The sequence below is a fragment of the Sciurus vulgaris genome, assembly GCF_902686455.1.
Source record: "Sciurus vulgaris genome assembly, chromosome: 1".
NCBI classification, from domain to species: Eukaryota; Metazoa; Chordata; class Mammalia; order Rodentia; family Sciuridae; genus Sciurus; species Sciurus vulgaris.
The window spans coordinates 72414173-72558351 of record NC_136461.1 but is presented as its reverse complement, the minus strand read 5'-3'; the positions used below and the strand labels follow the sequence as shown (position 1 = coordinate 72558351).

Below are 144179 nucleotides of genomic sequence, written 5' to 3'. Positions count from 1 at the left end.
GGCCCATAGTCATACCCTTCAAGAAAGAACTTCTATTAATATTTCTTTTAGTCACCCCACATATACCTTATATGAAATCCTAAGTTCTGCTTTTAATACCTACTATTATATCACAAGTATTTTACTGACATTAAATAATCCTTCAAGTAACATCATTTTAAATTAATTTAATTCTGTAGTATAATTTTAAACCCTTCTTTTGTTGGTAAACATTCTAAAATTTTCTCATTTGTTTCCAAATATTATAAATAATCCTATAAATAAACATCTAGTTTATGAATTTTATTGTGTTTCAAATATTTTCTTGGGATAGGTTTTGAAAGTGAAAGTATTGGTCGAAAGATCTTTTCAGGCTCTTCCAAGCCTCTATTTCCTTCCTAAAACACCCCCAGGCACCTGCAGATCTCTCACCCAGAAAACAGGGTCTCTATAGCACAGAATCTTGCTCACCCACTGATCAGCACAGGTGCCCCTGTCCCATCCTTTCCCCAAAGCAGAGGACCTGCCTGCCCCCTCCACCCTCCTCAGTCATGGCCCCATCAACTGTTCCTCTCCCTTCAACTTCTCCATGTCTATGCTGTTCTCCCCCAGCACACTTATTTGCTCAATGACAGTCTTCTTTAAAAACAAAAACAAACCAACAACAAAAACAAAAAACAAAAAACAAAAAAATCTCTTCCTTTGCCCCAATATAGTACTCTGTCTGCTCTTTAGGGCTCCTCCTTTGCACAGTCAGGCCTTTTCATGTTTTCCAATTGCTGAATTCTCAGGTTGTATTGGATAGGGAATCTCTGCCTCCCCTCTGGTTCACCAGTCCCAGGATTGCCCTCAGAAGAGGAGGAAGTAGGACGAAGAAGCTTCCTGGTGCCTCTCTCCCACCCCAAGATCTGTCCTCAGCAGTAGTGTGCCCTGGGACAGAGGATGTAAGAGGACAAGGGAGAATTTTGCCTGCTGCCATCCGTTCACTTAAACTTTCTTCTCATTTTCTTATCCTTCATCTCACTGTCAGCTTCTGCCAAGCCAGTCTCAGCTCTGCATCTGTCCCCAGAACTTTCTCTTCCATATCTGTACTCCTGAGGTCCCAGGGCCCACTTCCATCTTCTCCAACTCCCACACACCTGGATATCTCGCCATCCTCCTTCCAGCTGCTCAACAAAGGCACCTGTAGGGGAGGAGTGTGTGTCCTCACCTTGGAATTCTGAGCTTGTTTTCCTATAGAAACATTTCCCTGAACCCCAGTGGTTCTAGGATACGATTTTTCAGGTAAATATGGGGTTTTGAATAAGTGTACACATAACCCTAATTCTAAATGGAAATATATTCTAAATTGCAATCAGTTGGTATAACAAACATTTGAAATCCAGTAAGTAATGAATTAGGGACAAACTGCCCATTTTCATCACCCTTGAAATACTAACCATAACACTTAACACATGCAAGGTGCTCAGTAAGTGATTGTGGGTTTGATTTACATACAAGTAATCCTTTGAAAACATTGTGGACAGTGATTTGTATAGTGTTGAAGGCATATAAAAGTTCTGAAGTTTTGTCTTAGAAAACCATATTGAGAATATCTTTGCCAATCATATTTCAGATAGAGCACTAATCTCCAGAATCTATAAAGAACTCAAAAAACTCTACTCCAAGAATTCAAATAATCCAGTCGACAAATGGGCTAAGGAAATGAATAGACACTTCACAGAAGAAGATCTACAAGCAATCAACAAACATATGGAAAAATGTTCAACATCTCTAGTAATAAGAGAAATGCAAATCAAAACCACCCTAAGATTCCATCTCACCCCAATTAGAATGGCGATTATCAAGAATATGAGCAACAATAGGTGTTGGCGAGGATGTGGGGAGAAAGGTACACTCATACATTGCTGGTGGAGCTGCAAATTAGTGCAGCCACTCTGGAAAGCAGTGTGGAGATTCCTTAGAAAACTTGGAATGGACCCTCCATTTGACCCAGCTATCCCACTCCTTGGCCTATACCCAAAGGACTTAAAATCAGCATACTACAGAGATACAGCCACATCAATGTTCATAGCTGCTCAATTCACAATAGCCAGACTGTGGAACCAACCTAGATGCCCTTCAATTGATGAGTGGATAAAGAAACTGTGGTATATATATACAATGGAATATTACTCAGCCATAAAGAATGATAAAATTATGGCATTTGCAGGCAAATGGATGAAATTGGAGAATATCATGCTAAGTGAGGTAAGCCAATCTCAAAAAGCCAAAGGACGAATGATATCGCTAATAAGTGGAGGATGACACATAATGGGGGGGAGGGAAGGGTTAGTGTTAGGGTTAGAGTTAGGGTTAGGGAGGGGGGCAAGTATGGAGGAAGGAAGTACTGTATAGAGGGTAAAGAGGGGTGGGAGGGGTGGGGGGAAGGGAAAAAATAACAGAATGAATCAAACAACATTACTCTATGTAAATTTATGATTACACAAATGGTATGCCTTTACGCCATGTACAAACAGAGAAACAACATGTATCCCATTTGTTTACAATAAAAAAAAAATGGAAGAGAAATCTATCGATGAAAAGAGACTTAAATTACATCTACTTTGTTAATGGGCAGAACTCAGCTATGGTTTCTAGGAATGCAAGTTTAGATGACAAAATTATAAAAAAAAAAAAACTCGAGGATGCTATTACTATCAAAGTCAGGCTAATATTTATGGCAGGAGAGGAGTTTGTGATGGGACAGGATACGTGGCAGGGGCTTCTGGTGTAGCTGACAATATTCTATTTCTTCACCTGAGTGGTATATGTCTTATAATTTTTTGAGCCATGCATTTATTTCTGCATTTTATGTGTCTCTGTTTTGTTTTATAATTAAAAGATTTTAAAGCTAAAAAAAAAAAAAAAAGAAAACCATATTGAGAGAGTTTATTTAAGCAACCCCCATACATTTTATACACTTCATCTGCACTTTCTTTTTGTAATTTTTTTTTTTTTACATATTGGTTGTTATTTAGTTTTTAAAAATAGACCTAGGTAGAACCTTGAAACTCCCACTACATTAGGATCAGACACAGGTGGTCAGACCAGAAAACTGCCTGCCATCCAAGAAACTGGAAAGACAAAGATTGTGTACTATGTTACCTTCCCCCACTGAACACAAACTTCAAGTTCTACCAGCTTGATATTTTTCACCAAGCTATCCTTTTGCAAGAATTAGGCATTTTCAAGGTGACTTTAATAACATTCCTTTATCTAGAAGTTAGTAAACCTTAGAGACTGTTTCTAGCTGGGGTTGGCAATTAATCAGACAAAAGGCAGTCACTCGACTACAAAAAATCCTCTCGAGGCTGGTACTCTCATGCCCATCAGAATAACATCCAAACTGAAGAGAGTGTAAGGCTGCTGGGGCTAAATTTAAGACAAGGACAGTTCTTGTTTGTGCTTTGAGGCATACACGGAGGACAGTGTCTCAGGTTATAGCAATGGGGCTGTGGTGATCAGCACTGAGATGGGCTCACTTGAACCTTGGGCGGATGGGGTATTAGTTGCTGGAAGGAGAGTGAGAAGGTATTGGGGCAGAGGAGGAGCCCTTGGGGACTCCTGAAGCTGATGGAGGTCAAGAGCACCTGCCCCAAGGGCTGGACTTGCTGGGAGGGGGCAGGCTAATGCAGGACTCAGGTTCAACAGTGGAACAGCCATGGTAACTATAGTGCCTTCTACGGAGCACCTACCTGTGCCAGGTGCAGTTTTAAGCACTTTGTATGCATTACAAACTCATTTATTCATCACAACATTCTGAGATGGTTACAATAGTTGTCTCCATTTTTTTTTTTTTAATGAAACTGAGGCCCACAGAGTCTGAGAAACCTTTCCAAGGTCAGCCACTGAGAATTGGAAACTGGGGAACTGGCATCCAAACTAGGGTCCCTATAATCACCTCCTATACTTTCTCTCTAGTGAGTAAATACAGCAGAGCCAGGAGAGGGCCCTGCTCCTACACACAGTCAGGAAGGGAACAGAGAGGAGGCTCCATAGGACATACTGAAGGGTAGGTATTCACCTAGCAACCTGATAGAGCAGGATCTAAGACAGACTTGAGCTCTACATAATTCATGCCTCAGACTCCTTCTGTGTACCCAAGACAGGGCTATGCAAGTCAAATCATAGGTTATACATATATTGTCCTGCATATTGAAAGAGTTCATTTAAATGACCTTATACATTTTATATACTTCACCTGTGCCTTCTTCCCCCCCACCATTTTATTTGGTATCTGGCTTTTTAAAAATAGTTTTAACTGATACCTAATGGACAAACAATAAATTGCATATATCTAAAATGTACAATTTGATAAATACATGTACGTAGCCATGAAACCTTCACCACGGTGAAGAAGAGGAAGAACACATCGATAAGCCCCAAATGTTTCCTCCCACCCCTTTTCCCTGCCCTCCTCCATCATCCCCAAGCAACCGACCACTGATCTGCATATTTTTGCTTGGAATATTTATAAATGGAATTATACAGTATAGACTCTTTTTGTTTGTCTTCTTTTAGAAGCATAATTATTTTGAGATTCATCCATGCTGTTTGTTCATGTAATAATTCATTCTTTTTTGTTGCTAACTTGTATTCCATAAAAGAAAATAATCAAGATTTAAAAAGATTTTCTTAACTTCCCAGGATTTTAAAAATAACTAATAATTTTAAGTATTATATATAAGAAATCCTTGCCTAATCCCAGGGCACACAATTTTCTGCTGTTTTCTTCTAGAAATTTTGTAATACTTGGTTGTACATTTAGGTCTGTGGTATATTTGAGTTAATTGCATATGATGGGAGGTATGGATTGAAATTTATTTATTTATTTTTGAATAAAGACATCCAATTTTTCCAGTATAATTTGTTGAAAAGACTATCTTTACTTGGCACTTTTTCTGGAAATCAGTTGACCACATTTATGTGGGTGGGTATATTTTTGGACCCTATTCTCATCCATTGATCTGTTTTTCTAACTTCATTGTTTTTTTTTAATGGTGATAAGAGTTCTGTGAACTTACTTTGTTATAGCCCCATGTGAGGAAAAGCAAGTGTATCTCCTATTTTAATTTCTACAAAAATCTCATGTGGTAGATATCCTACCTCATTTTTCAGATGAGGAAGCAGAGACTCAGGGAGGTGAAGTTATTTGGGGCTACACAGTTATTAAGTAGGGGAATCATGACTTGAATCAGATCTGTCTAGTCCCAAAGGCTGTAGTAAAAAGAATAAATGTCCCTCCAAAGTTGTCTGTGTCCTTTTGGGGGGTTTATTTGTGTTGCGTTGTCATGCATTTTATTGGTGATGTTGCTGCTTAAAGTGGCTCCCACGCATGATGCTGAAGTGTGGTCTGGTGTTCCTAAGTGCAGGAAATGTGTGATGACTTACGGAGAAAATGTGTTAGATAAGCTTCATTCAGGCATGAGTTATAGTGACATGTTCAATGTTACTTCATTAACATCATATTTTAGATAAGGAGTCTTTAAACAGAAACACACTTAAAACAAGGTTATGTATTGACCAGTTGATAAAAACCTGAACAGAGGCTTGAAGGAATCTAATCCTGTATTTCACCTTGAAACAATAGTTTGGTATTGGGTAAGTCAGTATTGAAGCAACTTTATAGAATTTCATGAGTAAAGAGAATTGATTTCAGACTTGGAATGTTCTCCAAGGTCCTGTTTATTAAGACTCAGTCCCCAGCTTGGTTCTATTGGGAGGTGGTGGGGACCAGTTGGAGGTTTTTAGGCCATTGGGGGCATGCCCTTGAAGGAGATGGTGGGACCTGGGTCTCTTTCTCTTTCTTTTACTTCCTGGCCATGAGGTGAGCTGTTTGTTTTGCCATACGCTCTTGTCATGATGAACCAGTGCAGGCCCAAAGCAACAGGGCCAACCAGTCAATACTGTGAGACAAAATAAACATTTCTCTTTATAAGTTGATTATTTCCATTATTTGTAATAGTGACAGAGAGCTGACAAACATGTCTGTACTTTAACCTGATAGTTTTACATGCTATGAAGAAGAAGGTCTCTTGAGATGGAATTAGAGTCTAGAGCTCAATGATACAGAGACAGGCACATAAAAATCTGAGAGCTCTTTCCCTACCCTCCATGACTAAAAGCAAAAATCTTCATCTAAATCAACTCTGAAAGTGAGGTTTCTCCTCCACTTCCCTGAAAAAGTCCTGTTGTTGTGAGATTAGTTAGCCTTTGAAAGAGAGAATGACATTAGTTTTGTTGCTTAAGTTCTAGTTTATTTCCTTGAAAGCCAACACCTTTCCTTGAAATAGTGGAGTCTATGAAGTACAGATAAATATTGCATATGAACCAGAGTTTGAAAAATGCTATTTTGATAAAAGTTATAATTTGCAGGTTTAAAATGCTTTATAATCACAAAAGGTCTTTTAATACTCACAAAATATATTTTTAAGGATCTCTTCTTCCAAGACTATGTCTTAGTTTGCAATTCTGTTTTCATCTCTTATTTTTTATTCTTTGCTTTTTTCATTTTATATTCTAAAGCACATGGTATAATGCTAGCCCTTGTACATTTTGATTAATCACTTCAATATGTAGTACTCTTGCTTGCTTTATTGCATATTAAAATATTATGAAACTGGGGACATAAATTCTAAATTATATTTCCACTTACCCATGCTCTCCATATTTAATGGTTCCTCTTCTTCAGTATCTAGAATATAATAAAATGATATCATATGTACATTTTCAATCAAGTAAATATCTTAGTTTATTGTAATATTTTTACCAAACCTTAAAGCACAAATGCAAATATACAAAAAGACTTAAACTATCTTATGAATAATTAGGGAAAAATCTGAATAATCACTTTTCTCAAAGTTATTTCTTAGTGGTATACTTTCTATGGCATTCATTATACAGTATTTAATTGATATTGTAACAAAATGAATCAAAACTAAAAATTAATCCCCAAATATTTAATTCTGCATGTGTTCGACTTTATGAGAGCAAAAATATTTAATTTTGTTTGATACATGAAAACAATCATTTTGGCTGCTAATATATGTACAAGAAATAAATACAAAAAAAACCTTTAAATGAAAAATAATCTTACCAGGTAATGGTTTGGGTTTTTTTTTTCCACCTTTTTCCTTTTTTTGACCACTTGGTTTCTTTCCCTTTTGAGCTTTTGGAGCCATGTTTCTGACGTAGTCTGCTGAAACAGATATCATCATTAGTAAATTCTGGCTTATGATTTCAAATATTAAGCATTATCACTTTGTGAACATAGCAATATGTTTTCTAAACTTTGCCCTGGACTAAATCAACATGTATTTTCAGTGGAGTAGATGTTCTGTGACCAATGGTTTATTGTGAAAATAATCTTACTGATAATATCTTGTTCCAATAGAGCCATTCAACCAAAGCACAAGATGGTGACCTGCCAAAACTTCAAAGTTTCCGCAGAGGCCCTGCCATCAAAGTGTGACAGGGGGCACTGGATCCCCTGCTTCTCACTGCAGTTTACACCCCAGGTGGTTGCTGTCTGCTGCCTTGTGTGGGGGCCCCAGCACAGGTGTCCCAGTTACAAAGATGAACTTAAAGTCCATTGGGAGGGACAGACCCGCAGTGTGCATATACATACATTGTTGAATAAACATAGTTTAAATTGTACATTTGCCTTAGCATGTGAGCATGTAAACACTAAAGCCTTATCTATGCTGTCAGAGGTGCCTCTGGATGTTTTGTATGGAGTTGCTTATCGGTTTTGACAGGCTATAACACTGTCATAGGTCATCACCATTACGTCATATCCCCATGTTCTCCAAGATGCTTGTCTTTGTTCCATCCTATTCAGTGGTTAGGAGTGTGAATCCAGGAGTCCAGCCAGCAGTCTTTAAAAAGGCTCTACTTTTTACCAGCTGAGTGACCCTGGGAAAATTACTTACCTTCTCAGTCATCTCTTTAATGGTGAAAATAATAAAACCTTCCTCACATGGAGTCTGTGAAGACTTAATAAAAGCAATCAAAATTTCATCATCATCAACTCAGTTATCTCAGATTGGTTTGCTTCATTTTAATAAATTAACATTGATTATTATCTCATAACTTATAATAAAAAAATCACAAGACTTTTTTTTAACTTAGTGCCTTGATTACAAAATCTTGACTCAAAATATGGGAGCCTATAAATATTTTTCCCTTGAGATTTTTGCCCATGTACTTTTTTTCAAATGGTAATAATGATAGATCTTGGTTGTAGAGGGTTTACTATGTGGAAGACAGTTTTAAGCAATTTATGTGTACTTTTAATTTTATCTTAACCTCATTTTATTGTTACTGCTATCTTTATCCCCACTTTATGATGAGAAAAGGGGCCCTGAGAGGTCAGTGACTTTGCTGAGGAGACACAGAGAGCAGTTTCAGGGACAAATAGTTTCATTTCATTTGAAATGGAAGTTTCATTTGTCATAAGAAGATTCATTTGGATTCCATCCATAATCCCCATGTATCAGGAGGCTAAGGCAGGAGGATGGCAAGTTTTAGGGCAGCCTCAGCAACTTAGAAAGACTGTCTCAAAATAAAAAAAAAAAGTAAAAAGGACTGGAGATGTAGCTTGGTGGTAGAGCTTGGTTCAGTCCCCAGTACCACAAAAACAACAAAATAAAACAAAAACAAATGAAATTATTTAAAATCATTATCTTTGTATAGAAAGGTACAATTTATGATTTAGCCACAACTTTGTTATTCTTACTTACAAATCTGTAATTTTTAAATATTCTGCAAAAAAGAAATGGTCCAGTGTCAGCTTTTCAGACTAAATGTCCTCCACCCCATTTGCCAAGTCTTAGCATAATTTCAGGTCTTGGACCTTGTTCTTTTTTTGAAAGATTTCTTAATCAATGTACTTATCAATTCTTCATCTCCATTTTCTATTTCAGCTGCAATTGGCTTAAAATGCACAAAAATACTGAACCTAGTCTCATCCTGCACACCGCACACATGCGCATGTGCGCGCATGTGTACACACACACGTGCACACACACAGGCACACACTAACACACCACCAAACTATTCATATACATGTTATCTATTGACTAGGATGGACCAGGGGTTATCCGAGGTGTTAGGGAAACAGCGGGGGACAAGTAGACAAAATAGGGACAAAAAATGTTTGCCCTGATAAAGCTTACATTTCAGGATGAGACAGAAAATGAAAACAAAAAAAAATAAATAAAGGAGCACAGGAGTGAGTATTTAGGTGGTGGTAGTTGCTAAGAGGAAGAATAAAGTAGGAAGGGGAGAGGAAGTGCAGGAGTGGTGCAGCGGTGACTACAATCCATGACAGGGGAGGCCTCACTAAGTGTCACTGGAGTAAAGCTCAGAGAATGGAGGAAGACCAAAATGCAGACATCTGGGGGAGACAGAGTGTTTCTAGGCAGAGGGAAAAGCAAGTGTGAAGCTTCTGTGGAGTGGTGCTTGGCACATTTAATAAAACAGCCAGAAGGAAAGTATTCTTGTCATTGGCACCCTGTCCTTCTGCTCAGATTCCACGGGCCCATGCAAAGTATGTGACCAGCTCTGATGATGGGAGAGAGGGATACTCTGCCTGCATGGCAGTAGGTAGGAATGTATGGCCCTTTGACAGAGAAGAGACGTAAGAGTTGGGGACAATATATTCGGGAACAATTGTATAATACACTACACGGGGGGCGAGGTCACGTATGACTTCGGCTTTTCTGTGAAGAGGTGTGGAGCCATTGGATGGTTTGGAGCTGAGGAGCTGCTTTACTCCACCTGACTTGCATTTTAACCACCAGTAGGTGCGCTACGTTAAGACTGCAGCAAGGAAAGGGCTGAAGCAGGAATCCAAAAGAGAGATTGTTCAACAACCTATGGAAGCGATGTTGCAGCACAGATCAGGGAGAAAGTGGGATGGACAAGGATTGGGCCAGCCTGGTGGCGTGTGTCTCTAGTCCCAGCTACTTTGAGGGCTCAGGCAGGAGAATCTCGTAAGGTTAAGAGTTCAAGGCCAGCTTGAGACTAGGAATTTGGGGCCAGATTAGGCAATATAGAAAGACTCCATCTCCTAAAATAAAATTGTGATTTAGATTCTAGTTGTATTTTTTAGACGGCTAATGGCTGATGACTTGATGTAGGGTCTGAGAGAGAAAGGGATAAAGGATGACGTCAGTGAATTTTGCCTAAGGAATTGAAGGCATGGGGTTGTTATTTATTGATATAGGGAACATTAAGAGTTTGATTGAGGGCATGTGAAGTTAGTCTCTGTAAACTGTGAAGATGGGGGTTCTGTTTTTATCTCCACTGGCATAACCCTATAACTAGCATAGTGAACATACTAAAAAATTGTTTTAAAAAGTTGAGTTAATGATTGCCTGGTTTCCCCTTCCCTTCTGCCATTTTTTTGTGAGTCTCCAGTCTGGACAAAATGTTTTTTTGTCTAATGGTCTGCGGAATTACCAGTATGCATTCTGTGTTAGTTTTCTACTGCTGCCATAACAAATTATCATAAATTTGGTGACTTTAAACAACACAAATTTATTTTCTTACATCACTGTAGATCAGAAGTCTGACCAAAGTCTCAAGTATTAAGTTTGTATATAGATAACAGTTTAACAACACTGGCATCCCCTAAAATACTCAAGGTAAACAGGTGTCCATTTATTTTCAAATGCTGCTATTAAATAATCTGTGTGCTTGACTGGATTTCAGTTTTCATGGAGAAAGAAAGTCAGTTTTCCAGCAGTAGGTTAAATGGCAAAATTGGAAGACACATTATAAATGCATGCTGCCTTACTGGAATAGCTCATTCACTACTTTCACAAATATTAATTAACTTCTGTGTCTAAATTATTGACTAGTGACTAAGGGTAAAGGAAGATCAGATTGTTCTTAGTTTTTCAGAGTCCCTAAGCCTTTTAAATTAAAAAGCAACATGTCTTAGTTTCTAGGCATCATAAATAGAAAGTTCATTAGCTGAAATTAGATTGGTGAATATAGTCAAAACTGGAAAGAAAATGACTACTTAGGAAGTAGCTATTTTATAATGCACTTGTGTTTCAGGAAAAATCTCATAGTTTATTTTAGTAATTTCTAATAATAAAAACCCTACCAATATTACATCTAGAAATCACTTTCAATTGGAGGTATCTGTATTAAATTAATAATACTGTCTGCAAACTTTTAATAAGTAAATTTATTTCAGGTTTATTTTTATAAATATTTTTCTTTTTTAAAAAATCTCGAGTTATTACTTTAAAATTATAGTTTATCCTGAAGTTTTTCAAAAAGTGCATATTTTATACACTGAGCATCCAATGTTATAATTTCCAAATTTTATTTTTCCATTAAATTGATTATTAAAAGATCATGAAAAAATTTCCAATACCATATATTACTTTACTAAGATTACTCTGAAATGTTCACATTTTTCCTGTTTCCAGCTGAAATTGATTTGTACTTACTAAGAATAACAGAAGAGATGTCTCCTTTCTTCTACTACCTAGAGTAAACGTTATGTCCAGGGACTTGTGTTATGATTGGTTTTCAAAGTATTAGAGCTCATTAGAGTTCAACCAGAAATTGTAGAAGGTAATACTTAGAAATGTGTGAGCATTTTATTAAAAAATATGTTTGACATTTGAGCCACTCATAATCACTATAAATTAATTCACCCATTCCAGAGTACTTTCTTGCTACCAAGGTACAAAGGTCACATTTTCTATCATCTAGGTTAATAGCAAGACTTCAGAGGCTGACAAAAGTGGGTATTAGATAAGTCCTCCATAAAGTAGGTCAGAACCTGAGATGGTGCTTCACTGATTTTGAAGAACATCGCATTGACAGTTGCCCGTGACCTGCTTCCAAGCTAATTCTTCAGACTTGTCAGTAACTATATTCTCTTACCATGATTTTATTACTTAGGAGGATAACTACTGCAGATGAAGGAATATGTGGTACAAATTACAACTGCCATAACATAGTGATTTAAATAGCCCTAATTTCCTCTTTACCTTCATTGTGTAATCCACACAGCTGTTTGCTTGAGTACATTTTTTGCTATATTTATCTGTGGCCTGTTGCCAGCAGATCTCTATTTGAAAAGACTTGGTTTCTGAGACTTTACCTTTCTGAGTTTTCTTCACTTAGCTGGCCTCATCTAAGTGGTCATTAACCTCTTTTCTCATCCCAAAGCATTTATAAACTTATCATGCTTGCCTCCCATCTTTTATTTTTTTAAACAGATATTTAGAATAAAATTTGAGACGAACATGTTGGGCATCTGGTAAATGTGTCTCCAAGAACTGTTTGTTGGGAAATCTCTCCAAGACCCTGATTAGTCTTCAGGGTTCTCCTGGGCCTTTCAGCTGTCTTCTGGTAAGTACAAAACATCCATCCTTCGGAGACAAGCAATGTTTCCCACTGTCTACTGCTCTTGTTTCTTCCCTTCTGTATCTATTTCCCTTTCTTTTCAAGATGGAGTATTCACTTACTTAAGTAGATGCTGTCTTAACACTTCTCCCTTTGAAATGTCTCCTGAATTTCAAGTCCTCCTTTTCCACAACTTCCTTTGGTTCCTGCCTTTGTCATGTCTTCCTAGTCTAGAGTTCCTTATCTATTTTGTGCCATGAATCCTTGGGCAGCATGGAAAAGCCCATGTATCAGATAAAAATAAGAGGTAACAAGAGAGATAGACTATATTGAAATTCAGTCATTAATATATTTTGAAAACTATGCTATGTTAATTCATTCTTCTTCATTAACACCTTAAATAAGATCCATCAGTGATTCTAACAACCAGCTTAATTTTGAGGTTGTAATGAGCATAAATAATATATCTGCAATATCTGTAATATAATTTGAAAAGAGCTATGATTTCTTTTGTGAAAATAGCAGTTCCTACTATTATTACTGTGGTTTGTTACCAAATGAATACATTTCATTTAACAGTTTGTGAAAACAAACATAGAATTTTTTTTTTTAATCCACAGATTCCCCTCCCCCCAACCCTCTAATCTAGATCATGTCACTTAGCTGACCTTCCTGACTGTGTGCTAACTGGAACAATCACCCAGGGCCTGCCTTCAGAACTGCATTCCCCGAATGCCAACTTTATTTATCAAGTCACTTTCCTGAACGGGCGCTAATTTTAAATGCAAATTTCCTGAACGACCTCTGATTCTGTAGGTCTACAGTGATTATGGGACTCTGCAGTTTTCAAAGCAGCTAGGCAGTCCTGCACGGGTGGTCTGCAGATCAGACTTTACACAATGGGATAGAGTCCAAACTTGTAAGCGTGTCCTTCAACACCCTTTATAGTCTACTCATCACACTTACCTTTCCAGTTCTTGTCCAGTCTCACCAGGTTACCTTCCATTCTCAAAACAGTTCCAGTACTTGCCCATCTCTCTCTCTCTCTCTCTCTCTGGAGAATACCCTCCCCTCCAGCTCTTTCTGCTCCACAGCATGCATATATCCTTTACGGCTCTGCTACACACAGTATGACCCGTTTTCTAAAGCCTCCCCAACTTTCTCACTCAGGCTAAAACAACCTCTGACACATGCTAATTCCACTGTGTATTGTTAATTAGGCCAGACCTTGGCAAAGGCAGAAGGCCTCACACTAGAGCTGCCTGAAAGATAACGGTGAATTCATTTAACATTTAGCATTCACCATACACTAGGGAGGAGAGAGAATGGATTGAGCAGCAGTTCACTCCCAGGTAAACTAATCCCTAGGGAAATAACGACGGGGGGGGGGGGGGGGGGGGAGGGGTTCTTACTTTCAAAGAGTTCATATCTGCGTTCATCTTTGTTTATTTTACAGTCCTGAAGTCATCTAACTACTTCAGCCAGCATTAGTCTTTTCTTGGATCCTCTCCCACCATGAATAACCAAGATCGTGTCACTCACTAATTCAATGATTTATTGAATGTCTACTATGTGTCAGGCAATGTAATAGTAACTGAAGATACATAAACTGTGAACAAGTCAATACTTGTCCTCAAAGCTTTCGTTAACTGTTGGCTCTTTGCTATTTTTGCCTTCTGGTCTAGGTTGGAAGCTCTCTCTGAAAGCAGTGAAAGTCTTATTATTATTGTTTTCTTGTTATTATTATTATTACTAGTAGTAGAATTCTTCACCGCACTAGCACATCCAGAACTATTTCCTAACGCCCTTGAAACAGTGAATCAAATAACTTTGTCCCCCTCTACTTTCTCATTCAGAGCTGTCCTTACCTGAAATGGAATAATTGAGGAGAAAGGAGTCTCTTTGCAGTACCCCGGAGAAAAACTCCTTCGAGAGCTGGAGATAGGAGTTTGAGTCTCCTCTCTCAGATAAACAAATCGTAGCTCTTCCGCAGGGTGTTGCCAGGACGCATCCGTTGCTAAGAGAAAAGAGGTCGTTCCTCTGCTGAGACTGACAAAGCATCTTCACCAATACAATGTCAGCTCTCTAACAGTTTCTTTTAGAAAGGACTTGTGATTGGTTTCTGTGATGTGACGTCACCTAACGAAACCAAGGTTTGCACGCGATTTACCCCTAGACAGGGGGGTTGAGCAATTTAGGTATATACCTACGTCAGTGGCCAGGTCTGATAGGCTCGGTCCATGCCTTGCACCCATCACAAGAATCCTCGCGGGGTGAGGTCTCTCGGGTCAGGGCGTGAAGGGTTTATGGAAATGGCCTTCTCGTAAACCCCTAGAGCAGCCGCCTGGGCTACCTTCTGCGACGAGCTAGAGTCTTCCTAGGATCCTGCCTTAGAATTCAGGTGTGAAGAGGAAATTGGGTTCAACTGGGTGTGATGGGCGTCCCAGAACTGTTAATATATTTTCCTCTTGCAAAAATAACTCTTGCATAGAGTCTGTTTCGCACTGGATTCATGAATCTCACGGGAGGAACGTTTGAATCCATGACTAACTCTAAGGATCATTTTCTTGTAATTATGGGTCCTATGGGATTCAGAGTGAAGCTCAGCTCTCTGAACAGTTTCCCTCCCTTCCTTAAGAAAATAATGGTAACTGCCCTAATTTGTAAATTGGCAGAATTTAATAAAATAATGCAATTGACTACTGTGATTGGTCTAAATTAATTTTCTTACATTCAATATAAACGAAATACTTGAGAAGAGGCTATAGGTTTGTAACATAAATGACATTTAATCCTAAGTGAAGATTTTACATCATGCGTAGAAAGATCACATTGATTTTTTAAAATTTCAGAAGAATTCATGTTTGTAAAATCCAGATACATTTTACTATAGAAATCTCTCTCTCTCTCTCTCTCTCTCTCTCTCTCTCTCTCTCACACACACACACACACACACACACACACACCACAAAACCATCCTGGAAGAAGTCTTATTTAAACATTGTTAACAACCATTTCCTGGCTCTTCTACTCCTGACGCTGGAAGATTAACTTTTCCCTATGTCAGTCCTGATCATGTTTTCTCATTCTGTGTGCTATCCTGGTGGCTTCTTATTTTTTCCCTTAGCTTTGAGCAGCACTTCTAAATGCATCAGTGACTACCATTTCTATATTCACAGCCTAAATTTCAGACCTGAATTTCCATTAACTATTGGACATTTCTATCTACCTGTCTAGTTCATATCCCGATGTTGAATAATTGCTACCTGGAGATAATGAATGAATGAATGAATGACTATACTGTAGGTACCACAATGTAGCAGAGTTAAAGCCAACCCATTATTCTTCAGATATCTTTCAGAAACTTTTTTCTTTTTTTATTTCCTATCTGAGGTAAGAGCACCACTATCAGTTGGCAAAACTAGAAATTTGAGCATCACCCCTAACTTCCCTTCTGCTGCCTACAATCAACATATTACTAAATCCTATGATTTTTCTTTCTTAAATATCTCTCTTATAATCCATCTCCTCTTAGTCATCTTGTGTCTTCCTAATTTCAGGAATGACTTCTATCTCACCTAGTGTCTTCAATTGTCCTATCTTCTAATTTATTTGCCAAGTTGCCATGAAGTGTTCTAAATCAGGGATTCAACATTGACCCTGCTTAAATATCCTCAACCTGGCATAAGAAATGCTACGAAAAGAGTTCTGAATGACACCATTAAAAGACAGGAAGGTAGTTAGACTTTTCTAATCCCACTTCCTTCTCTCTCTTCCCAGTGCAACCCACATTGAGTTCAGTGCTTCTCAACTGAAGACCCCTAAGAGCTGAAGGGCATGAAAATAGGATTGTGGGTTAGTAATAGGGCTGATGAGGGGTTATGGATCAAAATAGATTTCTGCAACTGATATATTAGTTTCATACAAAGAATTCATGAGGTTTTTACATTCTGATTCACAAAGTATTCATGTTTAATTTTTAAAAATGTGTAAAACTGCTTAGCTAGAATTGACATTAAATTGCATAAACATAAAGGAACACGAAGCAACTGTGACACGCTCATCCCACAGCTCCTCATTGCTACTGTACAAACCCTGAAGTTGTGTGTTCCAGGTTGGGAGCCAGAGCTTTAGTTATACAGGGTTCCTGCTAGCTCCCCAAATATGCCATTCCCTTTCACAGCTGTGCATCTGCTCATCCCTCTACATCTATGTCCACTTCTACCTCAGCTGGTAGTGCTTTCCTCATCTTCACTACTTGATATATTCCTTTTTATTTTTCAAAACTCAAATGTCACATTCTCTATAAAGTTGTACAAGCACTTGATAGGATTAATCACTTTTCCCTCTATTTTTCAATGAGAGTAAGTATCATCTTGTGTTGCCATGGTTTGTTTACATGGGTGTCTCTCCTTTAAGAAATTAGGGGTGGAAGAGTGTCTCACTTTTTCATTTCTGTGCTGCCTAACATAGCATCTGATATATTTAATATGTTTAGTTATTTAATTTACTATTCTTGAAAACGGACCTAGAAGGAACTAAGAAGAGCCTCTTTGTATTCTTCCAAAGAATATCTTTTTCTTTAAAAATAGTCATAATTCATTGTAGTCAGATTTAAGGAAGCGAGGATTATAACCTTGTGATTTAGATGAGACACGAAGCACTTCTGTCATCTTTCTTTAAAGATACCCCAAGGGGAGTTATGTTTGGAGAAATGAGTCATAAGTCACAATGCCGAGAAAGTTGGAAATTAAATGGAAAATGTTTAGTTAATTTCTTCATGTTACAAATGCATGATTGACTGACCATTTGTTCTTTCATGGAATGTTCAGAAATGAAACAGCACTATGGTCACTAGTGAATGCTTCCATGCTCTTTCAGGGGATGCTGATTTAAATTTGCCTGAAATATGAAGGTATTTTAAAAATTAGTTCTAATTTTATTAATTGAGTGAGGGTTGAATGAGTCAAGAAGTCATGACTGAAAATTCTTTTCTGATTATGTAAGGACATTTAGATAAATATCATATTGGGTTTATGGAAGAGGATCTGACAAATTAGATTTGAGGTGAATTTCTACTAATTATATGTATTTTTAAAGAATTAGGCCAGAAATTAAGATGGAAAACCCTGTGTTGGAGTCTGAATAAGTTTTTTTCTGTCTGCACTAATAATGCCTGGAGGGAGAAAAGACGAGAAAGAAGAACGTGTACTTGTTTGAGCCATAAACTGCTGGAATTACCACATGTTTTCAAAATTCTTGGAGAAATTATCACAGTCTAGTGCATGAGGAACCAAGGAGCATCCAGGAAGAATGCTCAGCTACAGAAAGGAGAAAACCATACCGAATGGTCTGACCTGGGAGCAAAGCTTTGGCTGTTGGAGAAAAGGACCAATTGTGACGATGAGAGAGAGAGAAAGAGAGAGAGAGAGAGAAAGATAGAGAACTTCAGTGAGAAATTGGAAAATGTTCAACACTAAAGTGAGGAGAAAGGCAATCTTGCTACTTCCGTCCTGGAACTAAGGAGGACAGGCCTGGATGACTCCAGAATTTTTGGCCCTTCCCGCAAGGGAAGGCAGGCCCTTCTGATCTGCAGGCCATAGGAAGCAGACATCTCCAGAAGGGCCAGTTCAAAAGCTGAGGAGGAAAAATATGGGGCTGTGTGGTAGTAGAGTGGACTTCTCTGTGAGTGTAGGTCAGTCTACATTCCCTACACCCAGAAAGAGTTGGAGATAGCGAAACTGTTGTGTCACATCAGCCCTACAATATCAGCCAGCATGGAGAGTCAGTGAAGGCCAATTTCACATGCTTAATGATTCTTACCACTAGGGTACTTTAAATAGATACTTTTTTTTAAAAAAAAAATAATGCTGGATTTAAAATGGGAAAAGAATGTTGAAGCCTAAATCTGTCACTTTGTAAATAAGCAGCATCATACAAACTATTAAATTCTCTAAATCTCAGTTTTATATCTGCAAAATTTGGGATTGCGATACTTTCCTTAGAGCCAGACAGAGAAAGTGTGGAAGTAAGCTTGTGACTGCCATAGAGGAATTCTTCAAAAGGTCACTATTGAAGTAAATTGCAAATAGGTTGTCGGTTCAAGTTTTTGTAGGGAACTTTCACATACTGGGAAAGAGAAGAATTGGTTCTTCCCTTGACCAAGTTGACAGCTTCAGATTTGAAATAAAATCTGTGTTGAATATTTTTGTCATGTGAAGATACAAGTCATGAGGTGCAATCAAAAGACAGTACTCCCCTCCTGGAGTCCAGCCAGCTTTCATGGTCATGTGTGGAGCAGTTCAGTGTGCTCCCTCAAAGTCGGGTAGTTTGGAATATTGTGTTTAATAAATTATTTGAAATGTAAAAATCAAGTATATGTTTGTTAACAGTTTCCCCCTGTTGACACTAGAAAATGGTAGATGAATGTTTTGAGTATTAATAAGAAGAGATTACACATTATTGGCCTGTCCAGATTGCCCAGAGATCTTAATCTGACCCTTTTTCCATAACATTGTCACAAAAAGGCCAGTATAGTGCCTCGAATGTAGTATATATTCAGTGAATGTTTGTTAAATCAGAATCTTAATTTGGTGCAAAGTGAATTTAAAGACATTGCTATTGGCCTTTGGTGATGATTAAATATAAATTTGAATATCCAACTGTCTACTAGACATTTCCACTTGGATGACTAATGCATAGTTAACCAGAGTCTGTTGGTCAGGTCAGTGCCTGCCAGGAAATACTTGTTACTAGTCCACTAGCCCATGAAATATTTGTTACCCATTCCACAAAAAAGTGCAGAAATTGAAAGTGCTTAAACACTTTGTAGCAATACGACAGAGTACCTTTGTGTTATGTATGAACAAGATTAAAGTTTATATTCGAAATGCCTTTATTCCAATTTTCTAGCAATTTATTTGTATTTGTATTTTTATTTGTATTTTATAGAAGTATCAGTCTGTGAAAGAGATGAAAATGGAAGAAAGCCAACCAGCCCTTCAATAGTCTAAAAAGCACTCTATTGACATCTCAAATACACGTTCAAAACTGAATTCTCCCCCCTACCTGTTCACCCCACAGTCTTCTTCACGTCAGTGGATAGAAACTTTGTCTTCTTGGTCATGGCAAAAATATATCAGATGCTATGTTAGGCAGTGCAAATAAAAAAGAATGCCACCCCTAATATCTTTAAGGGGAGACACCCATGTAAATAAGTTATTTGCACAAGGAAAAAGAGTCATCCTTGATGCTTTTTCTTTTATCCTTCACACTTTGGGGATGCATTTTCAATTCTGTAGCCAGAGGGATGCACTTTTAAAACCTAAGTCAATATCACGTCAATCCTTTGCTTGAAACCCTCCACTGGCTCTCCTTTCACTCCATGGAAAGCCCAAGTCTCATGGCCCCCAAGGTCCAGCACAACCTGGTTCCTGTTACTAGCTTCATTTTCTACCATAGCTCCCTGCAGCTCAATCTGGGCAGATACACTCACCTTCCTGTGGTTACTCAAACACACCAAGCAGGCAGCCCTTGCTTTGCATTAGATGTTTCCTCTGCCTGAAACACTTAAACCACATATCCTTCAAATTTTTGCTAAAATACTAACTTCTCAGTGAGGCCTACCCTTCATCCTGTTTAAAATGATAATTTCTCAGCACTCCTCATTCTCTTATAGTATTTATCACCCTCCAGCACATTGCAAAATGTTCTTAGGTTCATTGACCCTCTGTCCATTCAGAAACTCTACAGAGGCAGAGATTTTTGCCTTGTTTACGATACACTATAAATGTTTGTTCAATGATTTGGAACAATCATTTTGGAGGTTTATATTAAAATTGAAAATATATACTCTATAATCTAGCAATTCTACTCCTGGATATTTACCCTAGGGAAACTTTTACACATGTACAAAAGGAAATGATTCGTGGATGCTCACTGCCAATTTTATTTTTTGTAATGAAAAAAAAGTGCATTAGTAATGAAATGGATTGAATGTTATTTTATTCATTCCATCAATAAATTATTATAAAACTATTAAAATAAATACACTTACATGGATATAACTAGAACAAAATTATCAAGAAAGCATTGTTGATTAGGTATAGAACAAATGCCATCCTAGTGAACAAAAACATGCATGAACTATTTCTATGTAAGTTTATGTATATGAGAGAAATATTACACATGAACTGAAATGATTTACACAGATTCATGATTGAAGCTGCATTGAGGAGGAGTGGTTAACTTTGTAATGCTTTATTTTAATGAAATAAAAAGATTGGACCTGCAAAAATGAAATGTAAAATTTGTTCAATTGGAGGATTGTGTCAATTGGGATTGACATGTTATGTTATTCTTTGTATTTTTCTCCATTTGAATTTCCCCATAATTAAAAAAGAAGCCATTGGTTTCTAGATTAGGATTGTTAAGAGCAGGAATTACATTTTATTTTATTTTATTTTTTGCAATGCTGGGCATTGAGCCTAGGGCCTTGTACATGCTAAGCAAATGCTCTGCCACTGAGCTCCATTCCCAACCCAGGAATTAGGTTTTATTTTTATTTTTATAATCTCGCTGTAATATAGGAGATCCTCAATATTGTGAGTGAGTGTGTGTGTGTGTGTGTGTGTGTGTGTGTGTGTGTATGCTGAATAAATACACACTTTACTGGAAAATAAAGGAATTAAAGGGAAAGAAGATGAATGTTTCAGACAGAAAGGTGGATAACATTGTGGGTTTACATATGTGTGACTTAACACCCATTCTAAGACTTCAATTGAGCTGTTACTCTAAAGCAACTAAGATTTTTGACATGGTAAGAAGATCTGGAACAAGAGAAAAAGTCCCCTTCTATTCACTAGATACCAAGAATGTCATGAGAATCTATTGGTTATCATAGAAGTGCTTCCAAATTCCAAACAGATATTAATCACTGGGATTCAGAAACAAAAAATATTGAAATTTACAATATTATAAATTATTTCATACTTTCATAACACTTTATTTAAATGTTTTTTTAAAAATATTTTTAGATGTTGATAGATTTATTTTATTCATTTATTTATATGTGGTGCTAAGAATCAAACCCAGTGCCTCACACATGCGAGGCAAGCACTCTACTACTGAGCCACAACCCCAGCCCCTACATGTTCTTAAAATATAGTGAGTAACCATAAGAATAAACAGTGAATAGTTTTTCTCTGTGTGTTAGACTTATGCTAAAAGTTCCAAAGGTTTCTTAGTTTTTTGTTTTTTTTTACTTTTATTTTTTTTTTATAATGTATTTTTTTTATTGTAAACAAATAGGATACATGTTGTTTCTCGGTTTGTACATGGCGTAAAGGCATACCATTTGTGTAATCATAAATTTACATAGAGTAATGTTGTTTGATTCATTCTGTTATTTTTTCCCTTCCCTCCACCCCTCCCACCCCTCTTTTCCCTCCATACAGTCCTTCCTTCCTCCATACTTGCCCCCCTCCCTAACCCTAACTCTAACCCTAACACTAACCCTTCCCTCCCCCCATTATGTGTCATCATCCACTTATTAGCGATATCATTCGTCCTTTCGCTTTTTTGAGATTGGCTTATCTCACTTAGCATGATATTCTCCTATTTCATCCATTTGCCTGCAAATGCCATAATTTTATCATTCTTTATGGCTGAGTAATATTCCATTGTATATATATATACCACAGTTTCTTTATCCATTCATCAATTGAAGGACATCTAGGTTGATTCCACAGTCTGGCTATTGTGAATTGAGCAACTATGAAAATTGATGTGGCTGTATCTCTGTAGTATGCTGATTTTAAGTTCTTTGGGTATAGGCCAAGGAGTGGGATAGCTGGGTCAAATGGTGGTTCCATTCCAAGTTTTCTAAGGAATCTCCACACTGCTTTCCAGAGTAGCTGCACTAATTTGCAGCCCCACCAACAATGTATGACTGTACCTTTTTCCCCACATCCTCGCCAACACCTGTTGTTGCTTGTATTCTTCATGATCGCCATTCTAATTGGGGTGAGATGGAATCTTAGGGTGGTTTTGATTTGCATTTCTCTTATTACTAGAGATGTTGAACATTTTTCCATATGTTTGTTGATTGCTTGTAGATCTTCTTCTGTGAAGTGTCTATTCATTTCCTTAGCCCATTTGTCGACTGGATTATTTGAATTCTTGGAGTAGAGTTTTTTGAGTTCTTTATAGATTCTGGAAATTAGTGCTCTATCTGAAGGATGATTAGCAAAATATTCTCCCACTCTGTAGGCTCTTTCTTCGCATTGCTGATAGTTTCCTTTGCTGAGAGAAAGCTTTTTAGTTTGAATCTATCCCAGTTATTGATTCTTGCTTTTATTTCTTGTGCTATGGGAGTCCTGTTAAGGAAGTTTGGTCCTAAGCCGACATGTTGAAGATCTGGACCTACTTTTTCTTCTATAATCTGCAGGGTCTCTGGTCTGATTCCAAGGTCCTTAATCCATTTTGAGTTTAGTTTCGTGCATGGTGAGAGATATGGGTTTAGTTTCATTCTGTTGCATATGGATTTCCAATTCTCCCAGCACCATTTGTTGAAGAGGCTATCTTTTCTCCATTGCATATATTTGGCACCTTTGTCTAGTATGAGAAAATTGTATTTATTTGGGTTTGTGTCCGTGTCCTCTATTCTGTACCATTGATCTACCTGTCTATTTTGGTACCAATACCATGCCGTTTTTGTTACTATTGCTTTGTAGTAGAGTTGAAGATCTGGTATTGCAATACCCCCTGTTTCACTCTTCCTGCTAAAGATTGTTTTAGCTATTCTGGGTTTCTTATTCTTTCAGATGAATTTCATAATTGCTTGCTCTATTTCTGTAAGGTACATCATTGGGATTTTAATTGAAATTGCATTGAATTTGTATAGCACTTTAGGTAGTACGGCCATGTTGACAATATTAATTCTTCCTATCCAAGAACATGGGAGATCTTTCCATCTTCTAAGGTTTTCTTTAATTTCTTTCTTTAGTGTTCTGTAGTTCTCATTGTAGAGGTCTTTCACCTCTTTTGTGAGACTGATGCCCAAGTATTTTATTTTTTTCAAGGCTATTGTGAATGGGGTAGTTTTCCTAATTTCTCTTTCTGAAGATTCATCACTTATGTATAAAAATGCGTTGGATTTATGAGCATTGATCTTGTAACCTGCTACTTTACTGAATTCACTTATGAGTTCTAAGAGTTTTCTGGTGGAATTTCCAGGTTCCTCTAAATATATAATCATGTCATCAGCGAACAGGGATAGTTTGAGTTCCTCTTTTCCATTCATATCCCTTTAATTTCTTTGGTTTGTCTAATTGCTCTGGCTAGAGTCTCAAGAACGATGTTGAATAGAAGTGGTGAAAGAGGGCATCCCTGCCTTGTTCCAGTTTTTAGCGGGAATGCTTTCAGTTTTTCACCATTTAGAATGATATTAGCCATGGGCTTAGCATAAATGGCCTTTACAATGTTAAGGAATGTTCCCACTATCCCTATTTTTTCTAGTGTTTTGAGCATGAAGGGGTGCTGTATTTTATCAAATGCTTTTTCTGCATCTATTGAAATAATCATGTGATTCTTGACTTTAAGTCTATTGATAGGGTGAATTACATTTATTGATTTACTGATGTTGAACCAACCTTGCATCCCTGGGATGAAACCCACTTGATCTTGGTGCACTATCTTTTCAATATGTTTTTGTATGCGATTTGCTAAAATTTTGTTGAGAATTTTTGCGTCGATGTTCATTAAGGATATTGGTCTGAAATTTTCTTTCCTTGATGAGTCTCTGTCTGGTTTAGGTATCAGTGTGATATTGGCTTCATAGAATGAGTTTGGGAGGGTTCCCTCCTCTTCTATTTTATGGAATACTTTGAGAAGTATTGGAATGAGCTCTTCTTTAAAGGTTTTGTAGAACTTGGCTGAGAACCCATCTGGTCCTGGACTTTTCTTTGTTGGTAGGCTTTTGAAGACTTCTTCTATTTCAGTACTTGAAATTGGTCTATTTAAATTGTGTATGTCCTCCTGGTTCAGTTTACGTAATTCAGATGTCTCTAGAAACCTGTTGATGTCTTCAAAATTTTCTATTTTGTTGGAGTATAGATTTTTAAAATAGCTTCTAATTATGTTTTGTATTTCAATCCTGTCTATTGTGATATTTCCTTGTTCATTTCGAATTTTAGTGTTTTGGGTTTTCTCTCGTCTTCTCTTTGTTAGTGTGGCTAAAGGTTTATCAATTTTGTTTATTTTTTCGAAGAACCAACTATTTATTTTGTCAATTTTTTGTATTGTTTCTTTTGTTTCAATTTCATTGATTTCAGCTCTGAGTTTAACTATTTTCTGTCTTCTACTACTTTTGGTGCTGGTCTGTTCTTCTTTTTCTAGGGCTTTGAGCTGTAGTGTTAGGTCGTTTATTTGTTGAGTTTTACTTCTTTTATTAAATGCGCTCCATGAAATAAATTTCCCTCTAAGTACAGCTTTCATAGTGTCCCAGAGTTTTTGATATGATGTTTCTTTGTTCTCATTTACCTCTAAGAATTTTTTGATTTCCTTCCTCATATCTTCTGTTATCCATTCATCATATAATAGCATATTGTTTAATCTCCAGATGTTGGAATTGTTTCTGTGTTTTACTCTTTCATTTATTTCTAACTTCAATCCATTATGATCTGATAGAATACAAGGTAGTGTCTCTCTCTTCTTGTATTTGCTAACATTAGCTTTGTGGCATAATATGTGGTCTATTTTAGAGAAGGATCCATGTGCTGCTGAGAAGAAAGTGTATTTGCTCTTGGTTGGATGGTATATTCTATAAATGTCCGTTAAGTCTAAATTATTGATTGTGTTATTGAGATCTATGGTTTCTTTGTTCAATTTTTGTCTGGAAGATCTGTCCAGTTGTGAGAGAGATGTGTTAAAATCACCTAGTATTATTGTGTTATGGTCTATTTGGTTTCTGAAATTGAGAGGGATTTGTTTGACATACATGGATGAGCCACTGTTTGGGGCATAGATGTTTATGATTGTTATATCTTGCTGATTTATGCTTCCCTTAAGCAGTATGAAATGACCTTCTTTATCCCTTCTGACTAACTTTGGCTTGAAGTCCACATTATCTGAAATGAGGATGGATACTCCAGCTTTGTTGCTGAGTCCATGTGCATGGTATGTTTTTCCCCATCCTTTCACCTTTAGTCTATGGGTATCTTTTTCTATGAGGTGAGTCTCTTGTAGGCAACATATTGTTGGATCCTTCTTTTTAATCCAATCTGCCAGTCTATGTCTTTTGATTGATGAATTCAGGCCATTAACATTCAGGGTTATTATTGAGATATGATTTGGTTTCCTAGTCATATGGTTCATTTTTTAAATTTTATTTATTTATTTATTTGACACGACTTGGTTCCTCCTTTATTTGACAATTCCTTTAGGGTAATTCCTCCCTTTGCTGATTTGCTTCTTTGTTTTTCATCTCTTCCTCATGAAATATTTTGCTGAGAATGTTCTGTAATGCTGGCTTTCTTTTTGTAAATTCTTTTAGCTTTCGTTTATCATGGAAGGATTTTATTTCATCGTCAGATTTGAAGGTAAGTTTTGCTGGGTATAAGATTCTTGGTTGGCATCCATTTTCTTTCAGGGCTTGAAAAACGTTGTTCCAGGCCCTTCTAGCTTTTAGGGTCTGGATTGAAAAATCTGCTGATATCCATATTGGTTTCCCCCTGAATGTAATTTGGTTCTTTTCTCTCACAGCCTTTAAAATTCTGTCTTTATTTTGTATGTTAGGTATTTTCATTATAATGTGCCTTGGTGTGGGTCTGTTGTAATTTTGTGTATTTGGAGTCCTATAAGCCTCTTGAACTTGATTTTCCATTTCATTCTTCAGATTTGGGAAATTTTCTGATATTATTTCATTCAATAGATTGTTCATTCCTTTGGTTTGTTTCTCTTGGCCTTGCTCAATCCCAATAATTTTTAAATTTGGCCTTTTCATGATATCCCATAGTTCTTGTAGATTCTGTTCATGATTTCTTACCATCTTCTCTGTTTAACTTTATTTTCAAGGTTAAATATTTTGTCTTCAATGTCTGAGGTTCTATCTTCCACATGTTCTATCCTACTGGATATACTTTCTATGGAGTTCTTAATTTGGCTTATTGTTTCCTTCATGTCAAGGATTTCTGTTTGTTTTTTTTTCAATATCTCTAACTCTTTATTGAAATGATCTTTTGCTTCCTGTATTTGCCCTTTTAACTGTCGATTGGTGCGATCATTCAATGCTTGCATTTGCTCTTTCATCTCATCGTTTGCTTCCCTGATCATTTTAATTATGTACATTCTGAACTCCTTTTCTGTCATTTCTTCTGCCATGCTATCATTGGGTTTTATTGATGTAACATCTAGATTTGTTTGGGGCATTTTCTTCCCTTGTTTTCTCATATTGTTCAGGTATCAGTGGACCGCTGAGATATTGCAGATTTCCTCTATTGACTTACAATGTCCTTGAAGATTTCTATATATATCCCCTCTTAGTCTTCAGTAGGCTGAAATCTTGGAGGAAGTTGATAATGCGGTGCTCCACAAGGAATCTGCCTCTCTAGGAGTGGTGGCCTTCAGGTGGGGTATATTCCCTGCTAGTGGGCAGAGGTGCCTCCACTTGTTGACCAATGGTCATCCAAAGGGAAACTAGGCTGTGGCCTGAGGCAAGGCCTGTTTGGGCCTGTGTCTCTGGTTTTACCGTCCTTGTGGGGAAACCTCACCCGGCAGGGAAGACTCACCCGGTGGGGAGGTCTCGCTGGTCAGTTCCCCTCCTAGAGGTTGCCCTCAATCTACAGCTACCGCCTGGGCTGGGCTGCCTTCCTCTGCAACGTTCCCAGGGGCCCGGCCCTACCTCCTGGGCCTGGGAGCCTCACCCTTCGCAGATGAATCTCCTTAGGCTGCCCCTCCTCAGAGAATCTGCCCGCAGTCCTGGAACCTTCGCTCTGCCCCTAAGCATGTCTCTGTGTGGCTCTTCCACCCAGAAGCCTCCTAGATCCTGGGACCCTGCTCTGCACCTAATCACCTGGCTATGCGGCCCCTCCTCTGAGCAGCCACCTGGGGCCCTGTACAATCGCTCTGAGTCCCAGAGACCCGCTGCATGCCTCTTCCTCCAGACAGCCACCCCGTATTCTGGTGCGGTCACTAGGAGTCCAAGCAACTCACTGCATGCCTCCTCCTCCCACCAACCACCCGTTGCCCTGGGCAATCACTCTGAGTTGAAGTGACCTGCCCCGTTCCTCCTCCTCCTCCAGGTAACCCCCTGGGTGTTCAGGAGCGGTCGCTCTGAGTGGCTCTGAATCCACGTGACCTGCTGCACACCTCCTCTGGGCAGCCGCCCGGAGCTCTGGTGCGGCCACTCGAGACCAAGCGACCCACCGTGCTCCTCCTCCAGGCAGCCCCCATGTGTTCAGGAGCGGTCACTTTAAGTCCAAACCACTCACCACTCTCCTCCTCCTCTGAGCAGCCATCTGGATCTCTAATGCAGTCACTGCGAGTCCAAACGACCTGCCGCACTCCTCCTCCTTCTCCTCCTACTCCTCAGGGCAGGCCCTGGTGTTCAGAAGTGGTCTGAGTCCAAACAGCTCGCCACGCAGCCCCTCCTCTGGCAACCGCCTGTAGCTCTGGTGCAGTCACTCCAAATCCAAGCGGCCACGCTCCTCCTCCTCCTCCTCGTCCTCAGGGCAGGCCCCAGTGTTCAGAAGTGGTCTGAGTCCAAACAGCTTGCCACGCAGCTCCTCCTCTGGCAACCGCCTGTAGCTCTGGTATAGTCACTCCGAACCCAAGCGGCCTCGCTCCTCCTCCTCCTCCGCAGGGCAGGCCCCGGTGTTCTGAGTCCACACAGCTCTCCTCGCCACTCCTCCCCTAGGCAGCCTCCGGAGCCCCAGTGGTGGCTCCGAGTCCCAGCGCTTAGCTGAGCGGCCTCCTCTACGACGCTCCCAGTTGTCCGAGTTCAGTGCTCCAGCGGGGGGAGGAGTGTCTCCCTGGGCAGCTCTACTTCACAAAGTTCCCTGCGTTCAGGGACTACCACCCCATCTGGGACGCCTCCCCAATGGGAGAGAGTCACCCGGCTGCTTTGAGTTGGTCCCAAGTCTCTCAATATCTCCTCTTTTGAATCCTGAGTCGTGGAGCAACATGAAATGCAGCCACCCTCTAGTCCACCTTCTTGAAACGCTCCCAAAGGTTTCTTTGGTTTAAAAAAGATAATAAAAGCATAGTTTATTATTACTATGAGCCAGTATGTTGAATGAGATTATATATTTCAATTATATGTAACAACGATTGCTGTTACAGACTTCATGTGTGTGTGCTCATGCATGATTGCACATGTGAGCCTGTGATATTGAGAATTGAATCCAGGGCCATGTGCTTGCTATGGAAATGCTCCACTACTGAGCTACATCCCCAGTCCCATCCCCACCCCTCTTTGTTTTTGGTGCTGGGGATTGAACCCTGGGGGACTTTATCATTGAACTACATCACCAGCCCTTTCAACTTTTTATTTCAAGATGGGTCTTGCTAAGTTGCTGAAAGTGGCCTTAAACTTGTGATCCTCCTGTTTCAGCTTCCCAAGTAGCTGGAATTACAGGCTTCTGCCACCATACCTGGCAGCAGATATTTTATGATGAAAATAGATATTATATAATAAAATCATTAGATAGATATTTTATAATAAAAATCACTAAAAGAAGGAAGCGTTGTTGCAAAGTGAATTCTAAAAAATTATTTAAAAATGAAAAATAAAAATAATATTTTAAAAGTTATTCTGCAAGTAGCAATTGAAGACACATAAAATGATTACTTTATCTGATAATTTTATCTTTACTTGTGATAAATATCTAGAGGAGATAAAATTTCTCTTATTTTGTATTTGATGTTGGTTCAGTTGTTAAGAGTGTTTCCAACAACATTATCACATTGAACATAGGGCATATGTTGCTTTGTATAGGCTAATTTACTTTTTTAATAATGAAAATATTTCATCTATTTTATATATGTTAGTGAATACAGTCATGCATCTATATTAACAAGGGCATATTCTGAGAGATGTACCTTTAGGTAATTTCACTGCGTGACCATCATAGAGTGTACTTACATAAACCTAGATGTGTAGTCTATACACAGCTAAGTTATATGGGATAGCATATTACTTCTAGGCTATAAATCTGTACAGCATATTACTATATTGAATAGTGTAGGCAATTATAAAACATTGGTAAGTCTCTAAACACATCTAAACATAGAAAATGTATGGAAAAATGTGATATAAAAGTTTTAAAACATAGTATGTCTTATCAGGCACTTACTGTGAATGGAGCTTGCAAGACTGGAATTTTCTCTGTGAGTAGTGGAAGAACATAAAGGCTGAGGACACTACTGTAGAAACTTTTTGACTTGTAGTTAACAGCTTAAAACATAAACATTGTACAGCTGAATGAAAATATTTTCTTTATGTCCTTATTCTATAAGATTTTTCTATTTATTTATTTATTTTTTAAATTTATTTTTATTGTAAACAAATGGGATACATGTTGTTTCTGTTTGTACATGGAGGAACAGCATACCATTTGCATATTCATATATTTACACAGAGTAATGATGTTTGATTCATTCCGTTATTTTTTCCTTCACCCCCCACCCCTCCCACCTCTCTTTTCCCTCTATACAATCCCTCCTTCCTCCATTCTTGCCCTCCTCCCACCCCCCATTATGTGTCATCATCCGCTTATCAGTGAGATCATTCGCCTTTTGGATTTTTGAGATTGGCTTATCTCACTTAACATGATATTCTCCAATTTCATCCATTTGCCTGCAAATGCCATAATTATATTATTCTTTATAGCTGAGTAATATTCCATAGTACATATATATACCACAGTTTCTTTATCCATTCATCAATTGAAGGGCATCTAGGTTGGTTCCACAGTCTGGCTATTGTGAATTGGGCAGCTATGAACATTGATGTGGCTGTACCTCTGTAGTATGCTGATATTAAGTCCTTTGGGTATAGGCTGAGGAGTGGGATAGCTGGGTCAAATGGAGGGTCCATTCCAAGTTTTCTAAGGAATCTCCACACTGCTTTCCAGAGTAGCTGCACTAATTTGCAGCCCCACCAGCAATGTATGAGTGTACCTTTCTCCCCACATCCTCTCCAACACCTATTGTTGCTTTTATTCTTGATAATCACCATTCTAATTGGGGTGAGATGGACTCTTAGTGTAGTTTTGATTTGCATTTCTCTTATTACTAAAGATGGTGAACATTTTTTCATGTTTGTTGATTGCTTGTAGATCTTCTGTGAAGTGTCTGTTCATTTCCTTAGCCCATTTGTTGATTGGATTATTTGTATTCTTGGTGTAGAGTTTTTTGAGTTCTTTATATATTCTGGAAATTAGTGCTCTATCTGAAGTATGAATGGCAAAGATATTCTCCTACTCTGTAGGCTCGCTCTTCGCATTGCTGATAGTTTCCTTTGCTGAGAGAAAGCTATTTAGTTTGAATCTATCCCAGTTATTGATTCTTGCTTTTATTTCTTGTGCTATGTGAGTCCTGTTAGGGAAGTCTGATCCTAAGCCAACAAGGTGAAGATTTGGACCTACTTTTTCTTCTATAAGATTCAGGGTCTCTGGTTCTATAAGATTTTTCTATTACTATTGTTTTAAAATTTTTAAAAATTTTAAAATTTTTGTTAAAAACTAAGAAACATGCACATCATCCCAGGCCCACACAGGATTGGGATCCTCAATATCAGTGTCTTCCACTTTCACATCTTGTCCCACTAGAAGGTCCTCAGGGGCAATAGCTTGCATGAACAGTCATCTCTTCTGATAACAATGCCTTCTTTTGTAATATCACCTGAAAGATCTGTCTGAGGCTATTTTACAGTTAACTTTGGGTTTTTTTTTTTTTTTTTTTTTTTTTTTTGCGGTGCTGGGGATTGAACCCAGGGCCTTATGCTTGAGAGGCAAGCACTCTACCAACTGAGCTATCTCCCCAGCCCTAACTTTGGTTTATATAAGTAGAAGGAGTTCATTCTAAAATAACAATAAAAAGTATAGTAAATACATAAGCCAGTCACATAATCATTTGTAATTATTATTGAGTATTATATACTGCACATAATTGTGTTGTCCTTCTGTATGACTGGCAGTGCAGTAGGTGGGTTTATATCAGCATTGCCATAAACGTGAGTAATATGTTGTGCCAAGACTTCATGATGCCTACAACATCACTAGATGATAAGAATTTTTCAGTTTCATTATAATCTTATGAGACCCCCATCATGTATGCAGTGTGTTGCTGACCAAAATGTGAAACGCTGGAAAATGCAGCAAATGAGTTGATTGGGTAATATTCAAGTAACATAACATTTTATCTTCTAGTGACATAAATAGCATTACACAGAATCATATCTTGAAACTGTCAATTTAGAGACTTATTTTGCTTCCAAAACTTATTTCTGGAGGTACCTTTAATAGGATTAGCACAATGTATTTCATGTGTGTAAATGTATTAAAGTTTATTTTATTTGCAAGAACGACTCACCAGCAGCCCCAGGAACAAACACATATAACAAGGCAATAGTTAAAAGCAAGGTTGACTGATTAGATCTTAACTGCTTCTTTTTCACGAGCTCTTGCCCTGCTTTCCAGAAATGTTTGCCTACACTTTGGGCTCTGAAATATTGGCATTTCTTCTTTCTTTTACTTGATGTTGGTGTATTCCTTTGAGCCAGTAACATCACTTTGTTGATTGCTAATGTTAATTTTCTCCTTTATATTATCTTGACACCTTTGAAACAAATCATCTGAAAAGGTACATGCATGTGAGTCTATTTTGAACTCTGTTCTATAGTTTATATATATCCTATTTGTCTCTTTTCTCCAACACCAAACTGTTTTGCTTATATAGTTATATTACACGACTTGAAATCAGGTAGGGAAAATCCTCCAGACCAATGAACCTTGGTCATTTTAGGTTCTTTTCATTTCCATATGGATTTTAGAATCAGCTTGTCAATTTCTAGAAAATAGCTTGCTGGAATTTTCCTTGAGAATGGGTAGAGTCTATAAATGAACTTGGAGAAAACTGACATCCTAATATTGCAGTTGATGAACATAGTATATCGTTTCATTAATTTAGATCTTAAAAAAATACAGAATCAGCATTCCCAAGCACATAAAATATGCCAGGCACAGTTATGGATGCTCTATATGCATCATATTAGTTAAAATTACCATTCCATTTGTTAGACAATTCAACATAAAAGTAAATGGAGAGGTGGAGAGAGTAAATAATTGACCAGAGGCTGGTCAGTCAGTGGCATAGAAGAGAATTTGGGCCCCCATTAGTGTGACTCCAAAGCCTGGCTTTTTCCATTTGTGACTCTGAATAACTCCGCTTTAACCAGAATTAAGTGAGGGACTGAAGGCTATCATTTATGCTTATAAACCTTCCCAAGACTCGAATTGTCCTGAATAATCAAGCTCTGTAAACACTCACTACTTCAATGCTCTCCTTACTGTAACTTTGAAGTTACAGTAAGCAGCATGTGGACATTAGAGATCATATTTTCCAAACTGCACTTGAGAATTGAGTGCACCAATTATATCTTTTAGGCACCTACCTTGCCTGCAACATTTGGGATTCAGGTTAATAAACAACATAAAATTCTTGTACGTCATTGCAAGAAAAGAAAAATCCATTGATAAATTATTATTGCAAACTGATCTACGTCTGACAACTATTGATACAATTTCCAGAATATCCTGTCAAGGAAATTCACTGACATTTACAAACTTACCTGTGGTCAAAAAAAAAACAAAAAAACAAAAAAACAAAAAAAACAAAACCAAAATGATTGTAATTAAAATCAAAGTTACTGATCCATTCCTGATAAGGAGTAGGCTAAGGTTTAGTTCATGAAGAAAAAGGTTACAGTTCAAAGTCTACTTTAGGTGTTTCTAAGAGGTTCCCAGGGCTCTTCTGTCCCACTGCCCAGTCTCGAGAAGAGTCCAGTCTATAGTCTGGTTTTCATGGTACTTGTCTGAAATAAGAAGAACCAAGGGGGGTCCGAGGCTCAGGATTGATGTCTTCACTTCACAATTTGGTCTTGTATGCCAAAATCAGAATGACAGGCCTTGGAGCGGACTGGGCTCTTAACGGTGCTAGGTGCTGTACATCCAATATAGAGTGTAAGGCCAACAATCACCTGAGAGGAATGGATCAGGAGAAGTGGCCCTGGCCCCTGTAAGGCCCAGAACCCCCGCGCCCGCACCTCACAAGGCCGTAGCTCCTGAGCAAAGGGAGAAACCTGGAGTAGGGTTCTTTACTATGAAACTGAGGGTGGTAAGGCGCGAGGGTGACAGAGCACCCGGACAGAGCCGGAGTCCTTCAGAGGGCTGCATTGCCCACCTGTCCTACTGAAAGCCTGCCCAGAAAGGGCGTGGAAGAGAAGCGGAGCGGTGGGGAAGAGGTCACGAGTTAAAGCGGCCAGAGGAGGGAGGATGCCAGGCTCACGTTGGACTCTGGGCGGAGCGGAGCCTCAGAGGCTGCTGGGGTAAGTTGCTGACATGCAACACGCCCCAGCAGCGAAGGAGACTTGACGCCTCCCCGCCCAGTCGCTCGGTTGTCCCCGTGGGTGCCCCCTCCTCGCGCCCGGAGTCACAGGTGAGCCCCACCAGGAGCCGCCCGGAGGCATCAGGTGTCGTGGGAAGCGCGCGCGCGCAGGGAGGAACCGCGAGGTAGCGAGCGGTAGGGGAAGCAAAGAGGGAGGACAGAGCTTTTGGACACTGACGCCATTGATGGAGGGCACACGGGTGGGAGCGGGGTGCGAAATGCAGCTGTTTGGCACAACGCCAGTTCCATCGCTGCCCAAAGGTCAGTAGTAGCGCGCGAAGACTGGGGTTGGGGGGACCCCGGTCCCCTGGGTCCGGTGTGTTCGGCGCTCCGGGTTCGGGTTAGCCCCAGGCTGTAGCTGCGGCGGGTGAGCTCTGTCCATCCACTCCCGCCAGGCCGCCGCCCACTCTGAAGCCAGGGGCAAGGACTCTGAGAGCAGGAAGCCACCTCCAGTCCAGAGTCTCTGCCCTTGGAGGCTGCACTGTGTATGCCTGCTGAGGAGATGGGACATGGTCTTGAAGTTGCTCTCTCGACTGCTCTCAACTCGGATTGTCCCTTTAGTTCGGGCGTGTGGTGAGGGGGTGGAATTGGGTGTATCTACAGTTCGGTCCCGGCGCTGGCGGAAAACAGCTGCCAGCGGGGCTCTGGCCATCGAAAGAGCTTAGGAGCTCACAGACCGACTGCTCTGGATCAGCGTGCATCCCTGCACGGTCTGTCTCGCACCTAGTACCAACTCCCAGAGGCAGTAGCAACGCTTGTTGCTGAAGTTTTGTGTCCGGTGACATTGGAAAACGCTGCTGAGAAGAGGTTGAAGTTACTTTGTCATCAACTGTGGAGCTTTTAGCATTTAAGCAGATTCTCTATCTCTAATTTCCTGTAGCTCAATCCTGTTAAGCCTCTGACAGCTGTAAATAAGTAACTTACAGGTATCAAATCATGCTTCATACCTGGGATAGGCTTCTGATGGGGTCCTTTGCACACCTTGCTCTCCTAGTGTCTCCCGGGTCTATGTCAAGGGTAGCCTTCTGCTGCTGGGGATTCCAGCAGTTTGTAGCTGGCAAACTGCATCCGCAGAAGGGTTTTGAGACAGGGTAAAGTTAACATTTGCAGCAAGTTGAATGAACCTCCTGTCTTGGTGAGTGAAATGTCTGCTTCCAGAGCAACTTGGTGCAATGTGCTAAATAAATTAGTGGTGGTTGGCTCTTTTTCTCTCTGCTCCTGCAGGTTACTGTTACACGGTGTGTGGTTGCCTTGTTTAAAGTTTCATCTTCTCTGTATGGAAATGGAAAGAGCTTAATGTGTCCTTAAATCTCTAATTCATAAAATACTTTATTATTAGCAACTTTGTTATTATGTTGGTATTCATGTGCAAGTTTTGTCAACATAAAGTCATCTTTGTTATAAGTCCCATATTAAGTCTTCTTAAATCCTGACTCAAACGTTCTACTTTCAAAAGAAGAAAACGAAATGTTTTTGATTGAAAATACTATGAGATTATTAACTTTTCTCTCTTTTGTCTTAACCTGAGAATTATTCCTTATACTTATACTTTGTCAGGCATTTTATCCATAAGCATAAGAGTCACACTTTAATAAGTACTATCACAGTTGCTTCATCTTGAAGGTACTGAATGTCCTACATAGTAAACGTGCTTTATGCTTTTTTCATTCAGCAGTATCCTTATTATTAGTTTTCTATTAATTGAGAGTTTAAAAACATTCTCCATGTCTAGTTTTTATAGCCAACAACTATTGTTTGGACATGTTTGGTTTTCTAAGAATGTAGGAATCCAAATCAAATGTGGGTTTCTAGACTTGGAAAGCAGTGTGGTACCTAAACAATGACTTGCCAGATAGTGTATAAATGTAGGTTAATTTCTTCCCCCACTTCCTTGCTGAGTACAATCTATAAAAACAACAAACAACCAGTCTTTCTATTCTGTATGAAAGGACTTTACCTTTTTGGTGGTTTGAGATATATATATTTTTTTGAACAAGTTTCCATAGTATCAAAATTAGTTTGAGGGAAAATCCAAGATAGATCCCAGTCTTTGGAGTAACTTTCTCTGTCACTTTGGAAAAGCTGCCCCACTCTTTTCAGAGAGACAAAAGAAACAATAAGTATCAAGTACTTTGAGAAGTAAAGTGTGTTGTATAAATATAAGGCCTTCAGTGAAAAGCAAATTCAAGTGATGGGGCTCATTGGGAACTGGACTGCATTGAGTAGCTGCTGTGCCGTGTATAGAACATCTCAGTTCCCCGAGGTTCACAATGCTCTGAAGACCGCTGTTGGCTGTTTAGAAAACTTTCCTATCTGCTGAGGGTACAGGGTAAGTAGAGTTAGACTCTATGCCAGAGCTTTACTTGCACTTTTATTTAATGCTTGTTATAATTATATGAGGGTAGATATTATTATATCTATTTTACAGGACAGGAAACTGGGGTTCAGTATGTCTGGGTGACTTGCCTCAGGTCACAGAAACGTCAAAGTTCAGAACCAGGAGTAGAAACCAAACCAGATCTTGCTTCTCTACTGTACACCCTATTACCTGTCACATGGTGCTTTTAAACTTAAATTTTTTTTTTGATGAAAGTTTTAGTTTCTCTCCAGGGGGAAAATGACCATATCCACATATACATAAAATGTTGTGTGTAATTTCAGGTTCCACCTACTCTCTGAAGTTCTTACCCAGTCTCAGGTCTCCAGGCTTTGCTCTAACTATATCTGTTGCTTAATGAGGCAGAAAGCATATATTTATATTTATCTATCTGTATGTATACACACACACTACATAATACACGCAAACAATCTTTTACTGATCGGAGCAGCTCTTGAATTTGGTAACTTTCAACAAGGTGGAAATTCCCTTAGTAATGGAAACAAATAGAGAAATGATGTCTTACATTTTAACTGATTCTGTAAGTATGTAAAGTGCAGTTTAAAATAACTGCTTATTTGATATGAGACCTTTGGACTTCTTCCTGCACTAACCTGCACCTCAAACAACATGGGTTTGTGCCTTCATTCACTTACTGGAGCTCTTGTTTTATTTTTTTCCCCTAGAGATGGCGAATCCTGAGTTATGTGTAAGTAGCTGCACCTCTCATGAAGAGGAAAATCACCGCACTTTTAACCAGCACACATCTCCATCTGAGAAGCTTCTATTAGAAGACCAGATGAGGCGAAAACTCAAATTTTTTTTCATGAATCCTTGTGAGAAGTTCTGGGCTCGAGGTAGAAAGCCATGGAAACTTGTCATCCAAATTCTAAAAATTGCAATGGTGACTATCCAGGTAAGTCGCTCAGATCACAATGAGTTTGGTGAAAGCATCTTGAAATAGCAAGAGAACAATGGACGATAATTTGTAAATGTAGGCATAGTGGAGAACAATAAATAAGGAAACAGGAGATCTCAACCCTTCTCTCCTTAACATTAGTGCTTCTTTTAGTCACTTGATCTAATTGGATTTCAGGGATAGAGAATTTTAATATTTGGATTCCAATCAATAGGATTAATGGTGTGCATGGGGAATGATTTCTAAATCAGCCATGGAAACTAGACATTGACCAACAGGAGGACTTCCTTTTCCTTCCTAGTTGGTTTTCTGGACATTTATCTCTCTTAAAAAAATTTCATGGGTTTCTGCTACAAGCAAGTTCTTGGATTCTCACAGCCCTGTGACCATGAGGACTGTGCAGTGGGAGATGTGAAGTTAACAAATGAAATTTGGCATTAGCTAGTGAAAGATGGAACAGTTTTAATTAATAGGGAAGTTTTGAATCTAACTGCCTTGACTTCTTCAAAATTTTTTTTGAAAACCATATTTTGTGATACTTATATATAGTAGTTGTGATTTAGTCTTTCAAAACTATGTTTTTCCACTGGTGAGAGTAATTATCTCTTGTTAAAAGCAGAGGGTGAAGGGTGAAGGGAGAAAGAAAGAAAGAAAAAAAAATAAAAAGAAACCAAGCAGATGTTAATGGTAAAAATAGATGATGGGTTTTTTTTCCCTTTTGTTAATTTTTGCTTTCTCTTTCTGATGGAAAACTAACATTGAAAGAGAGATTTGTGGGAAAAAACCCCTGACATTACTAATTTTAATTGCTTTATAACTGGGAGACACCAAAGGTAATTCCTATTCTTATGACGTCCGTAGAATGCTTGCTTATGTTTCTAATACTGGATGTCTACTCTGTTCTATATTATTTTACTTAATTCTAACGAAACTACTTTATTTAAACCTAACAAAATACGAGCATCCCTCATCTTGCAAAAGAGGAGACTGATGTTTACAGTTTTAAAAAAGCCAACAAGGCTAGTCAGTGGCAGAATCAAGATTTCAGAGGCAGGAGTATCCTCTCTCTAACATGTCACCATGAAAACAGCTGCTGGACTCTCGGTATTTGGCAACTTGGAATTGAACTTTCTAATTTCCAGGTGCTAATGCAATGTGCCACATAAAGTTTATCTGTGTTGTCTTGTGGATGGGGGCTATGTATCAATTAAGTGGAAGTATTATTGCTTGGAATAATAATAGGTACCACACTGAGTATTTGCTGTAGACCAGACTAAATATTTTTTATAGACATCATGATGTTCAATCTTTAAAACAAATTGGAGGTGGGTAGTGGTATCTCTGTTACAGACAGAGCTTTGAGGCTCAGTGTGACAAAATAACCTGTCACAGTCAGGAAACTAGAAGAGTAGAACTGAGATTCAAAGTCAGGTTTATATCCTCTAACACTTAAGTTCTTAATTGCTCTTTAATCTTTTAGGGAGTTCATCTAACTTGCCTATAATTAGTAGAGTGGTCAAGAAGAAAATTGGTTAATGGTTTAAGACTATTGGTAATAAGTATGTAAAAGGTATGTAGGTGAGCTTTTAACAAGAATCTTAGGGTTTCTTAATTGTACTGTTTCTTTACAAGTATTTGAGCAATCAGACGAATATCCCATAAACGCAACTCTGTCACTGAGCAAATGAGGGTGACATGGTGACCTTTTATCTGTTTTAGAAAAAAGGAGTCTTTCTGTTAGGTTGGTGATTTCTGTGTTTGCAGCAATAGAAGAAAAATGTCTACAGTGATAAACACCCTACTAAGAATTATCCTTTCCCACGACCTGGCTCAGTCTCTGAATTACCATAGTTCTCTCAGTCACTCTTACTCTTGCCTGTCACCAGGTCCTCCAGGGCAACAACGTCATTATGTCCTCAGCACCCAGCTCAGTGCTGGCATGTGGAAGGTATTTTTGTATTTGAATGAATTGATAAGAATATCCTTGGGAAATCTTTGGAAAATTCTTTGTAGTCATCAGTTACAATAGATGTAAAATCTTTGGAATATCATACTATCATCTTATTGGAATTTGAATGAGGACACTTGGCTTAAAGAGGGTCCTCAAGAATGGGAGCTAAGTTAGGTGGAGGGGATGACTGTGGTGCTGGTCAGATATACTAACGGGAGGAAGAAGGAAAAAGATTTCTCAATTTATTTGCTGATGGAACAGTGGATTGCTTTGCATAGTGTAATAGGGTAGAGAGAGCTTAGATTTAGTCTCCTGGATATAGATTCCAATTTTGATGGAATGGTTGCTAATGATGTGACTTGAAAAAGTTGTTGAACTTCTCTGATCCTTTATATACCCATCTGTAAAATTGTTATATTAGAGGCTATGCTGTGAGGGGTTGGTTAATAAATATGAGGAATGTTCGTTCCTGGAATAGTTTATGGCACATAGATGCCCAGTGTTGTTCCCCCTTTCATATAAAATATGTCATGACTCACCTTGGGATCTAAGTCAGAGTATACTGGGAATTGAACCCAGGGGTGCTTTACTATTGAGACACATCCCCAACCCTTTTCATTTTTTGAGACAGGGTCTTGCTAAGTTGCTGAGGCTGGCCTTGAACTTGGAATCCTCCTTCCTCAGCCTCCTGAGTTGCTGGGATTATAGAACATGCCACTACGCTGACTCAGAGTATACTCTCTAAATGGGGAGGTAGGGGGAGAGGAATAAAGGAGGGGAGAAATAACGTAGTTTGGGAGAGAAGAAAAGATGAAAGAGTAAAGCAAGCTTTGGGTTATGATTGAAAGGGTTTCTGTTACTATGGCAGCAGTGCAGTGAAACAAATTTTTGTGTGTGAACAATTAAATTTCATGTAAAACTCTGGAGTCAATCTTGCCTAAATATTAAGAACACATTATATTACTATACTTTAACTTAGAGATGAGTTGAAAGGATTTTTAAAATTTTGGTCTTATTGTTGCCATTTTGGAAATGAGGCCTAGGAATATAGTTCGACCATAGGACTTGTACATTTTTTTTTTTTTTTTTTTTTGCAGGGGAGTACTGGGGATTGAACTCAGGGGCACTTGGCCACTGAGCCACATCCCCAGCCCTATTTTGTATTTTATTTAGAGACAGGGTCTCACTGAGTTGCTTAGCACCTTGCTTTTGCTGAGGCTGGCTTTGAACTCTTGATTCTCCTGCCTCAGCCTCCCATGCTGCAGGGGTTACAGGAGTGTGCCACCTGTGCCTGGCAGGACTTGACTTTCTTACCATGTAGTATCCAGCAATTGCAAGCCTCCCTGTTGTCCTGTGGAATTCATGCAAACTCTTGTTTGCTATTCAAGCCCCGGTACCATCTGCCTACACTTTTTCTATTCAGATTTTTCACTTGCTTACTGTTTTTTTTTTTTTTTTTTCTTTTAAGCTTGTCCTTTTCGGACTAAGTAACCAGATGGTGGTAGCTTTTAAAGAAGAGAACACTATAGCATTCAAACACCTCTTCCTCAAAGGCTATATGGACCGAATGGACGACACGTATGCAGTGTACACACAAAGTGACGTGTATGATCAGATCATCTTTGCAATGAACCGGGTAAATCAATGGGGGCAAGGAACAGACTGGGAAAATGGTAGCAGTATACATCACAGAAACTGACCCTCAAGTTTTGATGGGAACAATCTCATTTGGAAATGTCTTAGGTATAAGATCATTTAAAAATTGTTTTTACAAAAAATTGCCAATAAACATTTATAAAACTGATAAAAGCTTTTGTTTGGTATTAACAGAGATAGATACTTAATGACTTAATTAAAAGCTTCAGAGTTAGGACTTGGCATGGCAACTTCAAAGACTTAAAATGACTAACCATGACCCTGGATAAAGTAGTCATTAAATCTTCAGAGATCCTATTTGCAGAAGCCCTCAACAAATAATGAGATTATTAACTTTGCAGAGTTTGTATAGCAACCAAGACCTGAAAGTTCATTTAAAACTAAGTTAGGTTTTAATGTCATACATTACAATGATTTTATTGTGCTACTGACTACTTGCCAAACAAAAAGGAAAATTGTTTTTGATACTGATTATTATTGTTTTTATTCTGAGTCTCTAATCAATTATTTTTTCTATAAACAGTACTTTTTCAAGATCCCAAATTTCTTATTTTGTAACTTAAAGTGCTCTTGAAGTTGGTATTTCCAACCTGGAAACATTTCATAATTATTTCAACTCTTATTCAAAACATTATTTTAGTGAAATTGTGACTTCATTTTCTAGAGACAATCTATGCACTCTGTGATGGAAAATTGTTAGAATATGGCACTAAGACCTTTGGTTAGCATTGGAAGTAGAAAAATTAGTAATAGAAATAAGTTGCATAAATTTTTAAACAGAATTTTGTCCTACAATTTGTAGGGAGGAAATGGCATAATGCTTGAGAGACTCAGTTTTGAGATTTTTATTTTAAGTGTATTGAATTTTTCTAAAGTTACTCTGCATCAAATTGGTAGTTTGGGGGTTTTTTTTGGGGTGTGAATAGAGTCAAGAGATAGATAGCCCATTAAAATTCTTTATAAAACATCTTTACCTTTATTAATAGGCCTAAAATCAATCTTCAAAATATAATATTTGGTATTCAGATCATGCTGCTTATCAGATCTCTATGTAAAAATTCATATAGATTTTTTATTCTAGTTGCTTGGTCTATTCCTATTGCTATAATAAAATGCCTGAGACTGGATAATTTGTAGACAACAGAAATTCATTTCTTACAGTTCTTAGGGTGGGAAATCTGAGACCAAGGCATCTGCAGGCTGTGTCCTCACACGGTGGAAGGGTTAAAGGGCCTACCTGTTCCTTCTAGCCCTTTTATAATGTTGTCAATCCCATTCATGAGGGCTCCTCCTTCGTAATCTTTTCCTAAAAGTCTCATGTCTTCATGTTAACCGTACTGTGGATTAAGTTTAATGTAAGAATTTGGGAGGATCATAATACATTCAAACCACTGCAATAGTATGTAAATAAATAATACAAATCATGGTGATTTTCCTTGAGCAGACGAGTCCCAACTATCTTCCAAGCAACATTAGGTACTTTTAGCTGAGGATTAAAAAATATCTTGATCAAATTTTTATGAACAAATAGGATTTTTGTGGTTAAGAGGTCAGTTGTTCCACATGTGTCTATGGAGTTGGAAATAGGATAGATATTGAGACAGAGAGGGTCTTGTTTTCTGTAAGGACATGTCTTGACAATAGAGGTGATAATCAAAGGGAACTGACAGGTGAGAGTGACACCTCAATTACTGGAGGCATTTCCACGACTATTTGTTCATGCTGAAGGGCTTAGTCCCCAGATGGCATTGAACTGGATACCACCAGCACTCATTCTGATCAAATATTGTAATTTTAATATTCACATTTTACTTATTACCTATGCTTCTATATTTGAGTGTCAAAGACTTAATTATTTTGTTTTGATGCTATGTCCTACTTTTCATTTTATTTCCTCAATCATTTTTGGGTCATCTTCACTGATTCCTTTTTTTTTCATCTGATCCTGAAATTTGGACAATTCTTAAAGATTTATCTTTTTCCTGAAGAAATCACCCAGCTTTGGCCAGTGCCAGGACAAGATGACTCCCAATCAGTTGCTCATGCTACTTCTTCTCTTCTTTTATTTTATTTTATTTTTTTAGTGGTGCTGGGGATTGAACCCGGGGCCTTGTGAGCTCAAGGCAAGCACTCTACCAACTGAGCTATATCCCCAGCCTGTCATGCGACTTCTTTCTGCTCCTCAGGGTTACTGGTCCACAGCAGCTTTGCATTCTCTTCTACCTGCTTCTCAGACTGTTGCTTCTTTCTGGTCAGTTGCTTAGATGGAAAGGCCTCAAGTTCTTCTTGGAATCATTCATTCTTTTAACTCATACTGTACAAATTCCTGTGTCTGATTAGCCTCCCTTTTCCCCCACCCACCTGCCCTAACTTCTCTTGGTTATTTTCTAAAGAATTCACCTGGAATCATGGAACTTATTGCATAATATTCCTCAGGATATAGATTTAAAGACAAATACGTAGACTATCTCTATCTTTATCTATAAATATATCTGTATCTTCATAAACAGTGTGCAACAACACAGAATTTGATATTTTTATTCCCAAAAGAAGAGGTATAAAACATGAGCTCAGATGTTCATGAATGAGCTCACAAGACTCATAGGTGGTTGGATCTGGAGATCACAGAAGGGCCACAAACAAGCATTCTATAATCAGGAGCAATAGGTTTTAATTTCCTTTACTTTTGGTGCTACATCACTACTCAGCCTTTAATTTTGTTTGTATATTATCATCCAAAGGATGATCTGGGACCTTGCATCTGAGTAAAAGTCTCCTTCTCTCAAGGCAGAGCCGCAGAAGCCAGAAGGGACGGGTGTCCAGTCTGATGAAAGCCCCACAGGAGCCATAGCCATTGAAGTACCCTTTGCAATGTCTCCAGAAGTTCCCCAGGATACTGCCTTCCAACCATAGGATCACCTCACATCAAATACAATGGAGGAATCAAGTTAGATGAGGACTGAGAACTCAGCATAGATTTGATTACATGGTACTCATTGGTGACCTTGCCAAGGTTCAGCTCAGAATGTATCTCATAGGTCCTTATTATCAATTATTTCCTTCACTTATCATAGTATGTTTCCCATGCATCTTTTATAGAATTATTGTTCTGTGTCCATCATACAAAATTGTTATTTCCAAGAGAGATAGGTATTACAACCTCATCTTCATATTGCCAATTGTGCCAAACATATTGCTCACAGTAAGCTGTGGAACCATCTACAGAAATCCATCAAGTGTACATTGACAATTATTTCAAGATACCATAGGATTCTCATTTGTAAAAGTAATATTTTGTTTTATTTAGAGGACTCACTAAGGGAAACATTTCCACGAAAGTGATTAAACTGTACTATAAAGATGAAATAGATTTTTTAAAGAAGAGTTTTAAATGGTTAGCCTGGAACAAGCATATTCCATCTCTATTAGTTATAAACAGAACTTTGATCTTGAAGAAAAAAAATCAAAGATAAACAGCATGTCTACTTACACTGAATGTAACAATCAGTCCCTGGACATAGTTCTTTAAGGAAGGAAGGAACCTCAAAGATAGTGTGGTTTCAGACTTTAGTTTTGTAGATAAGGAATCAGAGTTCAGAAAATGTGTGACAAAGATGAGTCTTGAACCCAGAATTCTAGTTCAAGGGTGCTCTTTGCCCTTAGCCTCCAGGTGCTCAGCCGCAAGTCACTTACTCTGCACATTGTGTCTACACCCTGAGGGGAGGTGGGAACCTGCTAGTTTCAGAGGTGGGGAGGGAGGGACATCATGGCTCATCTCTGCCCTGGCTGGCATGCCACTTTCTATTTCTTTTTGGTTAAAGTACTTGCAGCTGCGCAACATTTCAGTTGGGAATCACGCTTACGAGAACAAGGGAACCAAGCAATCTGCTATGACAATCTGTCAGCATTTCTACAAGCAAGGAAACATCTCTCCTGGAAATGACACCTTTGACATTGATCCCGAAATTGAAACGGGTGATGTTCTTCTATAAGCTTGAAGTTTAGTTCTTAACTCTTTTGCTTTGTACCTAAAATCAGTTATTTCATCTCTGAAAACATTGATATGTTCTATTGATATGGTCACTACTAGGGCATAGTAAGAATTATACAGAAGTTACTGTGTCACCTTCTATTCTAAGCCTTTTACTACAACTCATGAATCCTCCCAGAAACTCGGATAAAGCAAGGGTTTATTACCATCCCCATTTCATAGAAGGTTGAAATATGGCTCAGGGAGTTAAGAAATCTGCTCAGGATGGAGCTGGTAAGAGGCAGCACTGAAAGTTGGCCCAGGCTGTCTGTGCTGGGCCACTATACTGCACTACCTTTCATGCTCCATAAGTCAGGTAAATAGCTGAATAAGATGCCTACAACACATCATGTGCTCACAGACTCTTTAGGTACTGTATTAAGAGGGACAATAAAGGACAATGGTAGCAACTAGTGAAAATTTTCTAAAACGCTGTCTTCTTTTATTAAAAAAAATTGCTTATGAAGGAAAAATTGTCAACACATAATATTTTTAAAAATAGACCCTTTAAACCATTTAGAAAATCTTAAGCATTGCATGTGCTTCAAATCCTATGCTTGGGATACAAAAAGGAATCAGGGAGGCACTCAGTTAGACTTAAAAAGACAAGGAAGCAAGAGGGCATTCTGTAGGACCCCTAAGGAAATGGAGTTGGAGTCTTCATCTCCCCACCAACCCAGAAAAGCTATAGTTATTCATGTCTTAAAAACATACAAGGCACTGTAACCAAGTGCAGTGATGGCTAGCTTCTGAAATCATAATTTGGGAAAAATATCAGGCTCTATTCAAGTACATTGAATAAGTACATTGATCTTAAATGTACTATCCTTTCAAAATGCAGGTTCATTTGTGTATTTTAGGCACTACATCATGTTTTTGTTTCTTTTTGTGGCAGAGTGTTTCCTTGTAGAGCCGGATGAGCCTTTTCATATTGGAATACAAGAAGAAAATAAACTTAACTTCACGTTGGACTTCCACAGGTGAGGGAAGCAGACAGGGGCATAATTGGTTTTTGCGTGTGTGCTTCCACTGAACCAGAGCCTCCTCTGTTTTCTAGACTGGTGACAGTGGAGCTTCAGTTTAAACTGAAAGCCATTAATCTGCAGACAGTTCGTCATCAGGAGCTCCCTGACTGCTATGACTTTACTCTGACTGTAAGTGTGAGATCCACTGGATTTGGTTCTAATCTGGAGAAAAAAATTGTTTTATCTAATTATATGCTTCACATACTTGTATTGAGGCAAGACCAAAATTACAGAATATTTCCACATGAATGTGCATGAGTGGGCCATGGATACAGCTAGTTCTATCTCACTATAAATTATTTACTTTTTATCTGTAAGTTCCGTTATGGCAGGGACTGTCTTGTTCTCTACTGTCTCCAGTACCAAGAATGGTGTCTGGCACAGAGCTGATGTTCATACATGAAAGGAGCACAGGAGTGTGGCTGTGTGTCCAGGGTTCCATACCGAGTTTCCTCATCATGGAGGGTTCAGCCTTTGGGTTATTGCTCACAGTGACTTCTTCACATTGCCTCTGAGTGCTCTGAATGTCCCTGTCCCTTCAGTCTACCCCATTACTTCTACATTGTCTGCATTCCAGTTGCAGATGGAGCTGTAAAGCTCTCTAGAAAGCACAAGATGCTTTCATCTGAGTTTATCACCTCATAAGATCAGATCACTCACCTGCTACTGTTTGGTCATAGCAGGAGAGCATTTGAAATAACTTAGCTTCATGTGATCCAAGTTTCTGTTACTTCAATGGTAGTTTTTATAATATTATCAACAAGTTGTTTACCAGTATTACTTGATTTTTTTATTGTTTATTTTTACAGACTGCATTTTGATTCATTGCACACAAATGGGGATGTAAATTCACACCATTCATGTAATCATACATGTACATAGGGTAATGATGTCTGTCTCATTCCACCATCTTTCATACCCCATTACTTGATTTCTTAAATTTCAGCTATCATCCACATCGCCTCTCCTTATTCTTTCTCTCTTGAATTTGAGACATGACAATTTTCAGAAGTTTTCTAATTCTTCTACTTTCTTCATGGAACTTTTTATGATTCCTCAGATAGAAATACATTCTACAAACTGAACTCCTAGGTGTTCTGTGGGTTTTCTATTTTGTTTTAGCCCCCCTGCCCCATGCGCTTCTTGGATTTTATATGGGTTTAACACCTTCTCCTTTTTAGGATTTTTCTCAGTGTTTATCATCAATTCTGCTGGTAGAAAGCCCCTTGAAGGCAGGAACCATTTTGATAATCTTGTGATCCTTCAGCAAAAATTGCAGGTGACAGAAATATTTGTCGAACAAATAAATGAAATACTTGTGAAATATTGGACCCTTTTCAGTGGCCCAATTCAGTGGTATCGGCAAACTGACTTATTAGCCACAGGCAGATTCATTTTATTTTCAACATTATTGTTGGCTCATCCCAACCCTATGCCTCTGCATGGTGGGTTTAGCATTGTATCTCATAGAACTGCAGTAGAGCTTGTGTCCTATGAGTTGATTTAATAATAAAAGCTTTTAATGCACCTGCATTCTTGGAAGGAAACATGGACTGGGCAGCATATACCTGATACAAAATGTAGGGGTGTTGGAGTCAGGTAAGCTTAATTTTAGCTCACCAGTTAGTAACTATGTAACTTTAGCAAATTACTTAGGTGGTTTGTACCTTAGTTTTCTCATCTATGAAACAAAATTAATATCTACCCACCTGACAAGGTTATTATCAAAATATGAGATAATGTATGTAAAGGACTTACTTAAGTATTTGGTATATACTAGAGATTGGATTCATTCAGTCACTGTTCTTGGTTTTCTGTGTGTTTGTTGTTGCTTTGGTTTTTCGTGGTACTGGGGTTCCAACCCAAGACTTTGTGCATGTGAGGTGAAGCACTCTACCATTAAGCTATGTCCCTAACCTTCCACAGCTATTTTTAAACTTTTGTGTGGGTGCCCAGTTAGATTTATAATGAAAAAAATAGTGCATTTTCATTCATGCGTAGTAGTTTAATAATTTGTGCATCATGTACTTTGAAGATCTTTATTAGAGGCATAAATATTAAGATTTTTATGTTCTCTTGAAGAATTAGTTCTTTCATCATTATGAAATAGTGGTTTTTAACCCTGATAACATTCTTTACTCAGCTTTCTTTTGATTAGTGTTAACACACTAAATTTTTTTTCATCTTTTTAATATTAGTCTACTGTCCTTTTATTTAAAATGGATTTCTTGTTAGGCAGTATAAAATTAGGTCTTCCTTTTTATCCAGTCTCACAATCTCTTTTTATTAGGGTGCTTAGAACACTTAATTTTTTCATGATTATTAATATGGTTTCCCTTTTTTTCTGCCCTCATTTTGAGTAAGTATTTTTTATTATTTCATTTCTAATTTTAGCTATATCTCTTTGATGTATTATTTTGGGGGGGGTATAGTTTACATCTCTAAAATCTACTTTCAAGTGGTGTTACATCACTGCATGTATAGTTTTAGAACCTTACAATCATACTTTCATGTCTCCCATCTTAGTTTTTATGTTATTGTTGTCACACAACTTCTTTCTTTTTTTTAAAATAAAAACCTAATGGTTATACATAGTAGTTGAGTTTATCCTGACAAACTCATTCAACAATTTATTTCTATATGTTTTTTGAAACTATAAAGCTCTCTAGAAAGTACAAGATTGTCTCATGTGAGTTTATCACCTCATAAGATCAGATCACTCACCTGCTACTGTTTGGTTATACATTATCATTATTTTTATTCAAATAGTCAATTGTTTTTCAAAATGATTTAAATGATAAAAAAGTATCTTTATATTTTCTTATGTATTTACCATTCCCAGTATGCTCTGTTCTTATTTGTAGAGCAGGTTTGCATCTGGTATGATTTTCCTTCTGATAAAGGGCTTCCCTTAACATTTCTTACAGTGCAGGTCAACTGATGATGAATTCTTTCAGCTGTACATCTGAAGAAGTATTTTGACTTTATTTTTTAAAGATAGTTTTACTGGGTATAGAATTCTAGGTTGACTGGTCCCTCTCCTCCATGGTACTTTAAAGATGTTGCTCTTCTGTCTTATATTCTTTCTGATGAGAAATTTGCTGTCATCTTTATCTTTGTTTCTCTGACTTGGGTATGTGTTTCCGCCTGACTGTATTTAACATTGTTTCTTTATTTTTGATTTTAAGCAATTTGGTTGTGGAATGCCGTGGTGTTATTTTCTTCATGTTTCCTCTGTTTGAGGTTCATAGAGCATCTTTTGTTTGTGATTTGTAGTTTTCATTGCATTCGATATTTATTCATCATGATTTCTTCCCATATTTTTTCTGTCACTTTCTCCTCACCTTTCAGAGAGTCCAATTACATTTATATTTGGTCACTCAAAATTGTCTCATAATTTGCTAATGTCCTACTTATTTGCTTAATGTTTTAGTATTTATTCTCTGTGTTTTTCATTTTGGATGGTGTTTACTTCCATGTTTTCAAATGTACTAATTTTTTTTCCCTGTGCTAATGAATCTTTTCTAATCCTATCCAATATATTTTGTGTGTGTGTGTGTGTGTGTGTGTGTGAGGCATTCAGCTTCTTCTGAACCTTATTGAGATGTGTTTGACATGAAATCATGGTTTACTCATTCCAGATATTTAACAAGCACCTACTATTCACAAGATCCCTATGCTTTTTAAACAAAACATTTTCTCTCTGACTCTGCCACATAATACTGAGCAAGCATCTTTGTTATGTGAGGTTGTGCTGGGTCCTCTAGCTACTGTGAGGGACAGTCACTGACAGTGCTCTCAGTTACTTGCCGATGGTAGAAGCTTGCAATTCATCATGAGAAACAGTGACTAAATACTAAACCCGTTTGAAATCTCATATCTGAAGTGAATCTGACTGCCCCACATGAAGAAGCTTCAATAAAATTAATCAAATTACAGACTTTTTTTTTTTTTTTGGTACCAGGGATTGAACTTAGGGTTCCTCAACCACTGAGCCACATCCCCAGCCCTATTCTGTATTTTATTTAGAAACAGGGTCTCACTGAGTTGCTTAGCAAATCACTTTTGCTGAGGCTGTCTTTGAACTTTCTTGGATTCTCCTGCCTCAGCCTCTGGAGCCAAGCCGCTGGGATTACAGGCGTGTTTACAAAGCTTCTTCTGGACTTGAAAGAGAGAGAAGGGGGAAGGAGAGGTGAGGGAGACAAGGCTGGGCAAGGATTGATTTTCTTGCCTTGACTTCCCTGTCCCTGCATGGGCAAAGGGAGGCAGCTAGAAGGGGAAGACAGCATGAGGCCTGTGGGAGGCACTCCAGCATATCTTTGCCCTGCTTGTTGCCCTGTGTCTTACTGGTTATCCCAGAAGCAAGACATGGCTGTCGACTTTCTGTCACAAGCCCTTTATAATGTATGTGAAGCTGGAGTAACTACAAAATCTAGGCCCAGAAAGAAAATTTTGAATCTCCACCTGAAATGTGTCAGGACCAAATGAGTTTCTGTGTTAGTAAAACTTGCAGGAACACTGAAAATCTACCTCCAGCTGAGGCCCTGATGGAAATTTGGGCAAAAGCATAGCTGTACCAACTCTTGCCATATCAAGAAGGCATCTGAAGTTACTTCCAATGGGTAGAAAGACGTACTCTTATTACATAAGATGTGCAGGATTGGAATGCTGTCCTAGAAATATATGGTTTTGGAGACTAAACGTTCTCTACAGAAGACTCATCCAATCTTCTCAACTCACAGAGAAATAAAGAAAACTTCCCAAGGTTGAATAGAAGTAGCAACAGGTTGGAGATGGGAATCTGGGTCTCCTGTACCAAAAGAATTGCTTCTCAATCAATACATAGTGGTATCTTAGTTCAAAAACTGTACATGTCTTTGACCTTTTTCATGTCTTCACAGATAACATTTGACAACAAAGCTCATAGTGGAAGAATTAAGATAAGTTTAGATAATGACATTTCTATCCGGGAATGTAAAGACTGGCATGTATCTGGATCAAGTAAGTGATGAGCTCCACTCATTTTCAGAATGCTTACTAAAAAATGTAAAATGGTTATTAAATTACTGCCCAAAGGATGTGTGGAACACAAAATGAAATGTTCCCAAGTCCCTAATTCTCTGCAGCATCAGTGTATTGTAGGTATCTGATATTTCAGGTAACATGTAAGTTATTAGTATGAAATGACTCCTTTCATTCTCCACGTCCTTACTTGCCTACTCCTTACCAAGAACGTACTCAGAGACCCCACTGAAACCTACATGTACCAAACCAATATTTATTGAATGCATATTTCCATCTTCATTTTTTTCCTTTTAATATTTTAAAATATTTTTGAGAGAGGCAGAATCCTTATGTTTACAGAGAAAGAAACCAAGGCTCAGAAGTCACGCTTCATGTCTATGGTCATGCAGCCAGGAAGAAGTCAGATATGATTTTACCCTGAAGCATCTCACATATTATAATTGTCTTCCATCCAGGTTAAAAAGTAGACTAAAGGTGAAAAGGGTCTATTCTTAGAATTTAGGTCTACACTGAATAATGTCAAGAATTTTCAAGCTGAACTGGAGAAAATTGCCTGGAAAGAATTTATCTGCCCATTTTATGGATAGATAATCTATCCATTAGATTTTAGATACAAAGTAGACCTATCCATTTTATCTATCCCTCTTCAGTAACAAGAGAGTGCTTAATAATTAGGTAAGGGGTTCTTGGATTCTAGTGAGAAAAGAGATCATCTCAAGTATCTGGCAAGCTGTAGTTTCCCCAGCTGCACACAGATAGTAGAGGCCTAGGAATCAATAGTAATCCTTACTCAGACTGTATCTGGATAATCACTGTTTTAGGGATTCCTACTGATTGATTTTCCAAGTTCAAAAGTAAGAATGAGATAATACAAGTAAATAAAATGAAATTTCTGCATTGCAGTATTTTTTTGCACTGATAGGCAACTTCGAATATATGAGGCTCTTGAATCAAAAAGTTTATTTCAATCACAAATTTGCTTATTTGAAAGACAAGCCTGTTTTGTCATCTGTAAACGCCATAATGCTTTCTCCGCAAACTTTTTATAATAGGGAAAATGAGAGAATATGATGGTACTTGACACAGGGCTTTCTCTCAAATGTTTGTTTCTTGGTTTTCAAGTTTTTCTAAAGTAGATTTAGACATTCCTGTAGCCCTTAGATGCCCCTTGGCAAATATAAGTAGGATGCTTTATTACAGAGTTAGTCTTAAGTACTTTATCTTTATATCAGTATAGAGCACTGGCTAGAAACAAGCCCTGTATCAGACCTGAGGCCTTGTCCATCTCTCTTCATTGACTGTACCCATGTAGCCAGGTTTTAAACTTTTTCTTTTGTGGTACTAGGGACTGAATCCAGGGCCTTGTACCTGCTAGGCAAGCACTCTACCACTGAGCTACCTTCCCAGCCCTTTTTATTTTTTCAAGACAGAGTCTTGCTATGATGCAGAGGCTGGCCTTGAACTTGTGATCCTCCTGCCTCAGTCTCCTGAGTAGCTGGGATTACAGCCCTGTGTCACCATGCCCAGTGACTGTATTTTCAATTCTCCAAAAGCTCTGAGTGGGTAACCCTTTCTTGTCACTGAAGTATTAGCTAAAACCAGCTGCCCCTTAGGTGAGACCTTCTCTACTATGCAATATACACAGAACTCCTTCTTACTCTCCCACAACAACCTCCCTGCACACTGCAGTGGTTCTCAAACTTTAGCATCACCTGGAGGACATGCAGACCCAGAGAGTTTCTGATGTGCACTTCTAACAAGTCCTCTAGGAATGCTAAGAACTAATAATATAGAGTGACAGTTGCTGGAAACAGGCTACAGAGGCTTAAACCCTGACTCTGCTACTTACTGGTCATGTCACCTTGGTCGAATTACGTAACTTCTATGCTTTGGTTTTCTCACCTGCAAAGTGGGATGAATCATACACACCCCATTGGGGTTGCTGTGAGGCTCAAATAAGTTCATGCATATAAAGTACTTGGAGCTCTGTGAAGAAATGTGCTCATTACATATCAGCTATTATGATTTATTTTGTTTATACCATTGATTTCTATTGGAAAGTAGTTTGTTCCTGTACTTATTTACTTCTTGTCTCACTGCAGTAGAATAGAAACTCCAGAAGATCAGGAGTCTTGTCTATCTTTGTCTGTTATTTTATCCCAACCTCTAGAAAATGGCAAGTGAATAGTGGGTACTTAAGGAATATTTATACCTAGATAAATAAATGTTAATGGGCTGTGGGGCAAGGATAATTCTATTTAGAACAAAAGATCACAAGCTGATAATTAAAGGTCTTTGATTGATGGCCATGGCGATTTTCAAAAGAGGAACTTTCAACCTTCTTTAAATGCTTGTTGGAAGAATGTGAGGTCTTCTTTGTTGTCTTTCTGGTAAGAAAGTTGGGATTTTCTAAATTTATTCTAAAAAAGAAGTAGATGTCACCATATTAATGTCTTGCACATACACACTATGTAATGCTCTTTGTTTCTAGTTCAGAAGAACACTCATTACATGATGATCTTTGACGCTGCTGTCATTCTGACTTGTCTGTCTTCATTACTCCTGTGCATCAGGTCTGTGGTTCAAGGACTCCAGCTTCAGCAGGTAAGGGCTGATGCTTTCTGGGAATGCAGATGACATTTTGATAGTCAGGGAAACTCACTGTGCCTCTCTTTTTTCCTCTAAAGGAATTTGTCAGTTTTTTCCTCTTCCATTATAAGAAGGAAGTTTCTATTTCTGATCAAATGGAATTTGTTAATGGATGGTACATTATGATTATTGTTAGTGACATACTGACAATCATTGGATCAATTCTGAAAATGGAAATTCAAGCTAAGGTAAATATTTTTCCTAATGATTAGTAACATTTCCATCATTCGTATCAGATTTGGATTAATGATAATATATATTTGCAGAATGTGAAAATTTTATAATTTATTCATTTCTTTCCTTCTTTCTACCAGGGATTGAACCCAGGGGTGGTTAACCACTGAGCAACATCTTCAGCCTTTTAAAAATATTTTATTTAGAGACAGGGTCTTGCTGAGTTGCTTAGAGTCTCACTAAATTGCTCAGGCTGGCTTTGAAATTTGATTCTCCTGCCTCAGCCTCTCCAGCTGCTGGGATTACAGGTGTGCCCCACCAGGCTAGGCAATAATTTCTTCCAAGCTTTATGTTGAGTAAAGTTGAAAATGTTAACAGTAATTTTCTTTACTCAGGTCAAGAAGTCTCTTAGGCAGATAAATAATAATATAATATAATTATATAATTATAATAATATAATCCATAAACCACTGCATCAAAATCTCTAGATGCCCTGTTAGACCCTTTCAATCTGAACTCTTCCTATGGGGCCTGTAAATTCTTAGACACAAAAAAATTTATACACACACCAAGATAATAATGGTGAGAGTTTAAAAAATCTTACAAGAAATATAAAAATCTTCAACACAAAAAGAATGAGTTAGAGGGGAGAGTAAGGTCAAGATACTATGGGATGGGTGCTTGCATTTGTTTCCTATCATTCAGAAAATACTCTCATTTACTTGCTTTTCCCATTGATGTGTTCCAAGACTATCCTTTTTAAGTTATGATTACCCTAACCCAGAAACAAATTTTTCCCCCAAACAAAAAACCAAATTAAAAACTAATACTGTTCAAAATAATCTTGCTCAATCTTATATTTTTGTAGTCTTAATTCAGCTAATTATGTCACATAGGGAGTCAATGATGAGCCTGGGCAGAGACTGTAAACACAATGGCTCAGATCAAAGTGGAGCTTATTTCTCTCTTAGTAATAGTCAATGTGGGTATTCTAGGATGGCAAGTGGCTCAGCTCCCTGCTATCACTCAAGGACCCAAGTTCCTCCTATTTTGTTTTCTTCTTTCTTTTCTGTTTTTTTTTTTTTTTATAAGAAAGCAGAATATTGTAATATTATGAATATTGTAAAAATAGTGCAAGAGAACAAAACAGCTTTACTTTTGCTTTTGAGGTCTGTACATCCTTTTCCAGCTTCATGAATCAAAGGGGTAGGAGATGTGAGTAACTAGGTTTATTTATGTATTTTGGTAAAGAACTTGTATCTGTATTCCAATTAATTATTATTACATACTCTAATGTATTTCTTTGCTCATGGAGAAAGATATAGTCCTACAAGATAAGATGATAATCCTTTTTTTGTTGTCCTCTGTTTAACAAAGAGCAAAATAATGTAGACTGAAAATCAGAGATGGGTTTCCTGCTGAATAGATTGTGTCAATAAAGCAGAGAAATTTTAAAACAACATTTGATACGTCCAGGACATTTCAGAAAATGTATTTCTTAAAAATGAATTTTTGAACAAATGAACTATGGGAAACCAGGAGAAAATCATGGTATATGCCATGCCCTTTATTTGGAACAGTTCCCTTAGAAAAATTCATATTCAGATCCTGGGCCAAGGACCCATTTTCTAAATGTGCTGAACCCTAAGATGCTTGTACTGATTTCTGATTGATCATCGATTATAGGAATGCAGAAATGGCCCTAAGGGCTCAACCTGACTGCATGATCTACACCGGGTCACCTCACAAATGGGTGGTGGCTGGGAAGTGAAACTATTCCCAAATATATATACACCAAGTAATGGTGGAAGGTCTCCCCTGTTCTATAGCCTTGGTTCAAGAGTGGCAGACCTCATTTCTTTTCAAATCTTTTTTTAAAAATTTATTTATTTTTAAAATTTTTACAGACTACATTTTGATTCATTGTACCCAAATGGGGTACATCATTTTGTTTCCACAGTTATACATGATGTAGATTCATACCATTTGTGTAATGATACATGTACATAGGGTAATAATGTCTGTCTCATTCCACCATTTTTCATACCCCCCCATTTCCCTCTACATAATCCAAAGTTCCTCCATTCTTCTCTCACTCCCCACACCCCACCCCCATTATATATCATTCTCCACTTATCAGGGAAAACATTCGACCTTTGGTTTTTTGGGATTGGCTTGTTTCACTTAGCATGATATTCTCCAATTCCATCCATTCATTTGCAAATGTCATAATATTTTCTTCTTTATGGCTTCTTTATGTGCTGAGGAAGTAAATAACGGGTTTAGATTGACACTGTGCAGCTGCCATCATACGTGGCTGGAGTATATGTCATTTACCCTCAGGAACCAAAAAAAAAAAAAAAAAAAAAAGAAAGAAAGAAAAAAGAAAAAGGAGTGATAGATTTGCAGCATGTTTTTATTTTTACCAAATTCAGTGATCATTAATCTTCATGAGCCCTTATGGGTGTCCAATAAACCTTCTCCATTTTCTATACTGTTCACTCCTCCTTCAGATGATCATTTCTTCTCTTCTGAAACCTCTAACACCCTCACTCTCAGCTGATGACCAACCTCTTTATTTCACAAGACCAAGAGGAAAAAAAATAAAAACAGCAACAGAACTTTGGCAAACTCCCACATTACTTATCTACCTATAAGCCTAAGTACCCATACCTTCTGTTTTTTTTTTTTTTTTTTTTTTACTGTGAATAATTCAGACTAGTATCTCAGCCCAATCCCTCCACTTGCCTACCAGGTGCTGTTTCCAATCACTTACTCAATCAAGGTCATAGGTCTAGCTAGTCTTCCTTCTCTCTGAATCATCAATTTCCCTCTCCCTCCCAGCTAGTCATTCCATAGCATGTTTCTCCTTTCAGAGACATAAAAATCTCAGCTTTATTTCTCTATCCAGCTTCTGCCCCATTTCTCTGCTCCCCTTTTTATAGCAAAGGTCCTCAAAAAAGTAGTTATCTCATTGCTTGTGATTCTGTTCCTCCCCCACCTCCCCTTTTTTTCCCTTTGGGTACCCGGGATTGAACTCAGAGGCACTCGACCACTGAACTACATCCCCAGCCCTATTCTGTATTTTATTTAGAGACAGGATCTCACTGAATTGCTTAGTGCCTCGCTTTTGATGAGGCTGGCTTTGAACTCTGTATCCTCCTGCCTCAGCCTCCCAAGCCACTGGGATTATAGGTGTGCACCATTGTACCTGACTGTTCCTTCCCTTTTCCCTTTTATCTGTTCTGATCAGGCTGCCCTGCCACTCCATGGAATATTTCTTCCAGTAATCTCCCACATTGCTAAATCCATGAATCAATTATTTATCCCCATCTTGACCTATCAGCAGCTTTTAACACTGTGTAGCATTCTGTCTTTCTTCGTTGGCACTTTTTCACAATGCTGTCACTTACCTGAACTTGGACTTTCTTGGTTTTTCTCCTGAACTTGGACTTTCCCTTGTTAGTTCCCCTTCATCTTGCCAACCTTCAAGGTGTAGTGCTTGTGCACCTTCTCTTTTCTGCCACTGCCTTGGTAATATCATCTAGTATCTATTAGCTAATGTTCCCAAATGTATATCTGCACCTTGGAATTCTCTGGATTCCAGACCTGAGAATCCAAATGTGTATGCAATCTCTCCACATAGATATCTATTTGTCCTCCCAAATTTAACTTCCCTGAAACAGAACTAGAATCCCCACTTCCACTATCCAAACCTATTTCTTCCATGGCCTTTCCAATTTCAGTTAATGTCAACTCTCTTCAGTTGCTCAAGCCAAAAACCATAGATTCATCAAGAATTCCTCTCTTTTACTAATTTCCCCTCTCACATGTAACCCAAGAGGAAACCATATTGTTCTACCTTTAAAAATCACCTCACCCCTACCACTATTCCCAGTCTGGTCTCAGTCATCACCAGCTCTTACCTGTTATTTCACAAGCACCCCCGATCCCTCCTCTAACAATCTGCTCTCAGTTGCAGCAGACATTTGACTATGAGATCCCACACTATCCTTACCTTGTGTCTCCATATTCTACCAGTTGATCCCTTTCTCACCAGGCTCCCTCCTGCCTCAGGAACTTTGTATTTGTTGGTGCCTCTGCCTGGAAAGTTTCTCCCCAAGATTTTTGCTTGACCTGCTTCCTCATTCCTTTCAGATATTTGCTCATGTGCTACCTTTTCATTGAGATCATCCCTGGTCACTCTATTTCAAATTATGAACCTGTACCCATTCCTCATCCCCTCCCTGGGTTTTCTTCTCAGCCTTTACCACCAGCTATCTCTCTGAACACCCACCTCCCCCGACCCCGTCCCCACTAGAATGCAAGCCCCAGGAGGGCAGGGAATCATGTGTGTTTGTTCACTGCTCTATCCTGAGCACTCTGGACAGTGCCTGGCTCTGAGCTACCTGATATGTCTGGCCCAGATGACTTTGCTGTTTAACTATTTTTTTCCCCACTCCATAGAGTCTAACAAGTTATGATGTCTGTAGCATATTTCTTGGAACTTCTACCATGCTTGTGTGGCTTGGAGTCATCCGGTACCTCGGTTTCTTCCAGAAGTACAATGTAAGGAAGTGCATGACTTGCTGTGCTCTTGGCATTTGTTTCACAGTTATTGCTCTGCTTTGGAACAAGGACAAGGGATTCTAATGACCTCTCTCACTTTCCCAGCTCCTTATTCTGACCCTTCAGGCAGCGCTGCCCAATGTCATCAGGTTTTGCTGCTGTGCAGCTATGATTTATTTAGGCTATTGCTTCTGTGGATGGATTGTGCTGGGCCCTTACCATGACAAGGTACTGATAAACCACACTTTTCCTGTTGTTGTTACTAAGCTCTTAGAGTAGAGCCAATGGCTTGCTTATCCTTTTTAAAGGAACTTCTTTTATTTTGTGATTCAGCCTTAAAATGTGGAGGATAGTATATCTGTTGCCATATTTATAAACTAGAACAGTGTGACCAACTTGAAAGAATCATTGATTTACTCAACTACTCCAAATTCTGTTTGGAATATGTCAATTATTAAGTTCTTTCTACTACCAGCAAAGTTTAGTCAATTTGATTTATCAGTATATATCAGAGCAGGACATGGCCTAAGCCTTGTTAAAATGTGACTTTATTAAAAAACAAAGTTGTATATTGAGAAACTGGTAGTAATAGTTGAAAACTTTGTTAGCAGGGGTGTAGTCTTAAAAATGATATTTTATCTTAAATGGAATGAGCTTTTAAATGAGACATATGCGTGTGTCTGATTAGGACTCAGGCATCTCTGCAGAAGCATTTCCAGGGTCTCTTTCTATGAAGGTAAGGAGGAAGGGGAAGGCTTATCTCAGAAAGGCCCACAGGTACAGAGTTGCTCCCTCTGCCTTCCATTCAGACTGCTCCAATTAAGAGGAGTACCAAGAAAGGGCTGCTTGTCCCAGAAAAAAGCAGTAGGTCTGTGCATGGTATATGCATCACAAAGCAAATGCTCTGGCTGCCTCAGGTTATTTGTTTGAAAAGGGTAAGTTGCAATATCTGGTCCCATTATTTTTAAAGTAATGTTATGAACACAGGTCTCCAATGGGAAGGAATGTGGAAGAAAGTGAATTTTTCTCTTCTTTTTCCAGTTCCGTTCTCTGAACAGGGTCTCTGAGTGCCTTTTCTCTCTGATAAATGGAGATGATATGTTTGCCACATTTGCAAAAATGCAGGAAAAAAGTTACTTGGTCTGGCTGTTTAGTAGAATTTACCTCTACTCGTTCATCAGCCTCTTTATATACATGATTTTAAGCCTTTTCATTGCGCTGATTACGGATACATATGAAACAATTAAGGTAGGTTTACCAAGAGCCATACGTACCAACATTCACCTAGATTTTGACAATAACATTTAGTACCAAAGAAGAGGAGAAAGTTGATGGATGTTAACTTCTTCAGGGTAGAGAGGGGCCTCAATTTTAGAGACAAAAACAGAAGTGAAGGTGAAATACAATTTCCAGAGTCTTGCTTGTAAGTAACTGTGCTTCCACAAGCAACTTTTCTAACATTTTACTAGAATTACAAGGGTCAGTAGGTATTGGTGAATAAAAGAGCTGGAATTGCAGAAAGCCAGAATTTTGTGGGTAACTTTAAGAATCAATTTTCATAAAGAAAAATTGAGCTCTCCCTTTGGTGTATGCTGTCATTGAATCCATTACAGAGCAAGGCTCTGCAGGGCCTGTCCCCAGGGGCTTAGCCTCTGGAGCAGCAAAAGGATTGGTATGTCAGGTACTGTATGCTTTATACAGTCAGAAACCTGATTTAAAAAGCTATTGTGATTCATATAGGATATTTTTAAAAATCCACTTGAGTCCCTTAAAATATGGAATGGTAGAATAAATATCTTTATATATTTAAATTTCTAATAACCTTATACTGTTAAGTCTACTATTGGAATCGACACTTCCCCTTGGGGACTTGACTTTCTGAAAATGAAAATACGGAAATAAGATTGATCCAGTGTTGAAGAGAAGGCCAATTTGGAATGGATAATTATGAACACCTTGCTTGTGAAGCCTGGGCCATGACTTCATTCTTGACCAGCTTTCAGGAATTGAGCATCCTCCTTGTTCTCTTAATTCTTGCCTGGCAGATGTGTGCTTTGGTGCCCAAGGTGACTGGGAAAGAATGCAGATATAACTATCCAAGTACCTCCCCAGGGTGCTCTTAAAGTTCAGTATCTTCAACTCTGTGTGCAGAGAACTGTGTCATTCAAAGGTGACATCCCGGATGGCTAAGAGTAACCCTTGATTACACAAGCTAATCATTAACATTTTACATGTGACATTTTACACGGTAACATTTTAGATGTTACCCGCTCTCCCTGGGTTCAGAGCACTTGCTAAATGGTCAAGTTATTTCTTATCCTTTCTATTCAGGGAATGTCCTGAAGATCTCATGCCCCATATTTTTATGCTTTATGTGGCTGTTAAGCAAACCTGTATCCCTGGATGAGTAACTCCAAAAGGGTCCACAGTTAGAAAACATGCCTTATTTCATTCAGATCTTTGTCCAGAAGCCTGCACCAGCTCAGGAGTGTCAAAAGCTGTGTGCTGAGGTCATCTGGGGAAGACTAGGGATACCTGCCCCTCAGCCCCCAACAACACCCCCCATCAATCTAGATTAGTTGGGTTTCATTCAAGAAACTTCCTTCACAAAGACATAGAAGTCATGGAGCTGCAGTGGTGACAGAGTGTCCTAAGTTTTGCATGTGGCTGACTGGAGTCTCTCCAGAAGGGAGATAGGTGCATAGTCAGACTCCACATGCCCACTGTGGGCTGAAGTGGACTTGGAATGGAAGAGCTGAGGAAGGCAGCTGTAGAGTCCCTGGTCCACTTTACATCAGCCAAGCCTAAGGGTGACTCCAGGGGCAGCATCTCCATAAACTAAACTGTCCCTCTAGGAAAACCCCAACCCTTGTCAAATGGTCCATTTTGCATTGGGAATCAAGCTGTTTTCAAGGGGTTTACTAATGAGAGCTTTCCCTTCTTCTCATAGCACTACCAACAGCATGGCTTCCCAGAGACGGAACTTCATACCTTTATATCAGAGTGCAAGGACTTACCCAACTCTGGAAAATATAGATTAGAAGAGGAATCTCCAGTATGTTTATTCTGCTGTTGTAAAAAGTAGCTCTCAGGTTTATCTGTGTTCTAGAGGAAAAGATAATTTGTAGCCGAGTTGAGACTATTTGGAGATTTTGAGATCAGGTGTAGTATGTTCAAATACTATTATTTTGCGCTAATTATAGCTATAGCTCACCAAGAGCATTTTACATTTTTGAAATCATACTTAATGTCCTTGCTGCTTTATACTGGGTTCATTTTTAAAGAGTAATTTTGATGAAGGAAGCCATTGGATTATTGTTCTTTCTTATTTATTATGTCATAATGTTTGAATGTGTTCTCTGTGCCCCTCTTTGCTTTGTAGGGATTGGGTTCTCAGTGAAAAGCAATCCCTGGTCTGACAGTGACCTTGGACAACTCAGTGTCCATTCCCTAAAGAATGGGGATGTTACTGTATAGCCACTGATCACTGCATTTTTAAATCTTCTCTTAAAGGACTGAACAAGAATGAAACAACTATCACCAGCGAACAGGGTGACATTTGGTTCTGAAAGACAATTGTTATTCCATTCTGCTTTTAGTTCTGGAGAATATTGGGTATTTTAATATACATTTATAATTTTTCTCTTTTCTGTCAGTGTTAAAGTACAAAGTTGAAAGGATTTCTATACATAAAGTGAAAATTAAACTATATACCAATTGTATATTAAATAAAGATTATGTTATTGATACTTGAGTGACCTCGTGAAAATTTGTATGTGCTGTGCATTTCCTAGGCACACGCAGTTTCACAGTAAGGCAATTTGGGGTCAGGAGCTGTGGTTTTATGGAACAAGTTTCTATAACTCATGCAGAAAATATGTTGGACAACAATTATGCTCAAAATTTAAAAACAAGTGAGAAATGTGTGTCTTAAAAATATATAAAATAGTTGGTTCTTTGAAAAAATAAACAAAATTGATAGACCCTTCGCCACACTAACAAAGAGAAAGAGGGAGAAAATTCAAATTACTAAAATTCGGATGAACAAGGAAATATCACAACAGACACGAGTGAAATACAAAACATAATTAGAAGCTATTTTGAAAATCTATACTCCAACAAAACAGAAAACCTCGAACACATCAACAAGTATCTAGAGACATATGAATTACCTAAACTGAATGAGGAGGACATACACAACTTAAATAAATCAATTTCAAGCAATGAAATAGAAGAGATCATCAAAAGCCTACCAACAAAGAAAAGTCCGGGACCAGATGGGTTCTCAGCTGAGTTCTACAAAACCTTTAAAGAAGAGCTCATTCCAATACTTCTAAAAGTATTCCATAAAATAGAAGAGGAGGGAACCCTCCCAAACTCATTCTATGAAGCCAATATCACCCTGATACATAAACCAGACAGAGACACAGTAAGAAAAGAAAATTTCAGACCGATATCCTTAATGAACATCGATGCAAAAATTCTCAACAAAATTTTAGCAAATCGCTTACAAAAATATATTAAAAAGATAGTGCACCATGATCAAGTTGGTTTTATCCCAAGGATGCAAGGTTGGGTCAACATCCGGAAATCAATAAATGTTATTCACCATATCAACAGACTAAAAGTTAAGAATCACATGATTATTTCAATAGATGCAGAAAAAGCATTTGATAAAATACAGCATCCCTTCATGCTCAAAACACTAGAGAAAATAGGGATAGTGGGAACATTCCTTAACATTGTAAAGGCCATCTACACTAAGCCCATGGCCAATATCATTCTAAATGGTGAAAAACTGAAAGCATTCCCCCTAAAAACTGGAACAAGGCAGGGATGCCCTCTTTCACCACTTCTATTCAATATTGTTCTTGAGACTCTAGCCAGAGCAATTAGACAAACCAAAGAAATTAAAGGGATACGAATTGGAAAAGAGGAACTCAAACTATCCCTGTTCGCTGATGACATGATTATATATTTAGAGGAACCTGGAAATTCCACCAGAAAACTCTTAGAACTCATAAGTGAATTCAGTAAAGTAGCAGGTTACAAGATCAATGCTCATAAATCCAATGCATTTTTATACATAAGTGATGAATCTTCAGAAAGAGAAGTTAGGAAAACTACCCCATTCACAATAGCATCGAAAACAATAAAATACTTGGGAATCAATCTCACAAAAGAGGTGAAAGACCTCTACAATGAGAACTACAGAACACTAAAGAAAGAAATTAAAGAAAACCTTAGAAGATGGAAAGATCTCCCATGTTCTTGGATAGGAAGAATTAATATTGTCAAAATGGCCATACTACCAAAAGTGCTATACAAATTCAATGCAATTCCAATTAAAATCCCAATGGTGTACTTTACAGAAATAGAGCAAGCAATTATGAAATTCATCTGGAAGAATAAGAAACCCAGAATAGCTAAAGCAATCCTCAGTAGAAAGAGCGAAGCAGGGAGTATTGCAATACCAGATCTTCAACTCTATTACAAAGCAACAGTAACAAAAACGGCATGGCATTGGTACCAAAATAGACAGGTAGATCAATGGTACAGAATAGAGGACACGGACACAAACCCAAATAAATACAATTTTCTCATACTAGACAAAGGGGCCAAAAATATGCAATGGAGAAAAGATAGCCTCTTCAACAAATGGTGCTGGGAAAACTGGAAATCCATATGCAACAAAATGAAACTAAATCCTTATCTCTCACCCTGCACAAAACTCAACTCAAAATGGATCAAGGACCTCGGAATCAGACCAGAGACCCTGCATCTTATAGAAGAAAAAGTAGGTCCAAACCTTCAACTTGTTGGCTTAGGATCAGACTTCCTTAACAGGTCTCCCATAGCACAAGAAATAAAAGCTGGAATCAACCACTGGGATAGATTCAAACTAAAAAGCTTTCTCTCAGCAAAGGAAACTATCAGTAATGTGAAGAGAGAGCCTACAGAGTGGGAGAACATCGTTGCCACTCATACTTCAGATAGAGCACTAATTTCCAGAATATATAAAGAACTCAAAAAACTCTACACCAAGAATACAAATAATCCAATCAACAAATGGGCTAAGGAAATGAACAGACACTTCACAGAAGAAGATGTACAAGCAATCAACAGACATATGAAAAAATGTTCAACATCTCTAGTAATAAGAGAAATGCAAATCAAAACTACCCTAAGATTTCATCTCACCCCAATTAGAATGGTGATTATCAAGAACACAAGCAACAATAGGTGTTGGTGAGGATGTGGGGAAAAAGGTACACTCTTACATTGCTGGTGGGGTTGCAAATTAGTGCAGCCACTCTGGAAAGCAGTATGGAGATTCCTCAGAAAGCTTGGAATGGACCTACCATTTGACCCAGCTATCCCACTCCTTGGCCTATACCCAAAGGACTTAAAATCAGCATACTACAAAGATACAGCCACATCAATGTTCATAGCTTCTCAATTCACTATAGCCAGACTGTGGAACCAACCTAGATGCCCTTCAGTTGATGAATGGATAAAGAAACTGTGGCATATATATACAATGGAATATTACTCCACCATGAAGAATGATAAAATTATGGCATTTGCAGGCAAATGGATGAAATTGGAGGATATCATGCTAAGTGAGATAAGCCAATCTCAAAAAACTAAAGGACGAATGATCTCGCTGATAAGCGGATGAGGACATATAATGGGGGGTAGGAGGGGTTAGTGTTAGGGTTAGGGTTAGGTTTAGGGTTAGGGATAAGGAGGGTGGTAAGAATGGAGGAAGGAAGGACTGTATAGAGGGAAAAGAGGGGTGGGAGGGGTGGGGGGAAGGGGAAAAATAACAGAATGAATCAAACAACATTGCCCTATGTAAATTTATGATTTTTAATTAAAATAAATTAAAAAAAATATATATATATATAAACAGGCTGGGACTGTGGCTTGGAGGCAGCGAGCTTGCCTGGCACGTGTGAGGCCTTGGGTTTGATCCTCAGTACCACATAAAAATAAATAAATAAAATAAAGGTATTGTGTCCATCTACAACTAAAAAATATATTTTAAAAAATATACAAAAATATTCCCTACCCTTCATAGACCATTGATTGGTAAGTGTAGGGATTTCACAACATGAATATTTGTTTTATGTATTATTTGTTCAAATAAAAATGAGTTCAATATGTGTAATAAAATTTTTCTCAAAGTAAACTTTTTTCTAAAGAAACTGATTTTTAAATTTCTTCTTTTAAAGGCTTAATGAAGGTGGCTTTGAGAGACTGAAATCTTACTATTTACAATAATGATTCTAGGTGTTGAACTGTGAGGTTCTGCAAAGGAATAAGCTATTTTTGTAGTTCTTGGGACTTTTATTTAAATTTTTAATTTTTTAACTTTTTGGTGCTGGGGATTGAACCCAGGTTTGCTTAACCACTGAGCCACATCCCCAGCCCTTTTTTTGTATTTTATTTAGAGACAGGGTCTCACTGAGTTGCTTAGCACCTTGCTAAATTGCTGAGGCTGGCTTTGAACTCATGATCCTCCTGCCTCTGCCTTCCCAGTCACTGGGATTTCAGGCATGCACCACCATGCCCAACTCTGGTGGCTTTTAAAAAATGAAAAATTTCAGCCTCCTGGTGAGTACTTGGGAGGACTTAATTCAAATATTTGCATCACAGTCATCTTTAGAATTTACTAGGATACAAAATGAATTTTAAAATCAGGTTATTATTTGATAAGTCCTTTTGTTACTCCTTGAGAGATTTCTGGACTAACAATAATACGTCAGTGGCAGCATGAACCCCTCAATCAGGGCTGGGCCTGGAGTGTTGCTTTGCTGCACATTCACTGTTTCTTTTGTGGAATTACAATCAGTGACTTGGTGGTTTCATGTCTCTCTTCTGATTCTTCAAACTTTCTTATTGTGACAGGAGTCTCTGATAAGTTTCAAGGCCTGATTTTTTAGTAATGCTGCCATGAGAGAATAGCTCTACTATTTCTACTATTTCAGTGCTAACTTTCTTAACTGTTCTCAAACCCAACAATAGCCTGATCTAGGTGAACAGAAAGGTTATGAGCTATTTCTGATTTCTCCTTGTATAAGCATATGCGCCATGAAGAACTTCAAAACAGTGGTAGGAAGGAATGGGGAGTGGAAGTCATTACTTTCCCAAGCCCTTCAGCTTCCCTAGCCCAGAAGATCAGGGTTGGCTTTTGTTGTGATACTTCTTTGAGAAGGTCAGCATCTTCTGGTCATAAGAATCACTGCGGGAACTTGTTAAAACTCTGGATATCCAGATGCCATAGAGTTTCTAAGTCAGAAACCTGCATAGGGAAGAAGCCACCACAGAGCTTCGACCTAGTAGAGCGGTGGGAGCAGAACATCTGCTGGGATCACAAAACGCTTCAGTCACTGGCAGTGTGCAACTCAAGCATCTGTGCATTTCCACACTGGGAGAGCAGTCATGTGGGCTGAGCCCTGCCAAGCTGTGGGGCCAGAGCTGTCTGAGATCTTGAGAGCCCAACCCCTACCCCAGTGTGACCAGGAGACTGTGCATGGTGTAAAAGATGATTCTGGTGTTTCAGGATTTAATGTATATCCTTTTTGATTTGCTTGGGGCTGATCACCCCTCCCATATGGCCTATTTCTCCTTTTTGGAACAGGAATGTCTACCCTATCCAAAATATCTTATAGGTTTAAAGTTAGAAGGAGTTCATCTTGAGTTTCAGGTAAGACTTTGGACTTTGAAGTTGATAATGGAACTAGTTAACTATCAGGATGGAAATAATGTTTTGTTTTAGTTTGTTTTTCATTGTGAGGAGGACATGAATTTGGGAAGAAGGTCAAAAGTGAAAAGTTATGGTTGACATGTATTCCCCCCAAAATTCATGTATTGGGAGTTTGGGCCTAGTGAGAAGTTTGGTTCATGGGGATGGAGCCCTCATGAGTGTGTGTGCTGCCGTAGGAGTTTGACCCCTTTTTTCTTTTGGTACATGTGCCTACTTGTCCTGCTTTTTGCCATGAGTTGAAGCAGCACAAGGTCCTCACCAGCAGTAGAGCAGATGCTCTTCCAGAAGACAGGATCAGAGAGCCTATTTCCAAACTCACTCTTTGAGACCAAAATTATCCTAATGTCAAAAGCAGATAAGGATATTATTATGAAAACAATAAACATCTCTCATGAAATGAGAGATGCAAAAATCCTCAACAAGAATATTAGCAAAACCCAACAATATATAAAAAGAATTATGTATTACACCAAGAGGACTTCATTCCAGGGATGCAATGCTGACTCAACATTCAAAGATAAATTAATGTAACCCATCATACTAAGAGAACAATCAAAAACATTCACGTGATCATATCCATAGTGCAGAAAAAGCATTTGAACAAATCCAACATCTATTCATAATAAAAATTCTTAGTAGACAAGCAATACAGAGGAACTTCCTTAAACTTAATAAAGAACATCTATGAAAAAACCCTACAATTAACATCATACTTAACAGTGAGAAACTTAAGAAGCTCTCCTCATAAGATCAGGAACAAGGCAAGGATGTTCCCTCTCATACTCAACTTTATACTGGAAGTCATGGATGATGCGATAAAAGGAGAAAAGAAAATTAAAGGTATACAGATTAGGAAGAAAGGAATAAAATTGTCCTTGCAGAAAAAAAAAACTGAAAGAATTTTTTAAAAACTTCTTGGAACTGATAAATAAGTAAAGCAAGGTTTAGGATACCAGGTTAATATGCAAAAGGCAGTCATTTTCCTATAGATCAGTAATGAACAATTAGAATTTGAGATTGAAACAACATATCATTTATGTTAGTACTCCTCAAAATAAAATAGTTGAGTATAAATCTAACAGAATATGCACATGATATACATTAAGAAAACTAAAAAACTTCTAAATAAGTGGAGAGATATTCCATATTTCTGAATAAGAAAGCTCAAATTGTTAAAATGTCACTTTTTCTCAACTTGATAAATAGACTTAACACAATCCCAATTAAAATCCAAGCAAATTATTTTGTGGATATCAACGGAATGATTCTAAAGTTTATAGGGAGTGGCAAAAGACCTAGAATAGCCAATGCAATATCAAAGAAGAACAAGAGGTTTCAAGATGGCGGCCTAGAGGGTGGCTGCATTTCATGTTGCTCCACGACTCAGGATTCAAAGAGGAGATATTGAGAGACTTGGGACCAACTCAAAGCAGCCGGGTGAGTCTCTCCTGTTGGGGAGGCGTCCCGGATGGGGCGGTAGTCACTGAACGCAGGGAACTTTGTGAAGTAGAGCTGCCCGGCGAGACACCCCTCCCCCGGCTGGAGCAGTGAACTCGGACAACTGGGAGCATCGGAGAGGAGGCCGCTCAGCACAGTGCTGGGACTCGGAGCAACCACTGGGGCTCCGGCGGCTGCCCAGGGGAGGAGTGGCGAGGAGAGCTGTTTGGACTCAGAGCGACCACCCCTGAACACCAGTGCCTGCCCGGAGGAGGAGGAGGAGGAGTAGGAGGAGGAGGAGGAGCAGCAGCAGCATGGCGAGGTGCTTGGACTGGGAGCAACTGCACCAGAGCTACAGGTGGTTACCAGAGGAGGAGCTGCTCGGCGAGCTGTTTGGACTCAGAGCAACCATTCCTGAACGCCGGGGCCTGCCCGGAGGAGGAGGAGGAGGAGGAGGTGCGCGGCAGGTCGCTTGCACTCGCAGTGACTGCATTAGCGCTCCAGGCGGCTGCTCAGAGGAGGATGCGAGTGGTGAGTTGTTTGGACTCAAAGCAACCACTCCTAAACACCGGGGGGCTGCCTGGAGGAGGAGCGAGGTGGGTCACTTGGTCTTGAGTGGCCGCACCAGAGCTCCGGGCGGCTGCCCAGAAGAGGCGAGCAGTGGGTCACGTGGACTCAGAGCGACTCAGAGTGACCGCTCCTGAACACCTGGGAGGCTACCTGGAGGAGGAGGAATGGGGCGGGTCACTTGGACTCGAAGTGACTACCCAGGGCTACGGGCAGTTGGCGGGAGGAGGAGGCACGCAGTGAGTTGCTCGGACTGCTAGTGACCGCACCGGAACACCGAGCAGCTGTCTGGAGGAAGAGGCGTGTGGCGGGTCTCTGGGACTCACAGCGATTGTACGGGGCCCCAGGTGGCTGCTCAGAGGAGGGGCCTCATAACCAGGCGATTAGGTGCAGAGCAGGGTCCCAGGACCTAGGAGGCTTCTGGGTGGAAGAGCCGCACAGAGACATGCTTAGGGGCGGAGTGAAGGTTCCAGGCCTGTGGGTAGATTCTCTGAGGAGAGGCAGCCTAAGGAGACTTGTCTGCGAAGGGTGAGGCTCCCAGGCCCAGGAGGTAGGGCCGGGCCCCTGGGAACTTTGCAGAGGAAGGCAGCCCAGCCCAGGCAGTAGTTGTAAATTGAGGGCAACCTCTAGGAGGGGAACTGACCAGCGAGACCTCCCCACCAGGTGAGTCTTCCCTGCCGGGTGAGGTTTTCCCACAAGGACGGTAAAACCAGAGACTCAGGCCCAAACAGGCCTTGCCTCAGCTCGCAGCCTAGTTCCCCTTTGGATGACCATTGGTCAACAAGTGGAGGCACCTCTGCCCACTAGCAGGGAATATACCCCACCTGAAGACTACCACCCCTAGAGAGGCAGCTTCCTTGTGGAGCACCGCACTATCAACTTCCTCCAAGACTACAGCCTACTGAAGGCTAAGAGGGGATATACTAGAAATCTTCAGGAGGGACATTATAAGTCATTAGAGGAAATCTGCAATATCTCAGCGGTCCACTGATACCCGAACAACATGAGAAAACAAGAGAAGAAAATGCCCCAAACAAATCTAGATGTTACATCAATAAAACCCAATGACAGCATGGAAGAAGAAATGACAGAAAAGGAGTTCAGAATGTACATAATTAAAATGATCAGGGAAGCAAACGATGAGATGAAAGAGCAAATGCAGGCACTGAGTGATGAGATGAAAGAGCAAACGCAGGCATTGAATGATTGCACCAATCGACAGTTAAAAGAGCAAATACAGGAAGCAAAAGATCATTTCAATAAAGAGTTAGAGATATTGAAAAAAAACCAAACAGAAATCAAAGAAGAACAAAGCTGGAAAACTGATATTACCCAATGTCAATGTTTACCATAAAGCTGCAGGAATTAAGATAGCACGGCACTGGTGAAAGAATAGACAAATAGATCAATGTAATGGAACAAAGAGCCCAGAAATAGACTCACAAAAATAAATTCAACTGATCTTTGACAAATGAGCAAAGACTATTCAATGAGAAAATACAGTCCTTTTAACAAATGGTGCTAAAACAAATGGCAATCCACATGTAAAAACAAGAATCTAGAGACAAATCTCACACTGTCACAAAAATTAACTCAAAATGGATCACAGACATAAATGTAAAAGGCCAAAGTATAAAACTCTTAGATGACAACATATGAGAAAATCTATATGACCTTTGGCGTGGCAGTGACTTTTAAAATATAGTACCAAAGGTTTAATCTAAGAAATAAATAATTGATAATTATTAAAATCAAAAAATTTTGCTCTGCAAAAGACACCTTCTGGAGAAAGAGAAGACAAACTACAGACTGGGAGAAAATATTTGCAAAATACATGTCTGCTAAAGAACTGTCATCCAAATATAAAAAGCACTCTTAAAACTCAACAATTAAAAAAAAAAAAAACTCAACAATAATAAAACAAACAAAAACCATTAAAAAATTGGGCAAAACCTGAACATACACTTTACTAAAGAAGACATGTAGATGGCAATAAGCATAGGAAAGATGCCTAATAGCATATACCATCAGGGAACTGCAAATTAAAACAACTACTACGCACCTATCAAAATGGTCAAAATCCAAATATTGAGAATTCCAAATGCTGGTGAGGATGTGGAGCAACAGGAACTCTTGTTCACTAATGATGTGAATGCAAAACAGCATAATCAGTTTGAAAGAGAGGCAGTTTCTTAAAAAAATAAACTCTTAATGTATGCAATCTAGCAATTTTTTTTTTTTTTTTTTTTGGTCTTTACCCAAACAGTTTGAAAACATGCTCACACATCGTGGTATATCCATTCAATATTCAACAATATTCAACAATATTTAATGGAATATTGTTCACTACTGAAAATAAATGAAGTAGCAGGTCACAAAAAGAGGTGGAAGAATACTATGAAGTGAAAGAAGCCAATCTGAAAATGCTACATATTGTAAGATTCCAACTTGTGACATTCTGGAAAAGGAAAAACTATGGAGATAGTAAAAAGACCAATGATTCCAAGGGTTATGGGGAAGGGAGAAATGAATAGATGAGGCATAGGGGATCATTAGGGCAATGATTTAGTTCAGTCCCCCATAGACTTTGTAGCTTAAACAACTTAAATTTATGTCTTTCACTTCTGGAAGCTGGAAAGTCTAAGATCAAGATGGTAGCACATCTGGTCTCTGGTGAGAGCATTCTTCTTGATTTGCAGATTAATGACTATAGCAAATGTACTACTCTGGAGTGGGATGTTGATCATGGGTGAGTCAGGGGGCATAGGGGAACTCTCTGTACTTTCTGCTTAATTTTGCTGGCAACCTAAATATTTTCTAAGAAACAAAATCTATTTTTAAATAATTAAAATAAGACTACTATTTCATGTCAGGTGAAACAACCACTTGCTTGTTTAAATATTATCTATGATTGCCTTTACACTAAATTGACAAAGCTGAGTAGTAGTTGTAACAGAGACAGTTCAATCCACAAAGCTACTTTTAGGTAGCACTATCTTATCTTTAAAGATTGACAAACCCTGATTTACAAGATAGTTTGCTGCAAACTGGTTCACTTTATAGAATAATTGAGCTGTCTTTATATCTCCCACTGTATACAAAATTCCTATCTCCCACAATGTACATACTATGCATAAAGTACAATGGAATTTGATATGAAGAGTAAAACTGAAATATTCATAGGACATGCAGAAGAATATTTGTGACTTAAGGGTAAAGAATTCTTACAGAAGACCATTAAAGCACAGATAATAAGAATTAATACACTAAATTTTGATTTCATAACATCAAAAGTAAGTACTTTCTTTCATGGAGGACAAAGTTAAGATAGAAGAAGACATATTGTAAATAAGATACTTACAATATTTAAAAGTGGCAAGATGTTAATATCTAGAATGTATATACAGAACAGAATACTGATGTTTGAAAGAAACAATGCATAGCACAAAAGATATCTCTTACTGCCCAAAAAGATAAGAGCCAGGATCTTTACCATAAACAAGTAACTTACTGAACATGAAAATATAATACTTACTGTGAACTAAATTCACTGATTGAGAATGGCTGCATTGGGTGTCTAGAAACCATAATTCACATCTCTTGGTGTGCATGAGGTTCAAACCCTCAAGCCATCTCGCTCCAGGTATTTTTCATTCTCACTCTCTTCTTCATTCCTAATTCCCTCACACATTCAGGTTAAATATTTCCTAAAGCCTTGCCACTTAGAGAGTGGTGCATGGATGAGCACCAGCAGCAGCGTCTTTTTGTTAGAAACGCAGAGCATCAGGTCCTACTGAAGCAGTCTACTTTAGTAAGATTCCCCCGGTGAGTCACCTGAGTATTAAAGTGTGAGACCCATGATCTTCTGAAATTTTCTTTCTCTCTACAGGATTCTATGAGAATCTGCTTACTGCTTATTTTAAAAGTGATGCATTTACACCTCCTGGTAATATATGCATTATTAGTTACAGTTATTCAGGTAAGAGTATCCCTTTTCCACTTTGTGAAACTGTTTACAAAAATTTAATTAGGTCAAGAAAGCTACTGAAGGAAAGCAAATGTTTTAATCATGTCTCTAATAATGTAGCCTTGGGGTAAGTGTAAAAGTTTTGGAGATTCAGAGACCTGAATGTAAATTTTGGACGTGCTACTTAGTGGGTGGGTGACTTCTGGAAGTGACAAGCCTCTCTGAACCCATTTCCTCACTTCAAAAAGGAGATGATGGTCTATAAAATGCTCAGAACTTGGTGAGCTACAATATGTAAATCAACCTGAGTATCTAGTATGCATTCAGGGTTACTTCTGGCATAGAACCTTTGCACATCACAGAGCTTAATTAATAAATGCAATGTTAACTGTGAATTTATTTTTTTAGCTACTTACTGATAAGCCATTCAAGTAGAATTGTCCTGGTTTTAGAAAACACACACACACACACACACACACAGACACTCTTTTCCTAGTTTACAATCTCCTTCTAATAGGATTGTTGCCCTTAGTGGAGTTCCAGCATTTTGGAGCTGTTAGGATGGTCTCTGCATGACAATTCGTCCTTGAGTTTAAAATGCCTTAAAAAATTATTTAGTATAAAAATTCATAAATCGTACACAATTTCTTATATTATGTCTCTAACACTCTCCAGTCATGCATGCCAGTCTGCCTCCTTCACAAGTCCACATCCTCTCCAGAAAAATAGTGCTGTAACATTTTCCCTCCTTTTCTAAAAAGGAAGCAACTACACCACTGTTCCACCCACCTGTGGGGACTGTGACTGCGTATTCTTCCAAGCTCTCTGTACTCAAAGGGTACTTCTGATGGGGTGAGGGGTCTGAAATAAGGCATTTTTGTCTAATAGTCCTTTGTAAGTGGCTTTTTAAAGAGGGTCAAATTTGCATACTTTTATACACCTCGTTCTGTCCAGCTGTCTCCTGTTTCTGAGTGTCTCTTTAATATGCTGAGACTTCCGACAGAATAGTCTTTGCTTAATCCGGAAATCTCTTATACACTTGCCTATCCAAATAGCCTAGAACTCAGGGTTTTGCTGCTATTGCTGCTACCTGGTAAAGACAGGGACGAGACTCTTCAGGGAAGCAGCTTTTGGCTGTTGCGTCCAAACTGCCAAGTCAACCTCACCTTGTGTTGAGCAACACAGCCTTTGGGAGTGTGCCCTCAACCTTCTCTAAGATTCACGAGTGGTGACCAGTCGTCTTGACCCGTTTCCCACAGGCATCTTCTTTCCGTGCAACAAGAGGTAAGAGTAGTGGCGACTGCGGTCGGGTGCCTGGGCTTACAGAGTCCCGCGCCACAGGCAGTGTTGGGTCTGCGCCCTCCCTGGACCACTCGGACACTCGAGGCCGGCACTCGGGACTCGTTCCGGCTGCGCGTCGCGAGCGAAGATCATTTCATCTTGCTTTTTCCTGTGCATCCATCGCATCTCAGAAACATGACCCTTGTATATATGGAGTTTTCTGTCCATATATACATTTTTTTTCCAGAATAAAGACATTCCGGAACGAATTAACTTGTCTGTTTTATGAGAAGCCCTAGAGGAAGAGGACGTTTTTTTCCTCACTCCGGGGAACAAAGTACAGTACCAATACTCCAGCTGGTGCTCAGTGTTTCCGTTCGCATCAAAATAGAAATGAGCAAAGAAACGGACAAATGAAAGGACGTGGAAAACAAGGAGTGATCGCCTGCAACAGAGAAGGAAAGAACGGAAATGTCAGAAACGGGCTGAAAAGCAGGAACCATGGAGGGCAGGGCGTGCCTGGAGGCGGGGTGGAGGGTGCGTGGGCTGCCTCGCAACAGCGCTCCCGGCCGAGTTCCCTTTATAAAGGCTTCTGACCTGTTTTGCCTCGGGGGAGACACCCCGGACCGCGGTGGGTGGGGCCGAGCCGCACTGCTGGGTTCCAAGGGTTCCAAGGACCCGGACTCCCGAGTCAGGGACCTAGGCAGGTGTAGCCGTCCCAAGCACAGCGCGCGTCCTCTTCCTGCGGCTTCGCCCTGCGCGATGCCTCGAGGAGGGGAGTCACTGGATCTGCCGGTGTGGAACCGCGCCTCGGGCCTGTCCAGGGGGCTGCGCCACAGGTCAGTACCCCGGAGCACGCTGCAGCTCTCTCGCCCTCGATTCCTGTCCCTGTGCGGGTCCTGGCCGCCTCCTCCCGGGCTGCTCCTTTTCCTCGGGCTTCTTGCGCCTACCCTGGACTCCATACCCTGCTCCCTCCTTCAGGAGCTCGTAGAAACCGGCTAGCTGATGCGTAGAGAGAATCCTCCAGCACTTCAGGCTGAGAAGCTCCGAGCCGCAGTTCCCGGCTCGCTCGGCTCAGGCTGGAGGCTACGGGCGTAGGTTGTGTCTTGGGGCGGGGCGGGAGCGCCTGACCACGCGCCGCGATCGCCGCACACAAACAGTACCGCCTTTCAGCAGCGCGAGCAGTGTCCCCCGCGCCGGTGACACGCCGCGCCTGCTGTAGGGTCGCGGTCTGTGAGCACCCGGAAACTGGCGGGAAGGTAAGAAAAGCAGGGGCCCCAACCTCTGGGGGCTCGATCCCCGCGATACCGGAATGGGTGTTCTTTGAACAATTTTTCCTGCTCCTCCCAATTCTCAGAGCGGTGAAAAGTTGTGAAGGCGGAGGCAGGGCCCGGCAGCCTTATCGTTTTACACCGGCAAGGAACCCAGAAAAAAGATCATGTGCTTTCAGGTTAACAGTCAGGTGAGGTGGCTGGGCAGCATCTTTTAGTATACTAGACTCTGGAGAAGTTCTCTGAGGGGCAATGGTTTTAATATTCTAGACTAGAACTTTCTTGCTACCTAGGGCATTCTTACAGTTTAAATAAGGCTGGGCTTTGCCGTCCAGAACAAACAGTCCTTTTCTCAGGTGGGAGGTTAGAGTGTGATTAACCCGATTCTCTGCCTTTATGAAAAGGCCTACAGTCTAGCCAGATGGCGCTGCCAAGGGGCCCCTCCTCCGTGGTCAAAGCTCCAACCAGCTCATTTGAGCTGAAGTGGGGAGTACAAACGGGCCTTGACTCTGCCTCCCTGCTCTCAAAACAAATACAGTGGTGAGTTGTTAAACTTTCTTAAAGTAGTATTGAAACTTTTCTGCCTTTCCTGCATGGTGCTCTCAAGGTTATAAATGGATTTAGAGCTAGCAAGAAAAGTCAGAGTCCAAGAGGGGGAATTGACTTCATCGGCTTGGCGGTCCAGATGAATTAATTTCCAGCAAGTATGACTTACAATTTTTTAGATACTTTAAAGACTAAGTTTGCATTAAAAAATGTAATGTTGGTGCAACTTTACTGACAATTGGATACTTGTGTCACACCAAAATGGCATGTATCATGTACTTTTAAAACTCTCTCTCTTAATGCGGAGGTGTCTATTTTTAATGGTCCAGATGGGTTGAAGTAATACAGCACTTCTATCTGCCCTACTCCTAAATATACTATCCTAAAAAAAAGAAGCAAGTGGACTCTGGATTTATTTACCTTCTTCTGCTTGGGCTGGAGAATGAACTTGTGCATAGTGGGTGTGGTGTATCATCTCTATTTTTATCTTGACTCCAGTATTTTTCTGAGTACATTTCCTTCAGGGTGTATATAGCTTTCTGCATATCCTGTCTCTTCAGAAGCAGCACCCACTGTTAGAATAAAGGATACATATTTGGGTGAGAATATAAATAGTTTTTGAAAGCTTTAAGATTTGAAATCTACTGGATGTAGATGTGTGGTTGTACAGTACTATTGGAAAACAGAAGAGTATGTGCCATTGTAAATTGAGAATGGAAGAAAAGGTTAGTAATGGAGATGTGGAAGAGGTTGTCTGTAGATAACAGAAGGCACATTCTGATATTTTATGTAGAAAGGACTAAGTACATAATTCTCCCCAGAAGTGGGATGTGGACTTCAGTGCCAAGAACTGCTCACTATCTCTGTGATGTGCTAATCAGGCAGCACAAGTTTGGGGCCTCTGGCAGTGTTTTTTCCCCTCTGTCAAGCCAGAGGTCTGTTGAGATTTTAGCTTATCTTCCTCTTTATACCTTAAGAGGAGTCATTGCAATGAACTTTCCCTGGGCCCTTTTCCCACAAATCATTCAGCAGGTTCTATGGACAAGCCTCTTTAAAAACAGCACAGTTTCCATACTATCTCTAATCATTCTAAACAGAGGGCTTTATGATAATGCCAATTTAAATTAACCTCCATCTGAAAAATTGGTCAATCCTGATAAAGAGTTCGAGGTGGTCACATTTTTTCCTCCCAAGGAGGAGCATATAAAAAGTGTCTTTTTAAAAATACAAATAATTTAGTAGATCAAAAGTATCCTAATGAAGCAAGTAAGAAGAGTTGGGGGACAAATGTTGAGCACAGTGATAGAGAATAGGGAACTGAAAGTCAGAGATGGTCATATTCACAAGCTTATCTCTTTGCTTAATCGCTCCTCTGTGAAGTGCAACCCAGATTAAGAATAGTCTTACAATTTAGAGAAAAAGGGGAAAAAAAGGTAGCTTCTTGTGTCTGTGGTTTTCAGAGTAAAACAGTGGCCGAAGAAAATCTTGTTGGCTATTGAGGTCCAGAAGAATGAAATTATGGTATTTGTTGGTAAATGGATGTAGTTAGAGAATATTGTGCTAAGCGAAATAAGCCAAATCCAAAAAACCAAAGGCCGAATGTTTTCTCTGATATGCAGATGCTAATTCACAAAAAGGGAGAGGGGATAGGGAAGAATAGAGTTACTTTAATATTAAGTATAAGAGAGTGAAGGGAGGGGCAGGGGTATGAGGGTAGGAATGATAGTAGAGTGAAACAGACATTATTACCTCATGTACATGTATGACTCCGTGACCAATGTGATCCTACAATATGTATAATCAGAAAAATGAGAGATTATACTCCATTTATGCATGATCTATCAAGATGTATGAATGCATTCTACTGTCATATACAACAAATTAGAACAAATTAAAAGAAAAAAAAGTGGACTCTTCCCTGCAGGGAGACTGTTCTCTTTTTAGCTGAGGCCTAGAGTCTGAGTTCCATGTGTCCATTCTGAAACAGTCAATGACTAGAAAGCTCCGACGCCACTGTTAAGGGCTCATAGAGAACTGTAATTTTATTTCCAGACTTCATTTTTTTAATTAGACTTGCTTAGTATCAAATGTTTCAAGCTATGCTTTTTTTTTTTTTTTTTTTTTTTTTTTTTTTTTTTGCTTATTTGTTTGTTTGCTTTGGCAACCATCTGGGTTTTTCCTTCCCATTTTTTTCTCAGCCCACTTTGTCTGAGCAGCTGACATCTGTCATCTTTTTCTATCTCAGGCCTCAGCCCCCTTCTCCCTGATACAGAGGAGACTGCTTTTCCCCTGAGTCAGGTGAGCTGCTTCCTTTCTTCTCCTTCAAAAGTTGAATATTTTTTTTCTCCTCTTGAATACATCTTGGCAGTTTCAGCCTAAAACATCTGCCAGGCAATAATTGGTAACTTGTGAGGCTGGAGATTCTGGTAAACTGACCTTAGTATAATAGTTCTTAGAGTCTAACAGTTCAAATAGTGGGTGTAAAAAAAAAATCATATCACCTATTCCAGCTAGAGGGATCTAAAGGTGGGACAAATCTAGGTACTATCATGACACTGGGGTGGGCTTGTGTAAAATGAAGGTAAACTCAATTCCTGGAGGGCAAAGGTATTATTTATTTATAACTTATTTTACTTTGGAAGAGCCATCAGCAGGACCCATTAAATCAGGTTCTTAATAAAGATGTGAGAGAAAGGAAAATATTGGGATTAGGAAATGCCATAATTCCAGCTGTCGTCCCCAGCTTTAACTGCATTTGGAACCCTGGATAATAAACTTCAAAATGGATCTTCCTTTGTACTTATCTCTACCCTAGAGAGCTGATTCTTCATTGCATTTTCAAAAGGCGTGTGGCTTGTTAAAAACAAGCACTTTTAAAATGTGCAGCTCTAGTTCTCCTTTCCTGGTAGTCTGAAGCAACAAAGTGGTTACGCGGGTGGGGGGTGTTTTTATAGGAACTTAGTGGCATGATTGTCTTTAGGGAAATTCCTGAAAAATGAACATGTTCATCTTTTTTGGGTGGCTCTACTGGAAAATGAAAAGTCCCTTTGGTTTTCCTTTAGGGTACTTCTTAGGATTTGAATGACCACATTATTTTTGTTCTGAGAGAGATGCCGAGAAGGTAACTAAAGTTTACTTCTTTGCTTTATTTCCTCCCCTAAATCAACTTTCTTTAGTTGGGGCTCAGCTACTTCAGATCCTAATTGGACATTGTTTTTCTTTCCTTCTTATGAGACTAGAAAACCATGAGGAAATTAGTTAATAGTATAGAAATTGGAGTGAGAAAAATCACATGGAAGTTGTTAGGATTGGCCCAGAGTCTTCCATCTGCGGTACTGCCCCTGGCATTTTTCCTGACTGATGGGGCAGGAACAATGTTAGTCCCTCTACTTACCTCCCTTCACTCTCCATCCCCTACCACTACACAAACTGAGGGCAAGGGAAGATCTGATTGCCTCATACATATTAGGCTCTTTCTTTTGGAAATAGCTTGACTCATAATGAAAACTCAAGGAGTCACATGTTAATTGCTATATGAAGAAAATGGAAAACTTGATGAAGAAAATTAGTATCACCTATAATATACTTCACTGAGGCTACCAGGTTATGATTTTTGCTTGTTTTCTGGTTCTAACACTTCTGGACATTTTGAAATGTTTATATATAGACATTGTTTAAAAAGTAGAATCCCACTGTACCTATTTTCTATCTTTAAAAAAAATTAGTCATAGATGTTTTCAAGTCAGTACACAGTTACGAAAAGGGCTACAGTCAGTATTTTTGTAACCATCTTTTTAACCAGTTATTTTAAAATTTGAAGTATAGATCCATGGGTGTTTGAGTTCTAGACCACAGAAATTCTTATAGAATACTGCCCAGATACCCTTGAAAATTTACATTTCTTTCAATAAGGTTTTTTTTTTAACCCTATTGTTGATAAATAAATGTTAAGAGATTTTTCACCAATCTGAATGTTAGTGAATTTTTATTCAGTGTTTTGTTCAGATCTTTACCTGTTTTTATGTTGGGTTGTATTTAAAAAAAATTTTTTTAGATGTTGGTGGACCTTTATTTTATTCATTTATTTATATGTGGTGCTGAGAATCGAATCCAGTGCTTTACACATGCTAGGTGAGTGCTCTACCATTGAGCCATAACCCCAGCCCCGGGTTGTATTTTTTAAAAATTAATAGGACGGAGCTTTCTATAGGTCATAGACAATAGAGGTTTGTCTGCTTAAATATATTGCAGACTTTTTTCTCTAGCCTGCTCATCTTTTAATTTTTTGAAATTTTAGCTTTTTATATTAAGGTCTGTCAGTCACTTTCATGACTTCTGAGTTTTTTTGTACTTATGCACATTATTTTTAAAATTTTTTATCCTTTGCAACCAATTTTATTTTTTAATGTATCTAATTTTTTAAAATTCATTTTGAGGGAGGATTTTAACTTTCTCCTAAATGGATAGCAAATTATCATGATAACAATTCATTGAAAAATTCCTTTGGAAATACATAAGGAATAGTGGATAAAACAAAATAAAATTTCTATCACTTACCACCAGTTAACTAAATTACCTACAGTCCTCTAAAGTGTCTCACCTAAGCAAGATTTGAATATATTTTTAATTCAGTTTTCATATCAATATTTTAGACTTTCTATGATTGTGTTTTTAATATTATTCTCATTATTTGATATAAAGTATACATACTAAGGGAAAGATTCATGTAGTCAGGGTTGTTTTCTTATTCACTGACCCATTTTTCCCAGAAATGTCCCCTTGGACCTATTCTGTATTAGGCAGCTCTCTGTGTGCTGTGGTATATAGTTATGAGCCACACTGGGGCTTGGTGAAGCTCTCTTGGAGGGAAGACCCATAAAGACTGTAGTCTCAACCATGAAGGAAACAAAGGGATAGAAGAGGCAGAGGGGAAGGGCACATGTAAGGGAGTATTAGTCCTCCCTATAAAGGGAACTGAGACATGAAGGATGGTGAGGAGAAGCCAGATAGGTGAAGAGTTGGGGAAGGAGCAGGAGGTGGTTGGGTATAAACCCCAGAAGGGGGAATGTCCCAGGGCTGGGAATGCAGTCATGGCGTAGTGAGGAAGCAGAAGAGGGTATGAGAAGGAGCGGGCAGAAAGAAGTCTTTTAGACAACCATTAAGGAGTTAAATTTTATTCTGAGGGTAGGGGAAAGTCCCTAAAGTGTTTTAAGCAGGGAAATGATGTCTGACTTGTGAAATTAGTTAAGAATAGTCAATAAAATTTCCCCTTCAGCTATGATGTAGAACATTGGGAAGCCGTTGCTGTTATCAGGTAAGAGATGATGTGTTTGGGCCAGGGCAGCTGCAGTAGGAACAGAGATGAAGTCCACTTCATGGTGTGAGTTGAAAGAAGACTTGATAAACTGGACATGAGAACTGAAGGAAAGGAGAAATGGAAGAGTGCTCTAGAGCAGTGGTTTCCACCCTTTGCTGCATGTGGAAATCACCTGGGAGGCTTATCAAACCCTGATGCTCAGTTTGTACCCCAGACCAATTAAACCAGAGTGTGTAGGGGCTGGGAGCTAGGCAGAAGTTATGTAGAGCTCCCCAGCTGATCCGACTGCACAGTCAAGGTGGGGAACCACTGAAAGCACTATGGATAACAACTGAAGCATTTGAATGGATGTGTTTAGATCATTGCATTAAGAAGGGCAGAGGAGCAGGTGGAGGACAGGTTTGAGAAACCTATTAGACATGCATGTGGAGTTTCAAGGAAGAGGTTAGATAAGGGAGTTTATTCAAGAGAGGTTTTTGGGAGATGCCAAAGTCCCCACCAGTTGGACATTATTTAAAGTCACAGGGTTGGACAAGCTCTTTTAGACTGAAGGATGGAGAATGGAAGAGCTATGAACTCTGCCTTACATCTAAAGGTCAGTTGAAATAGGAGCCAGCAAAGAAGACCCAAAAGGGGCCCAGTGAGGTAGGAAGAACGTCAGAGGAGTAGTGTCCCAGAAGCTGAGAAGCAGTTGTGTCAGGTCAGAAGCATTAAGCGTTGTTTAATGCAGGATCAGCTGCATTAAACACTGCTGAGCCAAGAAGCCCAAGAAGTGTTCCTTGTAATCCATGGCAGGTGATGTTTACTCTGAATGGTTTCAGTGGTGTGATAGAATGGGTGTCCAGTCTTAGTTCTAGAGGATCTGAAGCACAAAGATACCTTGAGGAAAAATGCTGTGTTCACTCCATCAGGTGACCTTAACTATGTGTGTTTGCGTGTGCATGTGTGTTTCTCATTTTTAATAATAAGACCATGTAGAGACCTCCTGAATTTATGGACTAGAATGCTTGTTTGCCAAAATACCAAACATTTTCAAATGACAGAAATTACATTGGAACCTAACACTTTTCTCTTTATTACTGTCTATCTTATTGGCTATTACTTCTTGAGAAATACTAACTCAGGCTACCGTGCCACCACGCACACCTGTAATCCCAGCAACTTGGGAGGCTGAGGCAGGAGGATTGTGAGTTCAAAGTCAGCCTCAGTAAAAGTGAGGTGCTAAGCAAATCAGTGAGACTCTGTCTCTAAGTAAAATACAAAATAGGGCTGGGGATGTGGTTCAGTGGTCAAGTGCCCCTGAGTTCAATCCCAGTATCAAAAAAAAAAAAAAAAAATTACTAACTCAGGGGTCAAGAAGAAACATTGGATTCCTGAAATTGGGGGTGGTTTGCAACCTTAGAACACCTAAATTGCCTCATTTGTAAAATAAGGACATAGTAACAGGTAACCTCTAAGGTGGACATTTTCAAACTTAGCTACATATTAGAATCACCAGGAGAGCCCTTGTCACTCTTGCTAGGTATGGTAAGAACCACACAAGTGCAAGTCAAAAGCTATAGCAGCCTTTGCTGGTTAGTTTATTTTCTGACAAGTCACCATCACTAAAACTAGTATGTGTATTTTCTTGGGCAAAAGTTGAGAGCCGTGACCCTTTCTTCTTAGGGTTTTTGACCCCAATAAGGTTAAGAATCATTGGTAACTTGTTTCCTTTGTTTTTTTTTTTTTTTTTCCAAAACTTCAGACTTCCATAGAATCTGTAAGTCATTGGTTTGATAAAACTGAAATTGCCCTTGGTCCTATGATGTTATTAGACCTAACCAACATCACATGACCTGGTTATCTGGAGGAGCGTAGGTTTTCGTAATAACTGAGGGTAACTTGCCAGTCCTCTCACCACAGTACCAGTCTCAGGCTTCTTTCTATAACCTGTTTAATTTCCCGTTCCTGCATCTCTAGTTTTTATTTAGCCCATAATATGGGTGACTTGCCATTTGATTCCAGATCTTGTTTTTATATCTATAAATACTGTGCTTTTTTCTTTGGATGTTTTGATCTTCAATAGTACTATTTATTAAGCTTATAAAAATCCAGATCATGCATTTCCTATAGTTGAGTGAAGCAGTTCACAACAATTTTGATTGGTTTTACTTATTTCATGCAGTTTCAATCATATGGCTGCCTTGCAATTGATGGTTCAGGGTAACTTAGACCTCTGTTGATTTCTGTTTCTTGATTAGTCTTATGTAATTACTACTTTTACTTCCCCTGACTTGTGTCTTTTTTTCTGAACCTGTTGGTGATTTTCATCATTTGTGATGGAATTTGCAATATTTCTCCTGTCTGTTCACCTAATTCTTGCTTATGAAGTTGAGATTGCAGCCTTTAGTCCTGCTGTACCAATCACCCGCTCGTGGTGCTCAGCATCAGAGGGTGTGGAAGTTTGTCTCAAGTGAGTAAAGATATTGGTCCTTTGATACTATCCTTTCTCTTTTAATTTTTCTTTATCTTTACTTTGTACCATTCTTCTTCTGTTGTTGTTGCTATAACAATAAGATGTCTAGGTATGTGTCTATTTAATACCCTTCATCTACCAGGAAACTACAAATTTTTATCTACTAATAGAAAGAGAGCAATAAAGAGCCCTCAGAAGAATTTAGACAATGTATCCATTTACATTTTCCTTAAACCTCTAGAATTTTAGAGCCAAAATATGATTGCCTTTTCATTTAAAATTTAGATGTTATTTTAAAATGATAAATCAGACTTATTAAAGAACATCTATCTCATTATGCACCTTTATTTTTTATATCAACTAATTTATGTATTTTATTGTCATTATCAGTTGATCACATTCAAATGGTAGTATCTTACATTTGCCAATTGACGTAGATACTCAAGAGAACAGTTTCTCAGGGTAGCTTTAGAGAAAGGTTTCTTTCATTTTTTTTAGTGCGACATAGTGGCACATGCCCTGTAACTCCAGCTACTTGGGAAGCTGAGGCAGGAGGATGGCCAATTCAAGGACAGCCTAGGCAATTTAATGAGACCCTGTTCCTCTCCCCGGCCCACAAAAAAGAGGGGGACAGGGAGTGTAGCTCAGTAGTAAAGCACCCCTGAGTTCAGTCCCCAGCACCCTCCCAACACACAACCTTTTTAATTTTAATCCTTGACATTTTTAGAAGTGCTGTAACTGCTTGTAAATAAGTTAAATGAAACAATTCTGGAAGGATACAGTAGTATAAATAATGTAGCACAATCAGCCACCTTGACACTCATTGTCTGCTACTTTACATATACTTTTTTTTCCCTATTTTGAAAAAAAATTTGCTACCTTTTTCTTTTCTTCTTTTTTCTTTCTTTCTTTTTGTTTTTCTTTATTTGGAACCAGGGATTGAACCCAGGGGTGCTTAACCACTGAGTCACACCCCCAGCGCCCCCCACACCCCCCTTTTTTTTGTATTTTATTTAGAAACGGGGTTTCACTGAGTTGCCAAGGCTAGCTTTGAATTTGCCATCCTCCTGTCTCAGCCTCTGGAGACACTGAATTACAGGTGTTCACCATTGCCTCTGGCCCTTTTTCTTTTCTTGCAAGTCTTCTTAATAAAGTTTCTTAGGGTAATGTTAACAGCGATTGTCATTTCTTGAACACTTAGTAGCAATGTCATGGAAGGATTCAGTGGCCAGAATTATTCGAAGCCTCTTGAAGCAATTGGGCTGCATCAGACACTCTCTGTTCCTAGAGCACTCAGTGCAGACTTCAACTATAGCTCTTAACACATTTCTTTCTTTTTTTTACTTTACTTTTTTTTTTTCTTTTCTTTTGATTCCAAGGATTGAACTCAGGGGCACTTGATTACTAAGTCACATTCCCCAGTTCTACTTTGTATTTTATTTAGAGACAGGGTTTCATTGAGTTGCTTATCGCCTCACTTTTACCGAGGCTGACTTTGAACTCAGGATCCTCCTGCCTTGGCCTCCCGAGTTGCTGGGATTACAGGCATGTGCCACTGTGCCCAGCTGCTCTTAACAAATTTGATTGTACTTGTATCTGTTCGCATTTCTCCTTTCCCTTGGACTGAGCTCCAGGGAGGAAGGAAAATGTCTCTAGCAGAGCTTGGCTCTCCAGGTGTTCACTAAGTATATGATCAAATGTGTTTTCACTGCTGTTTTGGCAAAAACAACCTCTTCTTCCTTTGGCTTAGCATTTCTCACACAGAGGCCGGGTGTGTGTGCGTGGGGGAAAGGGGAGGCTCCATGACTTCAGTGTCAGGGCCCTAAGAATTTCACACACACCTTCTTGTATTCTGTCTTCATTTTATTAAATTCACAGGATTCATCCTGTGAATCATCAGAATGAATCCTTTAGCAATACTAAACCACTAAAGCAATGGTGGTTAGCTCTAAATTCAGTATTGCTCAAACATGTCCATAAAGGCTTTTTACTGGCATGTTCTCAGGGCTCTGAAGTTCATGTTTGAGGATGTTGCTCTCAGGCATGGTTAAGAGGCCACCTTCTTTTGGAGAATGGGTCCTTCATTGCTCAGTCAAGTAACTTGACTAATGGCCTAACCTATTATAATTTATTCATTAAACTTACCATCAGGACACTTCCTAAGAAGCAGGAATTTTGGAACTCAAACTGGCTTGAGTCCCAAAGAATATGGCATTAAACCAGGTTCAATGACTGTGATGGGTTTCCCCCATCAGTCTCTCTCCCCAGGGTCAGAACTATGTCCATAATATGTTTTAGGCTATGCTACCGCACTCGCTGACCTATTTGTCAATGCTTTTGCAATTCTGTCTGTCCTGCTGGACAAAGAGTATGTGAATTTCAAGGAACCTATTCAACCTTGTGTCCTGAGCACCTAGCACATCCTCACTTAGCAGAGTAAGTGCTCGTCAAGTTAGTCAGATTGAATCAAGAAGTGACTGTTACAAGCACAAGATGAACACAGTTGTAAAGTCTTCCTCTTCTTTTGAAACAAGACTCTTTGTACTAACTGATTTTTCAGTTCTAAAAGCATTTTGTCTTTTCCAAGTTTTCTGGTAGATATTTTTTCTGTGTTGTTTGTCTTTAAATACAGTAAGCATGGTTATTTTCCAGTGTGTCTGATTCCAGTATGCTCGGTCCTGTTCCTGCTGTTTCTAAGTAACTGCTTCATGTTACTTGGTTACTGTGTTCTGAAGTCCCTGTGTTTTCTGGGATACTGAGGGTGATTCTAGTCTGGGACTTCTAGACCCAAGCAGGCTCACCGTTTGAAGTTCCCTGGCTCAACCAGGTGTGACACTCTCAGGGCTGGTCTGTGGCTGTCCTTTCTCAAGCTGGGTCTACTTTTACTTCCCTCTTTCTTTTTCTGTGATTTGGAGCCACTCTGCTGTCCTGTATATTTGAGGACAGGCAGTTTCGATTTTGGTTCTTGTCCTGAGAGAGCAGCCCTTTGGGGGCAGCTGTTCTATCAGATCTTGATGGGCTTTGACCCGAGTCTTGGCTACCTTGTTTCCCTTATAGAGGCCACAAAACCAAAGCCAAAGTGTGTGTGCATGGCCTTGGCTCTTACTTCTCCAGGTAGCCCAGGAGAGAGGAGTTCTCTGCTCTTTGGACTCTTTGATAGTTTAAAGATACTTCCCCACCCTGCCCCTCAAGGGCCTGTTTCATCCAGTTGTCTTTTCCTCCTTTCTTCCCTTCCTCCTCCTTTCTCCCTTCTCTTTTCTTTGTTTCTCCCATCCTGTCTTTATAGTCTTTCCTCTTCCCTCCTTTCTAGTAGAATAATTCTGACTATTCCAGTCCACCAACCCTGGAAATAAGAGATGTGAAAAAAAATCAATGTAGAAATAGAAAAATTACTAAAAACTAAGTGTGAGCCTTAGAAAAAGTTGTTCCTTTCAAGCTTGTTCATTAAGGTAGATAACAGAGATCATGAGTCAGAAAGAAAAATGTTATTTAGGTATTTCCAGGGCTAGGGATATAGCTCAGTTGATAGAGTGCTTGCCTCACAAGCACAAGGCCCTGGGTTCAAATCCCCAGCACCACAAAAAAAAAAAAAAAAAAAAAAAAAAAAAAAGAATAGCTATTTCCAGTAAGAAGATTCCTAAGAATAACTTCAGTTACAAAAACTGCCCAAGAAATGAGTAATTGGAACCATAGCCTAACCTATTACAGCTTATTCATTAAACTTAGCATCAGGACACTTCCTGAGAAGCAGGAGCTTTGGGACTCAAAGAGTATTTAAGAATTCGAGTCCCAAAGAGTATTTTTTGGCTTATATTGAAAGTCTTGGGATGGATAGTCTCAGGTACAGTTGGATCCAGGAATTCAGATATTGTTATTAGGCGTGGTGTCCATTTCTTGACTGATCTTCTGTGCCAGCTCCAGTCTCTGGCAAGCTCTCCTGTGGTGGCAAGATGGCCTCTAGCAACCCCAGACAGCCTTTGCTTGAAGTGTACAGTCTCCAAACTTTATGTACCTAACAGTACAAGTTGAGCACAGCATTCCCCATGTACATATATTTTTTTGTAAATTGTTATACAATACTGCTATACATTTTGTCATGTGTGTGTTTTCTAAGTTCTGTTAATTATTATATGTGTATATTCTTTGTTAATTTTTAATAGAGTTCAGTCTTTTAATTTTCAAAATGAAGACTAAAATGGAAGTGCTAATATTTTCTATGCTCCCAATGGATTGTTTTACACACCCCATGTTGGGGACTACTTAGGGAAAATACCACATTTGTCTCATCAGTTATAATCAGAGTCCTGTATTCATATCCCTTGTTTCTTTTTGGCCTAGCTTGAATAATGAGTCCTGGGTCCTTGGAACAGTTAAAGTAAAATTTTACTAACATAAGGAAACAAAATCTGATTAGCTATAAATAGAGAAATGCTATGCTAGCTCTTTGAAGCTATTTATATTCTGGAATCTTATAATAACTGATATTTCATCCAAAAAGGGGGGCAACATAATCCTCTCAGTGCAGAGTTTTAGAACAAAGATTCTCCCCTTCTATAACAATTTGATTCTATTAGTCTATGCAGTCTATAATTAAATATATATCCTGAAAGTGTTCCACCTAGTTTTTGTTGATACTCAAACACACTCAGGTACTTTTACATATTCACACTCTCACACATTCTCCCTCCCCCTTCACACACACACACACACACACACACACACACACACACACACACACACGCTTCTTGTAATACTTTCTTGTGATGGGAGAATACTCTATATTAAAATGCAGGAATTGAGTCTTGCAAATACATTTTATTTTTATCTTTACTTTTGTTGAGAATGACCACTTTGAATAGGAGGGACAGCTATGTGGAAAGACAGGGGGTAGAAGTAGAAGGTCTGGAATAATTTTCTGATTTCTAAAGAGAAAAGCAGTTCATTGGTTGGAGGGTTGTGATTGTAGAAAGAGGAAAAACATGTGAAAAGTGTTGTTTAGGAGCCTTCTGAGGGACAGGCAGTTCTGGGTATTTAAAAATTGATCTTCTGTGGCAGAAATGCAATGGCACATCTGGATTCTGAAGTGAAAGAGGAATGTCTGAGGGAAGACCTGAGGTTTTACTTCATGAACCCCTGTGAGAAGTACCGGGCCAGACACCAGATTCCATGGAAACTGGGCTTGCAGATTTTGAAGATTGTCATGGTTACTGCACAGGTAATTTACACTATTACTTTTCTTCCTTACCCCAAGATGAAACTGTTTTCCTGTGTTCTATACTTGACTTTTGTTCTGAAATATCCACAATCAAGTTCATTAAACTATAAAATGATGTTGACTCTGGAGGTAGACGGTAGGCTGAAGTTCAGGTTAGAAGGCAACCATGTGTTTTTAGTAAGAGCATGAGGTCTCTCCACAGGTTCTGTGAATCCTACATAAAAGTGAATCCGAATTGAGGAGAATTTCTTTATCTGTGTGAGGTTCATAGGCTACCAAGGCTGTCAGTATGAAGTGATTTGTGTTCTTGAAGTCCCTCACCTTCAAATATAATGTTTTCAAATATGCTTTTGAAATCTGCAACTTTTTTTGTCTTCTGACTTACAGAACACTAGGTTTCCCTTTTATCAGCAGCACTACGCTCAAAGTAAATGCTAACCCTGGGTTACTCTCAGTAGTGTATAAAAACAATGTTTGAACCTTTGGTTTAAGTTCATACTGTGGAGCAGTTTATCACCAGTATTAATGCAACCCTCAGAGTTGTCATCTAGCTGTTGAGTTTGGTACTGAACTAGTTTTGAGGCAGCTTCTCTATAGATAACTACATCTGAAACACATGCCCCTTTTAAAAACATTCCTAGAGCTGTGGATGTAGTTCAGTGGTAGAGCCTTTGCCTAGCATGTGTGAGACTATGGGTTTTATTCTCAGCACTGAAATAAACAACCCCCACCCATGCAAAAAAATGAAAACCCAATACCCAGTACTGATTTGGGATATTTGACTTTTGGCAAATAATCATTCTGTCATGAATAGAAAAGGATGTAAAGATGTTATTTCTAAACCAAAGGCCAAATGATTTCTCTGAAAAGTGGATGAGGTAAGGGGAGGGGAGGAGGTAAGGGAAGAATGGAGGAAGGATGGATTGTGTAGAGGGAAATGAGGGGTGGGGTGGGGGTGAGGGGAAGGAAAGATAATAGAATGAGATAAGCATCCTTATCCTATGTACATGTATGATTATGCAAATGGTGTGACTCTACTTTGTGTACAACCAGAGAAATGAAAAGTTGTACCACATTTGTGTAAAATGAATCAAAAATTTAAAAAGATGTTATTTCTAGGACATTAAAAAAGAAGTTATAAAAATGAGAGGAGGATCCTGCTATACCTGAAACTGCATCTTTATTCTGCATTCACAAAGAGGTCATGCCATTGTCTGACATGCCATTCTAGTTCCTCCAGCTTTAGAGAAAGCAAGTGGCTTCAGAAAATACAAGATTGAGATGCTGGGACATTGTTGAAAGTGTATGCTTATTAGCTCTTTTCATTCTTGGTTTTGAAGTTTAAATTCTGGCAATCTATAATAAAATAGGTGCATTCTTAGTATTACCTGGAGGGAAAAGTCATGTCCTGATTTGTCATTTGTTAATTTTAATTGTCTTGCAAATCCTTATCTTGTTAAACCAGCTTCCATTTTGACTTTTCTCTCTAATGTTACTAAAATTCTATTTACATAGGCATAAAGTATCATTGCCATCTTTGACTTACCTTCTTTGTCCTGATACTTACTAAATCCCATTGGTTGGTGTCCCTCCAAATTGCATGTATTTTTGTTTTTTCATACTTGCTATCTTCTCTCTAGAACAAACCGTGGTCCTCAATTTTAAAAAATATGTGAAACATGCCATTTGCTGAACACTGAGTTGGGGATACAGCTGTAAATATATTTTACTTTGCTGCCGACTGCTGAACCTAGCACAGAGTTTACTATATGCCAGACACAGTAAGCATTCTCTGTGTGTTAACTCCTTTCACCCTTACTGTGACCCTGTGAGGTAGATTCACTTATAATTCTTTTTTTATGCATGAAGGAACTGTGGGGAAGACTGAAGGAGTTTGTTTATAACCATTCAGTTAGTAAGTGGCAGAGCCAGCCTTTGAGTTCAGATGGTCTTCCTCTGGAGTCTGCACTTTCACTGTCTCATACTGCATCTTCCGGATGGAAGTTCTGCCGTTGGAGTTCATAGTTATCAACACAGGCCAGTGAACTAGGCTGCTTCTGGTCATCATCCTACCCTCCCTTCTTACCTTTGCACACACCAGTCTGTTCCATGCTAACATCACATTATTTTTCTTAGAATAGCCAGACCAACCAGATGATTCTCATCTCTGCCTGTTGGTACCCTATGTCTAGAGTGGTTCCTTCCCCTCACCATGCAGGTGCTGTTTGAAGTCCTGTCTCCCCATCAACCTTTCCTGACTACTTGACATGTAGTTTTTCTTAATACTCTTTGCTGTCTACATCACTAATTTTACTGTTAATAATGAAGTATTTCTGGGAACCTGTAATTTACTTTTTGTGTGGACATACTGTCTTCCCTAATAAAATTAGGAGACAATGATTTTTTGTTTCCCTGTAGGATCATTCTATTAAGTTTTGCTACTTAGCTGCTATCGAATTGGAGATTTTTTGAATATCTCTCCTGTCAAATTCCACTTTTCCTTCTTCTTCTTTTTTCTGTCTCTTTTAGCACTCCCTCCTCAAGTGTAATGAGATGTGTGGAATTTTATCAATGTTGATGAGAAGGAATCTTGTATTTTTAAAAAAAGTTCCTACTCTGCATTCAGCAGTAATTTATAATCTTGAGGGAGGTGTCTGCATTCTTTTGCTAGTTCTACTCTTTCCCTCCCATGGTCCTTGTACATAATTGGAGTGGTATCTTGTTTTTACCTAGAATAGAATATTTTCTCCTACATTGATTTCATAACGAGGTCTTTAATTGATTTCATAACTGTTGTCTTTGCCAGACAACAGTTAGTGAGTAATTATTTTTCTGTCTTGTGTCACATTTCCAGCAAATCTTAGGATCTAGTTGGTGGGATGGTAATGCATTTTTGCTGTCAGCAGCTTTTTGGACATAAAGTTATTTGGTCAACACCATCATCCCTGACTCTTCCTCTGCAGAGAGGGTTTGCTTCTGTCATAGCAAGAAAAAGACTTTGCAGTTTCCTCTTCAGGGTTTGTCTCCCCTGAGAGATATGTTGAAGATGCCAACCCTTCCCTGGTGGTGGGCCATACATGAAGATCTTGGCTTGTTCTATGAACAAGAGAATGGAGAAAGTTTTTTGTTCTTGATGCCAGATGGGTGGTTCCAAGCAGATTACAACACTATCTTCTTTTCAAAGTTGAATTGATGGATTTGAGTTTAAATAAAGTGGTGGCTTCATATGTCAACAAATCATGTGCTACTTTCTCAGTTAATTGTCCATTCCATGTTCAGACCTGGGTTGGATCTAATATCTGTGGATCAAGAGTATGGCGGTGTTTCAGAGCTGAGGTAGCCCAGTGGTCAAGAGAATGAGCAGGCTTTAGTGTCAACAGACCTGGTTTGAATCCTCACTTTGATACTCTCTACATATTCCAGCTTGGATAAGTTAATTGACTTCAGTTTGCAGATGTATAGGATGCAGTTATATTCATCAATTGATTCCATACTTAGCTCTGACTTTGTGATTGGCACTATTTAATTTCCCACGTCTGTATAGTAAGTAGTAGGGAGAACAGAAGAAAAGAAAAGAAGGCCTGTCTTCTTATAGAGCCCAGTGTAACAACTCATTCATAGAATATGGGGGAATTAAATGAAAAATAATAATTATAAATTTTTAGCACAGTGTCTGATACTCCATAGGAAGGGTTGACCCTGCCCACGTGGTATCCAACTTGTCAAAGAGGACACAGCTGGCAAACTTTGACTGAAGAACTTAATGCAGTGGTGCTACAGGTGAGGTAGGTGGGTTTGGTGGATACAAGGTATCCCCTTCCAACACTTTGAATCAATTGTGTGGCTGGTTCTCTGGTTTACTTTTTTTTTTTTTTTTTTTTTTTTTTTAGGTTTCTTTTTTTATATACCTTTATTTTATTTATTCATTTTTATGTGGTGCTGAGAATCGAACCCAGTGCCTCACACATACTAGGCAAGCACTTTACCACTGAGCTACATCCCCAGCCCCTCTGGTTTACTTTTTAGCTTTCAAAAAGCAACATGACCTTTTCTCATCTCTCCTGTAGGCGCCATTGACAGATGTCATATGCTTGAAAGAACTTTTAACCTTAGCTTGCTTGATTTGCAGCACAGGTGGAATGATGTGGGATATCTTATCTGATGTTCTTCTTAGAATAGCTGAGTCTTCTGCAGTTGCTCAATCCTTTGACTTGGTATTTGAGGAATGTGACACGGGGAAATTGAAATGCTCTACAGTATCATCTATATACATTCTCAAGCAAAGTTGCCTTTCATAATTATGAAATGCTAGAACTTAATTTTTTTTTAAAACAAATATCCCAAAGATAATATTTTTTTCTAACAGAAGGAAACTGTTCATGCAGCACCATAAAGATGGTTTTGGAGTTAGACCTAGCTTCCATTCTAGTTAGGTGGCTTGGGGCAATTTAATGAGGCTAGATATTAGTGTCCACTTATGTGAAATGCAGATTATAGAAACATTTTCATGGGTGGTTGCAGTGGTAAACAAGATCTGGCATGTAATCGCTGGAAAATAGTGAATATTATTTTTAATAATTAACTCTTTAAAAATAAAGTCAGGCAAAATGTAAAAGCTAAAATATAAAATACTAAAAACCTCTCTGACATTTTGCATGTGCAAATTAACATTAATTTCACCTGAAATTTTCATAATTAATATTTTATGTATTATTATATAGTTGTATCATACTGAATCATGGGATGGCAAGAAATGCCAGAACTGTCAGGGTCACCTAATTAAACTTGCTAATTTTACACATTCCCAAAGTGCTGTGGCTTAGTTGAGTAAGGACTTGGGGGAAACTTCTGGAGTCTCATTGTTTTATAAAACAGGGAAGTGGGAAAAGGTGTGAGGCACAGGCTTTTGGAGATTTGACTTCACCAGTGCCTGTGTGTGTGTGTGTGTGTGTGTGTGTGTGTGTGTGAGTGAGAGAGAGAAAGAGAGAGAGAGAGAGAGAGAGAGAGAGAGAGAGAGAGAGAGAGAGAGAGAATATGCACAGAAGGTATGAGAGAGGGCAAGAGGTGAGGGCATACGCCACAGTGTAAGTGTGCCTGCATGTGTGTGTGAGAGAGATTACACCTGAAAATGTGCACCTGTGTGTATATAGCTGTTCGTGTGATTTCTTAGTTTTTTGTAAACCTTTGGTACTGGCTAATTTTCCCTGTTTATTGGGATCCAGGCAGAAAACTTTCACTCTTGGTGAGGAGAGCCCTTGGGTGCCTAATCTTGTATCAGATACAATGGAAGGGAGGACAAGTAGATGTTTTATCAGGAGCAGGTGGGTGCTTGGTGACAATGAATGGGTTTGACATCATATAGGTAAAGTGAGTCCTATTATTCTTTCATGAACTTTTATATTTTTATTTGCTTAATGTAACAGATGATTGAACCTAAGGGTGCTTTACCACTGAGCTACACCCTCAGCCATTTTAATTAATTACTATATTTATTGAAACAAGATTTTACTAAGTTCCTAGAGCCTCACTAACTTTCTGAGACTTCTGGCCTTGAACTTTCAATCCTCCTGCCTAAGCCTCCTGAGTTGCTGGGATTACAGTGTGCCCCCCTGCCCCCAGCTCTTTTATGAACTTTGATACTGTAGATCTTGTTGGGCAAACTCTCAGTTGTAAATGTTGTATAAGAATTTTTGCAGGACTGGATTAACTGAATTCATTGAAAAATTGTTACACTGTAACTGGAGTAAATATTTATATAGATCACTTCTTTTTTTTTTTTTTTTGTGGGTTTTTTTTTTTTTTTTTTTTTCCTTCTCATTTGAGAGGCCGGGGATTCGAACTGCGGTCCTTGTGCATGCTAGGCGAGCGCTCTCCAAAAAGAGCTATTTCTTCAGCTCCTATAGATCACTCCTTATAAGCATTCTTAAAAGCCACAATTTCCAAGTATTAAACCAATAAAATATATATTATTGCTTTACCAACTAATTGCTTATGAAAACAATTTATTTAAAACCCAAATGTACGAAAAACTGATTCAGACTTAGCTGAAATGGATTCTTTCTTTCTTTCTTAAAACCCAGTAGAGTCAGGGCATGGTGGTACATACCTATAACCCAGTGACTCAGGGGGCTGAGGCAGGAGGATTATAAGTTTGAGACCAGCCTGGGAAACTTAGCAAGTGCCTATCTCCAAATAAAGAATGAAACAGGATGAAGAGGTAGCTTAGTGGTAGATCCTCTGGTTCAACCCCCCATTAACACACACACACACACACACACACACACACACACACACACACGCACACCAGTGGGTTTGGGAGTAAATTTCTTCAAATTGTAGGGGCGAAGGAAATTTTCCCTCTGTTTTCTGAAAAGTTGGTATTTGTGTCAACTAAAATAATCTGATGAGATGGATTAACAGGAGAAGAAAAAAACATTCATTTGTTATGTGTATGGGGAGATCGCAAGAATGAAAAGTACCACATAACCCAATGAAATTTAGAAGTTGATATACCCTTTTTCATAGGGGAGAGGGAAATGGGGCAGGGGGAGGAATATATGCTATTTTAAAGAAAGAGTAAGTATAACAATTAATTTTGGTTGTCAACCTGACCAGTTGAGGGATACCTAGAAAACAGATAAGGCATACTTCTGGGTGTGTCTGTGAGGGTATTTCCAGAGAAGATTGACATGTGGGTCAGCAAATTGAGTGGGAAAGACCTGCCCTTAATGGGGGCAGTGCCATCCACTCTGTTGAGGGCTGAATGGAACAAAAAGGTTGAAGGAAGACTCATCCCTTCTCTAGTGGGTGCCATTTTTCTTACACTGTTTCATGGTACATCAGCCTCCAGTTCATCAGCCTTTGAATATGGACCAGCACTAATGTGTCTTGGGGTTTTCAGGCTTTTGGCCTCAAAAGCCTGGGGCTCCACTGACCTTTCTCGATCCTTCTGAAACTTCCTGCTTCTTTGAGCAGCTGCCTGTTTCCTGGCCCTCTAGCCAGCTATTGTGGGGCTATATTCAGCTTCTGACCATGGGAGCCAATCTAATAGATCCCCTCACTCTATTGGATGTGTTTCTCAGACTAGTGCAGTAAGTAAATGTTTTGGGGGAAGATAAATGGGCCTGAAGAACAGATGATAGTCTGGGAAAAAGTTCCTCTGGGCTCTGACTGTGGTGTTCACTCCAGACTTTTTTCCTTTGAATTAATCTTTCCTATTTAATGAGATTATAGTGACAAGTTTCATGATAATTACTTCCCTCTGGAAGAACTTCTCTTAGGTAAAGGAACTTCAGAGAAAGTTCCTCCCTGTGCTTTAGGAGAGGTAGGGAGGGGAGAGAAGGTCAGGGAAATCTTTGTTCTTGGGTTGCTGCTGAAGTTCAAGGTACTCAGTCTGTCAAAGCACCATACTTGGGGATTTTTATTTTTTTCTGAGCCCCAACACAATCTTAGGCTACTTAGAATTACTGATGTAGCTCAGTGAGGTTATTCTTTTCCCAAAAGAAATGTATTTTTACATTGTTGCTATTAGTATAAAGCAAGGAATTGAGATTTTTCTTACAGGTTTTGAGCAGAAGGTGAATGATCATAAGGCATTTTCCTTTCCTGGAAAATGGTCACATTCATATTCCGATTTGATTTTCTTTTCTAGCTTGTTCGTTTTGGTTTAGGTAACCAATTGGTGGTTGCCTTCAAAGAAGATAACACTGTTGCTTTTAAGCACTTGTTTTTGAAAGGATATTCTGGAATAGATGAAGATGACTACAGTTGCAGCATATATACTCAAAAGGACGCCTATGAGAGCATCTTTTTTGTTATTAATCAGGCAAGTATTTGTTGTGAATGTCCTGTTCTTTAAGAATGTGTTGACCTATACTTTAAGAATATATATACTTGGGATGGGTGTGGTGGTACACATCTGTAATCCTAGCAGCTTGGGGGATGAAGCAGAAGGATCACAAGTTCAAGGTCAGCTTTAGCAATTTAGTGAGACCTTGTCCCAAAGTAAAAAAATAGAAAGGACTGGGAATGTGGCTTAGGGTTAAGTGCTCCTGGGTTCAATATCTGGTACAGAAAATAAAAAATAAAATAAAATAATAAAATAAATATATGCCTTGTTGTCTTAGCAAGCAAACAAAAATAATACATATAATCCTATATCCTGATGTAAATTTTGGATAGTCTTCTGAAAAATGTTTATCACTGTTTTTGGAACCACATAGTAGGGTTTGCCTATTTTGAACTTTTCTCTAAGATTTGTCTTTTTAATTTATTCCTTCATATCCACTACTTTGGAGAGATTACTCCAGATCAAATAGCCAAGATATTTATCATCTCAGAAGGCTTGACCAACATTTGAAACTCTATCTAAGAGTCTTTGGTGGTCTCAATTTTGATGTTTTAGCACTAGTAATTCTATCCAAATCTTAACAACTTGGACTATATCATAGCTGTTTCTGGGCAGGTATGAGACAGCAGACTGGTGGACCTGAAGAGAGCATCTAGGGGAGAGAAATTAGTCATTTCTTTTTCATTCATTCATTCAATAAACATTTGAGTCCCTTGTATGTACCAGTGTATTCTGGACATTGGAGATATATCAATGACTCAAACAAAATCCCTGTCCTTTCTAAAGAAAAGAGCTAGACAAATGAAACAAAGTGAAATGTATAGTATCAAATTCCAGCTCCCTAAAAACACTACCTGAAAACATGCTGATAAGCAAATTTGAGTTCCTTGCTTGCAACAGTAAGGAATATGCCACCCTAAACAGTCCAAATGATGTCTCAGGTGGAACCAGAGTCCTTTAATGTGGGGGACCTTGATTAGAATTGGGTAAGGATCATACTATAACCATTTAAGGTTGGTGGATCTATCAAAACAAGGGTCAGGGAAATAGTCTCAAAAAGTCTTGGAATTGTTATCAGATTAAATCTTTAAATTGTTTATTCACCTATATAAGTCTTTTGGATATTCCTGAACAAAGCAATTATTTGCAACTTTTCTGTTCCTGGGTAAAAGTTCCTAGAATAGTAAAATCATGTTTGTAAAGATGGGAGCTAGTGAAGCCCTGTTAGTGCAGATAGCAAAATAGCAAAGTTGTTTTTGTGTAAGCTGGCGATAGTTGTGTTAATGTAAGCTGTGACTTATCTGAGAGTGATTCCCCTACAGAACAGAGCAGGGAGGGATAGGAGTAGTGTGTCCAGCATGGGATGGATGTTTGCAGTTTATTTAAAAATTTTTAATTTTATATATTTATTTTAATTGACAGATATAAATATATATTACATATTTTGGGGGGTACTATGTAAGGTTTTGATATGCGTTTGCAATTTTTGTTGCCTTGGTAAGGGAATGCCTCACTGAGGTGGTGGTGGTGATATTTGAGTCAAGATCTGAAGGAATGAGCTAGGTAGTTACTTGAAGTTCCAGGTGGAGGGAACAGCAAAAACCTGAGGCAGATGTGTGTCTGGCTAGCTCCAGGAGCTCCCTGGAGACAGATGTGGCTTTGCAGAGCGGAATAGAGGGACCATCACAGTAAGGAATGAGAGGTCAGCAGGACCCTGTCTTGGGCTGTGAGGGAGATGGGAGCCAGCTATCAGCAGGTTTGCTTTAGTTTAGAGTTCTGTGAGGCAGTGTGTTTCCTTACAGCCTGAGAAAATGACTTTGTGGTATTTAGAATTGGAAAGTGCTACTAAGGGGCATGATAGAAACAACAAAAGGGAGATACAAGTGCATTCCATATGCTGTGACTTCTGATCAAACTTTAAAAAACTCATATGTTTTTTAACTTTTTTTAAAAAATAGTATCATCGTCTAAAGAACATTTCCCTGGCGACCCTGGACTATGGAGAAAATGAAGACAACATAATTGGCTTAAAAATCTGTAAGCAGCATTACAAGAAAGGGACCATGTTTTCTTCAAATGAGACCCTGAACATTGACAGCGACCTTGAGATAGGTAACACAGGGATAATTTCATTATGTGCCTTCATTGTCTTTTGAGGTGAGAGCAAACCCCTCATATGAGAGTGAACCTATTCTGGCTGTCACTTCTGCATGAGCCTGCATTTGGCTCAGGAATCCATGGCCCTGGTGATGGGACAGGGACAACATTTGTGGATCTCTTTGGTGCAACTCAAAATTGTTGATTTAGGGAGGTATTCATGTTTATTTAGGTTTCTTCCCCCCATTAGGAAGTGATTAGATTTTGAAAAAAAAATGAGTCTGTATGTATCAAATGAAATGATGTATGCAAAAAAGCTTTGCATACTTGTTTTTTTTTTTTATTTACAAAGTACTTATGTGCTCTTTGAAGGTGAATTGTAATAAACTAACTTTTTCTTTTAGGAAATTGCTTGACAAAAAGTTAACAGCTAATCATGTAGAACTGTTGTGCACCATTCTGTTAAGAATGTAAAAGAATACCATGTGTAAATGCAAAATGGTTGACTTAGATCTCTGAGGGGTTTTGTCATTCATTCAACAAACTTCTGATGATGGTCACTGTGCCCAAAGTATTCACAGTTGCCTGTACTGGGATTGCAAAGATTACTCCCTTATGGCTCCTCAAGTTACTAACAATATGGAGTAGTGGTCCTAATATCAGTTTAAATTTGGAATGGTTTTATCAAATGGAGTGTTCCACCGTTCATTTGACCATATTTCCTACAACCTGAAAGTGCCTTGGTAACCCAAGAGGAGAACGCCCCTGCAAACAGTGGTTTTTAACTCTGTTCCTCAGTCTGCCTGTTTAGAATCTCTGTGTGAGTAAATGTGTCCCAGGCTCTTGACTTGGGAAGAAGAAGCCTAAACCATACAATCTGGGTCCTCAGGTGCTACATGGCTGGAAGCTTGCTGTCAGAGTCCTTGTAGAGGATGTTACTTGGTTCTGTAGCCAACAACATTAAAATGTTGTCTTAAGGCCCGGGAAGCACTGGCTCACTTGAGACTATCTGGGAGTCCATCTACAAAGGGCTAATCTTGTTTCCTCTTTATGTTTTACCTGGGTGCTCAGCCATGCCCTCCTTGTGGGTGATTCCTGTATATGAGGTAGAAGGACTCTTGGGTAGACTAATGGCTTGTCCTGTCACCTCTGCCTCAAGTAAGCCCCACATCATTTACTCTTCGGAAAATGTGTGACTTAAAGTGGATGCACCATACAGCTGTTGTTCAGTGATTCAGATGCTGTTTTTCTCAATTGACTTTTCTTGGAAAATAGGTTAAAGAAATATGGCCAAAGTCAATATCAGTGGCTAGGTAGGATGGGCTGGGCTGCAAAGCAGGGTTTATTTATACCATTAGACAGTGGTGCCCTTGTTCATTTCCTTTCTGCAAGAATATGGATTTTTTTTTTCTTTCTTTTTTTTTTTTTTTTTTTTTTTTACTAAATGGAGAGAGGTTAGTACTTAATTTGACTTCATTTAGAGAGATTGGTAAGCAGGTTAATTGTATTCTTTGACTTAATAACTATAACTTGTCAAAGAGAGTCTTACAACATAGCAAAAAGGAATGAAGACTTTTAAAATACTTGCTACTTGATTTTAGACCCTCCTTTTTTGGACACAGTGGAGGAAGCCTGCAGACGATATAAACAGGAATTGCACTCAACTTCATGGATGGGGCATGATAGTTTAAGTAGGTGAATTTGTAGAAGCTGTCCTAGCCTCTCATACTTTCTGCACTTTCTTTACCATTAAGAGAATCATCCTTCCTTGTGCTGAATGCAGAGATCTGCCTGTATGCCCAGCTTTCCTGCTGGTTTTCTATTTAGTTGTGTAGATCAAGCTAAGTTTCCCTTCATTCATGGTGATGGCCCTGTCCCTCCCATTTCTGACTCTAGAATCATAGCTTTCCAGTTCAGCCTTATTGAAGGGATTATTAGGAATCTTATCAAAAAGAGTCCCACCCCCCAATAGTTAAGTGTCCCTTGCTTTAATACAGGTCAAGTATTCCTTATCCAAAATGCTTGAGAATAGAAGTGTTTCAGATTCCAGATTCTTTTGGATTTTTCATATACATAATGAAAAAGATACTTGGGGGGTGGGGTCCAAGTCTAAACATGGCACAGTATGCATCTTATACGCATAGCCAGAAGGTAATTTTACACAGTATTTTTAGTACACCTTCATTTTGGCTGTTACCCATCGAGTGAGGTCAACTGTGGAATTTTTTACTTGCAGCATCAGGTTCATGCTCAAAATGCTTTGGATTTTGGATATTTGGATCAGGGATGCACACCCTATGTAATATTTTATTTTCTGTAGTGCGTTACAGTTGCACTAAAAACCTGCACTGTTTTTTAGTGCAGTTTCAGTTTCTGGAGTGCATCTGTAGTACACTTGCTCATGTTCTTCTCTCCACGAGTCATTATGCTTCATCATTTTCCCATCTGCTTTAAGAATGTGTCTAATTTGTGCTACTTCTAAGAGGGTTCTTATTTCATTGACCAGAGTATTCTGCTGTGTAAATGAGACTCATTGGAGCAATGAGGCTGTTGTTCTATATGTCAGCTTGTTCTGCTGGAGGTCAGATATTTTACTCAGGGTGTTTGCCATCTCTTTGGTTAAAAAAAAAAATCTGTCTTCGTTGCCACCAGATGCTGGTGACATCAGTAGCAATGACGGTAGTGTAAGGTCGCCAGATTTCAGAGTTCTGAAAATGTGTTGAGATAATGTGTAGCTCTATAACTACAAAGTAATGCTGAATTTGAACAATTAAACAGACTTTTATAAGGCAAATTTTACAAATAGCATAAAATTAATTGACAAAATTCTGTCATATTTCCATGAATCTAAGATGCCATCAATTAAAAAAAAAATCCAACTGATTTAGAGATGTTTAAAGCAAAATAGTATACCTCTTGCCGTGAATGAAATACAGAAGAAAAAAATGTAGGACCATGACTTGTGCATCTATCTTGAACATGTTATTTCTTTCAGAAGGTAGTCATTCATTTAGATTGATTTAATTGATATTTTAAAATTCACCTTAGGATAAGAATGTTAGGGGAGCATTTGCCTAGCATGCAGGAGGCCCTGGGTTCGATCCTCAGCGTATATAAAATGTTAGAGTTAGAAGGACCTTAGTTATCAACAGCTTGGCCTTCCTTTCACAGTTGAGAAAACTGCTGCTCCTTCATGCTAGGCAACTAAACCAAGGTCATGCAATGATGGTTGCAATAGGTTTTTGTTGCTTAAGTACCAGCACCATGAGCATCCCTGGGAACTTGTGAGAAGTGCAGAACCTCAGGCCCCACACTTTAATTCCTGAGCCAAGTTTGCATTCTAACAAGATTCATGCACATTGCATTTCTGAAGCTCTGGTCCAGTGTTCTCCAATGAAAGATCTTTAACTTCATATAGACCTATCTTCTGACTGACTTCACCTCTTTTTCTGTAGCCCATCTGCACCTTCTGTCCTCAGTGACTTCAGCATGCAGCATAGATACCTTCACCCATCCACATCACTTCCTTGGAAAAGCTGTCAGGGTACTTGCCCCTCCTTTCCCACCTGGGTCCTGTTAACAGTGATTTGTCCTTAGTCGCTGCCTCCATCCCCTACCCTCTGCACCAGGGCTGGCGCCTCCTGGAGACATGTGACAGAGCAGGACACTCTCTTGGTCTTCTGGCCTCCCATCTTGAATGTTTCTTGCACCTCTTCCCTGCACTCTCCTCCCATGTGTCACAAAGGAGTGCCAGGGGAGGTTTCACCTACATGATGGGGGACACTCCTCTGTCTCTAAGAAGTCATGCCCTTTCTCTGGGGCATCCGTACTTACGCCTCTCACCTGAGTTCTCCCTGCGCTCCAAACTGCTCATGTGTTCAGCTGGCTGCTTGACAACCCCACTGTGACATCCGGAAGGGATTTCAAACTGTGTCTAAAACAAAATGCTTCAGACCTCCCCATCTCCCTACCCACCCCTGGCCCTAGCTGTTTCTTTCTCAGTCTTCCCCCTCTTGGAAAATGATAGCAGCATTTTTGTTTTACACTATAATATTCCCAGTTGCTCAAGTCCCATGCTTGAATGTGTTGATTTCTTTATTTATATAATCACCACTATAATCTGTGCTGCTCCTTGCTCCTAGATTGGTCTCCTGATTCTGATCTTATTTTTATCCTTCCTCTTCAGCCCCCACAGCAACCAGAGTGGTGTTTTTAAAACTGTAAACTGGGTCATATCATTTTTTAGCTTCAAAACTTTAAGTGGCTCCCCATTCCATTTAGAATAAAATTTGTGTCGCTATGGGAACTGGCCACTTACCTGCTGCACCAAGCTCCTCATAACTCTGTCCTCAGTTCTCTGTTCCAGTGTCTTTTCTGTTTGAGAAATGGGCCAGGCCCTTTCTTGCCTGGAGTTCTTACTGCTTGCTGTCTTCCTGTGCACCGTACTCCCCCTGGATCTATGCATAGGTGGTTCTTCTTCAGCTAGAGAAGTTTCAGTTCAAACACCTTTAGCTCCTCAAGGGCCATTTTTTGAACACATGTCCTTGACTAGGGCTACCCCACCAAGTTATTCACATCACTTTGTCATCACTATCTTCTCACATCTGGAATTGTTTTTGTTTTTTTGTTTTTTCTTTGTGTGTGTGTGTGTGTGTGTGCATATATATATATATATATATATTTTTTTTTTTTTTTTAAAGCATCATCTACCTCCCCCACTAGAAGGTGAGCTCCATGGAGGCCACACCTGTCCTTGTACCACTTACCTCATTTAAAATGAATGAGTCAGGTGGGGAGCCTGGGTCTTTGATGCTCTCATAAAATTCATGGTCAGAGGTCAGCTTCAGCAGAGCTCAGGACCTCGAACCAAGAGCAAGTGGATTTAAATTTTGGATAGACACCAATGAGTTCTGTGACCTTAAGGAGGTTTCTTGACTGCTCTGTGCCTTGGTTTGTTCACTTGTAAAATGGCAGCAATAGTGCCCATTTCTCAAGGTCACTTTGAGGATTAAATGGAAGGATGCATTAAATGAGAGGATATATAGCCCTAGCACGTTTCCTGTAGTACGCTGTTATGTTGAGTTGTCTCTTTAGCTCTATGCCCTGTGTTTGGCTCAGGATGCCTGATTTTTATAAATAGAAGTGTGTCCCACATATTGAGACATCTTTTCTTTTCTTTTTTCTTTCTTTCTTTCTTTCTTTCTTTTTTTTTTTTTTTTTTTTTTTGAGACATCTTTTGAATGTGGGTTATCTGGTAGGCAACAAGTGTTTAATGGTGCAATATAATTGTGCTCTTGCTCTCAAAGACCTTGTGCTTTAGTCAGGGGGCTAAGTAAACAAATAAGGTGTTGAAATTATGGGGTGACATTCTGAAAGACTGAACCATTGAGTATACAAGTTGCTGGAGAACCTGCCTAGTACCAGGCACTGTACTAGGTCCTGACTTCTCTATGTCAAAGATAGCACAGAAGGCAGAGCCATAGCTGAGGGTAGTCAACCAGACTGGCCTCCACCAGTTCTGTTACTGGGTCTCTGTGACCTTGACAGGTGCTCACTTCTAGACCTCTGACTTTACTACCCTGTAAAGCAAGGGTGTTGGGCTCCATGATAATGAGATTAATATTTATGGGAGATTTTGGGACTATTCTTATATAATTTATAACTGATATTTGTTCTTTCTTCATGCAACTGGGTTCCTTTCCCTTCTCTTTTTAATTTTGAAAAAAGTGTCAGGCCTAATAGAAAAGTTACAAAACATCACAAAGATGTCCTGTATTCTCTTCATTCAGATATCCCAAACATTAATGTTTTATCTCATTTGTTTTTTCTTCATATGTATAAATATTTTTCCTGAAGGCATAGATATGCTGTTTCTTTGCCTATAAATACTTCAGTGTGCATTTTCCCCAAACAAAACATTCTATGTGATCCCTATATAGTACTCAAATTGATGAATTAACAGTGATACAATATGTAATCTACAAACTCTATTCTCAACTCATCAATTATCTTAATGTTCTTTATAGCTGTAGAGAAACCCTTCTCTACCCCTTGGATACCATCTAGATCACATCTGGCCTTGAGCTTTCGTGTCTTTTTAGTCTCTTTTAATCCAGAGCAAGAGAAATTTGCTTGGATTTATTTATTTATTTATGATCTTGGCTTTTTTTTTTTGGTACTGGGAATTGAACCCTGGGTACTTTACCACTGAGCTACATCCCCACCCCACCCCCTTTTTAAAAAAATTGAGGCAGAGTCTACTGAGTTACTGATGCTGCTCCTGAACTCACAATCCTTCTACCTCAGTCTGCCAAGTCGTTGGCATTGCAGGCGTGCACCACCATGCCTGGCAAGATCTTGACATTTTTAAAATTTTTAATTTTTTCATACCAGAGATTGAAGCCAAGGTTGCTTAACCACTGAGCCACACCCTCAGCCCTTTTAATTTTATTTTTATTTATTTTGAAACAGGGTCTCACTAAGTTGCTGAGGTGGCTTTGAACTTGTACTCCTCCTGCCTCAGCCTCCTGAGTCACTAGGATTACAGGCATGTGCCACCACGCTCGGTCTCTTGACATTTTTAAAGAGTGGAATATCCCTTATTTTGGGTTTTACAGCTCATGATTGTGTTGAGGCAGTGACTTGGGGTGGGAATGCCACGTAATTGCTTGCAGCAGGAGGCACAGCCTGTTTATCTCATGACTGGTGTTAACTTTGGTCACTGGCTTTCCACGGAAAGATCACTATTCTTCCTTTTGTATTTAGTAAATATTTTCTGGGGAGGTATTTTGAAACTTTCCAAGCAACCTGCTTCACATGGCACTTCCGGGCACTAGTTTTAGTGACCCATTCTTGCCTGACACCGCCCTTGCTTGTCCTGGCCTTTCCCTAGACTGCACTTACTTGGACCTTCAGACGTTCGCCAAGGACCCTCAGGATTGGATGCGGTCCCCATTCTTCAGACTGGAATTCTATCGGTAAATACGATTTTAAGTCTCATTTCCCAGGAGCTGAGGGAGGGGAAGGAGAGTGGACGAGTAAAACTGAGACATTTTACACCTTTTAATATGTTTTGTTCAGGCTCTTACAAGTTGAAATCTCCTTTCACCTTAAAGGCATTGACCTACAGACGATTCATTCCCGCGAGTTACCGGACTGTTACATCTTTCGAAATGTGGCAAGTGTCTTTGTTTTACTAAGTCACTTTCTATTGCTATTTTGTAGCTGCAGAGTGTAAATCACACTAGCCTAGAGGTGTTAGATGTGGTTGTGTGTGTGTGTTTTATTCTCTTTTCTTTTTTTAAAAAAAATTATTCTAATTAGTTATGCATGACAGCAGAATGCTTTTCAACTCATTGTACGCAAATGGAGCACTACTTCTCCTTTCTCTGTACATGATACACTCACACCATTTGTGCCATCATACAAGTACATAGGGTAATAATGTCCATCTCATTCCTCCATTCACCCCCCCCCCCCCATTATGGATCAGCATCCACATACCAGAAAATACTTGTTTTTTTTTTTTTTTTTTGGGGGGGGGGGGAGATTGTTTATTTCACTTAGCATAATATTCTCCAAGTCCATCCATTTACCTGCAGATGCCATAATTTCATTCTTCTTTAAGGCTGAAAAATATTCCATTGTGTATATATACCACATTTTCTTTATCTGTTCATTGGTTGAAGGGCATCTAGGTTGGTTCCATAGTTTAGCCATAGTTTAGCTATTGTGAATTGAGCTGCTATAAACATTGATGTGACTGCATCACTGTAGTATGCTGATTTTAAGTCCTTTGGGTATAAACCAAGGAGTGGGATAGCTCACTTGGTGAGCTATCAAATGGTGGTTTGATTCCAAAATTTCTTAGGATCTCCATACTGCTTTCCAGAGTGTTTGCACTAATTTACAGTCCCACCAGCAATGAATGAGTGTACATTTTCCCCCCACATCCTTGCCAGCACTTATTGTTGCTTGTATTCTTGATAATTGCCATTCTGACTGGAGTTAGATGAAATCTTAGAATAGTTTTGATTTGCATTTCTCTGTTAGAGATGTTAAACATGTTTTCATATATTTGTTGATTGATTGTATATCTTCTGTGAAGTGTCTGTTCAATTCCTTAGCCCATTTATTGATTGGGTTATTTGGGTTTTTTTTTTTTTTTTTGGTGTTAAGTTTTTTGAATTCTTTATATATCCCGAAGATTAGTGCTCTATATGATGTGCCTGTGATAAAGATTTTCTCCCATTCTGTGAACTGTCTCTTCCTATTATTGATTGTTTCCTTTGCTGAGAAGAAACATTTTAGTTTGAGTCCATCCCATTTATTGATTCTTGATTTTATTTCTTGTGCTTTAGGAGTCCTGTTAAGGAAGTCAGGTCCTAAGCCAACATAGTGAAGATCTGGAACTACTTTTTCTTCTATTAGGCACAGGATCTCTGATCTAATTCGTAGGTTCTTGATCCACTTTGAGTTGAGTTTTGTGCAGGGTGCGAGATAGGGATTCAATTTCATTTTATTACATACGGATTTCCAATTTTCCCAGCACCAGTTGTTGAAGAGGCTATCTTTTCTCCAGTGTATGTTTAAGTCACCTTTGTCTAGTATGAGATAACTGTATTTATGTGGGTTTGTTTCTGTGTCCTCTATTAGGTACCAAAGCCCTGCATGTCTATTTTGGTTCCAATACCATGCCATTTTTGTTACTACAGCTCTGTAGTATAGTTTAAGGTCTGATATCCTGCTTCACTCTTCTTGTTAAAATTTGCTTTGGCTCTTCTAGGTCTCTTATTTTTCCCCAAATGAATTTCATGATTGCTTTTTCTATTTCCATGAAGAATGACATTTTGGGATTTTAACAGGAATTGCATTGAATCTGTATAACACTTTTGGTAGAATGGCCATTTTGACAATATTAATTCTTTCTATCCAAGAGCATGGGAGATTGTTCCATTTTCTAAGTTCTTCTTCAATTTCTTTCTTTAATGTCCCGTAGTTTTCTTTGTAGAGGTCTTTCACCTCTTTTGTTAGATTGATTCCCAAGTTGTTGTTTTTTTAAATTTATTTTTTATTTATTTATTTTTAGGCTATGGAAATGGGGTAGTTTTCCTAATTTCTCTTTATTTTTATTTTTATATATTTATTTTTATTGTAAACAAATGGGATACATGTTGATTCTCTGTTTGTACATGGAGTAAAGGCATAACATTTGTGTAATCATACATTTACATAGGGTAATGCTGTTTGATTCATTCTGTTATTTTCCCCCTACCCTCCCACCCCTCCCACACCTCTTTTCCCTCTATACAGTCCCTCCTTCCTCCATTCCTGCCCCCCTCCCATCCCCCATTCTGTGTCATCATCCACTTATCAGCGAGATCATTCTCCCTTTGGTTTTTTGAGATTGACTTATCTCACTTAGCATGATATTCTCCAGTTTCATCCATTTGCCTGCAAATACCATAATTTTATTATTCTTTATGGCTGAGTAATATTCCATTGTATTTATATACCACAGTTTCTTTATCCATTTATCAATTGAAGGACATCTAGGTTGGTTCCACAATCTGGCTATTGTGAATTGAGCAGCTATGAACATTGATGTGGCTGCATCTTTGTAGTATTCTGCTTTTAAGTCCTTTGGGTATAGGCCAAGGAGTGGGATAGCTGGGTCAAATGATGGTTCCATTCCAAACTTTCTGAGGAATCTCCATACTGCTTTCCAGAGTGGCTGCACTAATTTGCAATCCCACCAGCAATGTATGAGTGTACCTTTTCCCCCACAACCTCTCCAACACCTATTGTTGCTTGTATTCTTGATAATCGCCATTCTAATTGGGGTGAGATGGAATCTTAGTGTAGTTTTGATTTGCATTTCTCTTATTACTAAAGATGTTGAACATTTTTTCATATGTCTGTTGATTGCTTATAGATCTTCTTCTGTGAAATGTCTGTTCATTTCCTTAGCCCATTTGTTGATTGGGTTATTTGTATTCTTGGTGTAGAGTTTTTTGAGTTCTTTATAGGTTCTGGACATTAGCGCTCTATCTGAAGTATGAGTGGCAAAGATATTCTCCCACTCTGTAGGCTCTCTCTTCACATTGCATCTGTGTTCAGCAGGGATACTGGTCTGAAGTTTACTTTTCCTTGATGTGTCTTCGTCTGGTTTTGGTATCAGGGTGATACTAGCCTATAGAATGAGTTTGGAAGGGTTCCCTCCTTTTCTATTTCATGGAATAATTTGAGGAGTATTGTTATTAGTTCTTCTTTGAACTACTTGTAGAACTTGGCTGAAAATCTTTCTGGTCCTGAGCTTTTCTTTGTTGGTAAGCTTTTGACGGCATCTTCTATTTCATTGCTTAAAATTGATCTGTTTAAATTGCGTATGTCTTTCTGATTCAGTGTGGGTAGATCATATTTCTCTAGAAATCTGTCAATGTCTTCGATATTTTCTATTTTATTGGAGTACAAATTTTCAAAATAGTTTCTAATTATCTTATGTATTTCAGTAGTGTCTATTGTGATATTTTCCTTTCCATCATTAATTTTAGTAATTTGAGTTTTCTCTTTCTTTTCATTAGTGTGGCTAATAAAATCAATTTTATTTATTTCTTCAAAGAACCAACTTTTCATTTTGTCAATTTTTTGAATTGTTTCTTTTGTTTCAATTTCATTGATTTCAGCTCTGATTTTAATTATTTCCTGTATTCTACAACTTTTGGTGTTGATTCATTTTTCTTTTGCTAGAGCTTTGAGACATAGTATTAGGTCATTTTTTGTTGACTTTTTATTCTTTTAATGAATGAGGTCAATGCAATGAACTTTCCTCTTAGCACTTCCTTCATAGTGTTCCAGAGATTTTGGTATGTTGTATTGGTGTTCTCATTTACCTCTAAGAATTTTTTTATTTCCTCCCTGATTTCTTCTATCCATTCATCATTCAATAGCATATTATTTAGTCTCCAGGTGTTCAAGTAGCTTCTATTTTTTATTTTATTGTTGATTTCTAATTTCGTTCCATTATGATCTGATAGAATGCAGGGCAGTTTATCTACTTTTTTTGTATTTGCTAAGATTGCTTTGTAGCCTAAGATAATGGTGTATTTTAGAGAAGGATCTATGTGCTGCTGAGTAGAAAGTATATTTACTCATTGATGAATGAAATATTCTACATATGTCTGTTAAGTCTAAATTATTGATCATATTATTTAATTCTATAGTTTCTTTGTTTAGTCTTTTTTTTATCCAGTGGTGATAAAGGTGTATTAAAGTCACCCAGTATTATTGTGTTGTGATCTATTTAATTCTTGAATTGAGAAGGGTTTGTTTGATGTACATAGATGCTCCATTGTTTGGGGCATAAATATTTACAATTGTTATGCCATGTTGATGTGTAATTCCCTTAAGCAGTATGAAATGTCTTTCTTTCTCCCTTCTGACTAACTTTGACCTGAAGTCCACTTTATCTGACATGAGGAAGGAAACCCCTCCTTGTTTACACATCCATGCGAGTGATATATTTTTTCCCATCCTTTCACCTTCAGTCTGTGGATGTCTTTTCGTATGAGATGAGTCTCTTGAAGACAGCATATTGTTGCATCTTTTTTTTTAATCCAATGTGCCAGTTGCCATTAAGATTCAGGGTTATCAAGATATGATTTGTATTCCTGGTCAGTTTGTTTATTTTGGTTTTTAACTTGACTTGGTTTCTCCTTTGGTTGGCTTTTCCTTTAGTGTAGTTCCTCTCTTTGCTGATTGTTCTTTTCACTTCCTCCTCATGGAATATTTTGCTGAGAATGTTCTGTAGTGCAGGCTTTCCAGTTGTAAATTCTTTTAACTTTTGTTTATCATGGAAGGTTTTTATTACATCATCAAATCTGAAGCTTAATTTTGTTGGATATAAGATTCTTGATTGGCATCCAGTTTTCTTTCAGAGTTTGGTATATGTTGTTCCAGGACCTCCTAGCTTTGAGGGTCTGGGTTTGAGAAATCTGAGATCTAAATTGGTTTCCCCCTATATGTAATCTGATACTTTTCTCTTGTCTTTAAAATTCTATTCTTATTCTATATGCTAGGCATTTTCATTATGATGTGACTTGGTGTGGGTCTATTGTAATTTTGTACATTTGGGGTCCTGTAAGCCCCTCGTATTTGATTTTCTATTTTGTTCTTTAGGTTTAGGAAATTTTCTGATATTTCATTGAAAAGATTGTGCATTCCTTTGGTTTGTATTTCCATGCCTTCCTCTATTCCAGTAAATCTTAAATTTGATCTTTTCATGTTATCCCATAATTCTTGGAAGTTCTTTTCATGTTTTTTTGCCACCTTCACTGTGTGGTCAATGTAATTTTCAAGATAATGTAGTTTTCTTTGTTGCCTGAGATTCTATTTCCCAAGTGATTTAGTCTGTTGGTGATGCTTTCTATTGAATTTTTAATTTGGTTTATTGTTTCCTTTATTTCAAGGTTTTCTGTTTGTTTATTTTTCAGAATTTCTGTTTGATTTTTAGTCTCTTTATTGAAGTGATTTTTTGCTATCTGTATTTGTTCTCTTACATCATGCTTTACTTTGCAGTTCAGGTTAACTGTGTACATTCTAAACTCCCTTCTCTGACATTTCTTCTACTGGGTTGTCAGTGAGTTTTATTAATGTAGCATCTTGGTTAGTTTGGGGGTGCTTTCTTCCCTTGTTTTTTCATGTTGTTTGTGTATCTTCCCCTTTAGCAGTGTGGATCCAAGGTATTACAATTTCTACCCTATGGACTTATAGTGCCCCTGGAGTTTTCCAATACTTTGCCTTTAAGGGCGAGATCAGTATTAACAGCACCCAATGCAAACAATATGCAGCCTTAAACCAAATAACTCCTATTAAGATGCTTAGAATTTTGTCGCAATGAACAGAAATGATGTGTTCAGTTATTGTCTATGATTTACCTGACTGACTTGGGTTCTATAATGTGGAAAGGTGAGAGCACTAGGACATTTTAAGCTCATCTTATAGCCCCGGAACAGACCTGTCATTCTGAAAGCATTGCATATAGCTCTTGAGGAAAACAGAAAAAAGAACTCAGACCCATAGGATAGAATTGAAGCAAATGCTTTTAAATGCCGTTCTGTGAAGCTGGGTACAGTGGTGCAGGTCTATAATCCCAGTGGCTCAGGAGGTTAAGGCAGGAGGGATCACAAGTTCAAAGCCAGCTTCAGCAACTTAGTGAGATCCTGTCTCAAAATAAAATTAAAAAAAAAGAGCTGAGGATATGGATAAGTGTTCCTAGGTTCAATCCCAAGTATAAAAAAATAAAAAAGTAAAAAATAAAAATAAATGCCATTTTGTGTAATAAAGTCATTGTGTTCTCTTGTCAAACATTGGTGACTTCATATTTTAGTTCCCAGGATTACTAGTAGAAAATTGTGAAGAACTCCTGTGATGAGGACGTTTCATCAGTATATTTTTTTGGGTCAGCACAGTTTGGATACACCCACTTTTTAAAGCTGAGTTGACCTAGTGAGTCTTACTTTCTGCGGAACTGTAACCTCTCAATCTCCTTGTGTCTCCAGATTACCTTTGACAATAAAGCGCACAGTGGCAAAATCAAAATCTATTTTGACAGTGATGCCGACATCGAAGAGTGTAAAGACTTGAACATATCTGGCTCTAGTAAGTATGTGCTCTGCTTGACCTTTGTGGATTATGGGATGGTTTTTAACACTTTATTCTGGGATTTGGAGTATCTGAGTGGTTGATATGGATGGTGATAGGATGAAAGGGTCTGGAAATCCATGTATGGAAAATTTGATTGTGTTAAGCATGTCCTGCGGGTTTGTACTTTCCAATTTCAGCAAGTGTTGATCACACATCTGTTAGAAGAGGTCATGTGACTTGGTGGTTAGGCACTCCAGCTTTGGAACCAGATGGCCTGGGTTTGAATCCCAGTCCTGTTTACCTGTGATCTGGGAAAATTTTCTTCTCTTGTCTCAGTATCTTTCTCTGAAAAATGAGGGATAATAATGATACCTACCTTCCAGGAAGTCAGATAGAAAGGAACAGTACCTGAAGCAAAGCTCTGAGAACAGAAGCGGGTGCATGTGAATTGCTGGGCCCTGCAGGGAAAGACAAAAAGAAAGCCTGAGTGAGGGAGACTTTTGTGCTGATAAGAATCTCTAGGGTGCTACTGGTGGGGACAGGTGAGGGTATACTGAAGGGATGAAGAGGAAGAAAGCGAAAGATGTATTTGGGGACAGAGTGGGAAATAAAATTGAAACGATTCTTGAAGAAGGTATGTTTTAATCTGAGCCTTGGACAATGGAAAAGGAGGATCAAGGTCTCAGAGCCTAGATTGTCACCTGAAAAATCTGTCCTCTGGTCAGTCATTACATGAAAAACACCTCTTAATCCACATGCTTAAATGGGCTACATGGACTCAGTCCTGTTTGCCCAGTGAGGGGTCAGGATGGGGTCGGTGATAGATGGTCAGCATTTTTTAATTGGCAGTCTTTGGATGAACTTCCTTTTAACCACAATGAAATAAAATATAAGAAACCTGTGGTTTCCATTTTAGATTTGTTTTTTAAAAAGTTTGATTTGTGGCCTGCTGTTTTTCAGTTGTGTAAGATAGCCTGATGATTCTGCATTTTTTAGAAGTTTTGTTTTCAGTAGTTCCTCGGATTAGAATGGACAGTTTAGTTTCTGTTAAAAAATAGTTTCTATTTCTAGCAGGCACCACTTTCACAGATTGGCACAGGCCAGATGCATATTTTCCAAGTCCAAGTATAGGTTGCATCTATTTTCTATTAAAAAAAAAAAAACCTAATCCACCTAGATCGCTAGGGTTTTCTTGCCAATGTACAGCAGGGAGACGCTGCAGCTCCCTCCTGTGGCCAATAAGGAGAAACACAAACCTCACATACCGCAGAGTGAAAATAGTAAAAATCGACATATTTTTCTAGAGCTACATCCTGAGAAGCCATTCTTCATCCCTAAGAGAATAAAAATTTTAAATAAAAGGAGGGGATGTGAAAGACTTAAAAATCTGAGGTTTGGAAAACAGTTTAGGAATTTTCCCCCCCCTCATGTGAAGCTTTCTGGTGGGTTGAGATTTCCCTGGTTTGGGGGAAGTGGAAGGAGGCCAAGGGCGACATCTGGTGGGCTCCTGATGCTCCTTCCAAGGTGTTCTGAGTTTCTCTCACATAAACTTTCACCCCCTGCCCTGGTCCTTGCCATTATCTGTATTATCTCAAAGCAAAATGTGAGGGAACGTCCCTTTTCACATACAAAAATCATGTTGGCTTTTATAACTTCTGATGTCCATCTCCACGTGTATTACAGTCTTTCTCTAACTGAAGTTTGTAAGTAGAGCAATTTGGGGATGGGAGGCTTGGGGAGTTTAGTGGATGTATTTGCCTTTGCTGGGGCATGTCAAGGATATTTCAGTCAAGGACAGTAAGCTAGGTGACCCTGGACCCCAGTCCTGCAGGCAGACCAGTGGAGGGAAGGGTGGAGTTGAGTGTGGGCCACCCCTAGTCAGGTTGGCAGAGCAACTTTCTGGACTAGTGTTTTCTAAACCCACGTTTGGAAAATGCTCTTGGAGGATAACAGTTTCAATGGAGTATGAAGGCAATTGCTATGTTTATAAAACTCCTCTTTAGCATGCTAGACTTGTCCTTTCAGTAATTCAAGGAAAATCAGAATGCTGGATTCTGTTGGGAGGGCTGATGTGTCTTTCGAGGTCTGTTTATTTTCCTATCTGCAGATAAGGCTCCATCCAAGCAATCTCAGGTTTTGTTCTAGTTATAGGTCAGAAAAAAAGGTACCAGAAGCTGTCTTTGCCTTTCACAGGATTTTCTGACTCATCTTCCCAAGAACTGCCCATTTCCTCTGCCCCATTCCATAGGTCCAAGGGTTGGGGAGGTCTGTGTTTTGGTAGAGCTATGTTGTCTTATTATCTACCTGTCAGATGACATTTCAAGATAACTTAAGTTTCCTGAGTATGAGATGGCTAAAGGCAGCTGTGAGCATTCAGTGCAAGGCACTCACTTTGCATAGGTTGTTGTGCCTGGCTCACAGGACAGCCCTGTGGAGCAGGTGCTGCCTGCTCTGTTTTGTAGCAGAGGTGCCTGAAACTTAGCCAGGTAGAATCATTTGCTCTGTGAATCACATTTACTAGCCAATTGTGCTCATGCCCCACTGGATGAGTCACTTTGCCCTCAGACACTGGTCCAGTGTTGCTCACATCCTTACATTATTAAATCTGAGGGTGCTCTGGTCCTTCTATTAATGCCTCCTTGTGAAGGACTCTGACCTAGACTCTCCTCTGAAGGTTGCCTGTCCCCCGTCCGAGTCATCCTTTCCTGTCTTGATTGTCCAGACTGAACTCAGTTTACCCAAGGCAGAAAACTGCTAGTCATTCTTATTTGTCCTTTTTCCCTAAGGCCACCTGGGGACCAGCTCATGACTCTGCTTCACAACTCTGTGCCTTCTCTTGACCCTCTGCCTCCTTGACTTGGCTTTGATTTTCATCAGTTCTAATTTAGACCATTCAGTGGTCTTCTCATGTTCTGCATGAAGCTCTTCACTTATTTGGGAGCATGCTACAGCATTATACTAAGCCCAAGTGCTATATTTGAACACTGCTTAGGGGCCCTGCCTCACAGAGCCAGAGCCAGTCATTGCTGGGGGAGAAGGACGCTGAATGATAAGATGGTGTTTGTTCCTGTTATTTCCTAGTGCTTTTCAGAGTGCTTTTCATAGATGAACTTGTGTAATCCTTATAACAGCCCTGTGATGTACTTCTTCTTCTTCTTCTTCTTCTTATTATTATTATTATTAATTTTATTCTACACACTTCTCAGAGGAAATGGAGGCTCAGGCTTAGTGACTTTCCTGAGACTCCACAGCTTCTGACTACAGAGGTGAGACTCAGGCTCAGGCTACCAGGCTCCAGAGACCACATCCTTTCTCATTTTATACTATACTGTACCTGTGCTTTACACTGTGTCTTCTTTGAGGATATAAGATCAGCGGCTACCATGCAGAGAGGAGTAAAAGGAGCCATGGATGTGTGTGTGCTATGGAAGAATTTAGGAGTAGCTAATAGATATGAGAATTTAGAAAATTTTGTTCTGAGAAGCGGGATTTTCAGTCTGAAACTTGACACTGAAAATGAATAACCTGCATGTGTGTGTAGGGGAAGAGGTGCTGTCCCAGACAGAGGGAACAGGATGTGCAAAGTCCCTGAGGTGAGAGGATGGAAGGAGGAAAAGCAGTATAGGTGCAGGGTAGGGAAGGAGAGGGTAGTGGTTGGAATGTGGGATGAGAGAAGCTCAGGGTACAGTTTCATTTCCCTCTGGCACGTTCTTCCTGCCACTGTGTATTCCAGAACAAAAATCTGATTACCACTTTCCTCCTCACTTCCAGTCCAAGAAGTTTTTTTTTTTTTTGTGCATGCATAAAATGTTTATCAAATTAGCACTGTCCACTGGGAAGATGCACAGTGACAGTGAGAAACAGAAATGAGGCCTCCAGTGGTGGCATTTTAATTTTTCCTCATCTTAATGGCAAACTTGATGTGTGAAACAACTTGGTATGGCAGCCCAAATGGATCACCTTCTCTTGAATTCAGTCCTACAGTACATATTTATAAATTAATTTTAGTGCATTTATTAGCACTCAGTGTATTTTTAAACGCATGACTCTTCACACCAGGGGATGTTTCGCCTTGCTGACTGACTTCTGAGTGATTTCAGTGTGATCGTTTCTGATAATCACCATTTTGTTCTAACAAGGAACAGAAGTTTCCATTTGAACTTCTGTTCATACGGCCCTTTTGCTTGGAAGTTATTCTCAGGTGAGATGTGTTTAGCATTTGCCTTCTGTTTTGTTCTTCAGTTCAGAAAAACACTCAGTACGTGCTGCTGTTTGATGCATTTGTCATTGTGATTTGCCTGGCATCCCTCATCCTGTGCACCAGATCTGTCGTTCTTGCTCTCAGGTTACGAAAAGTAAGTATGTGTTTGCACTTTCTCTCTCCCTCATCTTGTCCAAACAGTGGACTGCTGACATTGGTTCTCCCTGACTTGGGCCCCTTGACTCACTTAGATTCTTTTGAGTAATGGCCCTTGGAGGCACTAACCAGCCCGAAGTGTGGGAAGGAAGTACAGGTTCCGGAGATGTCAGTTGGGAATCAGATAATTATCCTGCTTGAGATTGAGCTAATAAGCGCAGGTGCACAGAGGCGAACTCTCAAACTTTGGGGTGTTTCCAGAATAAAATTTAAATTTAGGCATGATCTTTAGAACAGAGTAATAGCATGTGTGAGCTTCATACATCTTTGGTCTTGAAGTAAGAGTTCATTTTTGACAAGGAAGCATGGTAAATGGGTCAGAATGAAACATAAAATTCTTTCTTCTGTTTTTTAAATAGTTTAAAAATTCTCCTCTGATTTTTACTTTACCTTTTTAACCCTTAGGACTCTTATGAATACATACTCCAGCTCCCCACCAATCTTATTCTGGTTTGTGGAATGTGTGTAAATTCCTACTGGGGTCAGGAGAAATGGGAAGTCATTGAAATTACCTCTTGTGGAGCAAGTGTAGAGTCTGTTCCATTTTCCTTGATCTTGACTCAGCCAACTTACTTTGTTACATCTATCTCTCTTACCTGCCCTCTAATCCGCTTCATATTCTGAATCCAAGGTTAAGATCCTGTCTCTGCCAAAGCAAGGGGATGACACTGGGCACACACACTCTGGAGCCAGCCTGACTGGATTCAGTTCCTGGCTCAATCTCCCTGGGCCTCAAATCCTTCATCTGGATGGCAGAACAGACATAGTACCTAATCCCTAGGGTTGTCCTTGGCTTGAGTGAGTTGATAATCAAAGTATTTGGAACATACTATGTGCAAGCTATTTTGACAAGACTCTTCTGGAGCCAGAGCATGTGTATTTAATGTTTGAGTTCAGTTAGCAGCCACTCAAAAGCTTACTTACAGCTGGGGTAGATGATGAGGAAGAATGTGTGCCCTGATCCCCAATGTGGAAAGGCGCCTTCGAGTTGGGAAGTACCCTGCGTCATTTTACAGGCAAAAACACTGTTTTGCACCTGTCTTCTGCTTCCAGAGGGCAATGTGATTAAGAAATGCTTTTTAAAATGTTTGCTATAGAGATTTCTAAACTTCTTCCTGGAGAAGTACCAGCGACGTGTGTGTGACACTGACCGGTGGGAGTTCATCAATGGGTGGTATGTCCTGGTGATTATCAGCGACCTAATGACAATCATTGGATCCATATTAAAAATGGAAATCAAAGCAAAGGTGAGGACAACTCATTTCAAATCTTAGGTTCTTTATATTCTTCTGGATGACATCAGGCATTTTAAGACATAAGATCTTTATGGAGACTGGTTTACTCCTCTTTTCTCACACCCATAAAAGTGAGGCCTCCTCTCTCTTTCTTCCTCATGAAGAGAGTGAGGAACCTGGTGTGTGTGGCTACTGATATTCCTATGACTATCCTCCAGGAAATTTGGTGGCATCTTCAGAATAGTAACTGAAGTTTGAGAAGATTTGTTGTTTGGGTCTCATTCATTCATCCACCTATCCAACCATCCATCCATCCATCCATCCATCCATCCATTTATTATAGTTGCAGAAGGAGCAACTAAGCCATAAACCAGTTATTTCTCCTGAACATGCATCAAGAGCTGGTGGTAATAACCCATGACGATTGGGTGCCCTGACAGATGAGGATAAGGCAGGAATACTTGCAGGTTTACTAGTAACTGAAACATTGCAGAAATTAGTTGATCTCGTAACTAGGAGATTGAATTGAAGGAGAGCTGGCTCCTCCTTCACCCAGTTCTTCTGCCTTCCATGCTATACTGTTGGTGGATCCCACCAGCCTGGCCTCCCACCACCACAGTGCCCATCTTCTCCATCCTGGTTGGCTTCTTCAGGCTGTTCTCCTCTGACCTGGACTGTCCAGCAGCCTCCATTCTGGTTTCCCATCCTCAGCCTTATTAACTCCAGATCCATCTATCCTGCTGTCAGAGTGATTTTCTGAGAAGTGCCCATCTTGCTGTTACCCTCCTTTCTACTTCCCAGGATCTACTTTAGGAAGTGGCTCCCCTCAGCTGACCTCCAAAGTCTTTGTCATCCTGCTATCTCTGTCCCTGGCTCTCCTCCCACTCCCATTTTGGCTCTGATCCTTCCCGTTCAAGACAACTCTCTGGTTCTCGGCATTGTCTGTTTGACCTTCATTCATTTGCCTGTGGAGCTTTCTCCAGCCTCCTGCAGATACAACTCTGTTCTGAGAAGCCATCTTCGACAAGCGGGACACTGTCTCTCTCATTACCCTTAATATACTGTATTAGAATCACATGTATGTGCTTTTCTCCTCCACTAGACCTGGAATTCCTTGAGAGTAGGATTAGCAGATGTTGGATTAGCAGATGTTGGAGTTTGCTATCACAAGTAGCTGCATTATTTGATATTTAATAAACACCATCAGTTTATATTCTTTAATACCTAGATTCGTGGTAAATGCAATTTCTATTTTAGGATATTTGAAAAAAATCAGTTCAACCAATTGAAATACTAAAAGGAAACAAGAAACAAACATTTGGAACTGCGTCTATTTTTTGCATTCTTTCAAAAAAACTTTAGTAGCACCTATAGGGAGACAGATAGAAGATTCTTTCCAGTCACCAAAAGTGAGGTCAATGATTTACTGCATTTTTTTCATTCCTTAGAATCTCACAAATTATGACCTGTGCAGCATTTTGCTTGGGACATCTACGCTCTTCGTTTGGGTTGGTGTCATCAGATACTTGGGCTATTTCCAAGCATATAACGTAAGCATTTGATCCTGGGAAGAATCACTGTGGTTGGGACTCATATCTTCTTTGGGTTCCATAGCTACTTTTTACTTCCCCCATTCTGTTAATTTATTTTTTTCAGGTGCTCATTTTAACAATGCAAGCCTCGCTGCCAAAAGTTCTCCGATTCTGTGCTTGTGCCGGCATGATCTATCTGGGTTACACCTTCTGTGGCTGGATTGTCTTGGGCCCATATCATGAGAAGGTATGTAGCACTCACTCTTCCCTCTGTGCCTCAGGCCCTTGGGACCTTTATAACGGGTTTGTAGCACTTGCTTTCTAAGCACCCACCTTCCCCAACATGCACCTGTGATGTCATTAAGTAGGTATCTTTGTCTTGGTTTTGTATCTCTTTTCCTTTTGGGGAAATTGCAGTGACTTTAGGATACTGAAACAAGAACTGCAAAAGACTGGAGATTGTGTGTCCTAGTTGTCTGCAGTGGGCTTCAGGGGTCACATGTTCACCCAACTGATCATTACGTGAGAAATGTTTGGGCACAAGATCACTGTAGTAAAAATAAAAAGTGAGAAAAATTATTACAAAATCATTCCACTTTAAAATATTAGGGTTTTCCTCTGCACTAGTTAAGGAGAGTGAAGGTAGTAAAGATTGCCTGAAGGGCCGTTTCATTTCTGATGGAAATGAAAGCACACACCATCTTTGTGTATTAAAGACCAGAATCTGAGTTTCACACTATTACTGAGCTTCAGTCAGCATCATGAACTCAGAAATGTCCAAGCTATGCTAAGATATTGTTGCTTTAAACTGATAAATTTGATACATCAGTAAATGAACTAGGTAAGTTTGGTCTTGTTTTCAAACCACAGAAGTAAAAGAAGTTATCATATCTTAAGTTTTTTTCTTCCATGGGCCCATGGCTGGAATCTCTGCAGGTAACACTTGCTGTCTGTTTGTTGGGCACTATGCTGAGCATTTCTGTGTTCTCTCTTATTTCATCCGCGCAACCCCCCCCCCCCCCCCCCGCCAGGGGTACTGGTATCCTCAGGTGCTCTGCAGGGAAAAAGAGGCCAAAATGCAAAGGATTGCTTTCAAGTTTGTGTAACAGTACAACCCTAAGTTTTGACCGCAATTAACTGCATTAAACAAAATATGTGATAAATTCTGATTTGTAGACTGTTCACAAAGAGAAAGTTATCCTTGAAGCTCAAACCTTTTTTGTTATCCTACCAAAATAAAACCTAGTAACATGGTATACCCAGGCTTTCCTCTCTAAATGTCACACTATATGCAAAGGGAATTACTATTTTTCCTATTTGAGACACTGTATAATTAGCAAAGAGACAACTTCTGGGTTAATAATAAATCTTGATAATCTTATTGCTTTTCCAATTCCATGTCACTGCTTTCAGGGTGACTCATGAGTAAAAATTGTTCTCTGATATATCTCTGATCTGGAGAACTCATTGTCTTCATACCCAGGAAAATTTATATTTTTCCTTCCATACTTTCCTCATGCTCTGAGAACATCTCCTTCTCTTTGTCACTAGAGGGCAGTGTTGTACTGTGTGGATTAGGTACTGAGCCTGAGGATTTGACTTTGATCCATTGGCCCTACCACCTCAGGACAAAGGGTGGCATTTTCTTTGTTTCCCCACTCCTGTCTTACCTACCCCATCATTATTCTGGAAGGTGCTCAATTAATGTCACTTGAATTTTACTAAATGTCACTTGAATTTTACTAAATGGCTACCATTTTCAAGTGTTTTTGGTTAGGCCTGGTATTCAAGTTCTTTATCTCCCTTACTGTGCTAACCCTCTTAAGTTAGCTTTCTGTCACTACCAAAAAATACTGAGAGAATCAACTTTAAAAGAGACAAAGGTTTGTTTTCATTCAGCTTCAGAGGTTTCAGTTCTTGGTCACTTGGCCCTATTGCTTTGGGCCTGTGGCAAGGCATCATGACAGGATGCATGGCAGAGGAAGTCTGTTCTCATGGCAGCCAGGAAGGAAAGGAGACAGGAACGGTCTGGGGTCCCAGCAACCTCTTCAGTGGCCCACCCCTGATGACCTACCTGCCTCCCACTTGGCCCCACTGCTTGAAAGTTTCACCTCCTCCCAGTAGTGCACAGGCTAGCAATCTGACCTTTAGCACCTGGGAATTGTCTTCCAAGAACAATTCAGATCAAAACTCTAGTACCTCCCTTCCCCTTCTCTTTGGGGAAATATTATCCTTTTATAGAAAATAGAAACCGTAATATATTAAATTTTTCTGGGGTTACCCAGAGAGGGAATGGATTCAAACCCTGATGTGCCTGACCTTAGTACAAAGGCTTTAACTGGTGCCTGTAGGGCTTTTCTTGGTATTATCTAAAACAGACCATTATAAAAGAGCATTTGGTTTGACCCAAAGAACAAGGTGGTACTTCTAGATCAACAGTGAGAGAAAAGTCACAGGAATCAGTCTTACTCTCTTGATGTGTGTTAAGATCACTTAGTGGAAAATTATTTGCTTGATGAACCTCATTTCCATATGTCCAGTTTTGTCCTTTCAAGGGGTCTAGGTGAAATTGGGATGCTCTTGGCCAGCACTATCCAATAAAAATGTGACACAAATGACAAATGGGAGACATGTGTACACTTCAAAATATTCCAGTAGCACACCAAAAAATAAAGAAGAAATTAATTTTATTTCATTTTAAATCTAGTATAGCAAAATATTATTTTAGCATGTAAGCAATGCTAAATATTAAGATATTTCACATTCCTTTTTTTTCATACTAAGTCTTTGAAATCTAGTGTCTATTTTGTCCTCATTGCACATCTCAATTAAGACAAGCTACATATTAGGTGCTCAAGAGTCACAATGTGGCAGGTGGCTACCATTTTGGACATTATACCTGTACACACCTTTCTCACTTCATGTCAGCTTCTCTGTCCCTCTTGGGGAATACAGGCATGAAGAGTGACCCTCGAATTTCCCAGCAGGTCTGTTTATAGCATCCCTCTCTTATCTGTAGTCAGGCTGATGACTGGGAACATTTAGTTTAGTTAATTCAGTAGATGCACAAGTCAGGTTCTGAAATTTTATGCTTTTCTGCTCCATATTGCTGCTACTTTTAATCTGAAGTTTGAAAATTTTTACTGCTCCCTGTACCACCACTCCTAAATTAATCCAAAGTGTCAGACTTTTCAGATTCTTCCAATAGCCATTGAATCAGAGGATCTTCAGTGTTACCCAAAACCCTGAAGAGCTGAGCATCACAGCAAGTATTTTCTATTATTTTAAAATCATAGTAACCTTAAGGGTTAAAGCTAATTCTTTCTTCAAAACAAGTAAATAAAGAGGAGATATCAGGAAAATTATAATTTGGTGCTACTGTTTGGTAGCTGGAGTCTCAAGACATTTGAGCTTCCTGTCTTCCTGTTAGACATCTAATTTCACTGGTTCAGCTGAAGGGGAGCAGAGGTACAAAAAGTGTCCTGCCAATGTTCATTTCTAGCACTAATGGACTTTGGCACCAGGCCTTTTCAAAATGTCTGGGCACAGAGAGCTAAAGACTGTTGATGTTCTTCCAGACCTCATCTTGAATTATTAAACATCACACTAATGTGGCTTTTATATTTCCAGGGACTTTTTTTTTTTTTTTTTTACTTTGAGGGATAAATAATAGTCTTGCATCGTTCACATCTTACAAATGAAAAGACCAAGGCATTGAAAATTATTGGACATTGCTGATGTCTTGAATATAATTCTGCAGACCTGATAATTATACCTTTATGCTCCCAAGGCCTCTGGTTTTAGCCAAGTACCTCTTATTCAAAAGAAAAGCTAGTTAGTTAAAACATATTATCTACATGTTGCATGAGATTCTGGTCTTCAGCTCTTGAAACAAACTTTTATATCCTCCAACATGAGCTATTGAAAGTTATGTTTGTATTTAATTGAAAGTTCTTTTTGGAGCAATCACAAAATTATCATTTATGAAATGAATGTTTGAGTTCTCAGTGTGATCCTGTAGAAACTACGGGGACTTTTTATGGAAATACCCATTTAATGTTTATTAAATGTCTGCAGTGCACCAGACTTTGTCAGTTTCTTCTAGACTGAGCTCTTGGGAGGCAGGGACTATGGTTTGTTCTCTGTACCCCGTGTCCAGCCTCAGGACAGGTGGCAGGTGCCCCAAAATTTTTGTTGAAAGAAGTAGCAATACTTACTTTCCAGGGTCTTAAAGCTCTCTTGAATCAAAACCAGTCAGGCACAGTGGTGTACACCTCTAATCCCAGTGGCTTGGGAGGCTGAGGCAGGAAGATCCTGAGTTCAAAGCCAGCCTGAGCAACTTAGCAAGGCCCTAACCAACTGAACAAGACCCTGTCTTTCAATAAAATGCATAAAGCGCTGGGGTTGTGGCTCAGTGGGTAAGGACCCCTGGATTCAATCCCTGGTACAATGCCCCCCAATTAAATGTGGTCCATCTAATTGCAAACACATTATGATGTTACTTTGTGTGTATTTTAAGCTCATTTCTGTGGAATTTGGTCAGTGAAACTGACTCTGATTTATAGCCAATTCTTATAACAGAAATGACAGTGAATTCACCAATTTATTTGGTCTCTGTTTTAATTTTTTGATGGGCTAAAATAATTCTTAGGTGTTCATAGAAGGGAGAGGAATAATGGTTATGAATAATGTTAATGTTGAGACAGACATTGTGTCTAGACTGAAATTAAATAACTACATAGAAAACTAAGAAATTAATATGATAGGTACTGACCAATTAGCTATTTACAGTTCTGAAACCTAAAGCACAAATTGTTAGGGGTTTTTGCAACTTAAGAAAGGAATTGACCAGATTCTTAAAGAAACATTGAGGAATGCCGTGCTGCCAGAGTTGTTACTGACGTCTCTAGAACCAGCTCACACTTCACCTGCCTAAGACTAGTGGACAAGAGGAAAATATTTACACTAGGAATTGCCTGTCTTACTGTGAAATAATCTGCATATTAAGTGCATTGCTCTCCTGGATGTTCCCTACAGGTCTTCAGTTTCTCAAAGTTGTTTATTTAGCAAAAATATGTGTGTGATTATTCTTTGGGGTACCCTCTGCTTTGGCCAGCAACTTCACCCTCCCCAATCTAGCCCATGGGACAGAAGTGTAAGACATGGTGTTTATTAATGGGGGTAGAAAGAAGTGTGCATAAAAGCATTTAAAGACCATTCACAGTTTGCTCTGTAGTCTTGCTGATACAGAGAGCAGACAAAGCCTAAAACTGCCAGGGCAGGCGGTCCTGAAGTAGACTTTGAATTAGTCCTTGAACTTTGACCTGAAGGAAAATACATGAGATGAAGAGAATAAATCCCAGGAGGACATAGAAATGGGCCTGGTGCTGTGGGAGGAGGCATGCACAGGACGGTAATATTGACGTGAAGGGAGGCAGTGAGACCTCATGAAGGAGGAACTTACTCCAGACTTCTTGGTTGGGTTTTCACTTTGCATCCAGACTTTGTCTAACCTTAAGCAAGAGAAATGACCTGAAAGCCATCTTCTATGAAGTTGATGTCTCACTACAACTTGGACTGGAAGGTGAAAAGGTTGAAGTGAAAGACACTTCCTTGGAGGTTCCTGTAATAATCCAGTTATAAATGTTGCTATCAGAGTAGAGTTAAAAGGGTGGAGCAGAGAAATTGTGTTGGAAGAACAGACCTTAGAAGATTGAAGGGAAGGAAGATCAATTCCACACATAGTTTTAAGTACTTGTCTATTTTGAAGAAAATGATCGTTTGGTAGGAGATTGGATTCAATGTCAGAAATTGGGAAGTTTGGAAGGAATGTCCCTTTTCCTGGTTAGGGTGATAGGAGGTTTATTTTGTCCCTAGTGAAGAAGTACCAGATATTCATCAAGGGCTTGTGAACCCCCAAAACCACACTGACTTATTGGCCATGCAGGCCCTTGCCCCCAAGGGCAGAAGTATTGGAACTTGGTTCATCTGTTTCTTAAAACTCTATTGTTCCTGGGGATGTAGCTCAGTGGCAGAGCACTTGCCTTGCATATACCAGGCCTTGGGTTCAGCACCAGAAAAAAAAAAATCTGTATTGTCTTTTGTGTTCCTGGTCATTATTATTCTTTTGATAGAAGCTTTTCACAGGTATCTAATGTTTAATCCTCCGACCCTAGAGACAAGCCCATTAAGCACTGCTGTTTGTTCTTAGTGGATGTGGCAAAGTTTGTCAACTGTTCAAATCCAGATGGCTGACAAGGAAGTTCCAAGGTCCCATGGTGTTCCCCCTGGGCTCCTCAACTCCAGGTGCACACCTTCAACTAGACTACCTAGCATGGATATTTCTATGGGGCACTACAGTCTCACCTTGTCTAAATGTGAGCCCTTTAATCATCCCTTCCATCAGCCTTGCCCCAGATACACCTTTCCCGTCTCTGGTCAGGGGCTCTCCAATCTTGCTTAGACTCCCATAGCCTCTGAGTGGCATCCTGCCCTGGACTCTTCCTGTTCTAGATCTTCTGTGTGCTATTGGTTACTTTGAGAAATGGAGACCATGTTCCTCCTCTGGTTTGAATTTCTTTTACTTGCATTTACAGACTGGATTAATCCTGAAGTGTGCAGAGGGCCCAAGGAGGCCCTGTGCAGTGTGATACAGACATCCCTCTCTAGCCCCTGCTCCTGAGGCTCAGTGCCATTCTTCCCCATAGTCACTGAGCATGCCTTTCCCCTCTCCTCTCACTGGGGAGCTACTCATTCTTTGGTCCTGGTCCTGATCTGAGGGTCATTTACCATGTATAGCCCACCCCTGCTGTGCCACAGGGCTTTATCATACATTTTGGCTGTGTGGCCTGTCTACCTGGTAGTGGGGAGTCCTTGGATTAGCCGTATTTAATTATTCCTCCTTCAATACTTACTGCCTCTTGGCAGCCTTTAATTTTTAATGTGCTAAATTACCTGGACCCATGATTAGAATGGGAAATCATGCACTTAGCAAAACTTTTTCATCCTGTATTATGTCCTAGCCTCTTACATATGTTGCTGGTTTTAGTGTCCAACCACCATAGTTCTTTAGAAAGCAGTTTAGCGGGTTGTAGCCTTAAAATATTAACAGCTTAGACCCAGTAACAGGAGAAAACATTGTGCGTAGACATGCTCATTGCATTGTTCTTTACAATAGCAAACCTGGAACATCCAGTGACTGGGAAGTAGTTAAATTTGGCACATCCAAGAAATGGCCTGTTAGATAACAAGCGCTCTCTAAGTGTGACTAAGAAGATGCTTTATTAAATAGAAAAAAAAATCAGGATCCAAATTTATTAGATGAAGTGATCATGAACGTATACAAAACACATGGTAAAAAGCCAAAGGAAACGTCAAGAGATCAGCTCAGAAAGTAGTGGAGTAGGTGTTGAGTAATGTTTTTCTAGTTCTTGTGGTGTTCTGTCTTAAAATGAGCATGTTACTTCTCCTAATGACAAAAGCAGCTTGAAGAAAACCAGTGGGCACCTCTCTGCTCTGCAGCCTACTTTATCTCAGAAGCTGATCTGTTTCCCCCCTGCAGTTTGAAAACCTGAACACAGTCGCTGAGTGCCTGTTTTCCCTTGTCAACGGTGATGACATGTTTGCAACCTTTGCTCAAATCCAGCAGAAGAGCATCTTGGTGTGGCTGTTCAGCCGTCTGTACTTGTATTCCTTCATTAGCCTTTTTATATACATGATTCTCAGCCTGTTTATTGCACTTATTACAGATTCTTATGACACCATTAAGGTAAGTAATTATTGATATTTGCTGCAAAAAATAACCACTGCAAATTCTATATAGATTTGGAATATAGGAAAATATATTTTACTTAAAATATAATTTTATTTAGATTTTGAGGATCTATAGAAAATACACTTTTAGATGCTGGAAATAATTTTGAATATGCCTTTAGGAGAAAGAGCATGTTACCCAGACCTGGTATGTTGGTTTGTAGTTGTGATGGAAAAGGAAATGGGAAAAGAGGTGAGTCCAGTAGCAGGGCAGCTCTCTAGGCACTGATGGACACACCTGCCTGCATGGCTACCTTAGGTGTTGAAATTTCAGGGATGAGAACTGATTACCACCCTGACCACTGTCCAGATATTGCCAGACCTTATACTGGATGCTTTGGCTATTTGCATGGTGCAGGTTTCCTTTAACTCACGAAGGTGAAGGGTTTTTGTTCACCTTAGACCTTCTGATGTGTACTGTGTCCTTTCAGACTGGGCCTATTTCTTTGGTTCATAGCTTGAGGCAAGTTGGTCTCCCCAGGTGCTGGCAGCTCCATAGCAGATGGCTGTGCTTGGAAGACCCTTTAGGGCAAGTGTCTGAACAACACTGGGTATCATGTCAGCACCTTCAGGTGCTGTCCTCTGCTTAACCCTTCCCCAGACTAACTCAGAGGAAAGTCAGGTATTGACTTAGTGGGAATTAGTGTCCAGGTTGGAATGGTGACTAACTCTAGCAACAGGGAGAAGAGCTGCATTCTCTTTCTGTGGAGGTTTGTGTCCTTGAGTGGTAGTGTCCCTGTTCATGGGCAAGCCTCTTTTTGAGGTGGATGACCCCACCAAGTGTGAGAGGAAGGGATCCTAATCCTAGGTTCTTAGTTTCTGCTTGGAAAAATCTACTTTCTTCTGTCTTAGTGGTCAATTTTCCAGGCAGATTCTACCTTGGCAGGTGTGGAGTGGGAGATCTTATATAGTCTTGCAATTAGCATTCTAGCTTTAGACTTTTGACTATTTCCCTCCCTCACTCTCCCTGGCTTTTTTTTCTGGAATTTTCCTTTAGATTGTTCTCTGTTCCCATGGTGGCCCTGGCTTGACTATTCTGGGGCTGACAGATTAATTCATCATTGCTAATATCACTTCTTGGATCTAAGCTTGCACTGTGGGAGACTTTTATTTTAGCAAAGGTGAATTTGGTTTGTTGGCAAAGGGAACAATTTCTCATGCTCTATCAAGAGGGTAACAGCATTGTGTGCTTTTTTAAAGAAATACCAGCAGAATGGATTTCCTGAAACAGATCTGCAGGAATTCCTGAAGGAATGTAGCAACAAAGAGGAGTCTCAGAAAGAGTCCTCAGCCTTCCTGTCCTGCGTCTGCTGTCTGAGGAGGTCAGTATTGTGTTCAGTCTCCACAATTCAGAGATGAGCTACTCCATTGCCTTAGAAAAGGGCTGCTCCAAGCTTAGCACTACACTCTGGATTCAGTTTGTTGTGGGAGATATTTCATCCTTCCTTTCTTTCCTCCTCAAATTGGCTTTTGAAAGGAAATATTTCTTGCAAAACAGGGTTGTGTAGAAAGCTACATGATGTGATTGCAATCTCTTAGGGATATCATGAGTTATTTACAGAAAGGCATGCATTTGATCCCTAAAGCCAAGAGGCAGGACTTTCAAGTGGCCACAGCAAAAGGTCAAAATCCAAACCTGGATTTTGGAGGTGGAGCTCTGGGAATGTCAAAGGTATTTTCCCTTCTTATAGTTTATGGTGCAAATAACCTTGGGCAGAGCAGTAAACCTGTAGAGGCTGCTCTTCACTGGAGAACTGTGCTTTGCTTGCTGTCATATGGACTCAGGAAAATGGCCTCGACCTCAGTGGACAAAGGGTACCACACTGTGGTTTGGGGCTAGAATGGGGGTCAAAGAAGGACAGTTTTCTGAAATGGTCCCATGTGTGTTTTCATCAGAAGTCAGGAGTGGGAGGTTTTAGCTTAAAGTATACCCTACCCATGTTTTTTGAGAAGGATTCTCTAAATCAAATTCCTAAGGAAGATGGGGAAGATAATTGCCACTTAAAACTTCAGGATGGAATTCAAAAGATGGCGGCCTAGAGGGTGGCTGCATTACGTGTTGCTCCAGAACTCAGGATTCAAGAGAGGAGATATTGAGACGCTTGGGACCAACTCAAAGTAGCCGGGTGACTCTCACCCCCTGGGGGGGCATCCCGGATGGGACGGGGGTCCCAGAACGCAGGAAACTTTGTGAAGTAGAACTGCCGGCGAGACGCCCCTCCCCCCGCTGGAGCGCCATAGAGGAGGCCGCTTGGCACAGCGTTGGGACTCGGAGCAGCCACTGGGGCTCCGGCGGCTGCCCGGGGGAGGAGTGGCGGGGAGAACTGTGTGGACTCAGGACACCGGGGCCTGCCCTGAGGAGGAGGAGAGGAGCGTGGCCACTTGGATTCGGAGAGACTGCGCCAGAGCTGCAGGCGGTTGCCAGAGGAGAAGCCGCGCGGCGAGCTGTTTGGAATCAGAACGACGCTTCTGAACCCCGGGGCCTGCCCTGAGGACGAGGAGGAAGAGGAGCAGCCGCTTGGATTCGGGTGACTATACGGGAACTACAGGCGGTTGCCAGAGAAGGGGCTGCGTGGCGAGCTGTTTGGACCCTGACCACTTCTGAACCCCGGGGCCTGCCCGGAGGAGTAGGAGGAGGAGGAGAAGGAGCGCGGCGGGTCCTTTGGACTCGCAGTGACTGCATTAGCGCTCCAGGCGGCTGCTCAGAGGAGAAGGCGAGTGGTGAGTGGTTTGGTCTTAAAGTGACAGCTCCTGAACACAGGGGGGCTGCCTGGAGGAGAAGCGTGGTGGGACGCTTGGTCTTGAGGGACCACACCAGAGCTCCGGGCGGTTGCCCAGAGGACCCGTGCAGCGGGTCACGTGGATTCAGAGCCACTCAGAGGGACTGCTCCTGAACACCCGGGGGGTTATCTGGAGAAGGAGGAGGAACGGGCAGGGTCACTTCGACTCGGAGTGATTGATTGCCCCGGGCTACGGGTGGTTGGTGGGAGGAGGAGGCACGCAGTGAGTTTCTTGGACTCCTAGTGACCGCACCGGCATACTGGGCGGCTGTCTGGAGGAAGAGGCCTGTGGCGGGTCTCTGGGACTCAGAGCGATTGTTCGGGGCCACAGGTGGCTGCTCAGAGGAGGGGCCACGCAGCCAGGCGATTAGGTGCAGAACAGGGTCCCAGGATCTAGGAGGCTTCTGGGTGGAAGAGCCGCACAGAGACAGGCTTAGGGCGGAGCGAAGGTTCCAGGCCTATGGGCAAATTCTCTGAGGAGGGGCAGCCTAAGGAGATTCATCTGCGAAGGGTGAGGCTCCCAGGCCCAGGAGGTAGGGCCGGGCCCCTGGAAACTTTGCAGAGGAAGGCAGCCCAGCCCAGGCAGTAGATGTAAATTGAGGGGAACCTCTAGGAGGAAACTGACCAGCGAGACCTCCCCACCGGGTGAGTCTTCCCTGCTGGGTGAGGTTTCCCACAAGGACGGTAAAACCAGAGGCTCAGGCCCAAACAGGCCTTGCCTCAGCCCACAGCCTAGGTCCCCTTTGGATGACCATTGGTCAACAAGTGGAGGCACCTCTGCCCACTAGCAGGGAATATACCCCACCTGAAGGCCACCACTCCTAGAGAGGCAGCTTCCTTGTGGAGCACCGCATTATCAACCTCCTCCAAGACTTCAGCCTACTGAAGGCTAAGAGGGGATATATATAGAAATCTTCAGGGTCATTGTAAATCAACAGAGGAAATCTGCAATATCTCAGCGGTCCACTGATATCTGAACAACATGAGAAAACAAGGAAAGAAAATGCTGCAAACAAATCTAGATGTTACATCAATAAAACCCAATGACAGCATGGCAGAAGAAATGACAGAAAAGGAGTTCAGAATGTACATAATTAAAATGATCAGAGAAGCAAACGAGGAGATGAAAGAGCAAATGCAAGCATTGAATGATGAGATGAAAGAGCAAATGCAAGCATTGATTGATCGCACCAATCGACAGTTAAAAGAGCAAATACAGGAAGCAAAAGATCATTTCAATAAAGAGTTAGAGATATTGAAAAAAAACCAAACAGAAATCCTTGACATGAAGGAAACAATAAACCAAATTAAGAACTCCATAGAAAGCATATCCAATAGGATAGAACACCTGGAAGACAGAACCTCAGACATTGAAGACAAAATATTTAACCTTGAAAACAAAGCTGAACAAACAGAGAAGATGGTAAGAAATCATGAACAGAATCTACAAGAACTATGGGATATCATGAAAAGGCCAAATTTAAGAATTATTGGGATTGAGGAAGGCCTAGAGAAACAAGCCAAAGGAATGAACAACCTATTCAATGAAATAATATCAGAAAATTTCCCAAATCTGAAGAATGAAATGGAAAATCAAGTTCAAGAGGCTTACAGGACTCCAAATACACAAAATTACAACAGACCCACGCCAAGGCACATTATAATGAAAATACCTAACATACAAAATAAAGACAGAATTTTAAAGGCTGTGAGAGAAAAGAACCAAATTACATTCAGGGGGAAACCAATACGCATATCAGCAGATTTTTCAATCCAGACCCTAAAAGCTAGAAGGTCCTGGAACAACATTTTTCAAGCCCTGAAAGAAAATGGATGCCAACCAAGAATCTTATACCCAGCAAAACTTACCTTCAAATTTGACGATGAAATAAAATCCTTCCATGATAAACAAAAGCTAAAAGAATTTACAAAAAGAAAGCCAGCATTACAGAACATTCTCAACAAAATATTCCATGAGGAAGAGATGAAAAACAAAGAAGCAAATCAGCAAAGGGAGGAATTATCCTAAAGGAATTGTCAAATAAAGGAGGAAACAAGTTGTGTCAAACAAATAAATAAACAAAATTTTAAAAATGAACCAAATGACCGGGAAACCAAATCATTTCTCTATAATAACCCTGAACGTTAATGGCCTGAATTCATCAATCAAAAGACATAGACTGGCAGACTGGATTCAAAAGAAAGATCCAACAATATGTTGCCTGCAAGAGACTCACCTCATAGAAAAAGATACCCATAGATTAAAGGTGAAAGGATGGGGAAAAACATACCATGCACATGGACTCAGCAAAAAAGCTGGAGTATCCATCCTCATTTCAGATAATGTGGACTTCAAGCCAAAGTTAGTCAGAAGGGATAAAGAAGGTCATTTCATACTGCTTAAGGGAAGCATAAATCAGCAAGATATAACAATCATAAACATCTATGCCCCAAACAGTGGCTCATCTATGTATGTCAAACAAATCCTTCTCAATTTCAGAAACCAAATAGACCACAACACAATAATACTAGGTGATTTTAACACGCCGCTCTCACCACTGGACAGATCTTCCAGACAAAAATTGAGCAAAGAAACCATAGATCTCAACAACACAATCAATAATTTAGACTTAACGGACATTTATAGAATATTCCATCCAACCAAGAGTGAATACACTTTCTTCTCAGCAGCACATGGATCCTTCTCTAAAATAGACCATATATTATGCCACAAAGCTAATGTTAGCAAATACAAGAAGATAGAGACACTAGCATGTATTCTATCAGATCATAATGGATTGAAGTTAGAAATAAATGAAAGAGTAAAACACAGAAACTATTCCAACATCTGGAGATTAAACAATATGCTATTATATGATGAATGGATAACAGAAGATATTAGGAAGGAAATTAAAAAATTCTTAGAGGTAAATGAGAACAAAGAAACATCATATCAAAACCTCTGGGACACTATGAAAGCAGTACTTAGAGGGAAATTTATTTCATGGAGCGCATTTAATAAAAGAAGTAAAACTCAACAAATAAACAACCTAACACTACAGCTCAAAGCCTTAGAAAAAGAAGAACAGAACAGCACCAAAAGTAGTAGAAGACAGGAAATTGTTAAACTCAGAGCTGAAATCAATGAAATTGAAACAAAAGAAACAATACAAAAAATTGACAAAATAAATAGTTGGTTCTTCGAAAAAATAAACAAAATTGATAAACCTTTAGCCACACTAACAAAGAGAAGACGAGAGAAAACCCAAATCACTAAAATTCGGAATGAACAAGGAAATATCACTACAGACAGGATGGAAATACAAAACATAATTAGAAGCTATTTTGAAAATCTATACTCCAACAAAATAGAAAATTTCGAAGACATCAACAGGTTTCTAGAGACATATGAATTGCCTAAACTGAATGAGGAGGACATAAACAATTTAAATAGACCAATTTCAAGTACTGAAATAGAAGAAGTCATCAAAAGCCTACCAACAAAGAAAAGTCCGGGACCAGATGGGTTCTCAGCCGAGTTCTACAAAACCTTTAAGGAAGAGCTCATTCCAATACTTCTCAAAGTATTCCATAAAATAGAAGAGGAGGGAACCCTCCCAAACTCATTCTATGAAGCCAATATCACACTGATACCTAAACCAGACAGAGACTCATCAAGGAAAGAAAATTTCAGACCAATATCCTTAATGAACATCGACGCAAAAATTCTCAACAAAATTTTAGCAAATCGCATACAAAAACATATTAAAAAGATAGTGCACCATGATCAAGTGGGTTTCATCCCAGGGATGCAAGGTTGGTTCAACATCAGGAAATCAATAAACGTAATTCACCATATTAATAGACTTAAAGTCAAGAATCACATGATTATTTCAATAGACGCAGAAAAAGCATTTGATAAAATACAGCACCCCTTCATGCTCAAAACACTAGAAAAAATAGGGATAGTGGGAACATTCCTTAATATTGTAAAGGCCATTTATGCTAAGCCCATGGCTAATATCATTCTAAATGGTGAAAAGCTGAAAGCATTCCCCCTAAAAACTGGAACAAGGCAGGGATGCCCTCTTTCACCACTTCTATTCAACATCGTTCTTGAGACTCTGGCCAGAGCAATTAGACAAACCAAAGAAATTAAAGGGATACGAATTGGGAAAGAAGAACTCAAACTATCCCTGTTCGCTGATGACATGATTATATATTTAGAGGAACCTGGAAATTCCACCAGAAAACTCTTAGAACTCATAAGTGATTTCAGTAAAGTAGCAGGTTACAAGATCAATGCCCATAAATCCAACGCATTTTTATACATAAGTGATGAATCTTCAGAAAGAGAAATTAGGAAAACTACCCCATTCACAATAGCCTCGAAAAAAATAAAATACTTGGGAATCAATCTCACAAAAGAGGTGAAAGACCTCTACAATGAGAACTATACAACACTAAAGAAAGAAATTAAAGAACACCTTAGAAGATGGAAAGATCTTCCATGTTCTTGGATAGGAAGAATTAATATTGTCAAAATGGCCATACTACCTAAAGTGCTATACAAATTCAATGCAATTCCAATTAAAATCCCAATGACGTACCTTACAGAAATAGAGCAGGCAATTATGAAATTCATCTGGAAGAATAAGAAACCCAGAATAGCTAAAGCAATCCTTAGCAGGAAGAGTGAAACAGGGGGTATTGCAATACCAGATCTTCAACTCTACTACAAAGCAATAGTAACAAAAACGGCATGGTATTGGTACCAAAATAGAAAGGTAGATCAATGGTACAGAATAGAGGACACGGACACAAACCCAAATAAATACAATTTTCTCATACTAGACAAAGGGGCCAAAAATATGCAATGGAGAAAAGATAGCCTCTTCAACAAATGGTGCTGGGAGAATTGGAAATCCATATGCAACAGAATGAAACTAAACCCATATCTCTCACCATGCACGAAACTAAACTCAAAATGGATTAAGGACCTCGGAATCAGACCAGAGACCCTGCAGATTATAGAAGAAAAAGTAGGTCCAAATCTTCATCTTGTTGGTCTAGGACCAGACTTCCTTAACAGGACTCCCATAGCACAAGAAATAAAAGCTAGAATCAACCACTGGGATAGATTCAAACTAAAAAGCTTTCTCTCAGCAAAGGAAACTATCAGCAATGCGAAGAAAGAGCCTACAGAGTGGGAGAATATCTTTGCCAATCATACTTCAGATAGAGCACTAATCTCCAGAATCTATAAAGAACTCAAAAAACTCTACTCCAAGAATTCAAACAGTCCAGTCAACAAATGGGCTAAGGAAATGAATAGACACTTCACAGAAGAAGATCTACAAGCAATCAACAAACATATGGAAAAATGTTCAACATCTCTAGTAATAAGAGAAATGCAAATCAAAACCACCCTAAGGTTCCATCTCACCCCAATTAGAATGGCGATTATCAAGAATACGAGCAACAACAGGTGTTGGCGAGGATGTGGGGAGAAAGGTACACTCATACACTGCTGGTGGGGCTGCAAATTAGTGCAGCCGCTATGGAAAGCAGTGTGGAGATTCCTTAGAAAACTTGGAATGGAACCACCATTTGACCCAGCTATCCCACTCCTTGGCCTATACCCAAAGGACTTAAAATCTGCATACTACAGAAATACAGCCACATCAATGTTCATAGCTGCTCAATTCACAATAGCCAGACTGTGGAACCAACCTAGATGCCCTTCAATTGATGAGTGGATAAAGAAACTGTGGTATATATATACTATGGAATATTACTCAGCCATAAAGAATGATAAAATTATGACATTTGCAGGCAAATGGATGAAATTGGAGAATATCATGCTAAGTGAGATAAGCCAATCTCAAAAAGCCAAAGGACGAATGATATCGCTAATAAGTGGAGGTTGACACATAATGGGGGGGAGGGAAGGGTTAGAGTTAGGGTTAGGGAGGGGGGCAAGTATAGAGGAAGGAACTACTGTATAGAGGGTAAAGAGGGGTGGGAGGGGTGGGGGGAAGGGAAAAAAATAACAGAATGAATCAAACAACATTGCTCTATGTAAATTTATGATTACACAAATGGTATGCCTTTACGCCATGTACTAACAGAGAAACAACATGTATCCCATTTGTTTACAATAAAAAAAAAAAAAATGAAAAAAAAAAAAAAAAAAAAAAAAAAAAAAAACTTCAGGATGTATTTTTCTGTTAATCAATTCATACCGCATCTTGGGATTTGAAATGATACGATTGAGCATATCTAAAGAATGTCTGGTAAATATGAAATGAGGTCTTCTAAGAAGACTTGAGTCTTCAAAAATCACATTCATCCTCTCTGAGCATTAGATTGTTGCTGTGGAAGCTGAGAGAAAGGGAAAATAATTTTCTTAATAGGCTACTGCCTCCTGGGAGTTGGCCTGGGTAAGGAAAGAGTCTCAGAGTTGCTCTTTTCTATTATGTTGTTAAATGTAAGGGGGAAAAATTCACTGGGAAACATAGTTAGTTGTGAATCCTGAAAAAATGACTGATGGGTCTATGGCGTTTACTGTTTGGACCTTGGTTTGCATCATAAAGAGCCCTAGGAGGCTATTAAATGTTTTCTTGTGCAGCCATATAGAATAATGAAAGATTTAAAGGCTGGACTGGAGCTTTTATTGCCAAGACTGGGTGTGACAGGTGAGGAGAAGGGAGCAAACCGAGCAGACCACTGCTGAGGGTTGTTTGGCAGATGCTTGGTATGAAGGAGGGTGTTCCCATTACAGGAATGAAAGAATTTAAGGAAACAAGAGAATTCATCAAGAAACTCTAGAGCAGAACTAGGATGATGAAAGCTTTGATAAAAGAGGATATCAAACAAAACCGAAGAAGCTGTCACCATGTTTGCCCAAAATGTGACTGTGAGTGAAGTTAGCTAGACCTGTAGCACTGGAACCTGGGTCCCATGGCATTGGATGAACCCTGCAGAGAGTAAGTGAAGGCCACAGGGCTTGATGGGAGGAAGTGGATCTTCAGGAGGCTTTGAGAACCAGTGACAGCTTTGACTCCATCAGTAATAAAATTATGCCCCAGTATGCTTAAAAGCTAGGAACAGAAGAACGAATGAAGTTGAGGAAGGCTGTAAATGGATAGTGAATGATGGAGAAGGCTTTCCCTGAGGCAACCCAGGGAACAGAGGCACTGCAGAGATTGGCACCAAGTCCACATTACAGTCCACATCCTTCCATCCCAACTCTGCCTCTGCCAGAATGTGGCTGTGGGCAATCCTTTTCAACAGTGCAGTTCAACAAACCCTCACACATCGATCCTTCTTTGAATTGCTGACAGAGCTCCTAGCCTGATCATCAGAGCACCTGGGTTTTTGTTTGGGGCCTGCCACTAATCAAGTTCTTTCTGTGTCCTCTTCTCAACCTCTTGGTTCTCCACTGGCAAGAAGGTGAGCCATCTGGGTGAGCCAGATGGTCTCTGAAACCTCTTCCAGGAATAAAGTGACATGGCTCTTTGGAGAGATGCTTGGCTAAGTAGATGTGAGTTAAACTTGCCTCTTCTGCAGTGAAGGAGGGAAGCCAGCCTTTGAGCCATTGATAATGCTTTGTTAGAGAAGGGGAAAGGGCGGTCCTAAGAGATGGACAGTTGCTCACAGTTTGTTTCTGCAAACGTCTACTCAGATCTCAAATAATTTAAATTGCCCTTCTTAATCTGTTTTATTCTTACCTAGTTCACCCGCATAACCTATGTGTGCCTAGAATATAGAGTATTCCTGTGTTATGTTTTGGATGTGGTGTCCCACAAAAGCTCATGTGTGAGACAGTGCAAGAAGTTTCATAGATGAAATGATTGGGTTGTAAGAGTCTTAACTCAATCAGTCATTTAATCCCCTGGTAGAGATTAACTGAGTAGTAACTGAAGTGGTAGGGTGTGACTGGAGGGGGTGGAAATTGAGCGTGGCTTTGGGTATATATTTGTATCTGGTAAGTGGAGTCTCTCTCTGCTTCCTGATCACCATGATGTGAGCTCCTTCCCTCCACCACCCTCTCCTGCCTTGCTGTTCAGCCTCACCTGCAGCCCTAGGGAATGGAGCTGGCCTCCTATAGACTAAGACCTCTGAAACTGTGAGCTCTCAAATCAGCTTTTCCTCCTATCATTGTTCTGGTCAGATCCTTTTAGTCACAGCAATGAAAAAGCTGACTAAAACATCCTGTTTCTTTGTAAAGATTTTTGAATCATTGCTCTTTTCTCTTCCTCTTCCCCCTTTCTGTTACAGGAAAGGAAGCGATGACCACCTGATACTTATTAACTGAAATTCTTCTGCTAAAGAACTAAGTGTCGGGCCTCTTTATCTAGCAGCAATGCAAAAGGACTCCCGATTGTCCTGGGTCAGTGATTCCTAAAGGATTGTCTTATTTAATTGTGAATTGGGAAAGAAGAATGATTGTCAGCTGGCTGACCATGACCGAAGTTTCAAACATTGTATAAAAAGTTGGAGGATGAAGAATAGACCACAGGCTGCTGTGGGGCATCAGTGCAATTCAGTAGTGATAATGAAATTCTCTACTTATCTCTTAATTTATGACATGATGATATTGGAATGGAAAAAAATTCAGATTTTAGAGTGTACAAAACAATGATGTTGAAAGTCATGTATTTAAAGGTGCGTGTTTATTGGCAGATAAGGATTTGTATTATTGGTTATATTGGATTTGTATTATTAGTTTCAGAGACATCTGTTGATTTGTGGTCTGCACAGAAATATAGTTGGTTGCAATGCCAAAGTAAGACTCCACGCTGGAGAACTATTAAACCATATAAAGATGACACTCCATTCAACAAAAAGACCTGCAGTAGACAGTTCTTGATCTATTTTCCCACAAGTTTTCTTCTTCAGAATGTTTTAAACTGATGCTTGGGGTAGCAGTGGGATGAATTGGAAACAAAACATGTGGATACCTCGTCACTTGTGCTAATTCCTGATTGTACACACATGACTTGTGGCAGTAATCTGCCACTCATTTTAACCCTGCTCTCCACTGTGGTGGAGACTTAGCTTTGTTAAGGAAATATGGTATATTTTTCCTTAAATAAATTTATTTTTATTGTACCATATTGCACTATTATTGTTTATTAAAGTGTAATATCTTTTAACATCTACCTAGTAAAATATTCAGGTCACATTTCTACAAACTTCCTAATCTATGAAAGAGAGTTCTCATTTTCTGAAAAGCAGGGAAGGAGCTACAGAGGCTAGGATATAGAAGTGATTCAATAAATATTCATGATAATAACTTGAGAGGTTAAGATCTGCATGCATAGATTTATTTCATACGTGAGCTATCTCAGGGGTCAACTATTTTTAATTTTATCATGAAGACTAGAATTTGAGTTGAGCAGGACCCTCATCCCAGGGGTGTCCCTCTTTTCTGGGCCTGAGTCATGCCTCTCTCCCCCAAGCCCTGCCCTTCCCTCTCTCCTTTCCCACTCTTCCTGTGCCACACCAAATCTAGCCAGGGAAGATCATCCAGTTCATACCACTGAAGTTCATACAAGAGTAAGGAACTTATGTCTACACACAAAATACTTTGATAAAATTATCATTTTGGTCAATTTTTTATGAAAATGTCAAGAGTTACCTTTAATTTTTAACTGATGGTTCTGAGATCATTTGCCTGATTCCATAATCAGGTACATAATTAGGCCCCTTGTTAACTTCTGAGAGTAACCTCATATACTTAGTTTTGTGTCTGAGTGGAACCACCTCTCACATAGTCTACAGCTGTGACTGCCATTTGAATAGAAGATTAATGATGGTCTTCCCGACTCATGTTAGTCTTTTATTGGCTTTCATGTTTCCTTTTATTTCTTTTTCCCTTCAGCTGGACAAAGCACTTTCAGGAGGAAAAATCTTTTTTCAAGGTTACCCTGCATCTATGGAAACATTGTTTTGCCCCTTTTTAGTAGTTTTCAACAGTTGTTGCTTTACCAGCTGTATTATCTGATTTTATTGAACAATGTTGTCTCATAACTCTCCTAATAGATAAATCTGGGACAAACCATTTTCCCTGTTCTTCTAGGCTTTTACTTGGGGAGTTGATTACAAAAGTTAAGAGTAATGTCCTTTCTGTTTATTGGCTTCATTCTCTAATCTTCTTTTGTAGAATTTACCTCCATGGCTTGCAGTGAAACAGTCAAAGCCCAATGTAGCATCTTAAGCTCAATGACTTGGTATGGGAGAAGAATCATCAAGACAGGCTTGGGGGCTGGGCTTGTGGTTCAGTGGTAGAGGGCTTGCCTAGCACATGTGAGGCCCTGGGTTTGATCCTCAGCACCACATAAAATAAATAAATAAATAAAGTAAATAAAGATATCGTGTCATCTACAATGAAAAAAAATTTTAAATTTAAAAAAGACAGACTTGGGTTAAAGTTCCAGTCAATTTTCATGTGTATGTGTGGTTCTGGGGATGGAACCCAGGGCCTCATGCATGTAAGGTGAGTACTCTATCACTGAGCTACATTCCCCAACCCTGGAATTTCAGTTTAGGTGGCAGCTTTGGGGTCCTGGTGGACAAGCCATTTTCTGCTTCTCAGTGATGATAAATCTCAATAAACAGGGATTGGCATTTAAGTCACACTGTTCATGCAAAGCCTGATATTGATGTGAAACATAAGCTGTTCTTTCAATTCTCTGCCATGTTTGTAAGTAGGTTTTATGCATTCATGGACTAATACAGGCATTAAGAGCTTTGTTTCTGCATTGCATCTAAGAGGACTCTCCTCCTCCTGTGTCTCCTTGAACAGATCACACTGTGCCTCAATCTCCCTATCTGTAAGATGGAAATTGAAAGAATTATATACATCAAATGTGAAGTACCTAAAACAGGGCATGACTCCTAAGTGTTCAGTGGATATTAGCTCTTAAAAAATGTGATTTTTTTCTTTGCAGGGTCTATGAGTGTACAAATCTGTTCACCTGTGCCAGTCAAAAAGATCTTTATTTCCTAATGAACTTACCACACACTTTTGGTGGATTTTGTTTGAGTAAGGATTTTATGAGTGCAAAATTCCTCATCCATCTCTGTCCTGGAGACAATGAACAATTCAGTCCTAAAAAGCTCACACTCAGTTGTGGAGGAGCAGCATGAAAAAGCAGCCCACGTGCCTCTGCACCAGGGGCACAGCTGTCCTGATGGAAGGGTAATGGTCCTGGAGGTGTATACGCTGTCACAAGCCCTCAGTTCTTTACCCTCAGTCCTCTAATAGGGGATCCTCTTGCTTTAGCAGACTTGGTAGAACATGGAAAAGGTATGTCAGCTTGCTTCTCATCCTGCACCTATCCAAGGTAGTGAGTGCAAAAGGGTAAGGGATAGTATTTAAGAAAAGTTCTTCATGGGATTTCAGTCACCATCTACCAGATCCTGCTGAGGACCTATACTCTGATAATGGTAGAACAGTGTGCAGAGACCAGGAGAGGCCCAGCCTTGGAGTCCTGGGTTTATGAATGTCACAGGAGCCCAGCTTTGACCTAGGGGCAAATAGCCTGTCACCCTCTGGTGCCTGAGGACCTTCTTGTAAAAATAGCTCAGCATGGCACTGATGTGCAAGGGCCTTGAAGTCATTAGCAAAGTATGTTCAATAAACTGTTACTACATTCTTGGTCACAGATTTGTTTCCTGATAATAATATAAAGTACTGCAATGCTCATAGATATGATGTTATATATCTGAACAACTCTCCTATAACAGCTGCATGTTGCAGTATCATTGGATGAGCAAACTTTATTGCTAATCAGTTCTTTCTTTATTTTCATGTGACTTGGGAAAATTTTATTTTGCTTTGCCTGACACTGAGTTTGAATATCTCAGCGGTTTTCCAATGACACTGAGTCTTTCTCCACAGATATCTAGAAGCTTACACAACCTGTAAAGAATTCTTGAAGTGTCTGTTGCCTGAAAGATTGAAGGGAATCTCACAGCTAAATCCAAAGCACAGTCTTCTGATCCTAGGCACTTTAGGAAGAACAGTGAACCACTGGCACAGGAACAGGAATCTGGTGATTTGATATGTCTAAGCAAATGCTAAGCAGCTCAGCTTTCCTTTTTTCTCATTTGAGATGTTCCAATCTCTTGATACTGATTATATGCAGGGCTGGTCTTGTGGCAGTGTGACCTGTGCATTCTTGAAGGACCATCTGTTTGGATTACTGGTCTGTCATTACAGTCTTGAAATTCTTAGCAGTGTTTGTGTGTGTGTGTGTGTGTGTGTGTGTGTGCGGTGTTGAGGATTGAACCCAGGGGTTCTCTACCCCTGAGTCACATCCCAAGCCCTTTTTACTTTTTATTTTGCGACAGGGTCTCTCTAAGTTATCAAGACTGGCCTCAAACTTGCAATCCTTCTGCCTCAGCTCCTTGACTTGCTGGGATAACATAACAAGCATGTGCCACCATTCCAGGCTTCTTAGTGCTTTTTGAACAAGGGCCCCATGTGTTCATTTTTTAGTGGAGGAGTCAGATGGTGAATCTAGGCAATATGATTTTATAACTCAGTAATTAAAGCATGGCCTTTTAAGGAAAGACTAGATTTAATTAAAGGGAAGAGTGAACCTGAGTTGGAATTGCTTTTTTGAAAACTAGACTTCACTTTTTAGAGAAGTTTTAGGTTCACAGCAAAATGGAAAGTACAGAGAGTTCCCGTATCTCCCTACTCCCACACATACCCAACCTCTCCCTTATCAACATCCCACACCAGAATTGTACATTCATTACAGTCCCATTGATGAACCTACATTGACACTCCATCGCCCCAAGTTCATAGTTTATGAACTTTTGGTGGTGTCCACGCCATGGATTTGCACCAATGTGTGGTAGCATACATTCACCATTACGGTATCATACAGAGTGGTTCCACTGCCCTGAAAATCCCTCGCTCTGCCTCGTCATTCTTCCCTCCTCCTTGCTCCAACTCTTGGCAACCACTGATCTTTTTACTGTCTTCATGGTTTTTCCTTTTTCAGAATATGATACAGTGGGAATCCTAGAGTGGTATATCACCCTTTCAGACTGGCTCCTTTATATATACATTTAGGCTTCCTCTTTGTCTTTCCACAGAATCACTTGTCAACGGGCATTTGAGCACACCATTTGTCATGTCCTTACAAATATGTGGTTGTGGAGTTGCCTCTTTTCTTGGCAAGATGGAGATTAAACCTCTGTGGTTGGTGATGCTGATCAGTTTCCACATTATTTGGGCAGGTTGGGTGCTGTGATGTTCTCCTTCGCCTTTCCCCAACCTCCTTCAATGAACAGTCTTATTGTCTGACTTTCCATTTAATCATTTCCTCTTGACAGACAATCAGTTTATGGTGACTTGACTTCTAACCCCAAGCGTGTTTGCCCAGTTGCCATAGGACCTCAGACCTTGCACAGCAGAGACTTTTGGGACCTGTCTATACGCTGGACCTACAAACATTCTCTCTGAAGTCTTCTCAGGCCCTCACTTTCAGTCTTAAGGGCCTATCTGTGTATGGGAACCAGTCGGA

General features: G+C 39.4%; 3 protein-coding genes across 11 annotated transcripts in view; 2 read left to right on the top strand and 1 right to left on the bottom strand.

The window, feature by feature from the left end:
• DNAI3 (dynein axonemal intermediate chain 3) overlaps positions 1–14397 on the bottom strand; it is a 60772-nt gene extending 46375 nt beyond the window's left edge. The window contains exons 1-3 of one of the 2 annotated variants that reach the window (XM_079139565.1): positions 14265–14397; positions 7118–7219; positions 6677–6715 (exon numbers count right to left, since the gene is read on the bottom strand). In XM_079139565.1, the coding sequence (XP_078995691.1) occupies positions 6677–6715; positions 7118–7202 (124 nt within the window). In that variant the 5' untranslated portion in view covers positions 7203–7219; positions 14265–14397. The remainder of the gene's footprint in view (positions 1–6676; positions 6716–7117; positions 7220–14264) is intronic. The other variant, XM_079139566.1, reaches the window with a different exon arrangement.
• The window catches only part of LOC306660844 (mucolipin-3), a 177854-nt gene extending 115480 nt beyond the window's left edge, over positions 1–62374 (top strand). The window contains exons 1-14 of one of the 5 annotated variants that reach the window (XM_079139478.1): positions 33973–34110; positions 34455–34632; positions 37123–37352; positions 40775–40942; positions 44784–44937; positions 45888–45972; positions 46050–46146; positions 50919–51018; positions 53534–53646; positions 53730–53879; positions 58333–58434; positions 58540–58662; positions 59476–59682; positions 61385–62374. In XM_079139478.1, the coding sequence (XP_078995604.1) occupies positions 34569–34632; positions 37123–37352; positions 40775–40942; positions 44784–44937; positions 45888–45972; positions 46050–46146; positions 50919–51018; positions 53534–53646; positions 53730–53879; positions 58333–58434; positions 58540–58662; positions 59476–59682; positions 61385–61519 (1728 nt within the window). In that variant the 5' untranslated portion in view covers positions 33973–34110; positions 34455–34568 and the 3' untranslated portion in view covers positions 61520–62374. The other 4 variants (XM_079139479.1, XM_079139477.1, XM_079139480.1 and 1 more) reach the window with 4 other exon arrangements.
• A 12457-nt stretch (positions 62375–74831) lies between these two features.
• MCOLN2 (mucolipin TRP cation channel 2) lies at positions 74832–139751 on the top strand. Of its 4 annotated transcripts, none has more exons than XM_079139689.1 (15): positions 74832–75298; positions 75817–75921; positions 89104–89263; positions 96915–97088; positions 99071–99224; positions 106102–106186; positions 106290–106386; positions 112769–112868; positions 117096–117208; positions 118368–118517; positions 119954–120055; positions 120162–120284; positions 127599–127805; positions 129050–129171; positions 138913–139751. In XM_079139689.1, exons 1-15 carry the CDS (start codon positions 74961–74963, stop codon positions 138947–138949), a joined length of 2067 nt encoding a protein of 688 aa, XP_078995815.1. In that variant the 5' UTR covers positions 74832–74960; the 3' UTR covers positions 138950–139751. The 4 variants fall into 4 exon arrangements, with proteins under 4 accessions (XP_078995815.1, XP_078995816.1, XP_078995817.1 ...); XM_079139691.1 differs by lacking the exon at positions 74832–75298 and adding an exon at positions 75467–75718; XM_079139690.1 differs by lacking the exon at positions 75817–75921.
• The last annotated feature ends 4428 nt before the right edge of the window (positions 139752–144179 follow it).

Excerpts from the sequence above, each read along its gene's own strand:
- MCOLN2 (XM_079139689.1), top strand. The coding sequence starts at position 74,961 with ATGGAGGGCAGGGCGTGCCTGGAGGCGGGGTGGAGGGTGCGTGGGCTG. Across the intron at positions 89,264-96,914 it reads TTGTCATGGTTACTGCACAG|CTTGTTCGTTTTGGTTTAGG; the intron begins GTAATTTACACT and ends TTTCTTTTCTAG. Across the intron at positions 112,869-117,095 it reads CTTGAACATATCTGGCTCTA|TTCAGAAAAACACTCAGTAC; the intron begins GTAAGTATGTGC and ends TTTGTTCTTCAG.